Source organism: Populus trichocarpa, chromosome 1, assembly GCF_000002775.5.
Source record: "Populus trichocarpa isolate Nisqually-1 chromosome 1, P.trichocarpa_v4.1, whole genome shotgun sequence".
Classification (NCBI taxonomy): domain Eukaryota; kingdom Viridiplantae; phylum Streptophyta; class Magnoliopsida; order Malpighiales; family Salicaceae; genus Populus; species Populus trichocarpa.
Genome location: NC_037285.2, coordinates 47,955,020 through 48,094,247, shown reverse-complemented (window position 1 = coordinate 48,094,247; position 139,228 = coordinate 47,955,020). Strand labels below are relative to the sequence as shown.

General features: G+C 34.5%; 16 protein-coding genes and 2 pseudogenes across 46 annotated transcripts; 10 read left to right on the top strand and 8 right to left on the bottom strand.

Annotated features, from left to right (window-relative positions):
• Positions 1-3,636: 3,636 nt before the first annotated feature.
• On the top strand, positions 3,637-8,221 carry LOC7480358 (trihelix transcription factor GTL1). 2 transcript variants are annotated; one of them, XM_002300498.4, is made up of 3 exons: positions 3,637-4,721; positions 5,403-7,083; positions 7,224-8,221. In XM_002300498.4, the coding sequence occupies exons 1-3, from the start codon at positions 4,300-4,302 to the stop codon at positions 7,233-7,235; spliced, it is 2,115 nt and encodes a 704-aa protein (XP_002300534.3). In that variant the 5' UTR covers positions 3,637-4,299; the 3' UTR covers positions 7,236-8,221. The 2 variants fall into 2 exon arrangements, with proteins under 2 accessions (XP_002300534.3, XP_024466850.1); XM_024611082.2 differs by having other exon boundaries at positions 3,644-4,721; positions 7,220-8,221.
• Positions 8,222-12,293: 4,072 nt separating this feature from the next.
• Positions 12,294-19,524, bottom strand: LOC7480357 (uncharacterized). 3 transcript variants are annotated; one of them, XM_024589731.2, is made up of 11 exons: positions 19,180-19,522; positions 19,009-19,087; positions 18,786-18,880; positions 18,602-18,706; positions 18,424-18,503; positions 16,685-16,775; positions 16,503-16,610; positions 16,203-16,289; positions 14,028-14,096; positions 13,797-13,926; positions 12,294-13,140 (listed from the first exon to the last, which is right to left on the bottom strand). In XM_024589731.2, exons 1-10 carry the CDS (start codon positions 19,393-19,395, stop codon positions 13,798-13,800), a joined length of 1,059 nt encoding a protein of 352 aa, XP_024445499.1. In that variant the 5' UTR covers positions 19,396-19,522; the 3' UTR covers positions 12,294-13,140; position 13,797. The 3 variants fall into 3 exon arrangements, 2 of the variants coding, with proteins under 2 accessions (XP_024445499.1, XP_002298988.3); XM_002298952.4 differs by lacking the exon at positions 12,294-13,140 and adding an exon at positions 13,240-13,675; XR_002978936.2 differs by lacking the exon at positions 12,294-13,140 and adding an exon at positions 14,195-14,341 and having other exon boundaries at positions 13,875-13,926; positions 19,180-19,524.
• Positions 19,525-28,131: 8,607 nt separating this feature from the next.
• Positions 28,132-32,168, bottom strand: LOC7480356 (probable methyltransferase PMT17). 3 transcript variants are annotated; one of them, XM_024587176.2, is made up of 6 exons: positions 31,623-32,168; positions 30,046-30,760; positions 29,688-29,898; positions 29,213-29,510; positions 28,653-29,120; positions 28,132-28,555 (listed from the first exon to the last, which is right to left on the bottom strand). In XM_024587176.2, the coding sequence occupies exons 2-6, from the start codon at positions 30,724-30,726 to the stop codon at positions 28,324-28,326; spliced, it is 1,890 nt and encodes a 629-aa protein (XP_024442944.1). In that variant the 5' UTR covers positions 30,727-30,760; positions 31,623-32,168; the 3' UTR covers positions 28,132-28,323. The 3 variants fall into 3 exon arrangements, with proteins under 3 accessions (XP_024442944.1, XP_002298987.2, XP_024442951.1); XM_002298951.3 differs by having other exon boundaries at positions 30,046-30,750; positions 31,623-32,167; XM_024587183.2 differs by lacking the exon at positions 31,623-32,168 and adding an exon at positions 31,379-31,549 and having other exon boundaries at positions 30,046-30,750.
• Positions 32,169-36,716: 4,548 nt separating this feature from the next.
• Positions 36,717-60,055, bottom strand: LOC7480355 (uncharacterized). Of its 3 annotated transcripts, none has more exons than XM_052446407.1 (27): positions 60,043-60,055; positions 48,000-48,086; positions 47,765-47,922; positions 47,408-47,681; positions 47,267-47,334; positions 47,071-47,140; positions 46,597-46,962; positions 46,169-46,248; positions 46,003-46,054; positions 45,212-45,365; positions 44,990-45,077; positions 44,553-44,655; positions 44,303-44,393; positions 43,943-44,040; positions 42,680-42,862; positions 42,103-42,354; positions 40,724-40,819; positions 40,525-40,616; positions 40,371-40,434; positions 40,195-40,282; positions 40,023-40,096; positions 39,212-39,460; positions 39,012-39,085; positions 38,518-38,624; positions 38,139-38,257; positions 37,826-37,903; positions 36,717-37,455 (listed from the first exon to the last, which is right to left on the bottom strand). In XM_052446407.1, the coding sequence occupies exons 3-27, from the start codon at positions 47,836-47,838 to the stop codon at positions 37,246-37,248; spliced, it is 3,204 nt and encodes a 1,067-aa protein (XP_052302367.1). In that variant the 5' UTR covers positions 47,839-47,922; positions 48,000-48,086; positions 60,043-60,055; the 3' UTR covers positions 36,717-37,245. The 3 variants fall into 3 exon arrangements, with proteins under 3 accessions (XP_052302367.1, XP_024445241.1, XP_024445245.1); XM_024589473.2 differs by lacking the exon at positions 60,043-60,055 and adding an exon at positions 48,175-48,458; XM_024589477.2 differs by lacking the exons at positions 44,303-44,393; positions 44,553-44,655; positions 60,043-60,055 and adding an exon at positions 48,175-48,458 and having other exon boundaries at positions 43,943-44,051.
• Positions 50,058-64,374, top strand: LOC112325287 (60S ribosomal protein L9-like). 2 transcript variants are annotated; one of them, XM_052446411.1, is made up of 4 exons: positions 50,084-50,519; positions 51,316-51,438; positions 51,635-51,742; positions 64,098-64,374. In XM_052446411.1, the coding sequence occupies exons 1-3, from the start codon at positions 50,148-50,150 to the stop codon at positions 51,719-51,721; spliced, it is 582 nt and encodes a 193-aa protein (XP_052302371.1). In that variant the 5' UTR covers positions 50,084-50,147; the 3' UTR covers positions 51,722-51,742; positions 64,098-64,374. The 2 variants fall into 2 exon arrangements, with proteins under 2 accessions (XP_024447109.1, XP_052302371.1); XM_024591341.2 differs by lacking the exon at positions 64,098-64,374 and having other exon boundaries at positions 50,058-50,519; positions 51,635-51,979.
• LOC7490733 (60S ribosomal protein L9) lies at positions 57,787-59,639 on the top strand. The gene is made up of 3 exons (XM_002300497.4): positions 57,787-58,228; positions 59,026-59,148; positions 59,345-59,639. Exons 1-3 carry the CDS (start codon positions 57,857-57,859, stop codon positions 59,429-59,431), a joined length of 582 nt encoding a protein of 193 aa, XP_002300533.4. The 5' UTR covers positions 57,787-57,856; the 3' UTR covers positions 59,432-59,639.
• On the top strand, positions 62,238-64,374 carry LOC7490730 (60S ribosomal protein L9). The gene is made up of 3 exons (XM_002300494.4): positions 62,238-62,703; positions 63,670-63,792; positions 63,990-64,374. Exons 1-3 carry the CDS (start codon positions 62,332-62,334, stop codon positions 64,074-64,076), a joined length of 582 nt encoding a protein of 193 aa, XP_002300530.1. The 5' UTR covers positions 62,238-62,331; the 3' UTR covers positions 64,077-64,374.
• A 3,224-nt stretch (positions 64,375-67,598) lies between these two features.
• LOC7480353 (RING-H2 finger protein ATL79) lies at positions 67,599-68,875 on the top strand. Its single transcript, XM_002300493.4, has one exon. It carries the CDS (start codon positions 67,763-67,765, stop codon positions 68,411-68,413), a length of 651 nt encoding a protein of 216 aa, XP_002300529.3. The 5' UTR covers positions 67,599-67,762; the 3' UTR covers positions 68,414-68,875.
• A 115-nt stretch (positions 68,876-68,990) lies between these two features.
• LOC7480352 (actin-2-like) lies at positions 68,991-71,379 on the bottom strand (annotated as a pseudogene).
• Positions 71,380-75,597: 4,218 nt separating this feature from the next.
• On the bottom strand, positions 75,598-79,413 carry LOC7490729 (actin-7). 5 transcript variants are annotated; one of them, XM_002298946.4, is made up of 5 exons: positions 78,935-79,408; positions 77,667-77,740; positions 77,158-77,551; positions 76,431-77,044; positions 75,598-76,005 (listed from the first exon to the last, which is right to left on the bottom strand). In XM_002298946.4, the coding sequence occupies exons 2-5, from the start codon at positions 77,724-77,726 to the stop codon at positions 75,940-75,942; spliced, it is 1,134 nt and encodes a 377-aa protein (XP_002298982.1). In that variant the 5' UTR covers positions 77,727-77,740; positions 78,935-79,408; the 3' UTR covers positions 75,598-75,939. The 5 variants fall into 5 exon arrangements, with proteins under 5 accessions (XP_002298982.1, XP_024444168.1, XP_052311175.1 ...); XM_024588400.2 differs by lacking the exon at positions 78,935-79,408 and adding an exon at positions 77,900-78,035; XM_052455215.1 differs by lacking the exon at positions 75,598-76,005 and adding an exon at positions 77,900-78,035 and having other exon boundaries at positions 76,078-77,044; positions 78,935-79,413.
• A 1,483-nt stretch (positions 79,414-80,896) lies between these two features.
• On the top strand, positions 80,897-84,591 carry LOC7490728 (uncharacterized). Of its 6 annotated transcripts, none has more exons than XM_024598040.2 (9): positions 80,897-81,165; positions 81,273-81,339; positions 81,751-81,779; positions 81,885-82,093; positions 82,187-82,305; positions 82,684-82,779; positions 82,862-82,937; positions 83,312-83,460; positions 83,972-84,212. In XM_024598040.2, exons 1-8 carry the CDS (start codon positions 80,968-80,970, stop codon positions 83,415-83,417), a joined length of 900 nt encoding a protein of 299 aa, XP_024453808.1. In that variant the 5' UTR covers positions 80,897-80,967; the 3' UTR covers positions 83,418-83,460; positions 83,972-84,212. The 6 variants fall into 6 exon arrangements, with proteins under 6 accessions (XP_024453808.1, XP_052306038.1, XP_024453795.2 ...); XM_052450078.1 differs by lacking the exon at positions 83,972-84,212 and adding an exon at positions 83,573-83,964; XM_024598027.2 differs by having other exon boundaries at positions 80,898-81,165; positions 83,307-83,460; positions 83,972-84,591.
• Positions 84,592-86,197: 1,606 nt separating this feature from the next.
• On the top strand, positions 86,198-88,009 carry LOC7480351 (uncharacterized). Its single transcript, XM_002300491.4, has 2 exons — positions 86,198-86,531; positions 87,531-88,009. The coding sequence occupies exons 1-2, from the start codon at positions 86,301-86,303 to the stop codon at positions 87,768-87,770; spliced, it is 471 nt and encodes a 156-aa protein (XP_002300527.3). The 5' UTR covers positions 86,198-86,300; the 3' UTR covers positions 87,771-88,009.
• Positions 88,010-88,498: 489 nt separating this feature from the next.
• On the bottom strand, positions 88,499-95,395 carry LOC18096000 (nuclear pore complex protein NUP98A). Of its 11 annotated transcripts, none has more exons than XM_024603796.2 (15): positions 95,226-95,394; positions 95,004-95,088; positions 94,278-94,562; positions 93,470-93,625; positions 93,377-93,436; positions 92,825-93,343; positions 92,455-92,673; positions 91,782-92,335; positions 91,376-91,436; positions 91,258-91,303; positions 90,765-90,903; positions 90,462-90,578; positions 90,165-90,339; positions 89,874-89,936; positions 88,499-89,407 (listed from the first exon to the last, which is right to left on the bottom strand). In XM_024603796.2, exons 2-15 carry the CDS (start codon positions 95,020-95,022, stop codon positions 88,695-88,697), a joined length of 3,126 nt encoding a protein of 1,041 aa, XP_024459564.2. In that variant the 5' UTR covers positions 95,023-95,088; positions 95,226-95,394; the 3' UTR covers positions 88,499-88,694. The 11 variants fall into 11 exon arrangements, with proteins under 11 accessions (XP_024459564.2, XP_052307850.1, XP_024459542.2 ...); XM_052451890.1 differs by having other exon boundaries at positions 93,530-93,625; XM_024603774.2 differs by having other exon boundaries at positions 93,377-93,625.
• Positions 95,396-104,350: 8,955 nt separating this feature from the next.
• Positions 104,351-106,729, top strand: LOC18095999 (WAT1-related protein At3g30340). Of its 2 annotated transcripts, none has more exons than XM_024582379.2 (6): positions 104,351-104,943; positions 105,138-105,249; positions 105,315-105,431; positions 105,540-105,954; positions 106,044-106,195; positions 106,285-106,729. In XM_024582379.2, the coding sequence occupies exons 1-6, from the start codon at positions 104,856-104,858 to the stop codon at positions 106,454-106,456; spliced, it is 1,056 nt and encodes a 351-aa protein (XP_024438147.1). In that variant the 5' UTR covers positions 104,351-104,855; the 3' UTR covers positions 106,457-106,729. The 2 variants fall into 2 exon arrangements, with proteins under 2 accessions (XP_024438147.1, XP_024438139.1); XM_024582371.2 differs by having other exon boundaries at positions 104,353-104,943; positions 105,187-105,249.
• A 1,651-nt stretch (positions 106,730-108,380) lies between these two features.
• On the bottom strand, positions 108,381-109,237 carry LOC7490725 (uncharacterized). The gene has a single exon (XM_002298944.4). The coding sequence runs from the start codon at positions 109,111-109,113 to the stop codon at positions 108,631-108,633; it is 483 nt and encodes a 160-aa protein (XP_002298980.1). The 5' UTR covers positions 109,114-109,237; the 3' UTR covers positions 108,381-108,630.
• Positions 109,238-112,074: 2,837 nt separating this feature from the next.
• On the top strand, positions 112,075-114,909 carry LOC7490724 (uncharacterized). 3 transcript variants are annotated; one of them, XM_002300489.3, is made up of 7 exons: positions 112,075-112,228; positions 112,573-112,865; positions 113,571-113,705; positions 113,798-113,840; positions 114,220-114,276; positions 114,352-114,466; positions 114,586-114,909. In XM_002300489.3, exons 2-7 carry the CDS (start codon positions 112,579-112,581, stop codon positions 114,714-114,716), a joined length of 768 nt encoding a protein of 255 aa, XP_002300525.2. In that variant the 5' UTR covers positions 112,075-112,228; positions 112,573-112,578; the 3' UTR covers positions 114,717-114,909. The 3 variants fall into 3 exon arrangements, with proteins under 3 accessions (XP_002300525.2, XP_024464126.1, XP_024464117.1); XM_024608358.1 differs by having other exon boundaries at positions 114,217-114,276; XM_024608349.1 differs by having other exon boundaries at positions 114,178-114,276.
• A 1,907-nt stretch (positions 114,910-116,816) lies between these two features.
• LOC7480349 (protein NTM1-like 9) lies at positions 116,817-120,409 on the top strand (annotated as a pseudogene).
• A 14,908-nt stretch (positions 120,410-135,317) lies between these two features.
• LOC7490723 (chloroplast envelope quinone oxidoreductase homolog) lies at positions 135,318-137,698 on the bottom strand. Its single transcript, XM_002298943.4, has 4 exons — positions 137,437-137,698; positions 136,886-137,027; positions 136,328-136,419; positions 135,318-136,114 (listed from the first exon to the last, which is right to left on the bottom strand). Exons 1-4 carry the CDS (start codon positions 137,506-137,508, stop codon positions 135,422-135,424), a joined length of 999 nt encoding a protein of 332 aa, XP_002298979.2. The 5' UTR covers positions 137,509-137,698; the 3' UTR covers positions 135,318-135,421.
• Between the last annotated feature and the right edge of the window lie 1,530 nt (positions 137,699-139,228).

The window sequence follows — 139,228 nt, the reverse complement described above, 5'->3', positions numbered from 1 at the left end:
CTTATTCAATTTTAATTATGCCTTTCAAGCTTGTTGCCTTCTTGTTTGTGTTTTTATCTGTATTAGTTGATATTAGAGTCTAATGAACCTAGTGGTTATTTGCTTGTTGTGTGTTGAAATAATCATGGCTGAAAGAGATAACAGAACGACATGCTTAAGTATAAGAAGATGACTAGGTTCCTCATCGAGAAAGAAATGTTCAAGAATTGATGATAAAAGAAATCTAGATACAAATTATAGAATTGAAAATAGATGTTTAAGAACTAATGATAGAATATATGCTAAGATAGATTGCAAAGTTAACATGTCAATTGAGAAAGGTGAGGAGCAGGAGATTGTGAGAAGAGTGATCACAAGTCCATTGATAGTTTTGAGAACCCGTTTCAAAGGCATAATCACAAGAAGAAACTTCTTGATCATGATAGATACGATGTTATAACTGAAAGTTTTGATGATTTTAATTCTTTTATGGATTGGAATCAACCATTAAAATTCGGTGTTATAACTGAAAGTTTTGATGATTTTAATTTTTTTATGGATTGGAATCAACCATTAAAATTCAAAACGAGGATGATAAAGATGATGCTGAATGAGAAGATTTAGATGTAAAATCCTTGGTTTGTGATGTCCATGGAAAGACAAACAAAATAGATATGGTTCCATATGTGACTTTTGATGAAGCATATTGTAAAAGATGTGCCTCATATTTGCTTGAGGAGAATTTTGGAATTGACGAGGTCACAATTGATGTTCTTATACTATAGATAAAAGTTGTGAATCAGATTTTCAAATTTTCTTCTAATTCTAAGATTAATTTTATTATTAGAGAGACTCAACATGTTGACAGATATGATGTTTTTATTGGAAAGGTTTATTATGTAAAGGGAATGAAAATTTTTTATTGGACATTCACGAGATCGAGATAAGAGCAATTTAAACTTGAGGATGAGTTTTTTTCTAACATAGAGAGACTGATGCATAAGTATTTTTAGAAAAAAATAGTTTTCTTAATTATTATTATTTCCTATTTAGTTTAGAAAAATATCTTACTTTACGATGTTCTTATAATTTTTCTATTTATTTTAGAAAATAAATTATTGTAATTGATAACTTTATTTTTATTTTTTTTAGTTTAGGAATCCCTAAAATAACTCAATAACTATTGATTAGGATTATTTTCCTCTTCAATATTTTACGCCTATGACTAGTATAAATTAATGAGGTTGTTTAATTAACTTGTATACGCATTTACTTTCAAATAACTTCTGGTTTGCATTATATTAAATAATATCAGTAATGGTTTTATTAACATATTATATTATATTAAAGACAATAACTTTTTTTATTACATGGGAAATAATTACGATGGTGAATATAACAACAGTGTGTTTTTTTTTTTTTTTTACCAATGCGTACGTGTAAAAAAGAATCTTGTATGATTATTTATACTTTCAAATTAATAATTACGGACTAGATATTTAAGACATGCAATACATTCAAACATCAAATCATAGAGGCTTAGAAACACAACCATTCATGTTGTATTAAAAAAACAAAAATAATTGTTTCATTAACATAAAAAATAATTACATTAATGTGTGATTTAAAAAAAAAAAAACCTCAACGATCCATACGTGTAAGGAATAATCTTGAATGATTTGTTATAGATTTATTTATTTTCAAATAATTACTAATTAGACGAGACATTTGCAATACATTCAAATATTGAATCAGACATGCATACAATCATATCATATTAAAAATAAAGAAACAATAATTATCTTAGTGAATAAAACAATGTGTGATTATTATTATTATTATTTTTTGAAAACACACTCATGAAATTAAAGAAGAATCTTGAGTGATTTGTAATATACTGACTGTATGTGACATATTTAATACATTCAAATACAGAATTTATTATTATTATTATTATTATTATTACACACAATAAGATATCAAATTAGATATGAATAGACACACAACAAATCATATTATTTCAAAAAATAATAACTTATTTTTTAACATGAAAAACAATTATAATGTTGAATATGAAAACAATGTGTGGCACACCTATAAAGTATATGTTTTGTAACATAGCTTATCGTATTTTTTAATTAAAATAATATTTTTTTAATTTTTAATATTAGCACATTAAAACTATTAAAAAATACTAAATTATTATCGGTAACTAATCGGCAATGAGTCAAATGTAATACATTCATACCAAATCACAAGATCATTTACATTGAATTTAAATATTAATACTAAATATTAATACGAAATATAATTATATAGGTAAACATAACATCGGTTTATATATGTTTTTTTTTCAAGTGATTTATTATATATTTACTTATTTTTAAATAATTACTAATTAGATAGAACATACATGATATATTTAGACCGGAATCGAGAATCCATCTCACTACGATCGTCGATATGATCTATATACATAATTTATACACTAATTAACAATATATTTTTTTCGTTTTGTAGTTATTACATACCAAGAACAAACGGCTATTTAAGGTGTGTCCAGAAATGATGCATATTGTATAAATTAAATTAATGAACAGTCATTTTAGCCTGATCTAGTTGGTTTGGGTTGGGTTAATTTTGAACTATGGTTAAGTTGGAGCGTACATATTATTATTCTTGTATTTCTATATCTTTGTCCAGCTCAAATCTTACAAGGAAAACACATAAAAAAAGGAAAATAAAATAATATTAAGTTTGAATTGAAATTCTTTAAGAAATAAAAGAAAAAGGAATATTGTGTTGCCAATCTTAATAAAGTTAAAGCAATGGACCCAATTGGACACGGCCATGTCAATGCTGGTGGAATTTATAGGTAGATATTAAATATTATTGGAGATTAAAATGGAGATGGTTTGCAGAGAATTTTAATCTCAGAGATGAGGTGATGGGTGTGTACTTGTGGGGTGACTGATCCTTTGAATTTATAGGTAGATATTAAATATTTATTATCTTTTTTAAAAAATAATTTTATTTTTTTCAATTACTTTAAGGAAACAGGATAGGGAATTAATCTTTGTTATATAACTTAATATATGCTGGACCTTCAAATAAATATATATAAAAAATAGAGTTTAATCAATATTAAGAAGTAATTATGTTTGAAAAATAAATTATTTTTTATACTCTATAATTAATGACATATTTCCATTGTTTTTAGCTAATTAATTATAATAATTTATGTCAATCTTTGTTATATAACTTAACATATGTTGGATCTCAAGATGTATTTTTCATTATAATAGCATGGGCATTTTTATTTTTATTTTTTGATATTTTACCAAAATATATTTAAAAGGGAAAATTCAACACAATATATATTCATTTTTTTTTTCCATCTTAGCCCAAAAATACTTCCATCCAAGCCCCCCACCCCCAAAAAAAAAAAAAAAAAAATTTACCTACAGAAATGCATTTATATTGATCCATCTCCAATTGAATAGGATCATATACTATACCTTGGATAAAACATTTATTTATCTTGAGTAAATAAAAATAATGATCAAGAAAATGTTGGTAATAAAAAAAGAGTCAGAAACAATTATTAGCTGCAAAGTGAGAGAGAGAGAGAGAGAGCTGCTGACAACACAACACACAAACTCTCTCTCTCTCTTAATCATCAACATCCTCATAATTTGCCATCTCCATTCATTCATCTCTCTCTCTCTCTCTCTCTCTCTCCAGCCCCATCCTTCCGTTTCTCTTTTATTTTTTACACACTGTCATGCTTTGTACCAGTGTATAGTGCAGCTGATGATGATGATGATTATTATGCTCTTCGTCTGATATTCTTTTTTTTCTCTTCTTTACTGCTGGCTTTTTTTTTTTCCTTGAATTAAAAACAAGAAAAGGGTTGTTTTTTTAAGAAAATAATAATAAATCAAATCTGAAGAAGAGGCAGCAGCTGCAGCAGCAGCTAGCACTAACTCATAGGAATTCTTTCTTTCTTTCTTGGCTTTTATTTTATCTTTTCCAGTTGTCTACTCTCTCCCTCTCTCTTTTTTTTGCCCTTTCTTTTTAACATCACCTCCATCTTTCACCAGAACTTCCCTTACTCTCTCTCTCTCTCTCTCTCTCTCTCTCCCCCTCTCAATTCTCTTATCTTCTTCCTTAATCCCTTTATGCTCTGGTGAGGGAGGGGACAGAGGGATCAATAAACTATTGCTTGCTGAATTATTATCATAGATGAAGAGAGATCCTCAACCTCGAGAATTGAAAATTTAATATCAAGAAAAGTACTGGAGAGAGTTAAGTTCAAGGATGCAACAAGGAGGTGGAGAAAGAGGGTCATCACAGTCACAATATGCAGTGCCACAGCAACAGCAACAACAAGGTGATATGCCTTTACCTCCTTCTACATCTGCTGCACTGGCAACCCACATGCAGCAGCAGCAACAAGTCGTAGAAGAAGCATCACCCATTAGCAGCAGACCTCCTGCCACTGCTGCCACAACAAGTGGTGGTGGTGTTATGAATTTGGATGAGTTTATGAGACTTTCAGGTGGTGGTGGTGGTGCAGAAGAAGATATTGCTGGAGAAGATGCAGATCGAACAGGAGGTATTGCTAGTGGCAATAGGTGGCCAAGGCAAGAAACACTTGCCCTTTTGCAAATTAGGTCTGAAATGGATGCTGCTTTTCGTGATGCCACCTTAAAGGGTCCTCTATGGGAGGATGTTTCAAGGTAAATGATAATGATAATGATAACAACAACCCTTTTTGCATTTTTTTTCGAAAAAAATAATATTTTTATACCATTTTTGTCTTAGATCTCCATTTCTCTTTAATTCTGTAAACAGAAGAAGCACATGGCTTCTTCTATCTCTTTCCATCACGATTCACGAGTTAGCCTTGCATCTTTATTTAAAAAACGAGAAAAAAAAAATTATAGGCTGCATGAATTCTAGCCAATTGGCTTATAACCCATCACTTGCTTTCCCTTTCTTATCAATCTCAATGGAAGAAAAATTGAAAATCCCAAGAGGAATATGAAAAAGATCGATTCGTTTTCTTTTGCAATTTCTCATTTTTGTTTTTACTATTAAAACCAGCAGCTTTTTTTTTTTTTTTTTAAAGTTTTATCTCTCTCTGCACTTATTAAAAGGATTAGATAATTGGTATGGGAAGTGGAGAGGAAGTCAGTGGGCCTATAGCTATGAAAGTGAGTGAGAGAGAGAGAGAGAGCACCATCTTCTTGTTTATTAAATTTAAATTAAGGTCAGAATTTGGATTGCATAAGCAGAGAAAGGGTTTATTAATTTTGTATGATTGGATCATTGGCAAAAATTAATTTCTTTTTTTTTTTTATCATCGAAAACTACTCTGGTACTACTTGTGGTAATAAAGTTGAAATATGATGGAACAGGAAGCTAGCAGAGATGGGATACAAGAGAAGTGCCAAGAAATGCAAAGAAAAGTTTGAGAACGTGCACAAGTATTACAAAAGAACAAAGGAGGGTAGAGCTGGTCGTCAAGATGGGAAAAGCTATAGGTTTTTTAGCCAGCTTGAAGCTTTGCAGAATACTGGTGGTGGTGGTGGTGTTTCTTCTAGCATTAGCAATGTGTCTGGTGTTGCTCCTCAGCTGATTGGCACTGCAACAACAAGCAGCCTAGATGTTGCTCCTGTTTCTGTTGGGATTCCTATGCCTATAAGAACTCCTCCACCTTCTTCTCAGGTGCCTCAACCAGCTTCAAATATTGGTTCCATGTTTCCTCCTGATTTGGGGGCAACAGTGGCGCGTGCAGCTGCTGCAGGTGCCCCGGTTCGAATCAGCTTCTCGTCGAATGAGTCTTCTTCCTCTCAAAGTTCTGAAGATGATGACGACGACGAGGATGAAGGTATATTAGGAGGACAAACATCAGCCATGGGTGCTGGTACAAGTCGAAAACGTAAAAGGGCATCATTATCATCGTCGAAAGGAGAAACACATCGTATGATGGAGTTTTTTGAGGGGCTAATGAAGCAGGTTATGCAAAAGCAAGAGGCAATGCAACATAGATTTTTGGAGGCGATTGAGAAGAGGGAACAAGATAGGATGATAAGGGATGAAGCTTGGAAAAGGCAAGAAATGGCTAGATTGAGTCGTGAACATGAGATTATGGCTCAAGAACGGTCTATTTCGGCTAGTCGAGATGCAGCTATTGTTGCCTTTCTACAGAAAATTACTGGCCAAACTATTCATTTGCCTACGCCTGTATCAATTGCTCCTCTAGTTTCACAACCACAACCACCACCACCAACACAGCCACAACAGGTTCAAATAGCGCCATTGGTCACTGTCTCAACACAACCACCACTGCAACCGCAACCCATGCCACTGTCACAAGTAACACCACAACAAAATAAGCAACTACCCCAACAGCAACATCACCAACAACAGCAGCACCAACAAGTTCATCATCAACACCAACCACCATCCATTTCTTCAGAAATAGTAATGGCGGTCCCGGAACAACAAATAGCACCACTGGAACTTGGAAGTGGTGGGAGCGAACCAGCATCATCAAGATGGCCAAAGCCAGAAGTTCTTGCACTTATAAAGTTGAGAAGTGGGCTTGAAACTAGATACCAAGAAGCTGGGCCTAAGGGACCACTTTGGGAAGAAATCTCAGCAGGGATGCTAAGGTTGGGCTATAAAAGAAGTTCCAAAAGATGCAAAGAGAAATGGGAGAATATCAATAAGTATTTCAAGAAAGTTAAAGAGAGTAACAAGAAACGGACAGAAGATGCCAAGACTTGCCCTTATTTTCATGAACTTGATGCCCTTTATAGGAAAAAGATACTTGGAAGCAGTAGTGGTGGTGCGGGAAGCACCTCCACTAGTGGCTTTGACAGCCAAATTAATAGGCCACAAAAACAGCAGCACCAGCATCAAGAGAGCTTAGAATTGGATCCAATGCCACCTCCAATGCAGCAGACAGTGCCGCAACAGACACAAGCCACAGAATCACAAAACAAAAATGGGGCTAGTGTTGATGTTCAAGCAAGCAACACAGTTTTAGCAGGAAGCCCCTTTGGAGAAGGAAATGGAGGAGCAGAAAAGAAGGTAAACCTTAGTTTTGTTCAACAAAAAAAAGAAAGAAAAGAAAAGAAACGAACTTATAGTGTTATATAGTTATATTGCCTGAAGTAATCAATGCTCAGTTATTTGATGCCTACTGATTCTTGCTTTCATATTGAAGCCAGAAGACATCGTGAAGGAGCTGATGAAACAGCAGGGGACTCAACAACAACAACAGTTAATGGTGGATGACTATGATAAGATGGAGGAAGGTGACAGCGAAAACGTAAATGAAGATGAATATGATGAGGAAGACGACGGCGACGAAGATGAAGAAGAAGATGAGGCATTGCAAGAGGAGAGGAAAATGGCATACAAGATAGAGTTTCAAAGGCAGAACACAAGTAATGCCACCAATGGAGGAGGGTCTGGGGCACCCTCCTTTTTGGCCATGGTTCAATAGTACCATTGTCAATATCCTCAGATCCCAAAATGTACCATATGTGTGCAGAAGCTCAAATCAAAAAAAAGTTATCTAACAAAAATATTTGAGTTCAAAGCCTGACAACCTTAAAAATTCTTCCTTTTTGTTTCCTTCCCTCCCTTTAATTCCATTTCCCTTCACCCCATAAATTCTTTTCTCATCCTGTCCCTTTCCTTTCCCTTTTCTTCTATCCTTCTTCACCATAGTAGCTTTGTTGCGATGAAATGTCATTTTGCATGGCAATCATGCATCACCACTATTTGTATCACTTTTTCTTTCAATTTATTGATTTGTTGTTGAATAAAGCACCTGTTTGTTCAAGACAAGACAGGAGGATTGATCAAGGAATTAAGACCATAATAAGCTTGCCTAGCCTATCTGGCTAGCTAGCAGCCAGCCAGCAAAAGCTTAGTCATTTATTCATGTCAACATCATCAAAGAGATCATCGGACTGAAGACAGCAGCTAGCAAAGAAGCAGCCCAGAAGAAGAAGATGTGGAGTGAGAGCAAGAAATTATACAAGTTAATTAGAGCAATTAATATGCATGCTGGTAATTTGTGATCGTATAATCATTAGAAGAAGCTAGCAGATCTTGTTACTTAATTAATTTTAATTTTCTTTGATTCATAAGCATTGCTTAAGTACTTTCTCTTGCTTTGCATGAGCTTAATGACCAATCTTGGGTGGTTTTCTAGGAATTCTTCATCTTTATTTACAATGTAATCAAACTCTTTTTTTTTTCTTTTAATTCAGCATTCTTACAGTGATTAATTACAATAATTATTCTCTGCTTGCTTATATTAATTAAATCCATATTAGATTTTTCAAAAAGATAATATTTCATTACTCTCCTTAATTAATTTTTGAGTTAATTTAGTAGTGAAGTGGATGACTAATCAAACTTCTAAGATCAAATTCCATTAGAGCATAAGTAAAGCCAATTTGAGTTGGTGTTATTAATTAAGTAATAATAACTGTGGTCTCCTAATCTTAAAAATTATTGCTTCTTTTTTTGTCTGAGAAAATACTTAATATATTTTAGAGTGCTTTAAAATAATTATCAATACTTGCTTAACAAGAGAGAAATAGATATACAAGAAAAAAAAGATAAATAAACATAAATTTTTGAGATTAGATGGAAATACTCTTAATAATTATTAATACTTACTTAACAAGAGAGAAATACGAAAAAAAAAATATATATATTCATGTTTTTAAAATTATATAAAAACAGGCCTTTAAGTCGTCTTTTTTAATAACCTAATTGGATGCATTGCATTAAAGAAATTACAATTTCGTGCTCCTTTGGCCAGAGTGAAGCTCCCAAAGCTCTCTTGATTGATGAAACTGTCAGAAATGGGAACATGAAATTGGTAATATTGGCAATTCTTAGGAAAAAATTAGATTTAATTAATTAATAAAGATAATCCATCTCTCTTGTTTAGTGTTAATTTAATTTATAGGATTTTTAATGAAGAAGGGTATGATATATGTGTGGAAGGAATAGTTAAGAAAGTATATTGTACATTTATTTAAATAAAAATAAATAAATAAATAAATATTGCACTATCATGGTCTGGGGACAAACAACATCATTGACGCATACAAACATTATTATATTACAAACAAAATAATGTATTTCCAATCAGAACAGCTGTTGATGGACTCTTTTTCTTTAAATAAATAAATAAATAAATCTCCAAAACCTGATGATCAGCACAGATTAAGCAAGAAACTGTCTCCCTCGATCACTTTCTTCCTGTAGGGTAGAAATGAAGTTAGGAATCTGAATTTCAGCGGTCCAATTTATTAACTGATGATGGCAAACACAGCGAGGTATAGTTTATCCTTTAATTAATTATTATCTGACGGAGAAAGAACTATTTCTTATACTATATTTTAAACTGTGTTTGTGTTGCATTTTAAATTGTATTTTAAAAGTGTGTTTATATTAAATTGTTTTTTAATTATTTAAAAGAATTATTTTGATATATTTTTAAGCAAAAATTATTTATAAAAAAACAATATACACCAAAATATTAAACACAATAATAACCTATTGGGAGTCCAGCTTTTAGATGTTTTTTAAATTTGGCTTGAAAAATTATTAAATTAATGTTTTTGAAGTGTATTTATCATTGATTTTTAATATATTGATACGAAACACGATAATTTATTAATGTATTATACTTGTATTGAACTTATATTACAGTACCTGATGGGATATAAATAAAGTTTGAGCTAGAACTGAGATTGAAGAGAGATTAATCTGTTTTTAAAAATACGAAAAACTAATCAAAATTAAATAAATATTATATATGGTGTCGGCTAAACTTCAAAATAAAAGGCAAAAAAAGGGAAATAATTAGAAAATGGAAGAGCTTCGCAGCAGTGTAATAATGGGGGATCTGCATTAATTTTGACAAGAACCAAGAGCAACAGATGTGGGTAGCCATGTTGAAATTGCTGTCCCATAATTCCCCACTCACTACACATCCATCCACACTTTGGCCAACTAGCAGCTACAACCATGGCTTTCTCTGCATCTCTCTCTCTCTCTCTCTCTCTCTCTCTCTCTCTAATCCACTTATCTTGTAAATCTTGCATCAAAGCATGGCATGCCCTACCCACATCCACCCATGTGCTTTCTTATTTTTCCTTCCCATCACCACATTCCCCCCCACTTCTTCACCCTTTCCTTTGTAATTATTTCTTTCTTTCAATAATCTATTAATTTATGCCTTTTTATTTCATCAATTGCTCCCTTTATTATCATTGACATGTAAATGTTGTCAATTATGCGATATTTAGTTGCGTTTCGTTCGTGTTATAGCGTAGAAAAGATTTTTAAAAAAAAACATGTTTAGTTGAAGAAATAAAGATAAAAATATAAAAATAAATCTGTTTTTATCCAATGATGATGTGCACAGCACATCTATATGAATTCAGGTATATTCCACAATTATTTTAGTGTTGGCAGATGTAAGCAAGAAATAATAATAATAATAATAATACAAATACCAACAGTACCAATCATACAATTTTAGGTTCAGCACATGGGAAAGAGTAGTTTGGTTGGTGTCGGCTACCACTTATTAGGGTTTATATATATATATACCCAGCCTGGACTTTTCTCCTAGTTAGTTTTAAATATGCATCAAAGGTTTTATTTTTCAGAGAGGAAGATGGGAGATAGAGTGGGGATTGGTGAAATAGAGAAGAATGGAAGGAGCAAGCAAGTATGCATTAACTATTCTTAGGGTTTTGCCAATAATGACTGAGTTTATTTCTTATTAAATTATAGGGTTAGCTTATGGCTAAAGTTATTTATTTATAATGGGGAAAGGCCATAAAAGTTCTAGTAGCAATAAAACCGTACGTCTGATCATGATTTTCTATGTTCACATATGAATTACATATTTTATATATATATATATATATATATATATATATATATATATATATATATATATATATATATATATATATATATATATATATTAGTTTTCAAATCCAATCTATGACTGGAACGAAAAGGGATTTTGAATTATTGGGTCAACTCTTTTTACTAAAATAAATGTGTTTTTTTATAGTATTGATTTGCGTGTTCAAAAGTGTGGTTGCGATTGATTGTCAAAGTGTTTTTCATTAATAAATATATTAAAATAATATTTTTTTATTTTTAAAAAATTAGTTTTGATATCATCGTATTAAAATGATTTAAAAACATCAAAAAATATTAATTTGAAGCAAAGAAAAAAATAAAAAAAAATTGAATGTTTTCAAAAACGCTTTTTAAACGTAAAAATAAACTTGGATTTAAATGTGTTGATCAACTAAAATTATTATAAATCTTATTGTTTTATTAATATTTCTTATCTAATTCAATTATAAATCTACTCCAACAACTTAGGTTTTGAATTCTAAATTTTCCCGATCGATCGACATGACAAACCTAAAGTTTAACAACTATGCTATTTTGTTTTCAATCGTCATAATTGAGGTGGACGTTATCACATAATAATGAAGAACAAATTATAACGGGGCTGCAGCTGTCAGGAGCCTACATGAAAGCACCACGCACACGAAGATATTATTTTTTTCACTTTTCCAGTGCTGTAAAGATTATAATTGTCCGAAGTTTATTCAATGATGAATTCAATTCAATTCAAATCAGTTCATTTAATTACCATGAAGATTGCAGGCCGATTTAAATGTCTGAAAAACAAGATATTCGTTGTTAGTCCAACTAATTAAATTATGCAGAGAGAGTGCACTGTTTACCTGTGGATTCCACGTTTGCTCATTTGTTCCATGCCTATGATGAATGTTTTTTTTTTTTTTTTTAATGTTGATGTCCGTGTTAGTTTATGTATGCTTTAACTAATCCTACGGACCCTTAAATTAACGATCATGTAAGCTTTCAGTGGTTATTATATTACCAATCACAAGGCTCAAATCTGAAACTATAAAAGGAGCAAACCCTTTAATCTCAAATTCTTACCACTTGGGACCTACTAGATGGTTGCGTATGATAAATGTTATTAAACTCGTCTGATGTAACGGTTAAACTCGTAAACTTGTTGATCTAAAGTTTGATTTTAGTGAGGTTTTATATTAAATTAGATCTCAAAATCTTATTTTTTATCATCTTATTAATCCAGATAACTCTAACTTGAAACTCAAATCTCAGACTGAATCATGAGTCCAAATGGATTTTATAACTATGGCATGTGCTTGGTTAGCTAGTGGATATCGACACCCGAACAATTGATGGTAACACTCGCAATTGTTGATAGCATTAATTTACGAAATGAAATCAAACATTTTGGATACTTTCAGGAATTATTTAAGAAATGAAATCAATCCACTTATCCAAGCAAGGAATCTCTTTCTTGGGTTACACTCTTTTGAATCGAGTGATGTAATCCCAAACAGCTTTCTTCGAAGGCTTCGCATGGGTAGAGAGAGTACCATTGGACCCAGAGGGCATTGCCCTATTTCTTCAAATTGGTGACGCAGGCCTGTCAGATCCCACAATGATTGTTAATAAATAAAATTCAAGCCTCAATCCGCCGGTCACATCACTTGTTCTTGGAAGAGAGGATATTCCCTCCCACGCAAAAAATCAGAGAGACAACCAGCACAGTCAGCCGCAAAATGGAGCAAGCAAGCGTCTTTTTGTCAAATTGACGAATGGGTTGGTTTTACAGGCAAGCTCTGCAAAAACCCTCATCAGGTTTCTAAATCATCGCCCGGAAACACAATCATTTCTACCCACGAAGCCCGGAGACCGTACCATCACCTAAATTCGATACCTGGTCTTCACAGATGCCCACTTTCCGGTCCGAGGATAACTATGTAGATTTCGACAAGGCTGATGATGAGTAGAGCTGCACGTGCAGAGAAAGAACGAACATTTTGTACTCTCGCATGACATCCACTTTATGAATGTCAAGACCAATCATTTAATGATTCCCGTCACTGCATTCACCATTTCCCACACTGCCGAATCAGTACGCAAAATTTGAGGGAAAAAACTGCAAGAGGAAATCACCGTGCTTTCCAAGCAAAGAGGACACCGTGACTTGATCAGAGGTGGAGAGGACGTGAGCCACTTAACGAAGACGACAACACCGATTCAGTCAGGCTCACTCAATTTTTTTTTTTTTCAAAAAAAAAACTATCACAGTTATCAGTAAGATTTAGCGCAATCTTCACAAGAAAAATCTCAAGTTGAACAAATAAAATACGTGGAAATTTTGTTCAATGAAATACACGCTACTAGCACAACACTTGAGAAAATTAAAGGGTTGCACTACTCCCGGTAACACAATCTCTTTATAGCTGCTTTTCTGAAGAGTGATAATTTGTAAACAAAAACTCAAGATTCTCGCCTATGATAACTTCGTAAATAACTTGTCAAGGACAAAGGACCACGCTTTCATTATGCGAGACTGAAACTCAGACCTCTACCTAAACTAAAGCCAAACAGTAGATTACAGGACATATGACAGATAACTAAGAGGGTTTTATTGCTGACCGTTTGCATCCATCTCTCTGGGTGATCAAGTTCACTTCATGGCCAGGTTCCACGATTAGGATGGGAGCTATAAACACGTAGATGGCAAAGGGTATAATGAAATGAAGGCCTAGAGGAGAAACTTCCACTGCCTCAGCTTCAACAAAACATGTTTCAAGACCCACGAAAGAACATTCCAAAATTGAGATTCTATAGAGAATGGAAGGAGTGATCCTAAAGGTTAGAAGTACCTCAATCCATTTCCTGCTTGCTCTTACTTTTCATTTTTGCCTTAAACCTTGACTTCACCATTAGTATCTCTACTGTGTTTAAGAAGTTCCCGACTGCCATAAAGACCAGAAGGACACCACAGAAAATAACCTGCCAGAAACGGATTCTGTCACCAAATTGAATGCTGCAAATTTGTACGGATGTAGATTGCTGGATCTTAAAATGGGGGAAAGAAAGTTATAAAAGCATACCTGCCACTCGGAGGTGACCCCCTTGTATGCAGTCCTGAGCAGCTGTAGTCCAACATATGCCTCAAAACCCTATATCACGTCCAGAAGCACATACAATTATTCAGGTCAAAACTCAATTCCAGAAGCACTACAATATAATCAGGTTGAGCTCAGGCCATCATGCTTACTTCAACAATTCAAATGTCAAAATTTCTAGTAGTAGATCACACTAATTGCATTATCATTTGAAAAACCTAATGCTTCTTCAATTTCCTTCAAACAAATGTGCAGCAGAAGAGGAAGCCTGTTGATGCTTTGTTAAACGAGCGCAAAGCCTGCCAACCCAAATGAGGCACTCATGATTAAACTAGAATTTCCTGTCTTTTGTGAAACCTCAGAATTTGGTAGAAATGAAATCAATTCAACACCATTTACTCAATTCCAGGGTTTGGAAAGCTCTAAGCAACTGATATGAATTCCACAACCCGTTGGAACCATTAATTTCTGTATGATGGCAAATTGCACCATTAGAATTGACCATTAAGCACATACAAAGTCGGTGCAGTTTGCTTCAGAATTGACCGTTGAGAACTTTATCCCAAAAACACCCTCCTCGTCTGCTTCGCAAAGTTTTTTTTGTTTTCCTTCAACACCAATCTTGTCCCAAAGACACCTTCGGAGAATGGGAAGATGGTCACAACAAATTAATTTTGAGTTGATTTGTTGGTGGCAGTCATGATTTTGTTAGGTTTACTCTTTAATGATAGAGGCACATCCTATATGTGGAAATCAGTTGGTTTACAGTTGGTTTACTCTTTAATGATAGAGGCACATCCTATATGTGGAAATCTGGATCTTCTCACAATCAAGTTGCTAGTGGTAGTTTGGATGTTAATTTCTCAGAAAGAAAAAAAAAATATCTCTGTCTGAAAGATTCAGGCAAAATTGGTTGAATGTTCACTCTTGGTTTAAGCAAACACAGAGTGGTTCTAAAGTGGTGTATCATCTGCCATGTCTATCCAAACAGAACCCTCTTTCACATGGATCTCTGCCCTGCTCCTTGGAAACAATTTGATCCTGCATCTATGGATACAAGCAGTTCATTGTCCCCTTCCTTTCCGCTCCGGCCTTGAATGCTACTAATAAAGTCTACAGTAATGGTCCCTTGGACTTGGAAAGTAATACAGAAAATGGCTAGCCCATAGAATATTTGTTTAGAATGTATATCCTGCGCTTTCATCTCTAGTCTATAGCTATCATCTATTGTTGTGGAGGATTGGCAGGTAGAAGATTGGTTGCGGTTTGGTTAAGTTCAAATAATAAAATAAAATTTAGATAGAGGTGGCAGGTATAAATGATGCAGGAGCAGCATCAAAGCAGAATTTCAAGTTTGTTGGGTTTCTTTTAGTTGGGTTTTTATCCTTTTCTATTTTGGTTCTCTGTTATTTTATTAGGATTTATTTGAACAGCTTGGATTAAGTTATTTTTAAGGCTAGGATTTCTTTTTATAAGGGTTTGCATAACCATTTAAGGGCTACCACTGTTGTAAGGGATTATAACTATTTGTACTTGAGATTTTATAATAAAGAGTTATTTCATTTCCAGGCCATATAGTCCGGTAGACCAGCCATAGCCATAGGCTGTGTTGGATATCTTTCACTCTCTTTAATCACATCAATAAATGAGAGAGATAAGAAAGAAAATGATGGTTGGGAAGAGGGCAAGTTGGGTGAATGATGTATTTCGAGTAACTCAATTCAAATGAAGACCACAATTTTAAAACAAATTTCAAATCCAAGAATTCAATTAGAGAATCAATTAATTCAATCCACTTAAAGCATTGAAATCAATTCTAGTTTCTAGTTTGGAATTGATTCCAAACAAGCGGTTCATTATGCTCCTTAGTCTACTTCATTCGAGTAGCATGTCTTTGCATCAAACTCAATTTCACAGCAAAAGAACATGAATTTCTTAGCCCACCAAAATAATTTAGTGAAAACTACAGCCTTTGTCAACCAGGCTGGAATGAGTTCATGTTTGTAATGCAATATTCAATTGCTATCAGATTAACACTTTGCTTCATTTGTTCAAAGTATATACAATATTAGGTCTAATCTTAAGATTAGTAGAAAGATGCAAAGAGCAGGCCTGTTCCATCTGTATACGAGAACACCAGTTAAGAGGTAGCATAAATACCTGCAGAATGAAGAGTATAGGACACAACAGCCACAACTGCCCATCCACACCAGCTGTTTCTCCCCACACAACATCCATTCGCTTAGCCTAAAATAACAATTAAACAAAAAAGGATTGAAAATATGATGTGCTAATTAATATGCATCTGAAGTAGAGACAATTCCTATCCTGCACAACAGACCAGTAGACAAGCTTCACCAAACCACAAACCTCATAAGAATTAAGATGGAAACAGACCACACCAAAAGTAAAGCATCCAGTGATGCTTTGCAGGGCATACAAGTGATTTTAAGATGATACCTTTCCCAAAGCAATACGGGTATAGAGTCTCTGGCGTTGATATCTATTTTGCAAAAGCATTGCAACTCCTTGCATCATAGCCCATTGCAAGAACAATTGTACCCCTCTCTGAGCAAGATTCAAGGAATTGTTAACAAATACAAACAGATAACGCATTTAGAATCTAATGGAAAAATAGTAACCTGCTTCTGAGCACAATTTGGTTGACCTTTAATCTCCCATGTGAGACTAACTACGGCCATAATCATAGCACAATAGTGATGGTTGATCCACCTGCAAAAACATACTATCTACTTTGTTGAGATATTCTTGTGCCAATCCAGGGGGGCATCAATAACTAATGAAACTGGCATTTCCATGCATGATGATGAACATCATACTTTTGTGAATGCTCTATGAGCGGAATAAGCCTTATGCGAGAGCAAGACTATTAAGCAGAAATGGCCCAGAAGAATGGAAAACTAAAGCCAAATAGACCACAGAGCTGAAAATTAAAGTGTATTCCATGGTTAAGAAACCTACCAAACAAGAAAATTCTAAGGTTTCCAACTTTTTTTTTCCACGTTCCATATGATTTCATCATGTTCCAAACATATTTCTAAGAGGGTGATGAAAGGAGAGTCTATAAATGATTAGTTTCTAGAGCTGAACACAAAACTGAGCTATTGTGCCAAGTAAAAATATCATTTTCAGTTTTTAGAAGTTTCGCCTATTTCCTGAGGTGAAAGGCCTTTTAAACCCTTTTTAGGCTAACAATGAGCCTAGAAGGACAGCTTCATATGACAACAGTCTTTCTGCTAGGAAGAGTGGTGGTTTTATGCACCAGTCATCATACTACCATCAATCCAACATCCTTCTTCACAAGCTTTATGGTTCGGTCTTTTGTCTGCTCAAAAGTTATAATTTCACAAAATGACAAGTTGTTCAAAAACAGAACATTAGTTCATAAGACTGCTACAGGCATCTAAGACTATCAACTGTATATGGAGTACCCGCCAATTAGGAACAAGTAACAAGTAACAAGCACCAAGCACCAAGCACCATGAACCATTATGTATTGCTACTCAAGTCCCTAAGCAAAAAATAGTATAGCTTATGACTAAAACATCAATTCCGCTGTAATAGTGCTGAGTGCACCCTATGATTCTATCCGCCGAGTTATTGATGAGTTGCAGACAAAAGGAGAACAATAACCTCATGGCTGGAAGAATGTGGCAGATCGCCAAACAAAGCAGGCTTAAGATTCATGTTGCGAGAAAATAGGTAGAGTTATTAGCTACATCTAATGAATGTAGCCGTTTCTTTTACAATCATGGAATTTGTGAAACTCAAAAATGTGGAAAGCATGAATGAGAGATTGTTCATAATGACAAATGGTGAACCTAGCAATTACTAGAAGTTAAGATTGTGGAACTAATACCACCTTAGGGCCATAAATACAAAGACAGGAAGAACATGAAGGTAAATACACTTCACTGACTGAATCAAGTTAAGATTCATCAGCAGACCTGCTAGAAAGCAATAGTTTGTGGTTGCAAACAAGAAGTCTGCTTGATCAAGTTGTATGTCTTCAAACTAAAGAGAGGATGTTAATCTCTGTTATTCCCCCCACCCCCACCCCCATCCCCCTCTGATTTTTGCACTTTTGATTGACTCCAGTACAGTAAACTTGGAAGTCTTCCAAGCCAAGGTCCAACTAAAACTTTAAGGAAACAACTATTCATATGGCACAATGCAATGAATCAGCTGCTACAATATATTTTGAGCAAATCCAGAATGCTGAAAAAGAATTCACCCACTACATTTGAACTGCTTTAGACGCATCGAATTATTAGCATTTACCATGCAGAACACTATAAGGAGCACACAAAGCTCACTCAGACAACATATTAAAGCACAGAAAAGCCAAGATTGCAATTACCATGAACGAATATCGCTTCCATTGGCTCTCAATATATTCTCTCTCAAAGTCAATCCAGTGTAGAGAAACAATAGCCACGCCTATCAAAGCACAAGCCAAAAATGTAAAAACCTGATCTTGCACGAAATAAGAAAATATCAACAAAATCTCTCAATTCATCAAAAATCCAACAAATTACCTGATACAATTGAACTGGAAACGTAGGCAAGCACCCATTCCAGACCCAAGACCTCAAACAAAGCAAAACCGATGGGAAAAATAGAAACAAAAGTGCAGTCCTATCCTGCTCCCGGAGAAACACAACACTGTAAGTTTTCAATAAAATTTTAAAAGAGATAAAATTAAAACACAATAAAGCATACCCTGTAACTGTTATACTCCTCTTTAACCTTGAACTGCACATCTTTACGAGAAGCACGCACATTAATCGGTCCCAAAAACATTTTTAGAAAACGCCCTGCACGCAAATATCAACAACATATCTCATTAAACTCCAGATAATTTATTTGATTTGTCCATTAATCAATTAAGAATAGTCCAATAATAATAATAGTAAAAGAATTACATCTTGAGGAAAAAAAAGACCTTGAGGCTTTGAAGGAAGAAAAGAAGAAGCATCTCCATCAGCTATAATACATCTTGCTTTCTGTAAATCTTCTTCAAGCTAAACAAAACAACACAAAATCAATCAATCAGAAGAGCAAAAGAGATCCAATTTACACAACAACAGAGCAAATATTCAATCTAATTAACTACCTTGGCAGCTAATTTAGGAGCGAGGTGATTGCTGCGGTCAAGGAGAGAACTGCAACGCCGAATAGAAGACTCAAGAGAGAGAGCTTTTTGGCGAACAGATTGTTCGTCGTGTGTAGATTTAGCAATTAAAGAAGCAGCGGTTTCTTGCAACTCCTTCGCTTGTTCCACCACTCGACCTACCTCTTCCTCCACCGTGTCCTCCGCCGCAGCCGCCATTAATCGGTGTGGCTTTCTGCTTCTTCTATTTTAATTTTTCCTGGTTTGCGTGATTTTGGCTCTTTTTTCTCTCTCTTGTATGATAAAGTTATGTGATAAGTGAAGATATCCTCGTCTTTTTGGAAACAGAAAAAAAAATCCTCCGCATGCATAATTTTATTGAGAATTTAATTTAATTTAGATGGAGATTTTATTTAAATTAAATGATATATTAATTTGATAAAACTCCGTCCATCTTAATAGTTTTAATGATTCATTTAATTTGACTAAACCTGTTATAATCAAGATATTAACTTGGGTTGATTTAGTGATTGGTTAATTAATTTAATGACTCAAAGCAATTATTTTATAGTCTGAGCAAACTACAATTGAGTCCTCTAACAATTATATAAGTTTTGATTATGGGTCTACTTGTTAAAGTTTGAATCAGAGAGAGGAGAGAAAAGAACATCAAGATCTCTAATTCTCTTTCAATCTCTTTCATGTATTGGATTAAAGGTGTGATTTGAGATTAATTAGCTTAATTTGATTTTTAAAATGCATGAAGGGAAGAGTAATTTTATTTTTTTTTAAGGGGTGTCATGCAAGAAACAATCATGTGTTTTTTTATGCCAAAACTAAGTTCATGCCTCTCATTTTATTATCAAAGGTAAAATATTTATGTGAAAATAAAGAATTTATGTGAATTTTATTCCTTATATCTATATCTAAAATTTAAATATCAATGACGAAGAAGGAAATACAAACCCAATCTATCTATATAATTTAATAGAAATGGATTTTTTTTAGATTAATATGGATGTTTGAATCAGCTTGTGTGCCTCGACTAATTTCACGGTCCCTGAAATTAACGACCATATATGTCTTCAGTGGCTCTAAAATTTGTGGGACTCGAACTAGTGATCTCTGAGGAGTAAACTTAGGATCTGATTAGTTGAGTTACACCCCTGAAGATTGAAATGGATTTTCCATGTACGAGTTAATAATGCTTTCTCAAACACTATATCGCCATACATGCATTTCTTCGTGATGTCACACAACTTTGAGTCTTATATATGAATTTATATGGAATTGATTACTATAAATTAACGGTTCAATTGAAGACTTTTGGCAAAAATAAGGGACCTAACTGAATTTAAGTCATACTTGAAGGAGTTACATGTAGTTTAAGTAATATATTTTATCACACAAAAAAAAAATTAGATAGAAGACCAAATGGTTTGAAAGGATCAAGGTTCGGTCGACATATGAAAGACTTTTAGGTAGGTGATAGTTTTGTAGAGCAAATAAAGATTAAATTTTGTAAGAATAATATGGCAAATAATAATTAATTACATAAGAGATATTGTTGGTGTATCATGTACAAATAAATATATTTAATTTTTTTTATGGATAATGTTGTTGGGTTTCAAATTTATACAATGAAGAACTCAAATAAAATTAATTGAATAAGACTTCAATTTATTTCATTCAAAAAATTATTTGATGCATAACTTTCAAACTATATCTACTTATTAAACTAGCTCCGACCAGTTTAATAGATTGATCAAGAATCTAATTTGGATTGGGTTCAAGAAAATTCAGGTGGAAGTTTACTCAATCAAAACTTAATTTAATTTTTTAATAAAAAAATTAAAACAATATTATATTATTTTAATTCAAATTAACTCATTTAATCTATGATTCAGATATAATATCTAGCTAAATTTAATATTTTTATATTTATTCATATATAAACACACAAAAATACTAAACAACATCAAATTGGAAGTCCAAAACTATAGAAAAAAATTCTCAATTGAAAGGAAAAACAAGAATAAGCTAAAAGATCCAACTTATAATAATGGAATAAAAACTATTGATTATTCACATCCACGAAATGCTTCACGCCTTAGTAGATTCTCCTTCACAAGTATTCACTTCTATTATGCTCTAAAATATATTATTTGATTCTCTACCGCTAGCATATGTCTCATTCCTTTTTTAAACTATATTATATAGTTCTTTTGGATCGAGTATATTATTTGAAAAAGTAGATGTTTTATTCTTTTTTTCATCTTTTTTTAAACTATAATAATATTTTTGGGTCAATGTTCATATATCAAAACTAAATATTTATCCCCTCAGGTTTAAAATAAATTATTTTATTCTTTGATATATGTGACTAAGGAAATTTTCCTGGGCTTTTATAATATATTTTTTTTATTAACGTGGATGTCCGGATCAGCTTGCGTGTACTTTGACTAATCCCACATATCCTAAAGTTAACGACCATATAAACCTCTAGTAACCATCATATTAACAACTACAGGACTCGAACCTGGGACCACATGAAGAGCAAATCTCTTAGTTTCAAACTCTTATCACTAAGTCATCTTATTATAACACATTTTAATAAAGGGAATGCATTGTTTCTTTATTTTTTATTATATTTTTTTTCTTTGAATTTTCTGTGGAATTTAGAGTGATTTTTGTAAAAAAGAATTATGAATATAAAACACTCAATTACTCAGTTGCATCGCCCGATGATCGTGTGGCAGAATTTGGTGATTTTTTTTTTTTTTTTTTCAAGATCACATTAAATTCTGCTGCTTGTTATGCCTTCTCATTAAGGCAATTTAATCTTTATCTCAATTGAAAAGCCTAGAAATTTAAAGTCAAAATTCAACGGTCGACAGCACAAATATACATATTAGTGGGTGTTTCGAAAATATCTCTTATCCTACAGCTATTTTGATCCTTATCCTAATTTTTATTTTTTCTTATCATAGACTTATTTCTTAAAACGTCACCTTTAGTTAATTGATAAATTATTACATGGAAAATTTCTAATTCCACTTTTAGGTAGATTTGTCTGACCTAACACGGGAATTGACTTGAAAAAAAAACCAAAGTTACTCGTCAATTATTTCTATTAAAATTATTTCATTGTGATTTAATTTTAAAAAAATTATTGGTTTTAATTTGATCGTTTTCGATTTGGCCAATTAAATCATGAAAAAACTTTACTGAGTTTTAATCTTTTTTAGTTTAATTTAAAATTTAATTCGAATTAAATTTTAAATTATGAGTGATTAATAAAACCATACCAATTTTTACAATCTAAAGCAAGTCAAGCACTTAAACATCTCTCTACTACTAAAGCATGAAAGTAATTTTAAAGAGAGAAACCCCTTATCCTATATCTATATAAAAAATTCACATTTGCTCCTTATATTTTCATTTTATTCAATTGCATTCAAATCATGACATTTGTCGATCCGATTGATAGAAACTAGGGGTGATCATTTTCGGTTCGATTCGGTTTTTATCAAAAAAAAAAAGTAACCAAACAAAAAAAAACCTGAAACCAAACCGAAACCGGTTCAAACCGATCGGTTTCGGTTCGGTTCATTTTTTTAGGACAAAAACCGGTTCAAACTGGTTTGGCTTGGTTTTTTTGGTTTGGCTCGGTTTTTTCTGGTTTGGCTCGGTTTTTTTCGGTTTGGATTCGATTCGGTTCGGTTTTTTCAGTTTCAGACTTATAAAACTGAAACCGAAGCGATCGGTTTTTTCAAAAATTTAATCGGTTTTTTTTCACAATTCGGTTTTTTCTGTTTTTTTTTACTGGTTTTCTCGGTTTAATCAGTTTTTCAGTTTTTTTTGCTCACCCCTAATAGAAACCAACAAGGATTACCATAGACCTTATCATATAAGCATTGAGGAAGAAAAGGGAGTTCATATCTTTCAAGAATATATAGATTTTAATCCCTCAAAGCAATTTTGGATCAAAAATAGTATACGAAATCTTTGGTTTTTTTCTTTTTTCCATAACCCTTTTTAGAACTAGCATGTTTGCAGTGATTGCCTTAGGAAGAGGAGAATAGATTTACAAGTTTTCCATTTTCTTCTCAGACTTCAAATTAGGGAATTACCAATGATCTCAATCAAATTTGATTTAGTTTCTATGAATGAATTACTAGAAAAATAATATAGTAAAGTCTAAAATCTACCTCCCAATAATACTGAGGGGTATAGTTCAACTGGTCAGGTTTTAGATTTGCTTTTTAAAAGTCACCAGTTCGAGTCTCACAAACCTCAGAGCCATTAGAGACTTATATAATCGTTAACTTCAGGGCTCATAGAATTAATCAAAATACACACAAACTTACCTAATCACCCACATAATAATAATAATAATAATAATAATAATAATAAAACTACCTCCTAATGGCGAAGGTGCCTCCAAAGTAGAAGACCGGAGAATCTGACTTAATCCATGGCCTGATAGTTGATTAAAATAGACAATCCCCACTAGATTTTCTGACCCATTTTTTTAATTATTGCCAATAAATTAATGAGTGCAACTGCGCAAGTCAAAAGGAATGCAGGCAGTTTTGAAGCCTAACCTATAGTCCTTTAGCCACCACATCCAACAACCAGGTAGGGCTAGCATTTGGTATGACCTTTTGGTAGTAGATCAACTAGCATTTGGCTTGACCTCTAGGGTCTAGGCCCTCTTCGTTATTTTTTTTTAATTTGTTTTTTGGATTTTTTTCTTCATTAATTTCTTGAAAGAAAAGTAACTATTTGCTGTCGAGACATTTACACCAAGTAAAATTGGTGTTGTTTGTTTACGTCAACTCAATCTCATATATTACTTTCATGACAGATCAGGTCCGAGTTAGTGAGTTAGTGAGTTGATCCATCAGACTATATTAAATCTTATAATTATGTTAATTTGTATGTGATAAATACAAAATCAATCCAACTTCGTATAGTTAATTTAGTTTGGTGATTAAAGAGGTTTGGTATATCTCTTGCAAAACAAAAATTGTTTCTTTGAGTTTTAAATACACCAAGTCTATATAAAATTATACTAGTAAGATTTAGTCTCGATTAAAAATTAAATACATGTTTAGAAATGTGATGTAAAGTATATTTTAATTGAAAATATATTGAAATGATTTTTTTTTATTTTTTTATTTTTTTATTTTTGATATTGATACATTAAAATCATCTAAAAACACAAAAAAAAAACATTAATTTGATATTTTTTAGTAAAAAAACATTTTGAAAATGATAAAAAATAGAAATTAAGAAAATAAAAACCTCATTTGAAAAGAAAAATTGAGAGGATAAACTAAAATTTTAAATTGAAAAAAAAATCAAATTAACAAATGAATCGAAAATTAAAAATAAAAATCAAGAGAATGAGGAGCAGATTCCTAAAAAATAAAAAATCAAGATTATGGATCTAAAGATGAAATTAAAAATAAATTAAAATTTGATAAAAATGCTAAGAATCAAAAGTAGAAATCAAAATATTGAAGGTCAAGCCTTAAATATAAAAAAATATTGAACTAGATGGCAAAATCGGACAAAAAAAACTAATTTTCAACGAACTCAATGATGATGGATGAAATTTTTAAAAATAATTGAAGTCAACTCAGTCTAACCTTCAGAATTTATGACACGGATCACAACGTAAAAAGCAAATAAGAAAAAATTATAATATAAAATTATAAATCAACCAAAATAATTATTGATAAACTTGAAAGAACAAATTTTAAAAAAAGTGATTTAAAAAATATAGATTTGAAAAGAAATAAAACCAAATTTGACACTAAAAGAAAATAAAACCAAATCTTAAAGAATTAAATTGAAAAACAATTTCAATTAATAAAATAATAAGAACAACTAAAAATAACAATCAAATGAATAAGGATCATATTTGATTTAAAAATAAAATGTCAATTGATGAAATCCATTAACAAATTAATTCAACAAAAAATTCAAGACCAAAAATATCACAATTAAAAAAATAAGTGTCAAATCTAATATAAAAACAAGACATAAATGGATGAAATTGAAAAAAATAATTAACTTAATAAATTATTCAAAATCAAATACATTACAATTAAAAAAATAAAAGTCAAACTTAAAATAAAAATAAAATATCAATAGATAACTCAATAAATTATTCATGATAGAACCTAACTTAACAAACAAAAAGGTAGACTTTCTTGTTTTTTTTTTATGACCTATAGGTAGTCCAACTAGCATTTGGCATGACCTCTAGGCCCTCTCTTCGTTATTTTTATTTTTATTTTATTTTATTTTGAATTTTTTCTTCATTAATTTCTTGAAAGAAAAGTAACTATTTATTGTCACACCAAGTAAAATTAGGGGTTGTTTGTTTTTGCATTTAAAATTTTTTTTTAAAAAAAATTGAATTTTATTTTTATTTATTTTCTTTGCTTCAAATTAATATTTTTTTGTGTTTTCAGATTATTTTGATGTATTGATTTCAAAACTAATTTTAAAAATAATATTATTTTGAAGCATTTCCGAGTAAAAACACTTTAAAAAATTAACTATTATTATACTCTCAAACACCTTCTCAATCTCATATATCACTTTCATAACTGGTCAGGTCCGAGTTATTAAGTCGACTCATTATATTATACCAGTTCTTATAACTATGCTAATTTATACGTAATAAATATAAAATCAATCCAACCTCGTATAGTTAATGTAGTTTGGTGATTAAAGAGGTTTGCTATATCTCTTGACTTTTGACATAAAATCAATCCAACGTCGTATAGTTAATTTAGTTTGGTGATTAAAGAGGTTTGCTGTATCTCTTAAAACCTTAAAAACCACCTTGCAAAAAACAAAAAAAAACTTTGAAGTTTAAATACACCAAGTCTATATAAAATTATACTTGTAAAATTTAGTCTTAAATAAAAAATAATATATATTTAGTATTGTGATACAAAGTATTTTTTAATTGAAAATATATTAAAATGATTTTTTTATATCTTTTTTATTTTTTGCATCGACACATCAAAATCATCTAAAAACACAAAAAAACATTAATTTGATCTTTTTCAGCAAAAAACACTTTGAAAAGTAAGTTCCAATACAAAAATACGCACTCACTTGGGCACTTGGGCACTTAAGCACTGTTTGTTTTTGTAGTGTAAAAGTATTTTTGAAAAATATTGAGTTTTTTTTTTATACAGATTATGCGGCTGAATCATAATGTAAAAGGCAAACCCGAAAAAAATAACAATGTAAAATTCTAAACCAACCAAAATAATTAGCGATAAACTTGAAAAAACAAATTTAAAAAATGTAGATTTGAAAAGAAATAAAACAAATTTAACACACAAAAAAAAAACCAAATCATAAGGGATGAAATTGAAAAACAATTTCAATTAAGAAAATGATAGCAACTAAAAATAACAATCAAAAGAATGAGGACCATATTTGATATACAAATATATTGTCAATAGATGAAATCCAAAGATAAATTAATTCAATAAAGAATTCAAGATTGAAAACATCACAATCAAAATAATAAAGACCAAATCTAATATAAAAACAAAGTGTAAAGGTATGAAATTGAAAAAAACAATTAACTTAATAAATGATCCAAGACCAAATACATTACAATTAAAAAAATAAGAATCAAACTTAATATATAAAAAAATCAAGGAATGAAATTGAAAAAATAAATTAACTCAATAAATTATTCAAGACAAAACCTAACCTAACTTAACAAACAAAAAGCTAGACCTTTTTTTTTTTTTTGCAATGGTCACATGAGAATTAAAAAAAAAAACCATAACAAAAAAAACTAAAAGAACCTTGCATCCAGCAAAGAGAGTTTATTTAAAAACATTTAAGTAATTAACATGCAGTAGCAATAACAAGTTCTTCACTTTTGGTTAAAAAAGGCACTACAAGCTTAAGAACACAACCTAGCCTGACAACATTTTGCTATGTTATGGCATATTTTAACATCATATAGATGATGGCCTGACAAATCCTAAGGTTAAAAGTAGTGCACTTGCTGGGGAGTTTGGGAGTGGCTCTCTCCATGGATTACTTCAGCAAGCATTGATTGTTAACCAAATCAAAATGTTGGTTCCTCAGGTTTTTCTTCATTGTGCACAAGATAATCTCATCAGCCATCTTGCCTCTTCCAACTTCTTGTAGAAGAAGGTGTTTTGTTCTTAAGAAGATGTCCCAACGGTTAAGACTTGATTTTTACTTTATGGCTTTAGGTTCACATCTTGGGATAAATAGAATGAAGATCTCAAGAGGTAAGAGTTTCATAATTGTTAAACCAAACTCGACTCAATAGGTTAATCCAAAAAACCTGCATCCCAAGCATATTAGAGTTGAGTTTCAAGTTAAATTGAAAAAGATATTTCAAAAAAAGTATCGAGATAGTCAAACTTAGTTAATTTGATCAAATTTTTAATGATTTGGTTGACTTGTCAAACATGGTCGAGTCAAAACTGAAGAAAATTAAAAAAAAAACAAACAAAATAGCTTTATTTTAATAAAAAATAATTGATCTAAATTGACTCAATGACCCACGAGTGGACCTGGTAACCCAAACCTCTTTTTAATCAAGTCCTCTAATCAGGCTTCTTTTTTTTTTTTCCAGGTTCAATTCCCTATAGTCCAAAACCTATCAAGCTTAATGACATTATAGTTTGATTGAATGGAGGATGGCTATGGCTTACATTTGGCCAATATTTCACCTTGTTCAGTCATCATCATGGATTGCAGTTGATAACAATGACTATGAGTGGTCTGGATTTATGACTTAAAAGAATGTTCTTGTGAGCTTGCAAAATGATGTAAGAACTCAAAAAGAAAATCTATATTCTGTGATAAACAATATCTCATATTCTCTTACCTTGACCTAGTCCAAACTATCACTATGACGATAAAAGATGAGAAGAAACACGGGGGGGTAAATTTATCTTCGTTAACATGGAGGAAAAGCCTATCCGTTTTCTCATCCACAAGGATATATATCCTTGACAAATAATCCGATTCAACATGATGGTCACCAAAAAAGAAAGGAAAAGATAGAAAGGAAATGAAAAGGGGTTTCTGGAAGAGTAAGAAATTACACTACTATGGCTACTCCTTTTGTTTTTGCTTCTTTTCACCAGTCCAGTAAGTTTTGACAGCAACAAGAATTTTCTCTGGGTTAAAAGGTCCACTTTCATGGTCCATAATTTGGCTCTTCCACCTCATGCCATTTGTTATGGTCTGAATCTTCACAAGAACCTCTACTGTATCCCTGAATATCACTGTCCCTTCTGGCCTCAGAATTCTATCCATCTCCAGCAGAATGTGGGTTATGTCACACCTTGAATACAAAAAAATGAAGACATATTCAATCACGAGATTGTGACTTGCAAGATCATGGCGATCAAAAATAGCTTTTTTCAGAATTCAAGTGTTACCTGTCCTGATATATACTAAACACCCCACCAGCATGGATGAGATCGTATGTTCTTGGATATGTTGAGACTGCCTCACACCAATCTTGATATGTTCCAATGAAACCTCGTTCATAGATCACACCAAGTGTGTCTGGATTTGAATTGGCAGGAACCACATTCATAACCCACACTGGATATTTTGCCAAGGCTGCAGCAAATCCTCCAAGCTGTGCATTCATGTCCATTATGTTCCTGTATCTGCCTTTGGTGAGAGGACTAATGATATGCTTATAATTTGTCACTCTATCCTTCCACAGATTATTGTCCTCCTTGAATTTCTCAGCAGTGATTCCTGGTATTGAACCACTGCGAATTCTTGGAGGGATTGCGAATGCACGTGCTGGCCATTTCTCCACGGCACCACCAGCTACTTCATCCGAGCTGCTTACTTCTGGTAATGGAGTTATGCAAACTTCCATTTCTTTGTACCTTTTTTGGTAGAGGTGTCAAATCAAAGGTGTTAGCATATCAAATTAGTATACGGAACACTATGAATTAAGATGTGTATATTTAAAGAATACCAGCCAGCATCTGGATTGTCTGATTTGCATATATGTGGTGTTTTATAGGTCTTCCTGCTTGCAATACAATCAATGTGGTTCAGGGGCTTTTGCCAGACTGAAAGATCATCCTTTTCAACCACTTTCTTCCAGCACAGGCGCTTGGCTACATCCTCAATAGCATCCTGCTCTTGCTTCAAGTCTTCTTGGGTTCTTTCCCAACCTTTCCAGTGTTTCTTCCAGTGAATAGGAGGACCAGATAGAATCCAGTAGCCACCAGGCCTTAAAACTCTATCCACTTCAATTAGATACATACCATCTGTGAAATGAAAGAAAACAACATACTTGGATCAATAGAAGTTTGGTTGAACCACATTGATAAATGAAAAATTTGTGGTCGTGATTGAGCTCCATTTTTATCAAACTATCTTGGGGGGCAGAAATCCATGCTTCACGTGTTATTCAACACAAGTGCAAGGTAAAATCAAGGGCATACCATATTTATGCCACGGTATCAAGCAACGGGAACAATGAGCCATGTCAAAAGCCCTTGCTGGGTAAGGAAGCCTTTGCGAAGCCATGATACCAATCATACCAGGAACTCCCCTCTCCAACGCAAACCAGACCTGTGCTTCATGTGTATCCCTTGGTGCAAAAGACATTGATATAATGTCCCTCTTCAACAGGTACGCACCCCAACTCGCAACCTTAACATCCACAAAAAGGACAAGAACAATACACATAAGACCTAGAATGCTGCTAATTCTCATAGAACAAATGTACCTTAAGATATTTGGATAGGATTTGAAAACAGAAGTTGAATAGAAAACTTGATATTTTGGCAATTAACTTACACCGCAGCCTGTGTCAATTGCAGTTCTGATGCTTCCATCAGTAAGAGGAATGAGCTCATTAATGTCATCAATATAAGCATCAGCTCCACGCGGGAACATGGTGCCTCCACCAGGGAATCTAAATCGGTCACCCTCAACTTGAATCCAATTCTGCACAGCCTTTTCAATACTAAGTTCTTTATGGGGAATATTATCATACCAGGCATAATCACGGCTTTGAGGCCATTTAAAAGGGGTCTTGTATTTAGGCGGAGCAGGTATCAAGCAAAGGAGTAATTCATCCTTTGTTGGGCAATGCCTCTCTCTATATTTCAACATGTTCCTATCAAATTTCCTTCCCCTTTGAGTATCTTGGCAAGGAGCGTACTCACTAAAGGACATGTCGCATGGTGGAAACTCATTAACTGAAGTAGTATTGTTGATCTGACTCTGATGATGGCTATCAAAATCCAAGGCAACTGATGATGAAGATGTTGATGGATTAGAACTAACCGCGGCACGATTTGAAACATCACAGTCTGCTTTAGTGATGGACTGAGTCAGATTTGTGAGTGGGGCGGAATGCTGCCAAGCTCCCAAAACATAAAACAAAACGCAAAGGCCACTGACCCCAACAATCCAAGTTAGGCGCTTTCTCTTCGCTTCTAGCTGATGGTGGTGCTTTGGTGATCCATTAGCCATTTTTATTTATAATCAACAAACAACCTGCAAATATCTCAGACACAAAAGAAATGGGCAGAAATAGATTTAGAGTGATGGGATTGTTGAAAAGGCATAAACATCATTTCATAAAGCTGTCAGCCTCATCAAAATATCAACATTAGGCCCCAAAAAGCTCTACTTCCACACATGGACTCATCATTTCAATATTTATTTTGTGAAAATGAAAAGACAGGCTGCCAATCTGACAGAAAATGGTGTCCACAATGGAACCAGGTAGCAACATTTTCATGAACTTATAGTAATCTGCAGAACCACTGAAGAACTTAGAAGATTCTTCAAGACATGATAAAAAATTAAGGGCAATTTTCCTGATTCACAAATTAGAGGAAACAGAGCATGGGGTAACTACTCTAAATTCCATTTAAAAGAATTAGCTTGCAGAGGGAAAAATAAGTGTAAAAACAAAAATTAAACAATAAACACGTTTGAAAAAGCAAATAAAAATTCAAAAATCCCATGTGAAAAAGACACAGCAAATCATTACAATCCCAAAATCAAACACCAACATATAACAAGATTTCTTCCAAGAAGATGGTGTAAGAAAGTCACAAATACAAAGCTTACTTGTGTGCACTATTTTTCGTCTAGTGGTTAGATAAGCAAAGCTTACCTCTTTCAAACAACATAAATTCGAGTGCAAGAATCAATATTTTCCAACAAGAAACCAGCTTTTTACAGCCTTTCTTCTTTGCTCTTTGTTTATTTAACCAATAAAGCACAAACCCCCAAAGAAAACTTCAACAGATCCACAAGAAGCCTTCAAGAAACATGCTTATACGTTTTTCTTAACTGTTAATACAAAGGTTTGTTATTTCCTTCAAAAAAGAACTGAAAAGGAGAAGAAAGTAAAGTACCTTAAGAAGGTGATTCTCTCTCAGCTGAACACACCCTTCCCTCTAAAAGTAAAACAAGAATCAACAAGAAGCTAAGAACTCAACATGGGTACTCTTTATTTTTCGTGTTACTATCTCTGTGATCAAGTTGCTAGTAATAGCAAGAAAGAAAGAAAGAAAGCTAAAGAAACTAGCTAGCTAACTAGCTAAAAAAGGTCAAGAAAGGAACATGGAGACAAAGGGACAAAGAAAGGGAGTAGTTGAGGTTATAAAAATGGGTACCATGTAAAGGAAACACAGAAAGTCTCCACCATTACAGGAACAAGAAGGTGGGGGTGGAGGACTTATGACAGAGAGTGTGTGGTTCACTTGGATTTTGTCCTTGTTAATTAATCCAAAAATGGAGGAAGGTGGTGACTGGTGAGTTTAGAGAGTTTAAGACTTAGTTAAGAAGAAGAGACAAGGTGGTGGCAGGTTCTGAGCATTCACAGGAGACTGACCAGCCTCTTTTCACTCTCCTCCGTCTAGTTCTTCTCTTTCACTCACTCTTGTTCTATTTTTGCTCTTCTACTTTTATTATTTTATAAATTCTTTAACTTTTTCCCCTTCTTTTTAGGTTCCTCATCCAATCCACTTTCATGAAACCAGGGCAACTCAAACCTACGTCCAGTTTAGTATTTCGTAGTATTGTTTTTAAAATTATTTTTTATTTAAAAATATATTGAAATAATAATTTTTAAATTTTATTTTTAATATTAATATATCAAAATAATTTAAAAATATTAAAAAATTTAATTTTTTTAAAACACTTTTAGTAAAAACAAACAATACCCTAATTCAAGCCGGGTTTTAAAAAATAGATAAAAATTAACTTAGATAACTTGATGAATTAAGTTATATATTATCGATTTAATTAAAATTCAGTTAAGATCTAGTTTAATTTTTTTAAAAAAAATAAATGATATCATTTTTAATTTTTAAAAATAAAATATAATAAATTTGTTTTAATTAATTTAACTTGTGCAGCACAGATCACGACCCGAACTATATTTAATAACATTTATCTTATCCTATATAAAAACCCTATATGTCCAAAAGCCAACTTGGCCTGTGTGTTTTATTGATTCTTTCCCTCCCGCTTTCTCTTCCCCCATATTCTTTCCTTTTGTTTAAATTTTCAAAACATAGCTTAATAGTCAAAAAAGGTGATGTCATTTTTATTTTTTTTATTTAAATAAACGTGTTAAATTAATTATCTAATAGATAGTTCAGTGATAAAAGCTTAGAATCAAGAAGTTTTTTTTCTCTGTGATTTCAAGTTCGAGTCATGTGATTGCTAATATGATTGTCATTTGATGCTTATATAGTCATTAACTTTAAGGCATGTAGAATTAGTTGAGGTGCGCGTAAACTGACCCAAACACTTATATTAATAATAATAAAAAAAAATAGTAGAAGAGTAGCTATGAATTTAGAGCAATAAACCAATATGAACGTCTATGCTAAACAAAAATCTACATCTAGTGAAAAATCATCACTTTACAATGATTTTGTTGTGGAATTTTCACCGAAATTATGTCCTTCCGATTGTAAATATAACTATTAATAACCAAAAGTGAATACTTTCACTTATTTTTACAACATTTTAGTTCATCAAAAGTGACAAACTCGGTTTTTTAGTATATATCATCTTGTTTATTTTTGCGTTTCAAAAATATTTTTGAAAAAATTTAAATTTTTTTTAAAATTAATATTTTTTTAGTGTTTTCATATCATTTCGATGCGCTGATATCAAAAATAATTTTTAAAAAATAATAAAAAAAATATAATTTTAATATATTTTCAAATGAAAAACACTTTAAAAAGCAACCACAAGTATAACCGCACTCTCAATCATTCTTTTAATATTATGGTAGATTTTACCGTTATAATTAAAAAAAAAAACAATAATCAAGAACTGTACATGGATGGCCTCCAGACTAGCAAGGGGAGGTATTGCCTGTAAATAATAATCAATTTCAGAAGTGCTTGTACAGGTAAAAGCTACAACAGTGAGTGCAAGTTGTTGGCTTATTATCCATGCAAAATGATTTCGTGATTCCATTTTCAAGCCTAGGGTTTTTAAGAAATTCCCTTTATTTTAAGATAAAATAATATTATATCAAGAAATTAATTAATTAGTTTTAAAATTTTTAAAAATTACTCAATTTGTTTTTGGAAAAATTGAAGGGGACTAAATTTATGATCTACTCCTAAGGTAGGTATGTAGTGGAAATAGACTCTCCCCTAGCTAGTTTCTAAATTTCCATCAAACCTATTTTAGGATTTGAACATTATCCTGGATTTTTTTTTTTTTGTCTTGTATATCAAGTTTAGAAGCATATTCTTAAGTTTTCCTTTTTTTTTTTTTTGTAAAGTATATTCTTAATTTTATACCTTGATTGTTAAAAAAGAAAAGCATAAAAAATGATATTTCATATCATATAACATGTAGCATATAGCTGGTAAACCTAACTCCATAGGTCAGGTCAAGTCAAGTCAAGTTAGAAAAACTCATCATTTATAATATGAGCTTAATTTCAAGTTGAATAGAAAAAATTCACGATATAAAACCTAGTTGATTTTTAAAATTTTTTATTAAATAAAACAATATTATTTTAATAAAAATAATTGATTTGAGTTGACTCGATGGTCCACAAGTTGATTCAATAACTAAATGATTTAGTTAGTATGTGGCCTAGTAGTATTAAGGAGTTTGCTCCCACTGTGGTTTCAAGTTCGAGCCCTATGGTTGCTAATATGATAGCCACTGGAGGCTTACATGATCATTAACTTCAGGGCCTGTGAGATTAGTCAAGGTGCTCGCAAACTAACCCGGCACCCACGTTAATAAAAAAAATAAACAATTTAGACATTTTTATAGATTATTTACATATCAGATGGGGTAGGATGGGGTAGAACATCTAAATCTAATAATTAAAAGGATAAGATAACATGAAAGGATAAAAGTAAAGCGAGAGAAAAATTAAAGATGTCAAGCAATGTAAAAACAGAAGAGAGTTAGTTTGTTGTTGCTACCGTGTTACAAGTTGTTTTTTAAAATATTTTTTATTTAAAAATATATAAAAATAATTCTTTTTAGATTTTTTTTATTTTTAATATCACTATATCAAAATCATAAAAAAATATTAATTTGATATTTTTTAAAAATAAATACACTAAAAAAACATTTTTTATTTTTTAAAATAAAAACAGTGGCAAGTGGAGGTGAAAAAGGAAAGGAGGAACATAGATTTAGATAAAGTGATTGAAGCTGTTGGCTTTGTGGACATTTTCGTGGTCAAAAAGATTTGCATTTTGCTGTCGTTTTAAGCCCTCAATAATTGACTGTAAAGTAATGGTAGCTCAGACACAGATACACCCTTTTTATTCTCTCTGTTTTAGAGCAAGGGAGAGCCCAACTGGTGAACTAGGTATCCTATGACTCGCCTTTGTCATCTTCTGCGCTACATGTGCTCGGCTTTCATGAGACAACATCAATTTAGTACACAACATGTTACTCTTTCTTTTATCGAGTCCCAAACTCTTGGATTTTACCAGTTTTACTCAAGTTCAATCAGCATCAGACGATTGGATTTTCTTATCAATGAAAATGTCTCGTCGTAATCGATTCTTTCATGTTGAGTGTAACATTTAGCAACCAATCGAGCCTTGTATTTCTTGATATAACCACCACATGGTTGTTAATTTTTTTTATTAATATGAATGTCCGGACTATTTTGCGTGTATCTTAACTAATCTCACAGGTCCTGAAGTTAATGATCATATAAGTTTCTAGGGACTCTGAAATTTATGAGACTCCAACTAGTTGTTAATTTTATGGATAATAAGGTGATACAAGACAGAGATGAAATTGAGGTTTCTTCAACTTCAATGGTGAATGGGGGCCAGAGGCATGCGTAATACTTGTGCTTAGACATGAACACATTATTTTTATATATCCACTTGGTGATCACTCGTAGATGATAGCAGCATTTATCTTGCCGGGAAATACGTTTTTTTTTGGCTTGATAGTCGATGACTGTGTTGTGAATACTACAGCTTGCATGTTGTTAAGTGGAAAAGGTCGTTGGATTTTTTCTTCAAAGAGGAACAATAATCTGACCCTTCACGGCAAGCATTGTCTTTGACAAGACTGTAGAAAAGATAGCATTGTCAAAAATCCCAAAAGGGAAAATACTTGATAAGATCACCTCTTTCATTCTTCTTCTTTAACTTTATAAATTTAGTTTGTAAATCAATCATATTTTACTAAATTAATAAAAAAATTTCGATTCAACTTGAAACTCGAAGCCAAGTTTAATAATTTCGATAAGAAAAATATGCAGGGAAGAGGGAGAGGAAAAGAATACAGAGCCATGGCTTTCTATAATTGTTTTGATTTGTAAGGAGACGAGGAAAGTAGAGGGAGGAAACAAGAGGAAGCTCTACGAGCGCAAGCTTTCAGTGCCCAATCTAATCTGATAAGGAGGAAAACAGAGAGTGTGAATTGGAAAAGGAAAGGGATGGATCATGGAGATTTTCCATCCTTCTTGGATAAAAATGCACTCAATCAAGCAAAACGACATGGATTCTTTACCTTCCATTCTTCCCATCTATCTCTTCCAAACAGTGCCAGAAGATGGCCATTTCTTACCAAATCCACCGAAGGGAAATTCTACGAGAGTTAATGATGGGCCCACGAGCAACCCAAATTCAAAAACTAGAGAGCCAAGTTTTTCAATGCTCTTTCCAACATCGATGAATTATTACCAGCTACTGATTGCCTCTGGTGCAGCATTCAGTGAAATTGTCCTTGGCTTTTTTATGCTGGGACCTAATCGAAGCCTAAGATGCAAAAACAACCACAGACAGAGCTCGTGTGAAGGTACCTGTTGTTTTTGCCTTTTAGCCTTCCTAAAAGCAGCAGATCGCTTCTCGTTATGGTCGAGCCCCAACGACCCCACTTTTAAGGGATTTACATATTTACAAGACCCGCCGTCTCGAAACCCGGTTCATGGGTAGATTGATCCAAACCCAATATTGTTTCAAGATTATTTTTTTTAAGAAAATAAAAAGGTTAAAACAACTTTATTTTTTAAAAAATAAAGTCAAACTAGGCTTCATATTCAAATTATAGTCAAATCAACCCAGATTAATTTCCAATCTAATTTAACATAAAACCAGTCCCGAGTCAACAGGTCACTAGGCTGCCCGCGTGCTGTGCAGGTTTTATAACTATGATTGCTTGGGCATTGCGCACAGCATATCCATTGAGTATTGCTCACATCAAGTATATTGCAAAACTGTCAAAAAAAAAATAATAAAAAGAAAGACATTGAAACCTGACAAAAGCATTGCTAATTTACAACCCATCACACGCTGCCTTGCATAGAGTACAAGGAAACCCCGTGTAGGGACCAGAAATAGCTGGACCATTTATGCATTTCACTATCAATAACCCGGCAATCTCCATCGTACAGGCATCCTCCACCTAACTTGTTTCTTTATAACGCATACAACAGTCACGGAGCTGGAATCCACTGCAAAATTGTTTAATCCGACAGCCTGAAATATAACCAGCCAAGACCAAGTTATAGATGTGTTACAACTGTATGCTGTTGCTCAACTCCTCGAATTTCTGCGCGACCAATTGGTGATTCCTGCTCTCGTACACTTCGATTAGGGATTGTATTGCCTTGGATATCATATGTTTCTTTTGGTCCCCAATGGAGCTTCCAGCCTCAGACTGTGAGCCTGTCTCCCATAATGAGGAGCACAGGCCCTTAAACCACTCCTCCAAAAATGGGGCTTTCTGTGTGAAACAGACGAGGATGAATGTAAATCTCTGAAGAGTTCCATAAATAAACTGAAAAAATGCCATGAATATGATACAATGAAAGGTCCTCACATTTGTTCATCAGATGCATATGTTGGGAGCGATAAAATTGATTGGGAAGAAAATATGGAAAGGCAAGGGAAACAACACTGATGCACTCGTGTATGCATGGGAGCTCCCACTTTTCAGTTTCCTTTCATTCCATTCTTACAGGGTCTAGTTCTGATACTGATTTATGGAAACATACTTTCTTGGCAAGAGAAGTTTATATGCTGTTTTCCCACGGTGTTAGTGAATATTAAACTCCTACTTTCACAACATTGTACGAGCAATGAGAGATGCTTACTTTCACAAGGAAATCTTTCAGAGGTTGGTGATCAGTGCTTGAAGCGAGACCAAGGACATGCAACATGGTTGCTGTTACCTGTGACCAAGAAAGGGATCATGTGAAACAAATTTGGAAAGAAAAATACTAGGTTAAGCCAAGCATATCACCCTCTAGCTCCGATGCAAAATGAAATACTCTATTACAGAAGGTTTGCTTGAGAGGCTGTCATCAGCATGACATACATAACATGGCAAAGAAAGTTCTGATGGAAATCAGTTCCCCTATAATTCAAAATGTTTTCAAATGAAAATAAATGACAAGGGGGGTTGACCTGCTTCTCAAGGGCAACCCTATATTTAAAATTTGATGGTGCTGAAATCTGGTCTGAACCTAGATTCTCAAGAATATGTTCCAGTCCTTGCACAACATCCGAAAAGGAGTTCCCATAATCTGCACGAAATAAACAGTCAGAGAATAAGGGAAATTTACAGTTCAACTTCGGATTATAGCTAGCTACATTTTCTGAATGAATGCACTGGAGAGAAATTCAACAACTGGACTACAGATCATAATTAAATTTGGGTGGAAGCTTGCTGTAGGCTGATAGCTCAAAACTGTACATGATATTTCATAATAATTCAACGTTCTGTAAGGCAAACAACATAATCTTAACCATGACAGATGAAAGTGGGCTCAGCCCTCCTACTAACCAAATGCTGAGGCTGGGACAGCCAGAGCAGCAGCAGCTTGTATCCTGATTTTAAAGTTAGAAGAATCCCGTAGTAGTAGCAGGAGAACACTAAAAACAGATGGAGCCCTGCCAAAATGTACACAAGCGTAATTATATTACAAATTTGGGTTACGAGCATAAATTTGAAAACGGTATGTAATTTAAATAGAGCACCTTCATGCCAAGCAGGTAGAAGATAGGTATACATACTTGACTCATTTATCACTATGAAGCTTACAGTTTTCCATGGCACATCAACATGTCAAATAATTTGCAACACCAATCCAAGGCATGCAAACGAGTAAAAACATAAAATATGAGGCACTTTTATGGAAGACAGTCCAGGTAATAGCATGCAAACAGATGAGCAGGGAAACATGATAAATATAGCATGTAAAAGGTCCCTATTGGGTAATGTCGATCTAGTGACTACAAGTAAATTGTGAAAGACAGCACTGCTTTAGTATCACTTACCAATCCATATCTTGCAGTCTTAGTGTCTCGTTTAAAAAGAGGTTACTCAACGCATGACAAACATTCCACTGGACCTGTTAAATGTATATTATTCAAGGTTAAGCAGAGAACATGGTGGAACTGAGACTCAATTTAAATGCAAGCACAACGCAAGGCCAGTGACAGTTTTATCCTAAAATCAGAGCAATGGGGAATGATACCTTAACATTCCCAGTTGTAACACAAGAAAGGAATGCTTGAACCATTTTCTCCAGCAAATGTGAGTCTCCCAATGAAGTTGGATAGCGATAATTTGATGCATGTTGAAGACTACTCCTCTCTGATAACATCTCAATTTTGTCGCTTGATGAGTCCAGATAACCCACAGGCTTATCATGCACACCAGAAGAATTTGTACACTTGACAAATCTAGAAAGATTTCCAAGAGCTCTTACAGCATTTGATTTGATCTGATGGTGAGTAAAAGAGATGTCTCAATAAATATCTGAAAGTATGAATAAACCAGTCTACTGAAAGCTATGAGAAGAACTTAACCTTAACACCAACCCAGTTAAAATATACAAACTAAGCACCAGGGGAAGCTCCAAAAATTTAAGATGCAATAGAAGAGCTTAAGGAGCATGGAATTGCTGTTAAATAAAATCAAAGAGCACAAACATGCCTGTGTTATCATGTTCTAGAGAAAAATTATCAACCCTAAACTATTGAAACAGGCATATATTAGTCAAATGAAGGTGGTTATTTCCGGAAAGTTTAATTCATCACATATATTTTCATGTGCAACAGTCTATGGAAACCCCTAGCTGGCACTGAAGGTGCAAGTGAAAAATGAACACAAATTAGTTATACTTTGTTGGTTACTCCATTCCTTGATGTTTCGAGCAAATGATGAACTGTGCCTGCTCCCCCTTCCGCATAAATGTATTTACCATCAATAAACATATTGTGGATGAATGTAAAAATGATAAACTTATAAAAACTGAAAATGACTCTGGCAATCAATTCATTTACCTTGTCTCCATCATCTGTTAGCCGCAAAGCACACTCAGTTAAAAATGCCACTAATTGAGGGTTTGTGTTTGAGCCTGTAACAGGAGAAAGAAGAATTAATTAAAATCAATACCAATATGAATTCTACAACATAGTAAATTTAAAATACCACTTTGATATCCTGCAAGTGCACCTGTGTACTTTTTCAAGGGAAATTCATCAATACAGTGACGCAGGGAATCACATATGTTTGCCAAAGCCCATGAGGCAGTTATTCTCACCTGAAAGAAATTAGTAATGCACAGTCATCAAGGTTACATACTTAAGACAAATTTCAAAAATAAAATTGGAAAAGGAATGATAAGATACCGAGACCAAGGGATCACGAGTGTTGATCTCAACAGCATGGATAAACTTGTCAAGGATCTCTGCACTAAATGATTTAAGTTCATAAATTTTGTATGCACAATCTTGCATAGGAACAAAGAGTTACTCAGATCATACAGAAATATTCCATAATCACCTCAGTGGAACTTGCAGAAAACAAGAGATTACACCAACGCCTCGACAAGCAGCTGACCTGACTGAAGGAACCCCATCATTAACAGCATTGATCTGCAAAAGTTTTGAAGGTGCATTATATGAACTTGAAAAGAAAAATAAATAATAAATAATTGTTCAGTGCAGAAAGCAAAATGGTTTCAAGTTGCACATGAACTTACCAAAGAAGAAACAATGAACTCCTGTTTCTCCTTTGCAAGGGAGAAGAATACAGAAGAGGTAATACCCGCGAAACAAGTTATTGCTGCAGTTCTTACCTACCAGAGGTAAAAAAATATTCCCAAAAAAAATCAGCAATATGCAGGCATGAAGAGAAATCAAATTTTCAGCAGCTGTATAGTTTTGTTATAAATGCAATAGAAGAACTATGTTTCATCTAGTCTTAACATTTTCTCAGCAGAAATTGTTATAAGATGTCAAAGGCTGCCAAGAAGGATGCTAACTGCAACTGTGCTAAATTCATTCAATTGATCAACATGTTGAATCTTCAAACCAATGGCTTAAACAGTCCCTTTTAAAAATTACTAATACAATCTAACAATTCCACCAAGTCTAGTGTAGTGGGTTTTTTTTCAAGCCCATGAGGCAAGAAGGATTCCTAACTTTCAGATGGATGACCCTTAAAGGACTTATTATAGCTGTGCAGGTTAATAAAAATTAAGCAGATGCATAAAAAAAATTCATCCTCCAACACGCAAGGAATTTCATGTTTTTCCAACTCATCGCTAAATAAGAAAATTCTAGGTATATAGAAAAACAAAAGGCCAAAATTCATTACTAAATTAAAAAATTAAAAAAAAAAAAAAACATCTTTTAGATCTAATTTGAGCGCTTTCCTTATCTTGACTAGATACCAAAAACCAATTCACTGGCATATTGAAAGTTATTATCATTTTTATCAAACAAATTATTTGACGTGTTCAAACTTCTTTCATGTGTGTATTCTAGATCTTTCATGTTGTCCAATTATAATAAATTTGTATTCTTCAAAGCTTCCAGAACCTCTGAATTACGAATGAGAACAGCAAGGTCCAGCAGGTAGGTTGCTGAAGAAATGAATTAATAATGTTTGTTGAGTTGCTTAGAAAAGCATAGGACGTCACAACTCACATGGCTACCAATACTATTGGAGTGTTCAAATCTCACTCAAATTTTTGCTGTTTGTACGAATGTTCCTAATTAAAATGACTAGTCGTTGGCCATGATTTTTTTAGAATAATCAGTGCTGGTTTTTTTTAAAATAAAATAAAATAAAAATCAAGACTCTAGATTCTGAACAGCCTGGATGAGCATGATTTAGGCATTTCACACTTTACTTTCTAACATTAACAACAATTACAGGAGTGTCCCATACCACCAACCTTTTGCATGAGCAAACACATGCTGACTTCACATGCCAAAAAACACGAGCAAATGCAGCACAAGTATTAGATCTAGAGACAAAAACTTTAACCATGTAGAGGGAAAAATCTAATATCTCCTAAAGATCACACATATCATGAAAGTAAATTGTTCCAAAAAGGAAAAACATTCAACAAACCATGGGAGAAGTATGCCGTAATGTCATGGGTATATGCTTCTCTATTGCCTCAGACCAATGTTCGCTTCCTGAATGATATGTTTTTTGTTCATCTTTGGTATCTTCTGCACTCTCAGGTTCATATGATGGCGCTGATGATACTTTCTTCATCCTCACAAAATCAGATGTAAATGGAGTATCCAGTAACTTATCATCTAAAATATCTTCAGTTCCTTTAAATCCAGATATTGCACGAAGACATTCATCCAAAACCTATAATGGGAAAATGAAGAGAATAAAGGTAGTAAAGATGGAGGAATTACCACATTAGAACCGGATATTAAAAATAGAATAGCAATTCATGAAGAAATGTAAAAATGGTTTTTGAAAAAATACAAGCAGTTATTCCATCAGAAATTTTCATTTATATAATTTCAAGCCAGTAACTGCAAGCATAACTAGTCTTACTGATTTACTGTTGGATTATATAGGACAATCCAAACCATTGACTACAAATCTCACCTTAATCTAAATCAAAACTGTCAGACCCAAGTACAAGAAATTGTTCGGGTTAAAAACAAGCAAAAGAATATCTTACCTTAATAGCAGCTGTTACAATCTTTTCCCCGATAAAGCCAACAGTATCTCCTGCATGTCCCTTCCACGTCCTCATAGGAGCTTCTAGAGAAGCTGCCCTCGAAATTTTGGAGACTATGATGGAAACACGTTCCCAACAAGCAGATGCTATGTTGGGGTAACTGTGTAGCACAGCTCTAAGAGTCTGGAACAAACAGTGCACAAGTGGTTCTTTTTAAGTAACAACACAACATTAAAATAAGAGCAGAAAAAAATTAAAGACAATCCTCTGAGCTTTGACCTTTCTAGCAAAGCTGTAAGCAAAACTCACCACCTAGAGATTGCATACAAGTTTACCAAAGTCTTAATGAATAATAATTGTCTATGCCCTTTTCACTTTAAGTCCCAATCACTGGCATAAGGTGAAGGGAAGGGATGCTAAGGTTGGAGTTAGTATTACCTTTGATTGAAGCCAATTTCCTCGTGCAAGTTCATGAAACTCATTTCAAAGTTTTCCATATTTTTCTCCATTAGTTGATTATAATACAGGCAATGGTTCTTGCATTTGTTTATGGCAACTAGAAATGGGAACGGTGTTTCAGTTTCTTTTTAAAAATCCTTAAATTTCATTACCAACTTAATAGTTCGAATGGGTCTATATGTTAGAAAGCAGATTTCTTTCACTTTCTCCAAAGGACCAGATTATAGAGTTTGGACTAGAGGATTTTAGCAAGTTTACTAGCAAATAATTCTTGCTCATCTTGTGAATATGTGCTTTCCTTTGACTAATTACATCTGAGGCCGGCATAAATCTAAGTTTAAAACCTTTGTTTCTTATAAATATACTAAAAAGTATTGAACAAGTTTAAATAATTGGTGCAGGACAGCTTTGGGGGCTGTTCTGGATCTGACTTTGGAGGCTGTTTAGGGTTGTATTGAAGTGGTTTTCTGTAGAAATTGTAGAAACTATTAGTCACACTAATACGGTTTCTAGGGTCACACATAGAGGATAGAAAAACCTAAGATTCACATCAAGAGTTCTTAGGAGTGGCACCTAAGGGTGATTGAGTCACACAATCAATTGCAAATTGCAGGAATTTATTCATAAATTGTTATTCATAATATTGAAAGACTACATACTTCTTATAGAGTTTGAGTAGTCTGAATCCAACAAGAACTTAGATTCCTAAATAAGAAAACCAAGTCTGTGTAGAATAGGAAAATACCCTTGTCTATAAAAAGACATAAGTTTTGCTTTCTTTGTTGTCTGCATCAATAATATTACCTGGAGGGTCTCGAAGCATATTGTTGGATTGGTTAATTGCTCAGAAAGCCTAAATATAGTGAAAATAACACCAGACCTCTTCTCAGCCTCAACTGCACCTGGAAGAAGGCTTCAAATAGATTACAAGGTCATATTAGACTAAAGTGCGAAAATGAAAAAAATGACAATATAAATGGAAGTATTCCAACCAAACAAGACTATATGCACAAAACAGAAAGCATCAACCCAATAACAGAGATATCAACTGGTCTATCACCAGTAACACTAACAATTAAGAAGATAGGGATGTCTGACATGTATCAAGCAGGTTGTGAATGGAAAAAACTCAATTTTTATAAACAAATAAAAAAAAAACCTAACCTGTGGAAATTTCTTCTAAAAGCATTTGTTTGACCTGTGGTGATGATGGTGAGGTTGAAAAAGCTGCAGTCAAGCAGCTAATAGTGCTAGCCTAGCAAAAGATTTTAAAGTATGACACAGAAGTTAATTTCAAATGTCATTTGAAGCACCCTACCCCACACCCCAGAAAGGACAAAAGGACCAAAAAAATGGAAAAAACGCTAAAGGATGACACAATTATTTCCACTTATACTGCATAAGTAGAACTCACCAGCAGGCCAGTTTGATTGCTTTTGAAAGGGAACCCATTCTCAGCCTTTTCCAAGAGAGAAGCAATTGCTCTAGGTAACAACTCTTTGGGCATTCTAGAATATCTGTAGGATGATCACCCAGGAAAAAAAAGGGAGGGGGGGGGGGGGGGGAAGAATAATAAGTAATGTAAGAGCAAAATGCAAACATGCAAAAAAATATCCTACATTAGAACTGAACAATCCATAATTCTTCACTCCATGTGTAAGAATAGAGTAAATTACAATTTTAACAACAAACAGATTCACTTTTGGGTACAGTGAACTGACAAAGCAGATATCAGGCTTGAATAACCTATAAAGTGAGCATGAAGATTACAAGAAACACTGATAGTGTATCAGATAGGAAAACTCAAAACTGTAATGACTGCGAGATAGTTTTTAGATGGAAGATTCATACGGTGTAGATGATATAAGAAGCATTAGAATCTTGAACACGGATGCTAGTAGTCGACTATGAGTTTCACGCTGGATTAAGTGCAGAATACCTACACCAGACACAAAGGAGCATGCTTATTACTAGGCCATGTGAGCAGTAAACCAGAAACATCAGGAAATAACAACAGTGAAGCACATTTACACCAAAAGTACTAAACTGCATGGCACACTGCCTCTCTACTACCAGTGTGAAGTTGCATCAGTATCCGTCCAAGGGAACTTGATAAGGCCATAAAAGATCCCCATTTAGTAGATTCTTTGTACTCTGCCACCTGCAGAAAAACAGATGAAGGCCCATCCAGCATAACTACCACGGTCGACGCAGATGCAATCCGAACCTAGTCACCACAAAACAAAAGAAATGAGTGAGGAGTGTCAAGGAAGAACACAATGTAACACAATGTAGTCAAAATCTGAAAATTGCTCTGCAGATAATTTCAAACATCACAGATAAAGTGCCGAAAAAAGAAAAAGAACAGACACTAATGCTCTTCAGGTTGGGGAAAATGGGAAGGAAAAGGGAAGGGAAGGGAAGAAAGGATTTGGGGAATGAAGGTAACTTATTTTCCTCCTGCATGCCTGGTCAGCAAAGAGAGGAAAGGACGAGAATCCAATTTTCCTCTTCTTTTTGTTAATGGGTGGAGAGGAAGGAAATAGCATGCTAAGTAGATTACTCTAACCTTGTGATGTAACTTCCGATTGACAATGTGGGTCTACAGGACATCAATAACGATAGTAAGTGAGAATGGGAATGTAGATACACTATTCTCCATCTTGCTGGAATCTTGAGGGCATGGGAGCACTTTTTTTTCCCTCTTCCCTCCCCATTTTGTTCAAAGAAAACAGAATAAATGACCTTACTTGCATACTCTTTCCATCACCATCTCTCATTTTTATCCTCATCCCCCCACCAGAAAAAAACAAAAGAAAAGAAAAACAAGTGTATGGCCATCAGAAATTGACATTAAACAGTACCTTTAAATAAGGGTCAAATAGCAAACACGTCATTAGAGTTGCTTCAAACTTCCTGCAAATAAAGAAATCACATGAAGTAATCAGACAGAAAACTTCAAAAAAGAAACAAAAGATAAACAATACAGCAACAACACAAATTTGTTGTGAAAACAGGAAAAAGCTTGACCTCTGTTGCAGTACATCATTGGTAGGCAAAAGCATTGTCCATTGGGCAGTAAATGACTTGGGATCAGCTTGACAAAGATCCTTATCCACAAAATAAAAAGGTCAAATTGCATCAAAGTTATGACTGGAATTGCAAATAATTGTTCAGCGATGATAGTTGTAAACAGCTACAACAATTTCATTAACATATTGGAAGTGATCTACAGCAACTGAAATGAAATGAGACTAATAAACATGGGCACCCCAACAAAAAGATCACATCAAATACAGCTAGGTAAATCATTAAGTAAATTTAAACTGTCTTTCTATGAGAAAAAAGAGCATCACCGAGCTCACAAGACTATATTACAGTAATGCTGACGCACGGATTGATAAACAGATGGCTGTGAAAACTTTCAATGCTAAAAAGAATAACTTTATAATGTTTACCTGTATGCATTCAATGGCAGCAACTCGAACCTTTGAGCTTTGAATACCATCAGTATCTTTCCCTGATACATCACTATCACTGCAATCTGAATCTGATGACATGAAATCGGTTGCACAAGATTCATGATCAGATAAACACAAAGAATCCTGAGCTTTGGGCTGTTTCATATACACGCTATCTTTTTTGCGCAAGTGTGGAGGCCTATATGGAGTATTATCTTTTCGTATAGGTTCTTTAGAATTCAACTTAAGACTCGCTAAACTAAGTTCCTTCTCCTTGTTAACAGTCGGTGAGGCTGTAAACTGTTGTCTACTGTTAATGCCATAAATCAAGAACAATCGTAATGTTGCGACAAAACCAGAAACCTGTAAAAAAAGAAAACAAAAACCAATTTGTAACATATAAAAACAACTGGAGCATAGAAAGACGAACAACTGGATCTGTACACCCTAAGAGTATATGGATTAACTTACATGATCATGAAGAGAACCTTTAGGATCCACAAGAACCAGATGTAGACAATGAAGAAGAGAAGAATAAAACCTGCAGAGAAGAGTTGTTACCATGCTAAGGTCAAACATTAAAAATTCACATAAAGGCACAAAAACAAGCTCTCCTGTTGATTGTTCAGATACGTTGTTTGAGGTTAAAGGGTGATGATCATGGTACCTGGACATAACAATATCTTCAGAAAGCGAGTTGTTGATTGCTAAGGCATCCATCACTTTCCTAAGCACCTAATCAACAACCACAAAACTTAAGACACTCATTTGTACACAGACAATCAACAAGGCATAGGAATACACCTACCTCAATCGTAGATTGCCAAACATCAGCAGAAAGAGAAGACCCCACTTTTTCAAACACTTCACCAAGCATAGTAAACATAACAGTATAAACCTCCCATAAACTACTATACTTAGACACTCCCTTTCCAGTAGCCCCAGCAGACCTTTGGTTCCCACTACTGTACGACGAGCTAACTAACTGTGCATGAGAGCAGTCAACAATTCGGAGAAGGAATTTCACTAACTGAACATTATCCGATAGCAAACATTTTTGCTGATATTCACTCACAAAATACCTACAAATTTTAAAAAAAAATAAAAAAAAATAAAAAAATGAAAAACATATAAAAATTTAGCAATCACCAAATGAAAAACTAACCTTACAGTCTCTATACATTCGACAGCAAGACTAACATTAGCAGTACCAGCTTTTCCGAAAAAGAATTGCAGCATTTTCGCATACGAATCAAGTGCAACACTCCATGAATTAGAATTTAATTGCAGCGAAACGCGTTGCCTTTGGCATACATCATAAACCTAATTTACAAGATTCAAATTCAGTAAAAAAAAACTCACTAACACTAACAAAAATTAAAAATTTAAATTATTTTTACCAAATGTGAAATGTGAGGGTACACTGAAGTGAAATCTTGTGATGAATTTGCCACCAATTCCAGTAAAAATATCAAATCAGAGGTAATCTGATCAAACAAAATGATTAGTAAGTTAATGCAAGAGTAATTTAGGAGTAAATCAGTTGATTAGTGAGGATTGAGATTGATAAGTTACTTCGTGAGAAGGGAGATCGGAGGCGGCGGGGAGAAGAGTGGGAGAGGAGAAGACTAAATCGTGAAGGAGTTGTGGAAGTGATTTTGATTCTGATTTTGGACTTCGAGTTGTTAGGGTTTCGTCTCTTAGAGTGAGAAATGCTGTTCTCCAGGTTCGGATTATCGGCGGTTGCGGCGGCGGCGCCGACGATGGTGTCGCCATAAAAGCAGAAATGATTTGTGGGCGGGGAAGAGGAGCTGGGAGTGTTTATAGCATTTCTTGTGATGATTTAATTTAAATGAGTGCTAGTGTTTTAGAACTTGTGAATTGAGGTGGCACTCTATTACAGCAAATATGATTAAAAATTTGATTTCTTGAAAATTAATTAGAAATCATATTTAAAATTGAAAAGTAAAATATAAAACAAATATTGATTTTAAGATTAAAGATAATCTTAATTTAAGGTTGTTTGGAAATGAGATTGTTTTTCAAAATATTTTTGTTTATAAAATATATGAAAATTATTTTTATTTTATTTTTAAAAATTACATTTAAGTTTAGCTCAATAAAATTAAATATTTAGATATTTAAAAAAAATAGTTATAACAAGATTTCGATAAACCGCACTCCTAAAATTAATTAGCCTCCAATTTATTATTTGATTATCAATTGAATATCAAACTTGTGATTTATTAATTTTGTTACAATAATAAAAGATATTTAGTTTTTTTAAAAAAAAACTATAAACTCACGAGAACTTCAAATGCAAATGAATTTTCTCGGGAGAATTAAGATTTCGTTTATTTTTGCGTTTAAAATGTGTTTTTAAAAAAAAATTAATTTTTTTATTTTTTTACTTTAAATTAATATTTTTTGGTGTTTTTAGATCATTTTGATATGCTGATATCAAAAATATTTTTTTACTTTAAATTAATAAATTTTTTTTTTTACAAATTAGGTTTTATAGGTCCACACACATGTTTTGGGGGTGAAAATAGATAGCATTTAGTTTTTTTATCAAAAATATTAAATCTTGATTTTTTATCATCTAAGACAAGTTTGATAGCTTAAAATTGAACCAAGTGACATCGCATCACTGGATAAACAGAAAATATATAGTCACTTATAATTTAAAAATATATACAAATGATATGTCATTTATTTAATTTATATATATAATTATAAATATATGCATAGTCTGTCAGACCAGACATGTGTGTTTTTATAAACCATGCTATTTTTAAAACTTTATAATGTATTAACATGATAGCTCCTCTAAAACCTTTGTAGTGAAGACAATTATTTTATGAAGGTTATCATAAATTCTCAAAAATATTCTGGAGTTTTATATATTTAATTTTCACCAATACCTCAAACAACATAAATAAAATTATAAAAGGATAACAAAACTAAATTAGTATTGATATCTAATTTTTCTTATGCAAAAGTTTCATGAATAAGTCGTGATTAATGTTTTTTATCACGAGTTGCATCATTATCACATCAAAATGAAAAAAATAGTCAATATAATTATAAGAGGGGTAACTTGTCTGATTAAATTTTAAATTTACTTTCTAAAGATTACTAGCTCGAGTCCTATAAATTTTAAGATCACTGAAGACTTATATGGTCATTTATTTAAGGGCTTGTGAGATTAGTCGAATTACATGCCAGCTAAAATAATCAATATTTTTATTATTTTTATTAATAATAATAAAAAAAGCAATCTATATGTTAAAATTCTAAAAAGAGAACATCAACGACATGAACAAATAAATTAAACTAAATAAAAAATGTTTGAATATCAATAATGAAAGGCAGTAAATGTGAGCCGGGCTTGTACGGCCTTGGGTTGGATCTAAACCATCACCAAACAGGCCTGGTCATCTCCACACAGCCTTAATAATTATAGGGTTTATAAAGAAAATATGTCTAGGGTTTTGGGGCAACCCTGAAACACAGAGAGCAGACTAGAGAGACGGCTGCCACAAACCATGAAGACAATTCTGTCGTCCGAGACCATGGACATCCCCGACGGGGTGAAAATCAAGATCAGTGCTAGAATCATAGAAGTGGAAGGCCCAAGAGGCAAGCTGAGCAGGAACTTCAAGCATTTGAATCTTGATTTTCAGCTGATCAAAGACGAGGAAGGGAAGAGAAAGCTGAAGATCGATGCCTGGTTTGCAACAAGAAAGACCAGTGCTGCTATCAGGACTGCCCTGAGCCACGTGGAGAACTTGATTACTGGGGTTACCAAGGGGTACAGATACAAGATGAGGTTTGTGTATGCTCACTTTCCCATCAACGCTTCCATCACTAACAGCAACACTGCTATCGAGATCCGGAACTTTCTCGGCGAGAAGAAGGTAAGAATTTATTCCCAAGTTTTGTTTTTTTCTGTCTCGTCTGGTATTCCCGGTGTGATGCTATAAGAAATGAGGTCAAGGGTTTTTCATTTTTTTGTTAGACTTTGTTGCTAGAAATCTTAGAGTTGCGAGAAAGTTAATATGTGAATAAGTTTTAGATTTGGGTTCCTGCATCATGAAATAAATATCTGTAATTGGTGAGTTAGTAGAATATTTGAGTCTTATAATACAGTAAGCTTGGATTCCAGGGCCCAAAGGATTGGGTTGAAATGAAGATTGTTTTGATTATGGAATCGGGGATTAAGTTTCTGTTTCATGGATACAAGTTATTGTAGATTGGTGGTATGGAATAATTGGTTGTTACTGATAGCTGTATTCTAATTATTTGAAATGAAGATTGTTTTGATTATGGAATCGGGGATTAAGTTTCTGTTTCATGGATACAAGTTATTGTAGATTGGTGGTATGGAATAATTGGTTGTTACTGATAGCTGTATTCTAATTATTTGAAATGAAGATTGTTTTGATTATGGAATCGGGGATTAAGTTTCTGTTTCATGGATACAAGTTATTGTAGATTGGTGGTATGGAATAATTAGTTGTTACTGATAGCTGTATTCTAATTATTTGCAATGAAGATTGTTTTGATTATGGCTTCTGGGATTAAGTTTCTGTTTCATGGATTAGTTATTGTTGAATTGCAGTCTTTGAAATACCGTGACAAAATGCAGACTTTGTGGTGTAGATTGGCTGCTCTGCGGACATGTTCTGATGTTGTTGTGGTTGTTTTCTACAGGTTAGGAAGGTTGATATGCTTGACGGGGTCAGTATTCTCCGATCTGAAAAGGTGAAGGATGAGCTCGTCCTAGATGGCAATGATATTGAGCTTGTTTCACGGTCGGCAGCTTTGATCAACCAGGTCTCTTTCTCTCTCTCTTTTCGTGTGTGAATGTGTGCTAGCATTTCTGTACATACTAGAATATGTACTCATGAGCATTAAGCACATTGTAGTATTCTTTCTTGCGCAATGTAGAGTTGTTGTTCCTGTGGATGAGAAAGATGCATCCCAAGTCACTGGATTGCTTTCATGCTCTTACGTGCTCTCTTTTGTACAGAAATGTCATGTCAAGAACAAGGATATCCGAAAATTTCTTGATGGTATCTACGTAAGTGAGAAGGGCACTGTGGTTGAGGAAGAATGAGGGGAGCGATTCCAGTTGCATCTACATGGTGGGAGTTCCGTTCAAGCTTCTTTTTTCAATATTTGGGTTTTCAAAAAAAATTCAAGTATAACATCTGTTGGATACTTGCTAGAGTTTCTGTTTTTAGAAGTTTTGTTATGTTATGGGATTGCTTTTGTATTTTCTTGCTATGCCCTTGGAGCACAAAAATGTCTTACAGTCTCTATACATTCGAGAGCAGCTTTTCCGAAAAAGAATTGCAGCATTTTCGCATGCGAATCAAGTGCAACACTCCAAGAATTTGAATTTAATTGCAGCGAAACGCGTTGCCTTTGGCGTACATCATAAACCTAATTTAAAAATTCAAATTCAGTTAAAAAACTCACTAACACTAACAAAAATTAAAAATTTAAATTATTTTTACCAAATGTGAAATGTTAGGTTACACTGAAGTGAAATCTTGTGATGAATTTGCCGCCAATTCCAGTTAGAATATCAAATCAAAGGTAATCTGATAAAACAAAATGATTAGTGAGTAAATGCGAGGGTAATTAAGGAGTAAATCAGTTGTTAGGGTTTTTTCTCTTAGGTTATGTTTGTTTTTTAAAAGTGGTTTCTGGAAAATTATTTTTCTATGTTTGTTTGTCATTAGAAAAGTTGGTAAACGGAAAACAATTTTCAGTCAAAGAAAAATTTAGTTTGGTTTCCAGGAAAGTATTTTCCTAAAACATTTGGGCGGAAAACACTTTTAAGAAGTTGTGAAAAAATTAGAAATGTCATATTATTTGCTGATTATATCAAATTTGATTATCAAACTTTTGATTGCTATATATATTTTGATTGCTATATATATTTTGTTTTGAATATCTATTTTTCAATTTCATCTCTTAAAATTTAATTTTTATATTAACTTTGGTTCTATTTTTATAATTGTTATTTATTTTTCCCTTATCATTTTTTTATTGAGTTTTTTATCTATCAAATTTGATTCTCATTCTTTTGATTGTTACTTATTTTATTTAAAATAATTTATGAAATGTTAATTATTATTATTTTAATTTCTTCATCTTTCATTTTTTTATTTTTTAGATTTGATCTCTATTATTTTAATTATTATTTATTTTATTTAAGATAATTTATGAAATTATATTTTTTTTTTCAATTTCATTCTCATTCAACTTTTTAATTTGTAAGATTTGTTCCTCATTATTTTAATAAACTTGAGAAAAATGAAACATTAACTTTCCCGGAATTCACTTTCCAAAAGAAAACTACTTTTCAGCAAATAAACGCGGCATTAGAGTGAGAAATTAGAGTGAGAAATGTTGTTCTCCAGGTTCGGATTATCGGCGGTTGCGACGGCGACACTGATGATGATATATTGTTGTCGTTAACAACTCTCATATTCAATTAAAAGCATTCCAATAATTAAGTTAATATACATTAAAAAAAGAAAATTAAATTAAAAAAAATGAACGCAAAAGCCTAACGAGAAGCATGAAGCAGTAGCATTATATGGTTGTTTTCAATATGAAAAAATATTTTTTTCAAATTTATTAATTATAAAAAAAAAAAATAATATTTTTAATATTAATAATAATATTAAACTGTTGAACCAAGAGCGTTTGAGTTTCGCTCCAACACCAGACCCAAGAGCTTTAGGACCCCCTTAAACGCCAGACTCAAAAGCCTTAAGTCTGACTGCAACGCTGGACCCATGAGGCCTGAGTCCGGATGCCAAATCGAAGAGTCTTGAGTCCGGATGCCTGATCCTAGAGTCTTGGGTCCTAACGACGACCCCAAGAGCCTTGGGTCGAACACTAGACCCAAAAGCCTTCGGTTAGGCGGGACTGTAAGACCTAAGTGACTTGGATCTGGAAGAGGATGTCAGACCCAAATTAATAATAACAACAACAATAAATGATTTTACCCTTCAAATCAAATCAATGTTTTTTTCGATAGTAATAATATTAAATTTATCTGACTCAAATTCTTTTTTCAAATTTATTAATTATTACGTTAATAATATTAAATATAATACAAATAATCATAATAACAAAGTTACTGGAGTCTGGAAAGGAATGCCAGACCCAAGTTAATAATAGTAATAACAATAATAACAATAACAATTGATTTCACCCTTCAAATCAAATTTTTTTTTTCGATAGTAATAATACTTATTTCAAATTTAACAATATTTGCAATATTAATAATAATGTTAAATTTGTATGGCCCAAGTTTTTATAATTTTTAATCCCTTCAAATATTTATAGTTTTTCTTCGATAGTAATAATATTTTTTTTCAAATTTAGCAACAATAATAATAATAATAAACTAGGAGCAACTTAGGTCAGACACCCCTTTCCAACCAAAAGTTACCGGGGTTTGGAAGAAGACGCGAAAGACCCAAGTTAATAATGATAACAACAATAACAATAACAACAATAATAATAATAATAATAATAATAATAATAATTGATTTTACTCTTTAAATCAAATCGATGTTTTTTTCAATAGTAATAATACTTATTTCAAATTTAATAATATTTATAATATTAATAATAATATTAAACTCGTTTGACCAAACTTTTTATAGTTTTTAATTCCTTTAAATGAACTTTATGATTTTTCTCTGATAGTGATAATATTTTTTTTTCAAATACAACAACAACAATAATAATAAAAAAACTCACATGACCCGAGTTCTTATAGTTTTTAATCATTTGAAATCAAATTTATGGTTTTTCTTCGATAGTAATAATATTTTTTTTCAAATTTATTAATGATAATAATAATAATTTTTAATTTTACCCTTTAAATAATATCTATGGTTGTTTTTCAATATTAATATTTTTTTTAATTTCATTAATTATTATATTAATTATAATACAAATAATAATATTTTTAATATTAATAATAATATTAAACTTGTTGACCCAAGTTTAAGTGGGTCTGACTGAAATGTCAGGGTGAGCTTCGAGTCTCTCTTAAACGTCAAACCGAAGAGCCTTGGGTCGAGACGCCAAATTCAAGGCTAGGCTGTGGAGTTCGGCGTTGTAGCCAGCCCAAGGCTCTTTGGTATGACCTTGCATATCAACCTAAGGCTTTTGGATCTGATGTCAAGACCCAAGGCTATGGGGTCCAGTATTAGAACCCAAGACTCTTAGGTCTACGAGTCCGTAACCGCAGCTCTTTGATTTGACAACCCAGCAAGACCCAACTATCTTGGATGTGGCTGCGCTGCTAGACCCAAGAGTGTTAGGTCCGGTGTTCATTCTAGACCCAAATTTGTTGAGTCTGACGTCCTATAACAGACAACCCAGTAGCACAACTTCGTTGCAACATCAAGTTGTGTTAGTTCCTTGATTATGTTAATTATGATAGTTTATAAATTATTTTTTGTCTTTGCTTCAAATTATAATTTTCAAAAAATTTTAATGTATTAATATTAAAAATAAATTTAAAAATAAAAAAATATGATTTTAATATATTTTTAAATAAAAATTACCTTTGAAAAAAAAAACTACACCGGTAACAATCATAAAATAAAATTTTTATTGAAGGGATAACAAATTTATAAACATAAAAAATGAACTATTTCAATGGAAAGATATTATTTGAATTTTTAGATTTAAAACGTTAAATTAAATTTTTATGATAGTTTGTTGTTTACAAATTATTTATACTTTGTTTATAAATAATGTTTTGATCCATGTTGCCTGGATCTGACAAACATATCTGACCCAAGTTTACTTGAATAATTTTAATAATAATAACAATAATAAAAATAAAAAACAACAACAATAATAATTTTAATGTCAAATGTATCACATGGAAAATACAACCCCGCACCCAACTGCATCCCTAACAAGTGTTTTTGGCAAGGACAATCATTTTATTACACTGCTTCAATCCACAGTGTTTTGTGTCTTAATAAATATTGTAAGGGTGAATAATGAAAACTACACACCATTTAGTTTTTGTTATAAAAGAACGAGTAATTAGGCAGTGTCATGTTAACTTTGCTAGTGCTTATGATTACAATAACGATTAATTTTTAAAATGTATTAAAATAATATTATTTTTTTAAAATTATTTTTAATATTAATATATCAAAACAATTTAAAATTACATATTATCCCACTTATATGACTAAATGAGCGGTGAATCTTACTCTCTCTCTTTTTTCTCCTTACCATCCACACATGTCAGGCTGATAAAGGATTGTATTTACTTTGTTTTGTGATTTATGCATAAATCCAAGAAACCAAAATAAACTGTAATCTACGTAAAAGACAATTTTGATAATTCTTTTTATTGAAAATAAACTGATTTATGCATATAGACCTAAAATGCATAATTCTTTTTTAGTGTCAAATCTTAGTTAATTTTCCTCCACTTCACATGTAATTTTCTGCGTTAAAATTGTTCTTCAGTGTCATGTTAGGGAATATACTACATAGTCTAACATTGATTACAATTGATAAGCTATGATTTGATAATGAGTTAATATGTCAAGCATGAGAATATATTTTTAATACTTTGAATATTACTTTATAAAAATTGTTTTTCTCTTGAGAGAGAGAAACAAATTTAACAAAATCGACACGTTTTGATCTATAATGTTTTTTTTTTAGTTTAACGTGAGTGTCCGGGCCAGCTTGCGCGCACCTCGACTAATCCCACGGGCCCTAAAGTTAACAACCATGTAAGCCTCCAGTGGCCATCATATGAGCAACCACTGGGCTCGAACCTGAGATCACAAAGGGAGCAAACCTCTTGGTCCCAAACTCTTACCACTGGACCACCACCTAGATGGTTATTTTAATTTATAATTTTATACTATAGAAAGTGTGAGATCAAAATCAATAATAAAATGATTGGGCTATAAGATTTTGATTCACCAATTCTTTTTAGATTCACTTCCTCCAATTCCACATGATTAAAAGCATGTTTTGAATTATAATAATAATTATTTTTTAAAATTAAATTTGAAATAATAAAACAAACAAGCTCTACATAGAAAACTAATATCATTGGAGTTTGTAACTATAGCTGTGTTTATTTTTCACCAACTTTTGCGTTTGCGTTGAAACAAACACAGTAAGGTGTTTGGTAACAAACCAAACTGTGTTTTATAGTACGGGGCCCACTAAAAGATTGAGTTTGAACTTTGAAACGCAGTTTTTACATACTTTTTTTAACTGAGTTTCGTGAAATTTCTGTTTGTTTTTGCGTTTCAAAAGCGCTTTTGAAAAAAATTAATTTTTATTTTATTTTTTTTAAAATTGATATATTTTTGGTGTTTTCATATCATTTTGATGCGCTGATATCAAAAATAATTTTTAAAAAGTAAAAATAATTATTTTGAAGCATTTCAAAGTAAAAAACACTTTGAAAAACAACCGCAACCACACTTCATCAAACATTTTATACATGTTTTTTATTATACATAAATTTCAATTATAATTTTTAACAAACTCATATCTAAATCTAACCAACCACATCTAACCGCATTTTCTTTAAACTTAAAGGAACTTGACATTTTCTTTTCTTTGTACCCTTTTTATTTGTCTTGAATAAATATAAAAACTTCTCATCATTTTTATATTTGGAAATTTTCAGAAAACCATAATATTCTGAAAACTTTATCACGCCCCAACATAATAACTCCTCCAAAACCTTTGTAGCCAAGACATTTATCTCACAAATATTGTAATAAATTCTCAATAATATCTCTAGGTTTCATCTATTTAATCTTCACCAATACCTCAAATAATATAAATAAAATTATAAAAGGATAACAAAACTAAATTAGTGCCGTTATCTAAATTTCCTTATGAAAAAGTTTCATGAATGAGTCGTGATTAATGTGTTAAAACAATCGATGTATTAAAATTCTAAAAAGAAAACACAGACGACATGATAAAAAAAAATTAAACTAAAAAAAAAAAAGTTTTAAAATCAATAATGAAAGGCAGCAAATGTGGGCTGGGCTTGGATGGGCTTGGGTTGAATCTAGACCATCACCAAACAGGGCCTGGTCATCTCCACTCAGCCATGATAATTCTAGGGTTTTTTTAAGAAAATATGTGTAGGGTTTTCGGGCAACTCTGAAACAGAGAGAGCAGACTAGAGAGACGGCTGCCACAAACCATGAAGACAATTCTGTCGTCCGAGACCATGGACATCCCCGACGGGGTGAAAATCAAGATCAGTGCTAGAATCATAGAAGTGGAAGGCCCAAGAGGCAAGCTGAGCAGGAACTTCAAGCATTTGAATCTTGATTTTCAGCTGATCAAAGACGAGGAAGGGAAGAGAAAGCTCAAGATCGATGCGTGGTTTGCAACAAGAAAGACCAGTGCTGCTATCAGGACTGCCCTGAGCCACGTGGAGAACTTGATTACTGGGGTTACCAAGGGGTACAGATACAAGATGAGGTTTGTGTATGCTCACTTTCCCATCAACGCTTCCATCACTAACAGCAACACTGCTATCGAGATCCGGAACTTTCTCGGCGAGAAGAAGGTAATAATTTGTTCCCAAGTTTTGGTTTTTATTTCTCGTCTGGTATTCCCGGTGTGATGCTATAAGAAATGAGGTCAAGGGTTTTTCATTTTTTTTAAGACTTTGTTGCTAGAAATATTAGAGTTGCCAGAAAGTTAATATGTGAATAATGGTGGTGAAAGTTTTAGTTTTGGGTTCCGGCAGCATGAAATAAATATCTGTAATTGGTGAATTAGTAGAATATTAATGGAAATACAGCGAGGCTTAGTAAAACCCTGGTAGTGTTAAATGTAACCTAGTTTTAGGATCTTTTTATATGAGAGAATTGAAGTGAGTTTTTAGAATTGATAATGAAGGATGCCAGTTTTTACTAGTGTATCTTACTAGCTAAGTGTTTGGAATTAAATGTGGTGATTTGCTGATGATTTCATTTTACACGGGGGAATTAAATGTGCTATTTCAAATTTCATTTGAGTCTTCTAATACATTAAGCTCGGATTCCAGGGCCCAAAGGATTGGGTTGGAATGAAGATTGTTTTGATTATGGAATACGGGGTTAAGTTTCTGTTTCATGGATTCGAGTTATTGTAGATTGGTAGTATGGAATAATTGGTTGTTACTGATAGCTGTATTCTAATTATTTGAAATGGAGATTGTTTTGATTATGGCTTCTCGGATTAAGTTTCTGTTTCATGGATAGGAGTTATTGTAGAATTGCAGTGTTTGCAATACCGTGACAAAATGCAGACTTTGTGGTGTAGATTGGCGTGTAATTGGCTTTGGACATGTTCTGATGTTGTTATAGTCGTTTTCTACAGGTTAGGAAGGTTGATATGCTTGACGGGGTCAGTATTCTCCGATCTGAAAAGGTGAAGGATGAGCTCATCCTAGATGGCAATGATATTGAGCTTGTTTCACGGTCGGCAGCTTTGATCAACCAGGTCTCTTTTTCTCTCTCTTTTCATGTGCGAGTGCGTGCTAGCATTTCTGTACATACTAGAATATGTACTCATGAGCATTAAGCACATTGTAGTATTCATTCTTGCGCAATGTAGAGTTGTTGTTCCTGTGGATGAGAAAGATGCATCCTAAGTCACTGGATTGCTTTCATGCTCTTACGTGCTCTCTTTTGTACAGAAATGTCATGTCAAGAACAAGGATATCCGAAAATTTCTTGATGGTATCTACGTGAGTGAGAAGGGCACTGTGGTTGAGGAAGAATGAGGGGAGCGATTCCAGTTGCATCAACATGGTGGGAGTTCCGTTCAAGCTTCTTTTTTCAATCTTTTGGGTTTTCAAAAAATTTTCAAGTATAACTTCTGTTGGATACTTGCTAGAGTTTCTGTTTTTAGAAGTTTTGTTATGTTATGGGATTGCTTTTGTATTTTCTTGCTATGCCCTTGGAGCACAAAAATGTCTTACAGTCTCTATACATTCGACAGCAAGACTAGCATTAGCAATACCAGCTTTTCCGAAAAACAATTGCAGCTTTTTCGCATACGAATCAAGTGCAACACTCCATGAATTCGAATTTAATTGCAGCGAAACTCGTTGTCTTTGGCATACATCATAAACCGAATTCGCAAGATTCAAATTCAGTAAAAAAAAAAAAACTCACAAACACTAACAAATTAAAAATTTAAATTATTTTCACCAAATGTGAAATGCGAGGGTTCACTGAAGTGAAATCTTGTGGTGAATTTGCCGCCAATTCTAGTAAAAATATAAAATCAGAGGCAATCTGATAAAACAAAATGATTAGTGAGTTAATGCGAGAGTAATTAAGGAGTAAATGTAAATCAGTTGATTAGTGAGCTTTGAGATTGATATGTTACTTCGTGAGAAGGGAGATCGCAGGCGGCGGATAGGAGTGGCAGAGTAGAACAATTTTTTTCAAATTATAATTATAAAAGCTACTATAATATCAAACACACTTAAATTTAAATCAGTGAGAACTTCTAAAATGAGATGGCACTCGTAAAACAAATATGATTATGAATTTGAAAATTAATTAGAAATCATATTTAAAATTGAAAAATAAAATATAAAACAAATATTGATTTTTAGATTAAAAGATAACCTCAATTTAGCCTCCAATACATTATTCAATTGTCAATTGAATATCGAAACTTGTGATTTATTAATTTTGCTAAAATAATAAGAGATATTTAGATTTTTTTAATAATATGACAAATTGGTCATTACTTCAAATGCACATGAATTTTCACAGCTACTCTTAGACTTAGTGTTTATGTTTAAGAGTCTATTTAATATTGTAGTAGTGATTGATTTTTAAATTTTTTTATAAATAAATCAAAATAATATTTTATTTTTATTTTTTAAAATTAAATTTTTATATCATTACATTAAAACAATTTAGAAAAACAAAAAAATTTATTTTGAAAAAATTTATTTTTTACAAAAATACTTTCCAAACACAAAAATAAAAATGCCTTGAATATTAAGTTTGATATTTTCTACAAAAACAATTCTCATATTCAATTGAAAACTTTCCAATAATTAAGTTAATATGCATGAAAGAAAAAAGAAAATTAAATAAAAAAATAAGAGAAGCCTGACAATAAGTATGAAGCAGTAGCATCGGTTACCTCACAGAAGAAAGGGAAAGTTGGGGCGGGATGTTATATATATATTGGTAACCGTGGATAGTCGGGTCAGTTTACGAGCACCTCGATTAATTTATTGAAACTCTAAAATTAACAACTGGATAAACTTTTAATAGTCTTGAGGAGACTCAAATTGGTGATCATTATAAAGAAATCTGAAAACCTGACCAATTAAGTCATCTTTTAAGACTAGCGGCAGGTTATATTGTTGTTGTTTCACCTGTTTTTCTAGGCAAAAAAATAACAAGGACTTTGCATGTAACCAGAAAATATGATCTAGTCATGTTGATAGTTGGGAGAATATTCTTTCTACCAAAGCTTAATTGGGAGGACCATGAAAGCAACAAACTGTGATTATTTATAAAATTTATTTTTAATATTATTGGATCAAAACAATTTAAAATTATATAAAAAAATTAATTTTAAAAAAAATCAAATGATAGGTTAGCCCGCTGAAATGCCTAAATGAGCCGGTGAGTCTCACTCTCTCCATCTCTTTTTTCTCCTCACCATCCACACATGACAAGGAAGATAAAGGATTGTATTTACTTTGTTTTGTGATTTATGCACAAATCCAAGACACCAAAATAAACTGTAATCTACATAAAAGACAATTTTGATAATTCTTTTAATTGAAAATACACTGATTTATGCATATAGATCTAAAATACATAATTCTTTTCATTGAAATTAATTATTTTATTTTTTTACTTTTTATATAAAATTTTGAAATTAATCATTGTTTTATTTTTTATATGTTTTATTCAAAATTAACATGAAATGATTTCTTTTGTTTTTTTTTTTGTGATTTACCTTTCTTATAACGCTAAGTTTTTATATAATAAATTACTGTTTTAGTAAACAAAACATTTTTCTAATAATAAAAAAAAACTCGATCAAGGATTTATATTTTTGGCTATTTTTTATTTTATTTTTTAATCATTTGAATTCCTGCACATGTTTGTTCTAACCGTGTTGGATTTTTATTACAAAAAAAACCATGCTATTTATAAAAAAAATACTTGCTTTTATCAAAACAAGAAAATAAATAATTTGACAATAAAAAGAAATTCTGACTATGAAATATATTTTCTCTATAATTTAGATCATTTTAATTATTGAAAATATTTTCTTTGATTATTGTATAGTTAAATAAAAATAGGTTTTGATAGCAGTGCACGAGTTTATCCTATAATAAATTATTTTATGTAAAACATAATTTAAATAATGTCACATATCCGATTTGTATGTGCTCACGAGGAGCCAAGATCAAAAAATTAAAACTAAAAAACAATTGTTTGAAAATCAATAATGAAAGGCAGTAAATGTGGGCGGGGCTTGGATGGGCTTGGGTTGAATCTAAACCATCACCAAACAGGTCCTGGTCATCTCCACTCAGCCTTAATAATTCTAGGGTTTATTAAGAAAATATGTCTTAGGGTTTTGGGGCAACTCTGAAACAGAGAGAGCAGACTAGAGAGACGGCTGCCACAAACCATGAAGACAATTCTGTCGTCCGAGACCATGGACATCCCGGACGGGGTGAAAATCAAGATCAGTGCTAGAATCATAGAAGTGGAAGGCCCAAGAGGCAAGCTGAGCAGGAACTTCAAGCATTTGAATCTTGATTTTCAGCTGATCAAAGACGAGGAAGGGAAGAGAAAGCTCAAGATCGATGCCTGGTTTGCAACAAGAAAGACCAGTGCTGCTATCAGGACTGCCCTGAGCCACGTGGAGAACTTGATTACTGGGGTTACCAAGGGGTACAGATACAAGATGAGGTTTGTGTATGCTCACTTTCCCATCAACGCTTCCATCACTAACAGCAACACTGCTATCGAGATCCGGAACTTTCTCGGCGAGAAGAAGGTAAGAATTTATTCCCAAGTTTTGTTTTTTTCTGTCTCGTCTGGTACTCCCGGTGTGATGGTATAAGAAATCAGGTCAAGGGTTTTTCATTTTTTTGTTAGACTTTGTTGCTAGAAATCTTAGAGTTGCGAGAAAGTTAATATGTGAATAAGTTTTAGATTTGGGTTCCTGCAGCATGAAATAAATATCTGTAATTGGTGAATTAGCAGAATATTAATGGAAATACAGCGAGGCTTTGTAAAACCCTGGTAATGTTAATAATCTAGATGCTGTGATTAGTGGAAAATGAAACCTAGTTTTAGGATCTTTTTATATGAGAGAATTGAAGTGAGTTTTTAGAATTGATAATGCAGGATGCCAGTTTTTACTAGTGTATCTTACTAGCTACGTGTTTGGAATTAAATGTTGTGATTTGCTGATGATTTCATTTTACACGGTGGAATATTGTTAATGCAAGTTTTGTTGGATTTCTATGCTGTCCAGTCTCGGGGTCTGTTGTGCTAAGTGTATGGACTCTAGTGTGCTATTTCAAATCTCATTTGAGTCTTATAATACAGTAAGCTCGGATTCCAGGGCCCAAAGGATTGGGTTTTTTTATATTTTTCTTTGGATGCTGCAACATGCAAGTATGGAATAATTGGTGTTACTGATAGCTGTATTCTATTTAATTGAAATGAAGATTGTTTTGATTATGGGATCTGGGATTAAGTTTCTGTTTCATGGATATGAGTTATTGTAGATTGGTAGTATGGAATAATTGGTTGTTACTGATAGCTGTATTCTAATTATTTGAAATGAAGATTGTTTTGATTATGGCTTCTGGGATTAAGTTTCTGTTTCATGGATAGGAGTTATTGTAGAATTGCAGTGTTTGCAATACCGTGACAAAATGCAGACTTTGTGGTGCAGATTGGCGTGTAATTGGCTTTGGACATGTTCTGATGTTGTTATAGTCGTTTTCTACAGGTTAGGAAGGTTGATATGCTTGACGGGGTCAGTATTCTCCGATCTGAAAAGGTGAAGGATGAGCTCGTCCTAGATGGGAATGATATTGAGCTTGTTTCACGGTCGGCAGCTTTGATCAACCAGGTCTCTTTTTCTCTCTCTTTTCATGTGCGAGTGCGTGCTAGCATTTCTGTACACACTAGAATATGTACTCATGAGCATTAAGCACATTGTAGTATTCTTTCTTGCGCAATATAGAGTTGTTGTTCCTGTGGATGAGAAAGATGCATCCTAAGTCACTGGAATTGCTTTCATGCTCTTACCTGCTCTCTTTTGTACAGAAATGTCATGTCAAGAACAAGGATATCCGAAAATTTCTTGATGGTATCTACGTGAGTGAGAAGGGCACTGTGGTTGAGGAAGAATGAGGGGAGCGATTCCAGTTGCACCAACTTGGTGGGAGTTCCGTTCAAGCTTCTTTTTTAAATCTTTTGGGTTTTGAAAATTTTTTCAAAGCATAACATCTGTTGGTTATTTGCTAGAGTTTCTGTTCTTAGAAGTTTTGTTATGTGATGGGATTGCTTTTGTATTTTCTTGCTATGCCCTTATAGTACAAATATGTCTTACATGATGAAGGCAAGAAGGTAGACATGAGTGGATGTTTTATATTTTATTTATCTGAAGAATCTTATTGAACAACATATTATAGAACTCGTTTTTCTTTAATTTGATGAAAGCTCAGGCAGATGCGGTCATAATTGTTGAGAAAATAGGTCAATACTTTATGTAGCAGTGTCCTTGCCTATTTTTGCCTTCACGTTTACTATCTATAACCCACCTAAAGTCTGTCCTGCATTGCATCTTCCTTCACCGGTTTGCAAAATTAATGAATAGTGGTGAAATAAGAAATAAAATTGAATGTTTTCCATGTTAAGGGTACTAGAATTGGACATGAGATCATGCCTATCAACCAGCTCTACTAGAATTGAACAAGAGGTCGGAGGAACAACTCCTGTTTTGGGCAGCAGAAAAATTCTTATTCTAGAATTTTTCCTTGTCGCTTGTAATTAAATCATGCAATTCAAGGTGTTTCAACAGCAATGACAATTGCAAGGATCTTCAGTCCACGGAAAATGATCTCCCTCTTACAGTCAGAGCTCCAACCACTATCAATGCCAATCAAACAACAGGAAGAGGTGCATGCACCTAGAAGGCTAGAGGCTACCATGGCTTAATTCTACAGGAAGAGGAGTGCGTTACGTCACGATTCCTCCTCTGCAAGATCTCCTTGCCGTCAAGGCTCTTTTTTTTTTCCTTGAAAGAAGTTCAAATGTATTTCTGTGTGCGGTGGGTAGCCAGTAGCCACCACAGCTCATTGGTACCTTATTGCCGTAAATCAGAATGCAGACATGGTTAGCTCTGGCCGTGTGCCATCTGGTACATGACAGGTCCCATTGGCATATCATGCCATCCAACAGTGGCAGACAAGCTGCATTCACGTGGCGAGTCAGAAAGCTCTTAAGGGTTCAATGATTAACAACATTTGTTTTCAGACATTGAAAAAACGGAATGCCACGCTGAATCACACCAAAACCAGCAGCTCCTTCTCTCTAATCAATGTCTTTTCAAGTGAAATGATCACAGTGTACTTAACAAGAAAATCTAAAATGATTTCATAGCTAGCAAATCTAATTACTATTCGAACCAACTTTCAAAGAATTAATTGCCGCTACCAAACTCTAGATAGATCAGGAATATAAGAAGTGACCCGAATACATAAATGATGCAAAGGAAAACACATGAAGTCATGAACTGTCAGCATGGGCATGCCATGGTCCCAAAACACCAAGGGCTTATGGCCCTACCCTTCAGAAAATTTGTCTCTAGCACTCAGTTGAACTGCAATGAAATTACACCATTCCACTTGGTACTGTTCTGCTGCCTTCTGAGCAAGGCAATTCCATTTCTGTTTCCTTTCCCTAATAAATTCCTTGCTGGGGGTGTTCGTGTATTTGTGCCACACCTTCTTCTTGCCTTGTATTGATTAGAAAGTTCTAGTAGACTTGGATTGGTAGCCTCCTGAACTCAAGTGGACTATATTAGGCCAAATCAACTTAGTGGGCACAAAAGCCATTCGTCTATTTACTATTGTGGGGCCTAAATTTCTAACTCTCTTCATTCCAGTCCCTCTACAGTATACCACAGATTCATAAGACTCCCCCTTCATTAAATACCTAGCAAAGATTGATGTAGATGGAGCCTAAAGAGGTGTCTACATCTCTCTGAAATCCCTGAGCACCTCCCTTACTTACCTTCTCCTACTACATCCAATAAACCAGTCAGCTTTTCTGTATTTTTCCCAAGCTGTAATGCTTTCACTGCAACAGCCCTCATCAACTTATCCACTCCTTTTCACTCTTCAAAAAGACAAGTAACGTAAGCACCCTCTGGGTCCATGCACTCTGTATGTTTATCTCATCATCATATTCCTTGGATAAACACTCGAATCGTCATTTGTTGTCTTGGCTAGCAAGACGGTAAAAGCTTAGTGGATGAAAGATTTGATTTTGCTTAATTTAATAATTTTTATTTGATTATTGTCTTGAAATAAAAAAAATAAAAATATAAAAATAGAAACAACACGTCTTAAGATATAAGAGATGAAGACAGTAAATCTCTTCAATGAAACATGTTTATGTTTGTTCTGTATGAACACTAACAAGATGCATCATCATGCGTGTAGAAATTAAGGGTTGCCGAGCCTATCATGTTTAGTGGCAAAAATTAAATCAATTAATTCTGATAAGTGTAGTTTAACTAGTCAGGTTTTAAGTTTGTTCTTTATAGATCATCAGTTCGAGTCTTACAAATCTCAAAATCATTGGAAGCTTACATGATTGTTAACTTCAGGGCTCGTGGGATTAGTCGAGATACACGCAAGCTGGTCCGAATACTTATATTAATAATAATAAAAAAATTAAATTAACTAATCAACTTGGTGAATGGGCAGATGATACGCATCTAATCATTGACAACCATCCAACCACACATCACTAATGCTCTTATTAATGCCATATCTATCTTGATCAGTTCAGCCCTAGCTCCATAATCGTTACATCATTGACCTTATCATAATTCATCCAAGAGGCAACCACGTGGAGCTCACATCAACCCTCCTTGCAAATGATACTTTGCCTGTACATGATTTTAACCCTAAGTTTTTACTGTTTTGTACGATATAAAAATATCCAATAAATATTAAAAAAATATTGATTATCAGGCGTAGATAAGATAGAAAACAGAGTGCCGAGCAATATTTTATTATTTTTATTGGTGAAGTGACATTTTCTTTTGGGGGTGGAGGGACAGTTACTGATAAGGGTCTGCTTGGGTTCAAAAAAATATTAGGTGTGCTGTAAAAGCTATATATGAAGAAAAAACACAAACCACAAGGACCCCACATGGAACCGTTTCTTTTCTTTTTCGAACCGTTTCTTTTGTTAAATTGTGCATGGACAGTAGTTGTACGAAGAGATGGTGTGGAAAGAATATTTTTTTTATTTAAAAAATAAAATTTTTTATTTAATGTTATGATTTAGAGTATTTTTTAAAATAATTTTTATTTAAAAATATATAAAAATAATTTATTTTTAGTATTTTAAAACAATTTAATATTTCTTCATAGTAATTATATGTTTGAAATGCAAAAGTGAAACATAATGTGAAATAAATAACCTTTGAAACTGTTATAGAAATATTTTTATGTTTTTTTTAATTGGTTTTTTATTTATTGTGAAATGCTAATTAATCAAACGCAATATTGTATTAACTGAGAAAGAATTAATAATCTTATTCTCCTAATATATACGAAAACTGATACGTACGAGAATACTAAAATGATACGAAAATACGCAATTATTTTAAAAAAGTAAAAACCTCGAGTGCTGGAATGCATTTCTTGATGCCTATAAAATCATCTCGGTCTTTACTTCCACGCAATCTCTCCTTTCCTCTTTCCTTGTGGAGCTGATAAATCCATCTCAAGGCTCAAGCATAACTGGCAAGAACTAAAAATCCCACGTTACAAAATACGCAAGAAAATTTAAGTTCCAAAATGAGACCAGCACCACTAGAAGCAGAAGCAGCAGCAGCGAACATCAGTCATCTATCTCCACCACCACTCCATTCTAGAGCTCCATCATGTGATCCTCAAGTTCATAGCTGCAAATGGTGGCCTTACTCAAACTCGAATGATTTTGGAGCCAACACAGCTATGATCCTCATCATTCTCCTCTGTGCACTCATTTGTGCTTTGGTTCTCAACACAGCTATTCGATGGTTCTTGCGAAGCAATAACAATAACTCATCAGACCGCCTTGGGGAACTTGAGGAGCAGAGGAAACCCAAAGATGAGGCAGACATGGCAACGCTAGTGCTGGCTACGACACAGGTGTATTCTGCTGGAATGAAGCTTGGTGGGGTGGAGGCAGATTGCGCTATTTGCTTGTCAGAATTCGTGGAGGGTGAGGGGATTCGGGTGTTAGGGAGATGTGACCATGGATTCCATGTCCTTTGTATAGAAAAATGGTTGTCTTCTCATTCTTCCTGTCCTACTTGCCGCCGTAGCTGTCTTGCTTCCTCCCCCTCTTCACCAGAACCTGACAATTGTAGCGCAGGAAATGGCCACGACAGCAACTCTTCTCAATCAGCAGAACCTGAAAGAGCTGCAGACAATCTGAGCACTAATGGAAACATACCAGTGTAGCTAGTTCTTACAAAGGACAGATTTTTGGTTTTGTTTTCTTCTTCTGATCAGATCCTGTAATCTTCAGCTACATATTTCTGCATTCAATCTCCGTCCCTTTCACATTCCAATCCCACCCATTTGATTTAGAAACCTCTGAAACATTACAATCTCTCAGTAAGAATTACAACAAAGGCCATAATCATGTAAGATAGCTCTTAAGGAAAATTCCAGTAAATGGGATTTCCTTTGTTTATGGTAAGGACAACAAACATGAATCTTATGTAGAACCAAAGCTAACACAGCTCAACTGATGTCCATATCCTCTCCCCTTTAAAGGTCCCGAATTCGAACCCATGTCAATACAGAGTAGTTGAGATACTTATATCCAATAAAACTTGTATGATGTTAAGTTCTTCAAACACATGGTCCCTTTCAGTTTCAAAGAAGATGAATCGATAGCGCTACCATGTATTGAATGTCTTTTGGCTGCTTTTGGCTAATGCCAAGATTATGGTCCCGTTTGTTGTCTGTTGCTGAATGGAAAAGAAGCTTAGCGTTCAACTCACTACCAGCAAAGAATTATTCTTTCATCGCTTTGCGTGACCGTTAAATTCCCTAGTTCCTAGCAAGCAACTTTTTCAAGCTTTTTCAATGAACTTTCTGTAAGAGGAATATGAGCCGCTTCTTTCCTTGATCATCATATCTTTTAAAAGCATCAATGCAAATGTGCAATCCTTTCCTTTCCTTAGGAATTGCTTGGCCGCAAAACTGACTAAAACCCCTCACCCTGCTTCAACTACATTTCTCTGTGAATTCTAGTGATGGCAGAGATGTATGTACTGGACGTATTTCCACAAGTTTACTTGCATAAAAAATGAGGGCTTGCGCACCTCCTTCGGCACAACTCAGTCTAAGAACATCTCTACAGATTTCATTACTCACATAGACACAAACAAGTTCCAAAGAAAACAGAGAGAAAACTGAAAGATTGTAGTGATCGAACACATGTTATAAGAGTGAGAGAGAACAAATCCAAAGAAGATCAAAATCAAGCCAAACAAGCCATATTACTCAGTTTTGACAGTACAAAACCATAATAAGGGAGGGATGGGAAAACAGGAAGATAAAACACAATTGCATCTCAATTCCTATGAACAATGGAGGGTCCTGATTCATGGTATGCTGCCTTCGTTAATCAACGTCTGCAAGCGACAGAACCCAAAAGAATCCAAATTACAATCTACAATAGATTGCCTGAATAAAACACTGAGCACCATATAAACAAAAACAGAAAGTAGCACACGTGTAATGATCGAGTCCTATAGTTTGGTCCTTTTCTTCTTACCATTGCCAATTATCCCAGATCCTCTCCCCACTAATGGAAGTCAAATGTTTGCTTTGTTCCTTTCCTTTATGCCATAGGCTCCCCTATGTTTGCATGAGTAGAATAATGGGATCTCTAGTGACTTCAAGTTTTGTAGGCTTACAGGCTAGGAATCACTTAAACATATGAAATATCAAATATAACAATAAAAAGGAGAAATTAGGTATAAAACAGAATCATCATGGGAGAATATGATATATACCTCCTGGAAAATGCTGAGGGAAGCCAGCATAGATCCTCTAATCCAAGGACTGTACTTTCTTTTCACACTTCATGATCAAATCGTATGTGATTTCGTGAATTCCAGGTGCTTCCATGCCAATGAGTGATGGTTGAAATGGGACTTCAGGGCAATGGAAAAGCTCTGTACCAATGGAGATAACCTGGCCATCAGGTAGTTCATGGCTCTTCTCAATTGATGAGCTACTTTTAGCAGTTTCAATTTCCTGCTCATAATCAAAGGCCACATACGCAATCCTCTCCTTAATGTCACGAACAATTTCCTGTTCAGCAGCTGTGGTGAATGAGTGCCTAATCTCTGCAAGGATCATCGTCAAGGCATTTGTTAAATTCCTTCCAGCAAGATCAATCGTATGAATTGCATGAGGAACTGTATGGCGTTCATAGATGGGGACTGTGTGACTAACTCCACCACCAGAATCCAACACAATACCTTGCAAGGATGGCAAATATAGACAAATTTGAAGAGAACGAGATAGAAAATGGAGAAGGGTTCTCTGATATATACATTCCCCACTCACCTGTAGTACGTCCACTAGCATAAAGGGATAGCTCTGCTCCAATAGCAACGTACATGTCAGGAACACCGAACATTTCAAACATAATTTCTGTCATTTTTCCTTGTTAGCCTTAGGGTTCAGGGGAGCTTTAGTCAGGAGCAAAGGAGGATGTGCTTCAGGAGCCACATGAAGCTCATTGTACGAAGTGTGATGCCAAATCTTTTAAACTCCATCCCATTTCATGTCCAATGTGATCATTTAGTCTTCAATTTCGAATCAGATGAATAGCAGATCCTTGAGAAAGGTGACTGTACTTTTAGTAGGATAATTGGTTTGTTCTTGTGGTAATATCAAGACTTCATAACTGATAATTTTTAACAGAATTTATATTTGAATTTTATTTGTAATTTGAATGTGAATCCTACTCTGATTCCTTTTTTTTAAGCATCGTATCTGTTTGTTTCTGTAATTGAAGCTGCGTTTTTTACCAACCATATATTCAATTCTGTTTAGTTAATTAAAAAACTAATTGATTTTGCATAGATTCATTGTTTGTGATAATGACAGTGGAATGATTAAGGTGCTGCATTGTGAAGGAAGCCCTTTCCAGTGCTCAAAAGTAACCCTTCATCTCGATCTTTCTCCTTCAACAGGCAGGTTTTGCTAGAGATGATGCGCCAAAGGCCCTTTTCCCAGCTTTGTCGCATTGGACATGAAACGGGGAATTTCCTATGCCCAAAGAGGTAAAACAAACCATGATCAGCTTATTGAGCACAAGATAGATCATGCCAGCAACATTACTCACTCATTTTCCTTGTTCCACCAGAGCAGATCACATACTCAAAGACATCATCATTCATCAGCAACAATCCATATCCACCAAAAATAACTCAAGAGAAAAGAAAACCTAATCATTGTCTATTATCATGCAAGTTTCAATGCCAAGGAGAAACGATCAAGAACCAATATAGAGAAATCTATGATCCAACTAAAAACAATAAAGCAGGATATATCAAAAATAAAGCATCTTAATTCTTGAATATAGCAAAGAAACATCATAAACAACTTAAAAGTATTAAACAATATATTTATCTTGTTTTATTTATTAATGGTAAAATAATATTTTTATCTTAACCGATATATAAACTCTTTATATTTATGTTAAATGATGTATTTTTTACAAATTAATTAAGGAGAATTCTAGCCTTCCTCTCTTTTGTGTTCATATTTATTTTGTGTTAATTGAATTGTTTTAACATAGTATGAGAACTGATTTTATGGAACGAGACTTAATTTCAAACATAGTTTTCGGGGATCCAACTAGTATTTCATCTGGAACGAGGCTTATCCTGCCTAGACTTGTCCAAATTGTTCTAACATGGAACAAGGCTTAACCAAATTTTATTTTGAAGTGATATTTTGTCTTTCATTTTTGTCAAATTTAATATTTCATCTTTTCCTTCATTTTTACAATTTAATATTTGTATTTAGTTTCTGTAATTATTTTAATATTTTATCTCTCCTTTAGTTTATGCAATTTAATATTTACAATTGATTTTGCAAATTTATTTTGTGTTTTGAGCGTAATCTTACTTAGGGCTCACTCCTATACTTTCTTTCATCATTCGTGAACAAGGTGGTCCTGATTTTTTTATTTTAATGCGTGGTCCTGACTCATGAACAGGGTGCGTGTTTAGTTAGCCCACCCTACTTATCTGGACTTGTATCAATCCTGTGCGACCCTCGTTACTGAGCAATGAAATATCCATTTGATGAATAATGGATTTTTGCAAAATCCCCTTCACCTCTGCAAGATCAGGCCTTGCCAGATTCACACAGACCGTTGCCTACTATCTTCCCCTCCCCTTCATTCCTGTTGAAGTTTGGTACCAAAGCTGGAACATGATTACTTTGTATTAATCTATTGCATTGCTATCTATCTGTTAGCTGATAGTTATCTATCTGTTAGCTGATAACATTATCTAGATTAGGATGTTTTTTTCAATTCATTTGTTTAAGCTTATCTAGGATTAGACTAGCTTGTTATACAACTCATTTGATAAAGGAGAACATAGCTGGTACATTTCTTTAGTGTTTCATTTTTCTGTAATGTTTGTTTCCTTCTATAAATAAAACACTGGGGATGGTAGTAACCAACTGAGATATTTTCTGCTCCTTGTTCTTTCAACTGTATAGACTTTGTTCTTTGTTCTTTATTTTTTGTTCTTTTTCTCAGTTCATAAATATTAATCTGTTCTTTATATATCAGTTTTTTACAACAATTTGTATCAGAGCTCCTCTGATCTTTGAAGGGTTTGTGAGTGAAAACACGAGAGAATAATAAGGTTAAATCAAAGCTTTCTGCTTTGAAGGGTTTGTGAGTGAAACACGAGAGATTAAGTGAGTTTTTTTTTAAGCAATGGATTCTGCAAATTTTCCAGCAAAAACACCAGTGTTCACAGGGCATAATTATGGTGTGTGGGCTGTAAAAATAGAAACATATCTCAAAGCTTTTGACTTGTGGGAGATAGTGGAGAGTGATAGGCAACCCACTCCACTAGGAAACAATCCTACGATTGCACAGATGAAATTTTTTAATGAAGAAAAGGCAAAGCGATTCAAAGCTCTTACCTGTCTTCATAATGCTGTGAGTGAAGAAATCTTCACAAGGATTATGGCTTGTAAATCTGCCAAAGAAACGTGGGATAAATTAAAAGCAGAATTTCATGGTGATGAGAAGTCAAGAAAGATGCAAGTTTTAAATCTCAGAAGGCAGTTTGAAGGTCTGAAGATGAGAGAAACCGATACCATCAAAGACTTCTCTTCTCAAATTTCAAAACTTGTGAATCAAGTGAGACTTTTAGGAGAAGATTTTCCAGATTCAAGAATAGTAGAGAAAGTTCTGGTAAGTCTACTAGAGAAATTTGAACATAAAATTTGCTCTTTAGAAGATTCTAAAGATTTCTCTGAAATGAGCCTGCAAGAACTGGTAAATGCATTGCAAGCTGTGGAGCAAAGACAAGCTTATAGACAAGAAGGAACAAGTGAAGGAGCTCTTGTTGCAGTTTACAAGGAGAAGAGTCGGGCTAAGAATTTTTACAGAAACAATCAAGAAGAAGAAAGAGAAAAAAGGAGAGGCTGGCAATCCAATAATTGGCAACAGAACAACAACAACATCTTCACTGAAGGGAAAGAGAAGAAAGAACATTTTCCTGCTTGCAAATTCTGTCAGAAAACAAATCATCTTGAAGCCTGGTGTTGGCTCAAGAATGCACAATGCTGAAACTGCAAGCAATTTGGTCACATTCAAAGATTCTGCAAAAATAAAGCAGAACCAGAAAAACAAGCTCAAGTAGCCGAGAGTTCAGAAGTGGAGGAAGATATTTTATTCATGGCTACAATACAGGAGATGTGTAACACAGCCAAGGCAAATGACTCATCGTGGCTTATTGATAGTGGCTGCACTAATTACATGACTGCAGATCTGAGCTTATTCAAAGATTTGGATAAAAGCTATCTATCTAGAGTTAGAATTGGGAATGGAGACTATGTGAAGGTTGAAGGAAAAGGAGCAATTGAAGTAGAAACTTTGTCAGGTACAAAAACTCTTAAAAATATTCTTTATGTGCCTAAGATCAATCAGAATCTAGTTAGTGTGGGACAATTAATTGAATCTGGTTACTCAATATTCTTTAATGATGGAGTATGTGATATTAAAGATAAAAATGGAGTGCTACTGCTTTCTGCAAAAATGATGAACATAAGTTTTAATGTTGATTGGAGAGAAGTATGTTTGAGTGCTAACACTTGTGAGAACAATGAATCTGTTCTTTGGCACAAACGGTTGGGGCACTTCAATTATGCAACTTTAAAGAGAATAGCTGACCTGCAGATGACTCACGGTTTACCAGATATACAGGAACAAAAGAGTATTTGTGAAGCCTATCAGTTAGGAAAACAAACTAGAGTTGTTTTTCCTGACAATGCATTCAGAGCACTGTCAAAACTCCAGCTTGTACACACAGATGTGTGTGGGCCGATGCATAATGAATCATTGAATGGTTCAAAGTATTTTCTTTTATTTGTTGATGATTATAGTAGATTCTGCTGGATTTACTTTTTGAAATCAAAATCTTATGTGTTTGCTGAGTTTGTTAAATTCAAAGCAGCAGTTGAACTAGAAACAGGAAACATGTTTGAAGATCTGAGAGGAAGAATTGGAATGTGTAGCTTTGGAACCAAGGAGGAGTGTTGAAGTTTGGTACCAAAGCTGGAACAGGATTACTTTGTAGTAATGTACTGCATTGCTATCTATCTGTTAGCTGATAGCATTATCTATCTGTTAGCTGATAGCATTATCTAGATTATGATGTTTTTTTCAATTCATTTGTTTAAGCTTACCTAGGATTAGACTAGCTTGTTATACAACTCCTTTGATAAAAGAGAACATAGCTGGTACATTTCTTTAGTGTTTCATTTTTCTGTAATGTTTATTTCCTTCTATAAATAAAACACTGGGGATGGCAGTAACCAACTAAGACATTTTCTGCTCCTTGTTCTTTCAACTGTATAGACTTTGTTTTTTGTTGTTTGTTCTTTTTCTCAGTTCATAAACATTAATCTGTTCTTTATATATCAGTTTTTTACAACAATTCCAGCTATTTCTTTAACAAAGCCGAAACCGGAGCTAGTCAGATATAGATAGGCCACCCCACTCAAACCAACCCGAGGGCCTAATATTGTGTGTTTGTGTCAAGTTGTTGTTGTAACTTGTAAGAATCAAAGGTTCAATCAACTTTAGAAATCGGAGAAAAAAACCTTACTAGCGAGAGAGTTTTCTGTACAACGACGATGACCAGCATTTGGTTCCTCCTCTATTACCACAATCTTCAAAGAATAAGAGGAGCATGCTGAATATTATTTATTGATGAAAAAGAGGAGCATGCTAACTGAGCGTAGCAGGCTTAATGAAAGACAGCCCCTACAATATTATTTACTCGTATCGGGTGAGGCGGGCTAATCACAGATTCACAGTGAGCCAGGACGATGCTAATAAAATCTAAAAAATGAGGGCGAACTCTAAGAACATTCACGCATTTTATTCCATTTCTTTCCGTATACATAAGTAAACTTGACATGAAAAGACAGGGAAAACAAAGGAAAAGGGTGAAAGATTGTAGTGATCAAATACATTAATGCTCTTCATGAGGCGGCGATAACTTGGAGAAGATAAAAGACAATCTATATATGATTACACATACCAACAAGTACGTGTTTCATATAGTAACTATGAGGGGGAGAACAAAATCAAAGAAGATCACAATCAAGCCAAAACAAGCCATATTACTCGGCCTCACAATCCAAAACCATACTGATAAAGGAGGGATGGGAAAAGGGGCAGGCAAAATGGATTTGCATATCTAGAAGCACTTCCTGTGAACAATGGAGGGTCCTGATTCATCATACTCGGCCTTCGATATCCACATCTGCATGGAACAGAAACCAAGCAAATAAAAAATTAAAATCTAAAATCAATTGCCTGGATAAAAATGCTGAAAGCCAAATAAATATAGACAGAAAGGAAGTAGAAACTACAGAACAGTGTAAAATAATTAATCCAGTATATGTTATGACTTGGTTTTCTAATTTGGTTGTTTTATTTTGTACCAATTACCATTGCCAATTGTCTTGTGTGTGTTATTCTCGCGCATGCTTGTACATGTTTCTCAACTAATGGAAGTTAACGTTTGTTCTGTTCTGTTCCATTACTTCACCCTTTAGCCTCTTTTTTGCAAGCATGTGATTCTGATGACCTTAAACTCTTTTGAACTTTTGGGTCAAGAATAACTTCACCATTTGCAACATCAAATACAACGATAAAAAGGAGAAAATGGAGATGTGCGATACGTACCTGTTGGAAAGTGCTGAGGGACGCCAGTATAGACCCTCCGATCCAAACACTGTATTTTCTCTCAGGAGGAGCAACCACCTTGATTTTCATGCTACTTGGAGCAAGAGCTGTGATCTCCTTGCTCATTCGATCAGCTATTCCTGGAAACATGGTAGATCCACCACTGAGCACTATGTTACCATACAAGTCTTTCCTGATATCAACATCACACTTCATGATCGAATTATAAGTGGTTTCATGAATTCCAGGTGCTTCCATTCCAATGAGTGATGGTTGAAATAGGACCTCAGGGCAACGGAAACACTCTGCACCAATGGTGATAACCTGGCCATCAGGTAGCTCATAGCTCTTCTCAATTGAAGAGCTACTTTTAGCCGTTTCAAGCTCCTGCTCATAATCAAGGGCCACATATGCAAGCTTCTCTTTAATGTCTCTTACAATTTCCCGTTCAGCAGTTGTGGTGAATGTGTAACCTCTCTCCGTAAGGATCTTCATCAAGGCATCTGTTAAATCCCTTCCAGCAAGATCAAGCCTAAGGATTGCATGGGGAAGTGCATAGCCCTCATATATGGGAACTGTGTGACTAACTCCATCACCAGAATCCAGCACAATACCTGAAAAGCACGCCACAAAAAGAAAGTTACAGGCAACTTTGAACAGCATTAATTTTTTCCTTGCAATTGAAAACAGAGAAGAGTTCTCACATATATATGCATCCCATACACACCTGTAGTACGCCCACTAGCATAGAGGGAGAGCACTGCTTGGATGGCAACATACATGGCAGGGACATTAAATGTTTCAAACATGATCTGTGTCATTTTTTCCCTGTTGGCCTTAGGGTTCAGGGGAGCTTCAGTTAGGAGAACAGGATGTTCTTCTGGAGCCACACGAAGCTCATTGTAGAAAGTGTGATGCCAAATCTTTTCCATATCATCCCAGTTGCTAACAATCCCATGTTCGATAGGGTACTTCAATGTGAGAATACCTCTTTTTGATTGGGCCTCATCCCCAACATAGGCATCTTTCTGCCCCATTCCAACCATAACACCTGTATGCCTAGGCCGGCCAACAATACTGGGGAAGACTGCCCTTGGAGCATCATCTCCTGCGAAACCTGCCTGTTGAAGAAGAAAACAATTCAAAGTTATAAGCATGTTCATGTGAGCTTTGAAAGGCTCTCACAACATTGCAGCCCAAAAGGAAAACAAAATATTAAAAGACAACCACACTCACCTTAACCATTCCAGTGCCATTATCACAGACAAGAGGTTGAATTTCCTCACCTTCAGCCATGGTTTATAGTGATCCTGCAATTCAAGTAGTGCCATCTAGTCAAGGCAAAGAATCATAGCAAGGTAAAATAATATTTGGAAAAATAACCATAAATTCATCCTTCAACAGAAAAGACTGGTCTTTGGAAAGACAAAAGATTATTGTACTTTAACAATAAGAAAATGATTGCTTACATCATGGAGAAACAAACTTAAATGAAGGGCTAAGTACTTTCACTGAAAGCAAACTTGAGTAAGACAAAGGGCACACCAGCAACACAACAATTTAATTCTCTATTCATGGCCATGCCAAAACAAAGGCCAATGATCCCTACACCACCCCAAAGGTTAATGCAAATCCACGATCAGCTTAATGAACATAATAAAGATCACACCAGTCATAACAGTCACTGATTTTTCTCGAGCACAACACAAATCATGTATGCAAACACTCGCGTTCAGAAAATCTCACATCTAGAATCAAGGTAAACATTTGTCTTAGATCAACATGCAAAAACAAGAAATCCAAATTGAAGACCCCAATAAAATAAGCATCAACAAATTGATATTTCCCAATAGAGTTTTAGTGCAATTTCTACAGCAGAGTTTTGAACATAAAGCGCTATAGCATTAAAAAAATAAAATCTTAATTTAGATAAACCAATGATTAATCTTGATTACTGTACTTTAACAATATGAGCAGACCTTTCCACATCACCAAGAAACAAACTTTGAACAAAATGTTAAATACTTCAACTGAAAGCAACAAACAATCTGATTCCCTGATCATCGCAACACCAAAACAAAGGCCAATGGTCCTAAGACGCAGTTAAGAGTTTTAGTACAATTTGTACTAACCAAAGTGCATGTCTTGAACATAAAACAACTAAGCATGCATCTAATGATCCTGATTCCGATAAATCCAGAATTGATCTTGATTTAAACAAGTTTCTTGACAAATTTAAGCACAAAATGCTCCGATCATTGACTGTGAAGACTACAAGGCACAGATAAAACAATGATACAACAAAATCAGCACACAAAACACCAAGACCTCCAAGTACAAAAGATCTAAAGGAAGAAAACTATGATCCAAGTAAAACCCATCAACAAAAAGCACTAATACTAGCCAAGAAAGAATAAAAGCTAAAGCAAACCCAATTCTTGAATAAAGCAAAGGAACACTACAAACAATTCAAGAAACAAACTTTCTTTAAACAAACAACGTACCTTGAGATTCTGATAATATAGAAAGCCAAAACTGAGAGCAAAGAAGAAAGAAACTGGAGTAAGAAAAAAGAGAGAAAGAAACCCAAGTTTCTTCTGTTGTATACTCACAGCGTGTGCGTTCTCTAGAGAATGTGGTTACTGCTTTTATATTAGAAGTGAGAGAAATTAAGAAAAAGTTGGAGTTTCTGGACTAATGAGATGGGAGTGAAACGGAGAGGGGTCACTTTCCTTTCTTTTCCTTCCTTTTCTTTCTTCAATCCCAAGGGAAAAAGTGCAGAGAAATAATGCTAAAAGCAAAAGCAAAAAGAGAGAAGAGAGGGAACAGGTGGGCATTGTGCCACTGGACTGACAGTGAAGCAAGTGGAGGATTTGCTTGCTTGACGCCTTGCTTTACTTTGGAGAATATCTACTGATGCTTTCCATTTTCTTCTTCTTTTTTCAACTTCAAAACAGCAGAGATATTTTTTTCTAAGTTGCTAAAGAAAATTGTAAGACAACGGAAGAAATCGGTATGACTAAACCTGAGTTAGAAGGATAAATATGTAATTCTAGTAATCAAGTCTCAGCTATTATCATAATTAAAATAAAAAATATAAATAAATTTTGATTGAAAAATAAAATTGAAAAAAATAATAATTTAATAATAAAAAATTAAAATAAAAAAATAAAGATTAAATTGTAAAAATGATACATAAAAAATTAATATTAAATGATAAAACTGAAACTAATAAAATTTTTATAAATAAATTAAAAATTAAAATAAAATCAATAAAATAAAAATTGAAGTTGAAATACCAATCAAAAATAGAATTAAATTGCTTCCAAGAATATTTTTAGACGCTAAAAACATTACACGCGTCGTCTAAAATGCATGAGTGCTCACATGCGCCAAAACGTTTTTTAATTTAAATAATATTTAATTTATAAAAAAGATTAAATTACCTTTTATAAAACCATTAATAACCAAAAAAAAATTATTATGAAAAGACCCAAGAGCCCCTTATACACATGTTTTTTTTTTCAAAGGTAAAGTTTTATTGTACTTTAAAAAATAAAAAAAATATAAATGCTCTTATTTATCTGTTTCAAAATCTTTAACTTGAAGAATAATTGAGTTATTTTTATTGTATTTAAAAAAATAATAAAAATATATATACCTCGATCAATCCTTTACTTATTTTTCAATACCCAATTAACTCTCGTTGATTTATGACTTTTGCCAGAATTTTTCCAAGGGTGACTGGCTGGTTCATTTGGCAATAAGAAGAATTATGAATTTATGTTAGTATTTATTCTTATTTAATATAATTTTAAATCTCAACTCCATTATATACACGCTGGGATCCTTCCAGAGTATTTGTTTTTTATTAAAATTGTTCAGAAAAAAATGCTAAATGTAAGACACATAAACTGGTCTGAATATATATTTTATCATCAAATAAAATAATAACATGGTTCATGTATTTGAAATAAATACAATCATAAATCTATATATATATTTGCTTCAAATTTACGAGATATAATCTATTTTCATAGATAAATCAAATTAAAAATATGAATGATTTAATTAAACATTTATGGTCTAACCATGCTTTTGAAAAATTTTATTTTTTAATTTTAAATTAATTTTTTAGTATTTTTGAATCGTTTTAATTTGTTTATGTCAAAAATAAATTTAAAAAAATAAAAATATTATTTTAATATATTTTTATATTTAAAAAAATTCCAAAACAGTCCCAAGTTCTACATCTCAACTCAATATTTTATATAAAAAAATTTCTTAATCCAATTTTTTGAAATATGTTTTTTTAAAAAAATACAAGTTTTTTTTTTTGGTTAACTTGGGCTTTCTTCTCATGTTTCGAACTCTCTCCATTGGGCAGCTCGTATGACAGAACCTCTGTTTAGGCCTGTTGAAAATTCTACCATGGGCTAGGCCTCCTTTAATGAAATCAAGAACTCCATGAGTTCATGTCAGCAGTGGTCGGGGATATAGCAAGCTTTGCTGTTCATAGGTAAGAGGAAGAAGAAGAATGAGGGAAGTGAAGAAGGCTTTGAGTTTCATCTTGACAGTAGAATTTTGGAGGATGGGAATCTTTTGGACACTCTCTCTTGTCATGTCTTACTTCCAGTTGTTCTGGCAAAGGGTTTTTACTAAAAAGCCTAATGCTTATCCTCGTTGCCCGCCGCAAAGAATTGGGACTAAGAAACCCATTTGCGTGATTACTGGTGTAAGCTATGGATTTTAGTGGTTTTCCTAGTCTGGCTAAGCACAAACAAATCTGTATTATTATGGGTTTTAATCATTTTTCTTGTTTGTGTGTTGTTGCTGCTACAGGCTACGTCTGGTATTGGTGCGGCGGCAGCTTATGATCTTTCAAAGGAGGGGTTTTATGTTGTTCTTGGTACTCTGCTGATTTTAGTTCATGTTCATTTTGTTTCATTTGTGTCGGATAACAATGTCATGAATTGTGAAGATGAATGAATTTTAGTGACTGTTTGGAGAAATAATTAGGGAAGGATTCGAGTTGCATAATTGTCATTTGTTAAGTAGTTAGCTTGCTGATATTGTCTAATCGAAAACGTTGTGATCTTTTTGTATGGATGGATTTGAATTGTTTGATTAATGAAGTAGAGTAGAGTAGCTAGTGTCTTGTATTGATATGTTAGTATTCTAGATGCTGCAATAAATTGACATCTGGATAATGGTCTCTCTTCTAATCATGCTAGAATCATTTTTTCACACCGTCTTTGAACAACAAAGATTCTTCTATCAGTTCAAAAACTTGTTGCTGAAACTCATATTGTATATGCAGTTGGAAGGTCATCCCAATTGCTATCTAAGGTATGTAATCCATGCCGTTAGTGACTAGTCTATTATTTATGTCCATGCTCCACATTGAATTTTTCTTTAAGTTTTCTTGTACTTATTGCGTTGCTTGTGTGACAGATGATAGAATGGATACACAAAAAGAATAAGGATGCCTGTGTAGAAGCTTTTGAGGTTGACCTATCATCTTTCCAGTCAATCTTGAAGTTTAAAGACTCACTTGAGAAGTGGCTATTAGATTCAGATATGCATGTTTCTGTCCAACTCTTGATAAACAATGCTGGGATACTGGCAGCTTCACATCGTCTCACAGAAGAAGGCTATGATCAGTAATAGAAATAAAACTACTGTGTTTTCAGTTCCTGTTTCTTTCCTGGTTAGATTGAGAATTTCTTGGTGATAAGCTAACCTGTTTTTGCAAGGATGATGGGTACAAATTACATTGGTGCCTTCTCTTTGACCAAACTTCTCCTACCGCTTCTCAAAAACAGTCCTATTGGCTCACGGATAGTAAATGTCACCTCCTTTACACATCGAAATCGTAAGGACTTTTATAGTCACTCTATATGAAGCATATTTTTGAGGATTAGATGATTGGTTTTTAGGCATCTCTTTCATAGATTATCAATGGTAGCTAGTTGTCTACATCAACGATTATCTGTCATGTTTTCAATGAAGAATGAATTTTGTAATGACAGTGCTTACTTTGTTACTTGCACACAGCCTCATTCTGTTTGGAAGTGTCTTGTTCTTAAATTTCTTTTCATTTCGTTCTTTTTTTGAGAGATAAAATCCTTTTTTAATTTTTTTATTAGCAGCATTTCTAGTGAGGAGTGCAAAGCAAAATATTTTGTATTGCAATGAAGTTTACACAGATGTTTGATAAAAAAAATGTAATTACATTTGCTCTTTTCTTTAGTATTTAATGTACAGATTGACAAAGAAACTGTTGTTGGGAAGTGCCTCTCTAGATCAAAACAGTATCCATTTTCTCATATCTACGAGTTCTCCAAGTGTAAGCCATAACAATCACACTATACACAAATGGATTGTGTTTTATCTTGTTTCTAATGGTCAAATGTCATTTGTGGCGTTAGTATGTCTCCTGATGTTCTCATATGAGCTTCACCGGCAACTTCACTCGACAGATGAATCTTGCAAAGTCTCTGTTATGTATGTATTTTTTACTTTGGCATGTTTGTTTCTTGGTTATTTAATTACTGCATTCAAACTTTAGAGTGGAAATTAGATGTTAATTCTATTATTATCACTGTTTGAATGTACTCATGTATTCCTACTATCCTTTCTTCATCTGTTTGCTAGTGGCTATGTATCCACATATTTCATCCTATGCATACAAATCATTTGTTCTCATGCATAAGCATCTCATTTGTCTTAAGGAATGTCTAGTCTTCTGCTTTAGTAATTAGTTCCCTTTTCACTGAAATGTTAAAAATATCATGTTCTTTGTCAAAATAAAAAATTATGTTCATGATTACTTCAAACTGAAATTATTTCTTTTGGTTCTGTTTACTATTGAAGTGCAGCCGATCCTGGAGCAGTGGAAACCAATATCATGCGAGAACTCCCTTCTTATATTTCCCGTATGACATTTATAGCGCTCAACCTTCTGGGCCTTTTGCAGTCACCTGAAGAGGGGGCTAGCTCTGTTATTGATGCTGCTCTTGCTCCACCAGTAAGTTCTTGCGGTTGCTCTCATGTTTAATAATTTAATCAACCCTTTTTCTGTCCTTGTGGTGATTTTGAACCTTGGGTAAAATGCATGGTATTTCCTTGATGAAAATTAGAAATCATCGTCTGAGAAGGATTGGTCTTTGGATTCTTGTGGTTTAAAGAAGCTGGTATTATAGTGGCTGGTTACTCTGATGTAGAGTGAGGATTCTGCTACTTCTCTTCTTTTTCTTAAAAATGCTTATCATGAACAGAAATAATTCATTTGTGAGGATTTTATGTGGTTTTTTAGTTGATTTTGCCACAAAAATATTTCTTACCTCTTTTTTAGTTGAGAACTATAACAGTTTGGTAATGATTCCTCTTGCACATTTGCGATAGAAACACCATCTTGAAGGCATTTCAAACAGGAAATTCTGTTTCCTCGCCCTTTTCTCACTGTTCATTGTTATAGAGAGAGATCTAATTTTATCCAGCAAATTCAAATTAACATGTCATCTGTCATTTTTTTTCAGCAAACTTGTTTTGTTCATCTCAGGAAATATCTGGAGTGTACTTTTTTGGTGGAAAGGGCAGGACTCTGAACTCTTCCGCACTATCACACAATATCAGACTTGCAGAGAAGCTTTGGAGATCTTCAAGCGACCTCTTTTTAGAGTCAAAACTCGCTTCTGCTAGAACATACACTTCATGAATTGTAAGTCAGAGGGACACGCTACCATGAACAAAGGAAATGATCACGTGTTTATGCAAAAAGGGTTTTCATTTTTCTGCATAATTCACAAATATGAATCGAGTGAAAAATAGCCATTGAAATGTCTACAAGAGTTGAGGAATACAAAGAATGATATACCTTGTGTGTCTTGCCATCATAATGATTCCTAGGATTCAATGATACACTTGTTAGATACTTAGTGCTGTTTGGTTATTGTCTCTTGTCTAGTGATAAAAGAGAAAAAGACAGTTGAGATTGAAAGGACATGTCCCCCTGTCTTTCCTGTTTTGAAAGGATAAAAATTCACTTCAAAATTGTCCAGTCTTTGTCCCTCCAACTAAACCTTTCTGTATTTGTCTCTTGTATTCTAGGACACTAACAAAACGCAAGATATCATATCCAAACCTTTTCATGTGAGCATTTATATATGTTGTGTTGGATTTTTGTAGATATTTAGAACTGAAAAAACTTGAGTAATGGATGATGGTAGTAAAAATCTCTCCATTTCTTTTCCTTTTTTCTTTTTTTTCTTGAAGATGGAAGAGTGATTGCATTAAACCTCTTGGAGTGATACAAAGTTTACTGGTCTTGAAATGGATGATTGTTTAGACGCATGTCGCCCGCAACCACTCCATAATAGAAAAGATGAGCAGCTTCTCTACAGGAAGCTGCAGAAAGGGCTTTTCTTGCCCTCTAGTGCTTTATTAAAAAATTAGAAGAGATTCAAAATACAAACCGTCTTCAAAGGTCTTCAATCCTAAAACATTCCATTCCACATTCAAGGAATGAAAAGATGTTTAGGATGAATTGTAAATACCTTAAAGAACAAAGACCAAACATGCAAAAAACGAAACTCGAAAGGCCAAATTAATTTTTTTTGTGCCTTTTTTAACAATATAAATAAAAAGAGGCTCTGTTTTTTAATATTAATTTTGTTTCTTGTTATTTCAATTTTTATTTTAAGAATAACATAAAATTGAGTTTCATAAGCCATATTGCAAATAGATATACAACATTAAATGCAAGGTTACATTGTTTCATAAAACATCACACAAGCGGAAAGCATAAATGGAAAAAAAAGAAGAAAAGACTGAGCCTTTGCTTGGAAGCATATCCTATCATAACAATGGAACACAAACTAACCAATCACAGCAAAATTGAAAAGAAATAAGCAGAAACATGGGGTTAGTCCATCAGGGGCATAAAAAAGAGCTAAGAAGCAAAGAGATGAAAAGAAGAAGATGAAAAAGCTGATCAGATGACTGAGGATGAATGCTTACCACTAAACTCATGAAGATGTTGAGACTTGAGAAGGTTATTCCAAAACCCTTATGAAGGGTCGAAGGACATCCTTAGCATTACTCCATTATTCGAAGAGAAGGGGGAGGAGATGGTTGGACATTGTCAAGCAACGGTAGAGAGAGTGGCATCCTCCTCAGGTTCAGACAATGCTTCACGGTAATGTTTTGGGAGGCTGTAATGGCTTGATTGGCAGATACTGCTGCTTTATTCACCCACTTTACCTCCCCTTCTGTTGCTATTATCTCCTCCATTCCCAGCAATTCTTGTCTCCAATCTCTTTCACGTTTTGGAGGTTTGGCAGCAGCAAGCCAAGAGGGAAAAACTTCTTTGCACCTAGACAACGACAACAGTGAAGGGTTTTAAGATGCATTCAGCATTAACATTTTTTTCTTTTACATACGAGCTTGTTTGGCAACGCTGTATTTTTGGAATTTTTTTAAAAATCTTTTTAATATATTTATCTTAAAAAATAAAAATATATATTATTTTATATATCTCAAAACAAAAAAATACTTCAAAAACATCTAGATCAAAACAGAGCATCACGGACAAATCGAGGAGAGAATATGCACTCAAAGCCCAAAGGGATGGACTTGTCCATTGCATTTCACTGACATTTGCGAGGATAGGACAAATTGTATATTTACCCATGAGTTTAGGGACTGGAATGAAGATTATCCAAACTATAAAATATAGCAAATCCTCCACGCGAGTCTCACGTGATCATAATTGCCAGTCTAGTGTAAAACCCTGCTACAAATACCTTCAGCGCTGCCAAAACAGAGGAGATATCAAAATCATTCAGGCCAAGTTGGGGGTTCAATAAGATGTGGTTTCGTGGAGGACTAGGTGGTGGTGGTGGTGGTGGTGGTAGTAATATTGGGTCAATTGTAAAAAATCAAATAGTGAGGCATTTCTCAAGAGCAAGAGCAGTGGATGTGAAGAGGATAAACCCTAAGGTTCCATTTTCTGAAGCTGCTTCTATTGCTCAGTCTCTTTATCAAGTCATCAAAGAACATGGTCCTCTCACTGTTTCCAATACCTGGAATCAAGCCAAGGTCACTTCTTTCTCTCTCTTTTAATGTATTAGTGTTAGGATTTGTTATAAATGTGCGTGTCTGTTCTTGTTTTGAATGATTCTTAGTGTTCTCTTGATTGGTTTGTTGATATTCTTGATGGGTTTTCTGTGAAATGGGAGAATAGTTGACTTGGAATGGTTCAAAAGATGCAAACTTGGTTGGTTATGATTTCAGATTCTTGCAGAAGTTGGGTGCTTCATTTCAGGGAATGTGATTGTAATTATTGTGTTATAATTCAAGAGCATTGCTTTTGTGTCCTTCTTGGGTAGATATGGATTATGGAGGCTTGATGGGTTTGAGTTTTAGGTTTCTGCAATGAGTTTGATTACTTGAATGTCTTATAGGATGTTTTGGTTCTTATGCATATGCAATTGTAGAATTTATCTAGTGAGTTTATGGTTAATGGATTTGTAATCTATCTGGTTACAACAGATGTTTTTGTTCGTTCATGTGATGTTTCATAGAGCTGAGAACATCCGCTTGTTGACATAGAATTGAACATCCTTTTTGAAATATCATTGCCAATTATGAATCGCGATGAACATTTCAGCATCAATTTTGGATTTTTAGCGAGAAAAAAATGTGGCAGTGAATGGCCTTTTCGCTCCTACTTTTAGCTGAAACTGCACACTTCCTACTGCAATCACAATTGAAGAAGAGTACACATGTTCTCCAACTTATCTAGACAAAGAGATCTTAAATGTTACTTCTTTGACCTACACCACTTGGCTTTTCAATGTCTTATCCGTGCCGTGGTTGCAAATTTAGGTTTAACCAAATGATGAACTTATCTGGCTGCTGATGACATTATGTTCTTTTTGCATTAAAATTCACCTTGTACCCAAATCTATTATTATGTTTTTGTAATAGTACATCGTTAGTTACATTTAGGAAAAGTCACTAAAGAAATAGTTCGATTTAAATTACATTTTTTTGTCCATTTGTGGGCTTCACATTTTACTTGCTGTTGTATAACAGGAAGCAAATATTAGTGGATTAAATAGCAAAACACACATGAAGATAATGCTTAAATGGATGAGGGGGAGGAAGATGCTGAAGCTGTTCTGCAACCCTAACAGCAAGAAGTTTCTGCACTGCAGTTTACCAGAAGAACCACGAACTGAACAATCAAATAGTGCACCAGAACTGAATCTGCAGACCAAGAGGAAGCCTTCCAAGAAGAAGACTTCAATAAAGAGGAAAAAGCAACACAAGTAGCACCGGCAGGGACCATTGCTAAATTGAGGAATGCATATTGGAACTCGCGACGCCCAATCTCTTTTTGTGATTTGATGCTCCATTTGGATGGATTGTTCTTAATGCCTTGCATCTGTTGTGATTGTTCTTCATCATTTTGTTTAACGTATCGGACCTTCACCCCTTGTCGGAAGAAATTTTATATTTCCATGTTTCTTGATTCTCTAGAACAGTTGTAATAAAGTTGAAAGATTTAGCAACTTGCTCCTGATTATGCTTTTGTGTGCATTACTTCTCAGTAAGTTAGGAAAGCCTGTGCTTGCTAGAGGACTGACTGTTCTTTCAATATTGGCATCTCTGATGGCACAGTATTCTTTGCGTTGGCAATGACAATTACTAGATCTGCATCCATGTATGTATATAGCCATGAAACAAAGTAACAAAGGCCTTGGAGTGATAGAAATATTCCATGTTTTATTACCCAAAATATCAAATACAATTGTTCTAGCTCTTGCTTAAAATATGCTGGTTTACTGAATAGGTATTAAATATTAAATTATTCTCAAAAGGAATAAATTAAATGTCAACTGAAAAGCTTTTCATTTGAATCTAGGATTTAAGATTTCATTTTCAAGTTTGTTAATATATATATTTTAATTTATTTGGTTATACGGATGATAATGTGAATAATACAATGTAATATTTAAAAGTAATGCACAAAGAATAAAAACTAGCATAGGAATTTCAAATACAATAAAAGATATCAATTTCACTAAAAAAATAAATAAAAATCAACTACTTGAAGAAAAAAGAAAGAAAGAAAAGCCAGTGATACACAGCCACATTAATCACACTAAATATATCACAATTTAGGTCAATACTGTACAAGCACAGCCCTCCTCCGTGACAAAGAAAAGAAAAGAAAAGAAAAGAAAAACCCTTGCATCACTCCTTCAGTACCAAGCAGTCATCAACTTTATTACAGGTAGCTTGCACAACATCCCAATCCTCCTCCCCTTCATCCTCCAGCATGTACTTGCTGAAATGGTTGACCTTGAACTTCCACTCTCCTTTAACAGGGTCATAAGAAACAAATTCGGCGCCTTGGTCTTCAGCTTTTCTTTTGAGCATCTCCTTGTATCTCTCGATTTTTGGTCCTTCTGTGAACTGCCGTCCAGTCTTTTTGTCGATGCATTTTATGTTGAGAAGTGTTACCTCAGCAGGCTTGTTGAGACCCTGTCCGACAGGCGGTTTCTTGCTATCATCCATGTACACGATAACTTCACGGTTATTAAACTGAACAAGGGACTCAAGATCAAGCCTTCGAACATCTGTTTCAACCAGGAACTTGATGCTTCCATAGCCATGCCTTCCAACCACAAAATCCTTAACATGTCGGCAGAATCCCGGTCTAGCCCTCTCCTTGGCTGCCAGTTCCTGGATACGAGGCTCGGTGAAATAGTCAGAACGTCGGAGTTTTGGCATTAGTGCCTCAATATCCGCTCCATGCTCATACACAATTGCAGCCTCACCAGCTCTGTGACCACTAAGTGTCATGTAGGACTCCTCTTTCTGAGTCGCATGATCCTCATGGACTCCATTAGGTTTCTGGTTGACTTTAACTTGCTCCTTGATTACACCATTCTCAGCTGAATTTTCTGCACAATAAGTAGGCATGAGCACAAGCAAATAAAAATAAATCCATAGAGGGACTACAGAACCCATTGCCCAAAGCAACTTTCTTCCTTTCGGTTAAATTAAGAAATTGATTAAATTAACAAATTCCGGCATTCTATTTGCCTGGAGGTTAATAATGCACAAGATGTCTGCTATGAGGTAAAATTAAACATGCAATAAATGGAGAAAAGCTACGTTTCCATGGAAAAGTGTGCCTGTTGGAGAAAATGGCATTAGAAGCTGAGTACTTCAACTTTCAGTAGACTTCCTCAGATGGAAGTTCTCAAATTGGTTGTCACATGAAGTTCCAAGTAGAAGTTTGAATATACCAGCTACCTCCCAAAAGATCTTATTAAGTAGTCAAGATGCAACCCTTCAACATATACCAGCAACATATACCAGCACAAATGAAGGGTGGTGCACATTATAAAAGAAACAATATCTTACTATTTTTATCACCAGCAGTGGAACCATTTGAGGGACAAGCATCTTCTGATACTGAAAATTTTCCTGGATAAAAGAAGGTACTAGGCTAAATTTGGATTGTAACAATACAAAAAAAAAAAAAAAAAAATCATTTTTAAAGTAACAATAATGCAATATGATAACTAGAAATGGAAAGAAAATAAAGTCTCGTGCACTGGAATAACCGAGTCAATCACAGTAGCCCAACCAATGCCAACACACACACATATACAGCAAGAGAATGATGGTAGCATTATTCACTTGGAAATTTACCGTTCTCGTGTACAGGTGCTGATGCATTCAATGGAGATGCTTTCTCTGCACTTTCCCTTGAAGGCCACTGGTCCATAGGACGAATGACTAGAGCTCTTGGGTTTTCCCTTGGAATGAAAAGAGCATCTGCCTTCGGTGTGCTGGGTGTTTCTTCTTCATCACTGAAAAATGGAACCTGAATGCAATAGTTGGGCAAAGAAATAAGTCAATATGCAACCTCCTGTCCCTGTAAATCCAGTTATAGGTAAGGCAATCAAAATAGCCATTTTAAAAAACAAATTTAGTAAATCTCATCACCTTTGGTCCATCATGCTTAGGATAATATTTCCTCATGGGCAACCTGATCCTCCTCTGTGACAAGTGCCTAGAAGTCAATAAAGATGATATTCTAATGGGAGAGGGTTTCTCAACAACCTGACAGAAAACAAAGAACCAGAATCACTGTTATTTCTCCAATTAAATTTTGTAGACACAAGAATGACAGGGAATAACACAGAAGCATAATAAAGAAGTGGCAAATCTTATTTGCATTAAGAAAACAAAAAAGTAAAAAATCAACGACACCCTAGAGTATACAAATTCAGGACAGTTTATAGTTACAGGCATAGTGGAGATTCCATATTGAACTGAAGGTGTAGTTCCAGCTCGACCAAAGGACACTTGAGGCATTGCAGGAAGTGTTCCAAATGGATTTGTAATAGGCACTGGTTGTACAGCAACAGCATTTTGTGTGGTAAACCTGTTAAACAGAAAAGCATTCTTGAGTGTATCATAAAAAAGATGGGTAACAGAGCACTGCATACTGAGTGCATATGTTAAGAACAAACAAGAAGCCTGTCTAGATGAAGCAACATAAGCAATACAGAGCAGAAAGGAGCAAATGTCTCCTATCATGAAAAAGATGGGTAACAGAACACTGCATCCTGAGTGCATATGTTAAGAACAAACAAGAAGCCTGTCTAGATGAAGCAACATAAGCAATACAGAGCAGAAAGGAGCAAATGTCTCCTATCCATTTGGCATACATGATATGGACACCCATGAAAACATGGATACAGAAGCACTAACTATAGGCAGTGAAGCAAAGACATACGGTTGTCCAAAATTACTTGATACACCAGCAAAGCCACTGTTACCAGCTGCAAAATAGCAGACAACTAATGTCAGCACCATAAACTAAATGCTTAAGAATTAAATAATGAAAAAAATACCTGCTTGTGTCTGACTGAAGTTCAAGGAAAAAATACCTGCATTCTGAGCTGGTTGAGATGGCTACATATAAAATGATTGTTAGAGATAAAAATTTACCAAATGTGCTGATACTGGAACTTGAATCACATACAAATACACACATGCTGCAAACAAATCATAACAAGCAACATAAATTGCAAAAATGAATTTCCGATTTGGATGTCTTGTTTTTTAATTTTTTTATTCCACTTTCACTGATGTACACAAGCAGAAAGGCTTTGAAATAAATATGAGGGACAGAACGGAAAATTTAAGTTGCTTGGGAAGGAATGAAATCTGATTATCCTCAATACCATTATTTCTGCTAATAAAATGAAGAAATTAAATATGATGATAAAGGAATCAGTAATTTAATTTGTTACTCACAGTCATTTGATTAAACCCCCCAAGGTTTGGAGTTATCTGAGATTGAGTGCTTGAGAAAAGGCCGCCAGTAGCAGGGCTATTGAACAAGGAACTGGTGGTACTTGGTCCAAATGGATTGGACTGTGGAAATGCAGTTGTCTGCCCCATTGAAGGTGTGGTAGATGGGAATGAGAGAGATGATTGAGTGTTATTAAACATATTGGAACCAAATGGTGAAGCATTTCCTTGGCCTGTAGTAGAACTAAACAAGGATGGTGTTGTACTAAAATTAGGCATGCTTGTTGATCCAAAAAGAGATGGAGATGAACCAACTGAGAATGCAGGTGTTGATGGCTGAAAGAGGTTGGATGACGTTGAAGGGCCAAAAGGGGAGGCGGTGGTGAATGAAGGTGTAGATGTTTGAGTTTTTGGAGCAAACAGGTTTGTGGCTGTTGAAGAAAACATATTTGTAGATGTTTGACCAAGTCCAGTTGAAGGAGCAAAAGGATTCGCCTGTGGGGTAGACATGCTATATCCAGCCCCACCAGGAGATTGACCAGGAGGAAGCGGTCCACCTGTAATTCAATATTACTGCATTAGTTATCGGAAAACATATGCATGCGTGTGTGTCATTGTTATTAGCAATGAGAATAAAAATGTCCAGAAATTTTCAATGTAATCACAAACAAATTACCTTTGTCTCCCAATTGATAGTCCTCCCACCTTAGCTCTTCATGGCTTTTATCTTTGTAGGCAGGCATGGCTGATATTGACACTAATTTTCCAGCCTGTGCACCACCTTCTGCCTCAGCAGTTTCTGCATAAGGTGCTGCTCTAGTTCCAGGACGGTGCCCCCCAAACCCTGGCTGGGCAAAGCCAGTGTTTCCAAATGCTGATGTTGTAGGCTGAGCTCCTGCATACCATATCATAAAAAAAGTAGTTATGCAATGAATAAATAAAAAAGTATAAGCCACTCAAGTTCCTTTTACTCTAGATAAAAAAATCTCATTATTAAGATAGACCTTGCTGCAAATTGCAAAACAATAGACTTAAATATGGCTCACCAAAGGGAGAAGGCTGGGCAGGAAAAGTAGATGTAGTACTTCCAAATGGGCTGCTCCCAAAAGTAGAAGTTGATTGGCCAAAACCTGGACTTGATGAAAACGTAAAGGATGGGGAAGATGTAGCCCCAAAGGCAGAAGTAGTTGTAGCCCCAAAGGCAGAAGTGGTTGGAGTGCCAAAGCCAGAACCAGTCAAACCCCCAAAAGCAGGTGTAGTAGCTGAAGATCCAAAAACTGAAGTGGAAGTTCCAAAAGCTCCACCAGCTCCAAACAGTGGCGAACTGGTATAGGAAGCTCCTGTACTACCAAAACCTGGAGTTGCTGTTGAGCCAAAGGCTGGAGTGGTGCTTGGGGCGCCAAAGGCTGGAGTGGTGCTTGTGGAACCAAAGGCTGGAGTGGTGCTTGTGGCACCAAAGGCTGGGGCAGTCGTCGTACCAAAGGCTGGAGTACTAGCAGCACCAAATGCAGACTGAGATGGCGCACCAAAAGGTGTTGAACCAAATAAACTATTGTTTCCAAAGCCTGGCTGTGGCTGCTGATTTGTGTTTCCAAAGCCTGGCTGTGGCTGCTGATTTGTGTTTCCAAACGGACTTGTTTGAGTGGTAGACCCAAAGCCTGGCTGTGGCTGCTGATTTGTGTTTCCAAAGCCTGGCTGTGGCTGCTGATTTGTGTTTCCAAAAGGACTCGTTTGAGTGGTAGACCCAAAGCCTGGCTGTGGCTGTTGATTTGTGTTTCCAAATGGACTTGTTTGAGTGGTAGACCCAAAGCCTCCGAAGGGCTTCTGACCAAAAACAGAAGAACCTGCTAAAAGAATAAATAGTTAGAATGAGAAAGCATTGTCCATTCATCAAACCAGAAAATAACAGAATCAGATGAAGTATACTAATACGAACTTAAAGTGCGCGCGCGAGCAACTGTGTGTGTATACATGCATGTGTTTGTCTAGATATACAGATGCTAGGAGGGAAGACAGATGAAGATAGACACTGAAAAGGCAAGAGAACCAGGTTACAAAGAATAAACAAGCAAGTATAGGTCTGCTAGAGACAATGACGAGTAGTAAAAAAAAACATGCACATGCAAAAGATGAAATAGCAAAGATATCGTATCATAATCAAATCTCATCATCTACCAGTTTCAATGAAGAAAACAAGATGAAACAATGAGCATAAAGACTAGGGAAAAACTACAAGTGTTCAGAGCTAAGAAGGATAAGCAATATACAGTGCAACTATATCACTCCTAGCACATTTGCTTTTCTGAGAAATGAAAAAACTTGATCTTGTATAAGGCTTCCAAGACAATTTTTTACCACAACTCTTGAGTTAGATCAACAATCCATATATATTTCCAATACAAAAACATCATCTCACTTCTATAGAGCAAAATCATAACCCACGAATAGATACAGAGTGAAAAAGGACAACCAGTTATTGGAATAAAAATAAACACTTACCACCAAATGCTGATGATGACGAACTACCAAATGCAGGGGTAGTAGATGCTCCAAAAGCAGGCGTTGAGCTACCAAAAGCATTTGTGGCAGAGAATGAAGAAGTTTGGGGTGCACCAAACATACCAGTAGAAGTGCCCCCAAATATGGAACTCCCTGTTTGTGCACCAAAAGGAGTTGTTGGACTACCAAAGGGTTTCAGAGCAAAAGGACCACTACTTACATTACTAGCCTGACCAAAAACCGGCTGTGTCGTCCCAAACGGACTATTAGAAGACTGCCCAAAAGCTGTCATGAAACACAACTTTTAACTCATTAGTACACACATTACACATACAAAAAATCACACTATCAAACAACCACTGATCACATTACCCACAACCACTGATCACATTACCCACAACCACCACAAAACAGAACATAGTACGCCAATAATCATCTATCCAACAAAATCCACAACGCAAAAAAAATCGAGAAAAAAATGCAATGGTGTTACTGTAATTACAATCAACTTTATGATCATTTACACTCCATATCAATTCCGTGATTCATTCATTATTTTTCACCTTCTTACTCTAATACAAAAAAAAAAAAAAACTACTCGAAAATTGATATCTTAAAAAAAAAAACTTATCGCCAAACAATAGCATTTCATATAAACAAAAAATACCAAAAATTATAGAAAAAAATAAAAATAAAAATCATTAAAAAATAGAAAAGATAACTTACGATTGCTAGCACCAAACATCCTTCCTTTTACTGATCAATCCTCTGCTCCAAACATCGTTCCTTTTATCAATCAATCTTCTACCTCCTGCATTTAAACAAAATCAAAAGTAATTATCACTAATTACGAATAATAAACGATTGCAACAGAAATTCAAAATTACGAATCGAAAAAAATTTAAAAAACTAAATTTAAATTAGTTAGGGTTTAATGATTAGAGTTACCTTGAAGTGGCGATGGAAATTAGAGGATTAATTTGTATCTGAAAGAGAGAAACGTTTGAGTGTCTAAGAAATAGAGAGTTGTTTGGCTTTCTTTTCTTTTCTTTTTTTTCCCCTTCTTTTTTCTAGACTGAGAAATAAAAATTTAGAAAAGAATATTGAGGGGTGAAAGGACTTTTATAGGAGTTAAGACGAAGAAGCGAGTAGCGTTGTTTTCAAGTCAGTACGAGGGTGTTGTTTGTAATTTTGATGGAGAGTAGCGTGAAACCTGGGAGCCAAACGTGGCGGTTTGAGTTTTGTTTTTTGTTTTTTTTTTCCTTAATGTAGAATTTCATTTCCTAAAGAAAAGGAAACGGTGATGAATTTTTGTGAAAACATTGGGATATAAAACCACAAGTTGAGTTTAGTTAGTTTCTCGTAATATAAATAATAAATATATAAAAAAGCATTTTAATAAAAAGAAAAATTCAAAGTATAAAATTAAATATTCTTATAATAGTTTTAAAGTAAATTTTTATTTTTTAAAAATAGAAATTATGATTAACTTTTTCAACTAATATTTCAAGAGAGAGTTTTTAGTATGACATATACAAAAATATGGTATTTATTGATTAATTAAATAATTTCAAAATTATGATTGAGATAAATAAAACATAATTTTAATCATATTTCACCATACTATCAAACAGACATACATTGTTTTTAGTTATTTGTATTGACTTTTGGCTAAGAAAAGAAAATAAAGGGATGAAAGGTTGTTTGTAGATATCGTGGCAATAAATATAAGTAGTGTTGTTTATGTATCTTATTAGGTGTTTTTATAAATTAGCCTTGGAGCTAAATTGATTAGGTTGTGGACAAAAATCATCCAAAAATAATTAGTTTTCAATTTCATATTTTTTACTAAAATTTCAACTATAGTTTTTTCTACGTATAGTGATGCAACCAAGCTAGTAGAAATATAAAGTTCTAAGCAATCAAGTGAGGATCTAATATTACCAGATATGGATCCAACCCAAACAGATTATGTGGATGACCTAATAGATATATTTATAGACTAATAAGATATGTCTAAGCCTAAGAAGAGGTTTAGTCGCATTAAACTAAGTTAACACTTTAAAACCGAGATAACAGGAGATCCAATTGTTGGATCAGGTTTAAATTTTTCTAGGTGATTCCAGAGATAGTTTGTTTTTAACAAGCCATTACATCACTTATCGGACCGTTAAATCTTTCAAAATCAGATTGCAGACCCTGATGTTGTTTGGGCAAATTTTGTTAATTTCCTAGGATGTTTCATATTTTTTAATTTATTATGGATTTTTTAAATTTCCTTAATGTTTTTTTTTTTAAAAAAACTTTAGGTGGTTTTCTAGTAGAGGTCGGTTTTACTAGCCTATTTAAAGGTCTTGTAAAGATAGCTACCATATACTTAAATTTTAGAGAATAAATTTATGGATTTAGGGTTCATATCTACAATCCTTTTCACTCATTAAATTCTTGTTTTTTCTATGCCATTGTTGTTCTATTTAGCTTCTACCTGCATTAGATGGTATTAGAGCCCAACAATCCCAGGTTTTATATTGCTTGATGTGTGCTGTAATTTTATGGATAATTGTTTGCTTGATGTGTGCGGCTAATAATCATGGTAGGAAGAAGTGGTGGAGCATGTCCAATGATAGGATAAGGAGGCTTATTTTCAGGAGAGAACATCTAGGAGATCATCATAGAGGACATGTAAAGACAGATCACAGAATTAACTTATAAGCTAGAAGATAAATAGCAACGAGAATAAACCTATGAGAGTAACCATAGGTTTTTGGCTAGTACTAAAAACTAAAGGCATGATCAGAAGAGACAACTTCATGATAGGAAAAGGTTAGATCTTGGGATTTCAAGTTTCACATCAAAATCTCTAAGCTCGCTGAACCTTAGAGGAAGAAGAGTTCATAGATTAGTTGAACAAAAATTAAGAGGATTTTTTAGTATAAAAAGGTTCCTGAGTAGACATGAGTTAAATCAATCTTGTACAAGACTTAGTTCTAGTAGTGTTTATAATTCTTTAACAATAGTGACATGTAATTGTGTGTGTGTGTGTCTATATATATATATATATATATATATATATATATATATATATATTGCCTTAAGTATGTTTGATGTGGTAAGTTTGTGGTAGTGATTGCTTTTCAAAGTGTTTTTTTATTTATAAATGCATAGAAATAATTTTTTTTAAAAAAAATTATTTTTGACATTAGCATATATATTAAAACAATTTGAAAACATAAAAAAATTAATTTGAAGTAAAGAAAAAAATAAAATTTTTTTAATTTTATTCTAAAACATTTTTGAAATATAAAAACAAACAGTCCAGTAAAAAGAACGAAAATCAACGTAACTTCCTTCTATTAAAGTTAAAAATAAAATTTTTTAACCATCTAGGTGGTGGTCCAGTGGTAAGAGCTTGAGACCAAGAGGTTTGCTTCCTCTGTGGTCTTAGGTTCGAGCCCTGTGGTTGCTTATATGATGGCCACTGGAGGCTTACATGGTCGTTAACTTCAAGGCCCGTGGGATTATTCGAGGTGTGCGCAAACTGGCCCGGATACTCACGTTAAACTAAAAAAATAAAAATAAAAATTAATACGTCTACCTTTTGCTATATGTATGAAAAGCTTAATAATGGTAAAGTTAAAGCGGTTAATTTTCCTTTTCTAACTTGAATTATTGATCAGAAGGTTGGTCTTTCTTATTAATAAACTACATGCATGTCCCAACTCCAGTCTTTATATTCTACAATCCCTTATCTTCCAAAACGGTCCAAGTTGTAGGTTTTTTGATTAACCTTAAAATGATATTATTTTTAACAAAAAAAAAAAAAAACCTAAAACTATCATCATTTAAACAAAAAATAAAAAATAAAAATCTTAGAATTAACTTGGTTGGATGAGTCAGCCGAGTTTGATCAAGTCATCTCTGAGTACTCATCAACTTTTAATCTAATTAAAATAAAATTTAATCAAAGATAGATTCTAAATCTATAAATTAATATATAATACAGAGTTAATAACCATGTTCATGTTCAAAAGGTGAACTTTGAGAAGGGAATTTTTCTTGCAATAACTTATTTTGTTGTTAAGTCAAAGGTTGTATAATTAAGAATGAAGAACCTATAGAAAAACTAATATAATTATATTTAATATGCTTATATATATAAATATAAAGGGAAAGAAGAACTAAATTGAGTAGTTTGTGGTATTTTGATAATGAAATTGACACTTTGATTGTTTCAATTACAGGGTTATTTTTATTATTTTTTTTGTTGAGAAAAGTCTAAATTATAGTCTGTTAACTAATGCTGTAGATATCCAAATTGATTATAGTTTGCTGGCCGAGTAGCAATTTTAGAAAATTCAAAAACTGGATAAAATAGAAGTTGAGGGATTGGTTTGCAATTATATATTCTTAAAATAGTAGATAAAAAACATAGGGTCTAAATAATAGAAAAGAAGAGAAGAGCATAGGGACCTGCAATTATGTCATCTTGATAAAAAATTATATATACTTTATCAAATAGTAATATTTAATTATTTGATATGACACAATAGACAATAACATTCCAATCAGCCTTGATGATTTTAGAGGAAAATAAATGCAAAATAAAATTAGAAATAAAAACTTATAAAGATATTTATAATTCTCATTAATCAATCAGTGGTCGAAATGATGGCTAATTAAATTTATTTTTGGAATTATTGAGCCTGGATCATCTTAATTTTTGTTCCATGAACCGGCTAGAACTCCAAATATTTTGAAGAAAATTGAAGGTACACAACTAGCTTGACTACCCAATTGGTGTGTGGATCCCTTCATTGTTCTACCATTCTGGATAATGGATCATCACAGGAATAGTTCTAGCTGTTAAAAGCAAGGAATACTGTAATGTTGCAAATATATTATTCTTGTTTCGATATAAACAACATGGCCTGCAATATTCAATCTAGCCGAGCTTAACATTTTCTCACTTGTCCATACATGGATGTCAGCAGATACCTGCATGGTTTTAGCATTATAAAAACCAGCTCCTTAGACCCAGGCACGGTTCCATAAAGTAGAGGGTTAATTCTGTGGCAGGAGAAGGACATATGGGAGCACCAACAGGTGGTGGTTTGCGAGGCAGAAGGAAGTCATCATCAAGGGGACACCACAGGTTTGTTGGGGTTAGGCAAAGGCCATCAGGGAGATGGGTGGCAGAGATTAAGGACTCGTTGCAAAAGGTTAGACTCTGGCTTGGAACTTTTGATACTGCTGAGGATGCTGCAAGAGCATATGATGATGCGGCTAGGGCGTTACGCGGTGCTAATGCGCGTACAAACTTTGAATTGCCTCAGCCTGCACCAAATTCCGGTGCTGGCCGTGGTAGTCTTATAGAAGTTGAGCCTTTCTCATTTGAGGAAGTTTGCGGGACGGGAAGTGAAGCGGGAGGGATTCTTGGTGCACTCAAAGCCAAGCTGCTTGATGGCAAGGGATTGCAGGTGCTTCCGTCTGCTGCTTGTTCTTCAAGTGTGCAGCCTAACTTGGTTGCGAATACTTCTCACAAAAACAATTCTAAGAGAGATCTGGCATCGACAGCCTCTATTTCTCCCGGAGCTGGAACTCTTAATGCTATTCAGGATCCTTGTACTTCAGGATCTCGTAAGATTGACCTTGTCTTAGATCATGATCATGGTGACATGATGGCAGGTCATGTTGCGGCTGGCCTGTGGAATCAACTATGCCATAGTACTACAGCAACAACAAACTTGGAATGGCCCAGTGAACCAGCACCAAGTGAAGTCGCCTGGGCCACGCAGATGAACCATATTTCTGATCAGGCCGCTATGTTTACCAGTAGTACTTCAATTACTACTTCTGCATGGCCACTTTCTGCGACAGCTCAACCATGTGTTGATTTGATGTATTCAAATCCGTGCACCGTTGAGATGCCTATGAACAAGATTAGTCGAATGATTACAACAAACATGCCAACATCGCAAATTGATGAACAAGGTATTTGGTCCACTGAGCAACAATTCCTGCACTGTGATAATAGTGGCTGGACTGGTGGTAATAGCACTTGGGATCCCTTTCTCTTGTATCCTCATTCCTCAGCGTTAGGGTGACATTGGATGATCTTGCATTTCCTCCATTGTTACTGCAATTTATCCCTACCAACTACAGTTACCAGCTAATCATTCTTTTACATGTGCACCATAAACTCCCACCTATATATAGGGCTTGCAAGTTCAAGAATTGTTTTTTTCCAGGGAGTGATCAATATCTGTAATTTGTACTTAAATCTAGTATGCAAAGTATGTTTCACAATCTTTTGTTCATTGGAGGAATTGTATTGCCTCAGCTGTGAAGTAATTCCTTCTATTTCTTTAATCACGAAAAGGAAGAAATTCCCTCTGAATGCTGCCAATTGTCAAACAGTTAGTTTTATATTTCTGAAAAGCAATCCTATCAGACTGGAAATTCTGCTCCTGCAGCTTAAGCACTCAAGTTTTACGTCGTCATGGCTCAAGCAATAAAAATCAACTTTCCATTTCTTTCTTATTTTTGAAAGGAACAGGAATCATGTGCAAGAAATGGTAATTAAGGCTAGCAGGAAGATGGACATCAATGGAATAACAGTTCATATCCTGAAGTTTGAATCCCTAACAACAACATCCAGAACTGGCTTACATATCCGCAGTAAATTATTGATCTAGTATAGCATGCGAAGATTACGATAATGTATTGATCTAGCATGAGATGCGAAGATTCAGATAATGTCTACTGTTAGAATTTAAGTCCATAAAATAAAATAAAAAAAGTTCCATTACACACTGTATGAAGCCTCGAAATGTAAGATGATTGCTTCCTTGTGATCATCGTCGAAACGACAGCAATATCCGGAATCTGGAGGATATATTAGTATACTCTAGCAGATGATTTAGTCCATGTTACTAAGCAGTATGATAGGGACAGCTATAATGGCCCTGCAATCAAAAGCCAAAAGATCCGATTTAAGACAATAAAATAACATCTTGTTACTTCATTTGGACTTGGTAACACAGATGCTAGCTTGAAATGTTTCTTTGTTTTTGACATAGCATTTTTGTCCCGATGCAGGGACGTGACAGAGACCGCGCGAGCCTGACGAGGTTAATTGAAGGCCATTTTACTATTGAGGATAGAGTCTAAAAGGGGAATCCTGTAGCACTCCAAAGTGACTACTGTTTCATTCCTGTCTCTTGCTCCCTTAGGAAAGGACATAAGGTATCGGTTAGTTTATGGTCTAAATCATCATCCACGTTGGCAGTTTATCTTCATGTGTTTTAGGTGGACTGCTAAGTAATCTCACAAAAGAAAATATAAAAATAAAAATATATTAAATCTTTAAGAAATTTTTAGCGTTTAGTTATTTAAATTTTTAGCGTTTAGTTATTTTCTCATAATAGAAAAAACATAAATAGTAGAGAAAGAGAAGACATATCTTCTTATTTTAAAAATATATAATTTCACTCTAAAACTATCACTAAATAAATTTTATTTTATTTTTTATTTTTTATTTTTTCAACTAAACACATTTTCATATTTATTTTTTCTATCTTAATGATACTTAATAATAAGAGAAGCTTCGTACACTAAAGTGAAAAAGAAAAAGGAACATCATGCCATTTTTGATTGGACTAGCCCTCGTGGGAAAACAAAATAAGAAAGTGGTGTGGTTCGACTTGATATAAATTTTGAACAGTCAAATATAATTAGATAAGGTTTACCGCGTTTGGATTATATGAATGACCTAATAAATATATTTATAAATTAGTGGGGCTAATTTAGATCTAAGAAGAGATTTGGTTGTTCTAGACCAGCATGATGATCTAAAAAGCTTATATTGAATATTACTTAATTTTTTACAGGAGTTTCCAGAAGCTGTTTTCTATATAGTAATGCTTTTAGCGCTATGCGCACCATCAAATCTTGAGATATCGAGAATCTCATCCCGGGATCTTGGTTAGGCCAATTTTGTTATTTTCCTTGTTTTATGCTTTGTTTCGGATTTCATGATTATATACTTTGTATTTTTAAATTTTCATTTTATTTTCTAGTTAAGGTAGAGTTTATGGTTCAATTAAAGTTTTGTAATCCTGTTAAAGAAACAGACTTTATCAACATTAATTTTAGAAATTTTTAGAAGGAATAAAGTTGTGAATTTAAGTTTCACATTCCAGTCACTTTCACTCATCAAATTTCTATATTCTGAATTTTTTTGCTGTGTTTAGCTTCTGTCGGCAAAAAAGAGCCTTCTTTTGTGTCACATGGTAATATCATATGTGCTTATCTTAAATATTCAAGAAATCCATTATCACCTGGCTAAATTATATGGTCCATTAACAATGAATTACTTTCCAGAAAGAGATCAACTGGGAGCTGCTATCTGGTATCCAAACGCAGAGATAGTACGGCTGTACAAAGACGATAGGTAAATGAATGGCTGTGGCTCTTCCTTCAGAAAGTTGTCAGCTGGAATATAGAATCAGGAACAGGTTCTCAATTCTACATTACAAGAGAATTAAAAAAGTGAAGGTGAAGGGGGGTGCTAGGGCCTTAACTAGAAAGTTCAAAGATGGAAACAGTTGACATATTCAATATCTTGATTTATAGTGTAAAAGCATCTCTTAGCGAATCCACACAGCAGTATTCTTCCTATTACCTGCTCAGCAGCAGTCTACATTGGTGATGAACAATCACAATAACTCCTAGCTCAGGATCCCCCGTATTAATTGCACTTCAAAGAGTACTACAATCTGCCAAGATATTACACGGGCCACGTTTGTTTGTTGAATAGTTACTAGCCAGCTAGAGAGGTAAGTACTAGCAGCTAGAAGATTGGGATGGAATTAAGTGAGATAGAGAGGGATAATTTCAGCTTGGAGTACAATCCAGGAAGTGATAGCTAGGTAGAAGACAAGTGCGTGCGTGTAAAAGATGACACGGACATTTGAAGTGGCACCATTGAAATGTAGGTCTGGACAGTGCACAGAAATCTTCCTAGTTGCTGCGTCTAATCAAGGTGATCGCTGCTTTTCTCTGCACTATTCTTTCCGGTATTTACGAGAAGATTTGAGATATTGTTCTTGCTCTGCACATTGTAAACGCCAACAGTGTTTGAGCTAAAAACTAAAAAGTTCAGTTTTCTCGTGAGGTCTGGAAACAGTGGACACAGATTGTCCTCTTTTGTATAAAATCTGCAGCACGATAGCCTTCAGTTGAACCTAATTTAGAATAATAAAACAAGATATTTTTCTAGCAATTGAGTGCAATACGTACGTTGATTGAGGAAATTGACGCAACTTTATACCAACTAATGACCTCTAGCGAATGATAATGAAAATTATTAATTACCCCTTCGAAGACTCGTAGCTAGATTTTGATATATATCAAAACTCCCAAAGGTTTACATGTTTGTTTCGTATCAAATCTCTAAAAAATCTCATAATTACAGAGAGAGATCAAAATATTCAATCTTATTAATCCATGTTCGTTGAAGATGCATGCCAAACAATGCTAAAATTGCTCTTGTATTATTTTTTTAATTAAGATAGAAGAAACTTGTTCTTGAATTCAAATTGTCTTTGAAAATCTCAAGACATATTTCTTTAAGCAGAATCTTCTTATTCATAAATCATCGTCCACCATGAATATATTCTTTGCGAACTTCAACCATGGTGATTCCTCAATTAGAAAACCAATAATCTTCCTTTATGCAAGTCATTTCATTATGAATCCTTTAGCATCTTTGTGCGAATAACATTATTACTAGGAGCTTTCTGATACTAATTAATACAGTTATAATACAAACTGACTCGAAAAAATAATTAAAAAAATATGAATGCTCTCAAGATCTCCTGCGTCACAAATTGAGACACTTTCTTGGATACATAATTCTCTCCCCTTGCGTGTAAAGGTTGTTAGCCATCCTGTTTCAAAAGAGATGTAGTATTAGATGCTACGTGCAGGAGAACCCCACTAAAAAGATGCCATTAATTAGCTATGCTTAGCAAGGCTAACAATAAATTAACTCAAAAGGTACATCATGCACCAAGATAAAGCCTAGAAGAAAATGCAAGTGAAAAACTCGTGGCCAATATCTACTGATTCTTCTACCATTCTCGAGGACGAAATCATGTATTGATGCTTCACTGTTTTGTATGATCCGTGATGCTAAATGATTCTCTTGTAATCTCCATTTGTTGGAAAGTATCACTCAAAAGAAAGTGTAAAGAAGAGAATAAATAGCAAACTAATGTCGATGTTGGTTGCTTAAAGCGTTGATGTGATTTGAAGAATTTAATTCTGCTTTCTACCCAATTATTCCAGAGTCCATTTATTTAGAGCAATATCTCTGCACATAAGCTTGTAGTACTGTCTGATAGAGGAAATTGGTTAGCAAAGAGAGTGATAAGAAAGGTGTTACTCTACTTCTTTCAAGAGTGCTGGATTCAATGGCTGGTTTGAAGAGCTGTGATGAATGGAAACCTTTCATAGCAATGATAACAATTGATTTTGCTTTTTCCATTGTGAATATTCTTCTCAAGAAAGTCCTTGATGAGGGGATTAACCGTTTGGTCCTTATCACATACCGGCTTTCGATTTCTGCTATTTTCTTGGGTCCTATCGGCTACTTCCGGGAAAGGTAGTAGCTCTTTAGTCCAACATTCTGCTTATTTTTATTTTGATTTCTTGACTGTATAAACTCGTGCCCCTCCCCAGAATAGTCTATACAGGCATGTAGCTAGCTAGCTTGCTAGAACCAAATGTTCGTCGGCTAATTGAGTTAACGAATTAGGATTGAAGTTCTTATTGTAGCATTGTGATACTACTTTTCAGATATTAAAGCAACAGATCTTACAAATCAAGCTCGCTTGCTTGCTTGCAGGGGTAGCAGACCGCCGCTCACATTTCGCATCTTATGTTACCTGTTCCTCAGTGCGATTGTTGGGTGAGTATTGTTTAAGCCTTTTCAAGTTTTCAATATCCTTGCCACTAACTAATTGTTCCTTGCAGGGCATCACTGACACAATACTTCTTCCTTATCGGCATTCAATATACATCTGCTACATTTTCATGTGCCTTCATCAACATGGTTCCTGTCGTTACGTTTATAATGGCACTGCCATTCAAGTATCTATAATAATTTTCTTTCAACTTTCATGGTTCCGCAATGTGTTATATTCTTTGTCGTAGCCTTGCAGTTTTAACTTCTCTTGGTTTCTATCTATGGCCTTGCAGAATGGAGACTGTTCATATAAAATCCAATAGCGGAAAAGCCAAAGTACTCGGTACCCTGGTGTGTGTTGCTGGTGCCATGCTGTTGACTCTCATCCGAGGAGCACCATTATTTAACAATTCACCTGGTCAAGCTGTAACTCGAGCCATGGATCATAGCCTAAAGCTGAGCCAAACTAAAAGGGCCGGAAGATGGACCTTTGGTTGTATTACTTTGCTTGTTGGAACGCTGTTGTGGTCTGGTTGGTTTGTGCTTCAATCACATATTGGAAGGAGATACCCCTGCCAATGTTCTAGCACTGCCATTATGTCCTTCTTTGGTGCCATTCAGTCAGCTATTTTATGCTTGTCCACTGAAAGGAGCCTCTCCATATGGGTTCTGAAGGGGAAAATAGAAATTATAACTGTCCTGTATGCTGTAAGCATAACCTTCACAAGCTGAAACCCATAGAGCTATTAGTTTCTGTTGTGTCTCTTCATTGCTGAATGAGCCATTGATTTATGCAGGGAATCATAGGATCAGGCTTGTGCTATGTGGGCATGTCATGGTGTGTTAAGAAAAGGGGTCCAGTCTTTACAGCAGCATTCAGTCCCCTAGTTCAGATAATGGCAGCCATGCTTGATGTCCCTATCCTCCATGAGGAACTCTATCTTGGCAGGTAAACTTTTTGACCATTCTGTCTTGAATAGTACTAAACACTTTCTCTATTTTTATTTTATTTTTCACAAAAGGGTTTTTCATGAGCAGTTTGCTGGGATCCATCTTTGTGATAATTGGCTTGTACATTCTTCTTTGGGGTAAGAACAAAGAAATGCAGAATCACGCAACAAGAGTAGCTCAAGAAGCTGAAGAGATAAAGGAACAAGATCCCCCCTTACAGGTTGTCAGTACTGTCTCTTGTGATTCAAGGTGTCCTTGAGGCCAAGTTAAATGATCTTTCCTCTTTCCAAGAAAATCCATGTTTGGTACTAATTGTACTTTCCTTTAAATTCCACTAACATTCGAATAAATCTCGAAGAAAATATTTTCAGCTTCTCTTTCTGAAAGAAAAAGAAAAATGAAAGGAGAAAAGAATCGGATAGGAAGTACTCCTTGTTATGGAGGCAAAGGTTGTATGCAAGTCTGTTCTTCGGTGGAGCTCTATGATCAAATATACAAACGTTTTTGAAGCATTAAGCCGAAAATTTGGATATCGTAGGTGGCTGCATGTAGAACATGTTAACACAAAACCATTCTAACACCCTGAGTCTCATGGTGGAGAAGAATGCTGTGCAGGCTCTTGTATATAGTTGAAGGAGTCGGGCCTTAAACGTCCAGGAATGACTGATATAATTCGTATTTTTACCAAGTCTGGTCCCAAACCAGGACAGCAAGTTTGGGGCAGGCCGATCAAAAGAGGCAAGCCATGAGCCATCTTGGGAGAAGCACAGAAACCTTTCTCAAGGTGAATTGATTTCAACACGTTCGGTATTTGGAAAGCTCACCGAGCAAGCGTCCCTTTCCTTTGAGTTCGGGGTTCACATTTCGGAGTTGGAAGTCGCACCATGGGCTCATGATTTTATTCCCGAACCCTTGTTCATTTCGAAATAAAACCTCCTCTAATGCATGGAGGACACCTTACGTTTTTCTTTATGGGAAAAAATAAAAAATAAAAATCAATGGAGACCGAAAAAACTCCTTATCCCTTTCATGAATGGTTTATTTAAAAGGTAATCATGGCTAACAAAAATAGAGAATTATGAAAATAACCCCACACCATAGCAGGTTCGGCTCAATATGAAAAGGCAAAAGCTGCCCTGATCTCCATTTTCTCATGTCTCTTTGCACACACTCTACACTTCATAAAGGATTCTCTCTACCTTTATTAATATTAAGGGTAATCAAGGGTTTGGTTATGCCCTATTCGGTGACCATTTTCACATGCTTATTGATTTAACAAGAGAAGAGTTCCAACATTGAAGATCAAACCTCGTCCTTCCTCCTCAACCCAATGACTCATGGTCATGGTCTGTCATAGCCCAAAAGCCCAAGAGACCTCAAGGCTAGAAGAAAATGTGACCTCATCAATAATGTTACTTGATAAATGGAATTCATGGTGCGGAGTCCCTCTTTTTGGAGCTTAAACATCATGACTCATGACCTATATATGATCATCTCTTGGACCATAGAGACACCACTCAAATACTGAAGCACAATTAGACCGATACAAGGTCATCGATCAACTTGCAATTGCGCTGGAAACAAGCAGATTTTCTATTTTGGATTAGCCTTTTCTGATGTAATGGATAACAAACAGTTATTTCTACATAAATACTTGGATTGTGTGAAGAGAGAAGAGGGAAATTTTCTTCACAATCTCTCTCCAAGACCCAGCAACCCTCTCTAAATTAATAATAGGGTTCTGATTTACAAAATAAAACATTTAACAAGACAAGCAAGATATCGGAGTGGAGTGTATTGAGCATAACAGAAATGATGATATTTATCTCCTTGAGATTTATTTTTTGTTTTATTACTACGAATGATTAATAGTTTAGGGGTGCAAGGGTGATGACACCACGGTATAGTAAATGAATATTTATTCTAATTTCTCTCGAATTATAATATTTATCAATAATTGCTGCATGTTTTTGACAACATAACCGTATTCATCCATGAGTCATAACACCGACATAGAAATTCTGCATAGCACACGAAGACACACTTCTAGGCACAAAGGTCAAGTTTGCTTCGCCGGTGCTTGGGACTATGAACATACAAAGTATAACCTAAAACTCGTGATTCTAGCAATTACTAAACATATTAGCTTAGTATCACTGCGTGCCAATGACTTTCATTGTCGGTAAAAGAAATATTTGGTCATATTATGCTCAACATATAATAGCTAAGACAATACAGACACACCATCAATCAATATGTAAATCACACCACATATGATTTTTGGAACTTTATTGTCTGATCATTATAAATTCTGAAAACCAAACCTGTAGTAATCTTTAACAGGCAAACTTAAACCTGTTGTATATAGAGTATTACTAAAGCACAGCTTCATTCCTTTTGAACCTCCTGCTTCAATTTTCTTCTTCAGTGACCTCAATCTGAATGTTCTGAATGTTCAGAATGTTGGTCACTTTCGAAAGCTTCCTCGTCTTTCTTCTTTCCCTTCTTTCCATGCTTATCAGGCCGAAGTCCACGGTGTTCATAAGTATCCGAAATGTCCATATGAACACCAGGATCATTAGTGCTGTAGTTGCTACCAAACATGATAGAATTGTTAACAGCTTGGAAATTGCTATTAACGTAAGTCCCTGATGCATCAGGATCGCCAAATGACACCCCATCAGGCAACTTGTTGGATTTCTGATCATCCAACTCGCTTCGCATTGTAGCTCCTGTGTTGGTTCCAGCAAGAGTAACGATTCTAATGCCATGACCATCCTCATCAGCCACGCTTTCCTGGTTGTGGAGACTTGCACTTGGCTTGTGAAATTGATCAACAATGCGGTGTGTCATGGTATTCACCATGTCTCTAACTTCACGATCGAGAGGTTTGTTCTTGTTTCCGTCAGAAGCCATGATTTTTGAGGCTGACAAGGTCGGGGCTAGCAAGGAATGTAAGAAAATGCAGGAGAATTGAAGTTATGGAATTTGGGGTTGGAGCTAGAGGGGCTCCATTGAATTTAAGAGGAAATGTGAGGTGCCAACTGTTGGAAAGACTGATTAAATTAAAGGGAGGGAATAACTTAGAAGACACTATAAGAATTTGATTTATTAAAGATGGAAAAGAGAAAGGATTGCTTGGCAATGAGTTTACCTTCCACAATTTTTTTTTCCTTTTCTTTTGTGAATGATAAGGCTCTATTCTTATTCCATTAGTACCATGCTAGTGGAAACAAAACAAGTACTCCATCTCATGAAGAGAATTTTCTCTTTATTTAAATTTCCCAAAATGTATATTTTTTATCAAAAAAAAAAATCAAAGAATTGAGTATAATTTTACTATTTTACCTCACTTCAGAAATTCAATTGATGTAAATAAATCCACTCTTGAGAAAAAAAAGGGAAAAAAGGGTTAATTTTAATTTGTCCTCTAAAGGTTAATCCAATTTCTCTTTCTAAGGTTTTGATTATTTCAATGTTTCGTTCTCTTATCTAAGGTTTTAATTTTTTAATTTTTAAAATTTAATCAAATAGAACTTCTTAAAATAATTTGATAGTATCGAATCATCATCTATTCTAATTATAAAAGGTTAAAATGATACCACATATATCATTTATATTTAAAAATATAAAACAAAAAATTAAAATTTATCTTTTTTTTAATATGGTTTACATTGGAAACAAAGAAAAATTAAAAAAAAAACATAAAAATTAAAAATAGGAAACTACAAAAAATTAAAACCTTAAAACTATTAATGTTGACATTAAGATGTGATGAGTGCTTGACTCATCAAAGAAAACAAAGAGAATAATTGTTTTTTAAAACGAGCTTCATAGTTTAAACTCTATCTTCGTATATGATTTTTAATTTGATATTTAATTTTTTTTTTGTATTTATATTTTTAAATATATATTTTATGATTTCTGTACACATGTTTTTAAATATGCATTATTTATTTCTTTTGATTGATATTAGAAGATTTTATATCATCAAATTATTTATAAAATATTTTATTTAATCAAATTTTAAAATTTTAAAAACTAAAAAAAAATTGTTAGTTGATTCGACATCAAAAGCTCACCGGGGAACAGTACAATCAAAACCTTAAGGGAAAAAATGAAGATTCTTGTGGTCTGGAGTGGCGAAATAAAAAAAAATTTACAAGGTGCAATGACATATTGTGGTGAAAGCTAGAATAGAAGGAGGTTTTGGGTTGAGTTCTTTAATGTTAAAAAATATATCTATGCTTTTTAAATGGATATGGAGGCTAACCTCGTCAGACCATGCCTTATAGAAATAGGTAATAACCCATTTTTACTCCCCAACTTTCGAGAATGAAATCCCAAAATTGCATAGTCATATTTCTCCATTTCAGAAAGATATTTTGTTAATCTTGGATACAAACAGTGTTATCGGCTTAGTATTGCGTCAAAACATTAACTTCATAATTGATGATGGATCCTTCATTCTCTTTTGGTCTGATGTGTGGATATGATCAAATGCTTTGCATAGCATTTTCTCCAAGCTTTACAAAATTTCTACTATTCAAAATGGCTGGAATTTGGACAAACAAAGAAAAATAAAAAAAAACTTAAGCCTTGATTTTACAGTCACCACAATAACTGAAATTTAGACAAATAAGATAAAAAGCTGTTTGTTTTAGTAGGTGACACATCATCTGATTTTTTTTCAAAATAAAATGAGGCAGACAACAATTACAACAAAAAAATAAGGGCCCAGTCACACCGGTCTTGATAAAATGGGCTAGGCCCAGCAACGCCTGGCCCTTGACTTTTTTTTTCTAAAATATTTTTCTATATATTTTTTTAAATTAATGCTTTTTTATATGGTTTTTTTCTCTGAATATTTTTTATTTATATTTAAATTAATACTCATTCTCTCTTTCATTTTATTTAGAGAGCATATTTTAAATGATAATTTTTTTTTTGTTATGTGTTTAAATTTTGAAGAGTTTTTATGATTCATCTATAATTTTTTTAAACCTTTTGTATAAACGAACTTTATCTTTGAAAAAAAATATTATTTTTATATAATATTTCTAATATGCACAGCATTGCATAGTTTTTTCCTCTCTTATCTTATTCAATCAATTTAATTTCTATCTCGTTTTCTATTATTATTTGCTTGATTACATGTATGCATAACTTTCTTGATTTTCACTTAATTTTTTTAAAAATACAATAACTTGTTGAAAAAATTTGTGTATATAATTTTTTTATTTCAAAAAAATATCTAACTCGTAGCAAACTGCAGATCAAGTATCTAAGTATATATAAACACTTAAAAACCTAAAACAAGAAAACTAAAAAATAGGCTATGAAACTTGCCCCCAGCAAAATTGGATTTTTTTGGAAACTAAAAAGTTAAGATTTAGAAATTTTAAAATATAGGGTAGAAGTGTGTTTGTTTACATAGCCAACCATGATTTAAACTGTGATTAAATATAAAAAAAAACAATTTTTTTAAATGTTTTTATAGCCCATCACAATTTAAAACATGGGTGATTGGATAAATAAATGAACTGAAATGAAAAGGATGGAAATGAAGTTAACTGCATTATATGATTAAGAATATAATAATTTTTATTTTTAGATACTTTATAAAAATATATTTATTTTTAAAAAATGTTAAATTGATATTTTTTAATGTTTTTTTGATAATTTTTATATATTAATATTAAAAATAAAAAAAATAAAAAAAATTATTTTGATATATTTTTAAATTAAAAACACTTTTAAAATATATTTTTCATCATAATACTAAATATATATTATTTTTTTAATTATTATTATTAGTAGAAAATTATCTATAAAGTATAAACTATAAAATTTAAAAATAAATATGTAAGAGAGAGAATAAAAAAAGAAAAAACCTGAACCCACTCGTGGGGTCAGGTCACCATTTCTCTTCTACTTTCCGTTTCCTTGTTGCGAAGCAGTGAAGGTTTAGTCTTAACAACAAAATAGAGATTACTTTTGTTTTTGTCCTTTAAGCGAAAGCATTTTCCAGGTAAAGGGTTTCCATTTTGTTTCTTTTTTTTTTTCCTCTCTAAAATGGAAAGCCATTGCCTATTCAAGTTGTTTTGCCTTTTCTTTTGCTGTTTTTCTATTGTAATCCCATCTGGGTTTTAGCTGTTTGACGGAATTTCTTAATTGGGTTATTACTATGTTGCCTGTCTTTTTGATATTTGATATATTTTTTGACAAAAGATTGAATATTTTTGTTTGATTCTACTTGGGGTGCAAGGATGATGCCTAAAAAGATAAACCCTTTTAATCTTTTTGAGAGTTAAGTGGTTTCTAGGATTGATTTTAGTTACTGAAGTTTTGTTGAATGTTTGTTTTTTTAAATAGAATCAGATGCAGAATGACGTGTCTGATAGAGACAGCACCACCAGAGCTGGTGCTGGTGGTTTAGCCCTTACTGAGGTTGACCTGGAGAAGCAGGATAACAGTAAGGCTTTGCCGCAAGAAGGCGGTAATGAGATCTTGTCAGGGAATTCTGGTTTTCCACCAGTGATTGCCATTGCGTTTTCTAATGGTGAGTCTACTGCTCATGTGGCTGCCAGCAAGGAAGAGTTGCCTGGTGTAGATTCTCCCAGAAAAGGGTCCTTGTCAAGGACTTCAAGTCTGCACGAACAATGCAGGTTGGTACTTATACTTCTTAGTTCTTGCTCTAGTTATAATTTTGTTGGAACCCATCGTGTATTGTGTATTTTTCCCATTTTGATCTTGCTTGATTTGATTGGATTTTGACATTAATTGACTATGAAAATCATGAGTCTGTTCCATGTCATAAACTTGTGAATTTTCTCCTTTCAAGTTGAAACCCATCGTGTATTGTGTATTTTTCCCATTTTGATCTTGCTTGATTTGATTGGATTTTGACATTAATTGACTATGAAAATCATGAGTCTGTTCCATGTCATAAACTTGTGAATTTTCTCCTTTCAAGTTGAAAGTTCCAGTGTGCTTTTACATGCACTTTTTTTTTGGAACTCCTAGTGATCCCCTGGTATTGATTTAGCGTTGTACAACATTAGATACTGAAATCTAAATCTTTATTGGCGTATTGGGACGTAATTTGCTGCTTTCCTTAACACCACATTTCAGGGATTGACAAAGTAGCATCATCCAGCTTGTGTTTGTAGTTCAGCGAACCAGAAGTATCATTTGTCTTATAATCTCATCCATCATCATGGTTTCATATTCTAGAAGGGAAAATTGTTATATAATTTAATTGCTAAGATTAAAAAGAAAACCAGAACCATTAGAGAGAAAAGTACTAAGATGAAGAGAGACATGGAACTCATCACATAAGCAATAACTAAGATTAATTCATTATTCTTCAGAGTTTGCCAGCAGGAGAAGGAAGAAGTTCTCATAGATCTTGGATGCAAATGTAAAGGTGGTCTTGCAAAAGCCCACCGCACATGTATAGATACCTGGTTTAGCAGAAGAGGATCCAACAAATGTGAGATATGCCAGTAAGTCGGTCCTTCACCATGTCTGTTTATGCTATGAAGTTTGGCACAAGGTTGCTGAATTAACTTTATATGATTTAAACCTTTTATTTCAGGGCTGTAGCTGTAAATGTTTCACCTCCAGAATCCCAGCCAAGTGTAGGTATTCTATTTCTGGGAGCAAAATTACAATGTATGCTTAAGATAGCATTTTTCATTTTTATCTGGTCTAAATTATACATGCATTGGATTTGGAATGTGATGCAAGCTCATACATCTTTTTTGGGGCCTGTCTAAGATAGTTTATCATGTCAGCTTCTAAAATCACAATGACACTGCTGGAAATGTGGGGAATGTTTTTCCAATATACCAAAGGGCCAAGTGGCATGCTTTAAAAAACTGGATAAGGGTTTACAATATCTGGAAGCACTATTTATAGACTGTTGGTTTGGCAGCACAGATTGATGACAAGAACTTTTTATGATAAACCATGCAGTGCTTAATGTTGATATTCTGTTTCTGTGATTTCATGAAGCAGACAAACTACTGGGTATGGAGAATCGACCCTAACTTAAGACCACGAGATCACAATAGGGTAAGGGAATTGAGAGTATTTTTTTGGATATAGTATTCAGTGTGATGACTTTGAATGAATTCATCTTCAAAACAGGGTTGTTTTAGTCCACTTTGGGTGGCATTCTCAATTCTTACTGGTGGCCTCTTGTTGGATGTGCTGATATCCATCACCCTTGGTGTCTCTGCCTTACCTGTTAACATAATAATCGGTAAGCACGTCTATATCAGTTTTCAACAGTTAACTGACTTGTCCATATGCAAATAGTAGCATTACGAAATGAAGAACAATATGCATGCTGATGTCAAAACTATGACACACATTACACAGGGGTCATTGTTGTGCTCGGACTTGGAACCGCGCTTCGGCTAGCCCTGGACTTCTGCATTAAGTGGAGTTTTAGGAGACCAGTGCAGAGGGCAGATGCCAATGTGAATCACGGGTATCATCCAGCTTTGTAGGTAGGTAAATATGTACAGAATGAAGATAGAACTCACAAGAGAAGTCTTAATTTGTTGGGGCAGTAGTACACATAAATTATTCACCTCATGTATAGTATGTCATGTTATGTTTGGCGATGGTTGTTGATTATTACTCAAGTGTGCTCGCGTATGACAATACGCCATTAAGTTTTGCGAACTTCATTTCCCTACAGTTTCCTTGGAATTTTATTCAACTTTATTTCCCCTTCAAAGCATGAAAAAAAATGAGTTGCATTGGTGGAGAAATGATATGGAGGGATGAACAAAGAGATAATTGTCATTGGCCCTGGCCCAACGGGCTCTGTTCAATCAAGATCTGAAGTTTAGCAAAACGATGAGGCTTCCTCAAATCTTGATGATTTCTTTCAAAGACTATTATTATCAGGTTCTCTTTTCCAAAAGTTCTGGTGTGCTGCTGGACTGGTAAGGAATCAGCTCCATATGCGGGGTCCAATTATGTACCCTCAGTCCTCACAATTCAAAAGACTGATGGCTCTTTATTGGGGCCGGGGTCTCTTGTTGGCTCACTTTATGGGAGAACAGCGGCTAATGAGAGCAGTATCATAGGCATGTGCCTGCTAAGAGGGCTACATGTCGGTTTTGACAACTATAATACCATTTATGGGTTATAATTAATGCTGAAAATCTGCAATTAATAGAAAGGCGACTTCGAGAAGTAATCGCATGTGGATCAATCTATTAGAACTTAGAAAAAGTGAAGAAAAAAAGGTAAAAAGTGAGAAAATATTCCTTTGTAGATAAGGTTAAGGGAAGAGAGTTTCTTTAATCCCACCATCCTGAACCACTCCACTAAACAGAACCAGAAAATTGACAATTAAGCCATTTTTTGTTTGGAGATTATTTTTTAAAATGTATTAAAATAATAATATTTTTTATTTTTTAAAATTTATTTTTAACATGAAATGATTAAAAATATAAGAAAATTAATCTAAAACTAAAAAGTATTAATTTTTTTAAAATATAGGTGAACAGTACATGTGTACTTGAGAGCCAGCATCTGCATCTGGAGACAGGAAGGTTCGTAGTCCAGTCACCAATTCACTAGTATATTGTTGTGTTTTGTTTTTAGAGAAAAGAATATATATATATTAGTCCCCAATATGGTTAGGATTTCAAACCAATCCTCAAACTTACTAAATCTTGTAGTTTTAACACTTGAATGCCTATTACCTGATAATCCAATCTCCTCTAGTTAATTCCTTTGGGGTTTTAAAAAAAACTAGCAATTTTTCAGGGGTAGTTGTTAAAAAATTTATGGTACCTAATAACATATTATTAATTATTTTTTGAAGTTCGTTTTGAAGAAAAAAACAGATACAGAGATAAGAAAACATAAAATTTATTACCAATAAAAAAAATGATAAAAATATATTCGTATAGAATTTATCTCCCACTTGTATCTCTTTATTTTTTTTTAAGTGAGTGTTTTACATTTATTTAAAAACACTTGTAAATCTATTATCTTTGCTAAATAATAGTTGACAAAGATGTTTTTCTTTTTAAATATACTTTCTAAATAAGCATTACCTACTTGTGTTCTAGATGATATTTTGTATAGGTATCTTGATTGCATCTTCTTCATAGGTAGATTTTGCAAATAGATTTGGAAATTTAATCCATTTTATTCAAAAATTAAATGACTCGTCATTCTTTGCATTTATAAATTTTATAATTGACACTCGTTATCTAGATATTTTTATTATTTATTGGAATGATCTCAAATCCAACTTATTTTTATCTCTATCTTTGTGATTGTTTGTTGTTAATCATAATATATTTTTATATATATGCTAAAAGCTGATGGGTCAAATGTATATTTATTTACTCTATTTTAATGAATTAGATAGATATTTCTTCATTTCTTTAATGAAATATTTTTTTCTAGTATGATAATAAAATGATGAAATTAAAAGAAATTTTACTTTAAGACGTGACTTGAATACATATCGAAAGATGAGGACTGGATCGTACTTGTTTTCACGCCAACAACATCGTACACGTAAAATTCTTCTTGAGGCCTGACATTTGACATCTGCTGTTTTGTCATGATGCCATTGGCCAGTAGTACAAACTCAAGAGGTTAAATAAGAGAAGAACACAGACCCTACCGCCAACAACAAAAATAAAAGAGCAGGCAAGTACATTGAGAGATTGATAGTTTTTGGAGTAACTGATGCAAAGACTCAAACTTTGATTGAATTTCTTTGTTGGGTTTTGGTTAAAGAAAGGAAACGAAGACAGCATGGTGGCTATGGTGTCTATGGACTCCCTACCTTTAGGGTTTAGATTCAGGCCAACTGATGAAGAATTGATAAGCCACTACTTGAGACTCAAAATCAACGGTCGTGATTCTGAAGTCGAAGTCATCCCTGAAATTGATGTTTGTAAATGGGAGCCTTGGGATTTGCCTGGTAAAAAAGAGAAAAAGAAAAATCCGTTCTTTTTATTATTATTATTAATTTGTTTTTTAGGTGGGTTTTCTTTGATTTTAAAGGTTGAATCTTTGATATATTTTTTATTGGTTGTTTAATTTCTTTATTCCCTATGAATAAATTCCACTTTTTGCTTATCTGGGTAATTCCTTCATCACTAAGATTCCTTGAATTTACTAGTAATAAATATTGATTTCTTAGAATCAGGGTATTTTAGTATCGTTTCTATAATTAAGTGCACTTAGTGTATAATTCTGATATTTTTAGCTAAATTTGGAGTCATTAGGAATGTGGGGTTTTTCTTAGGGTTACAAGTAGATTCCCTTGAACTTGCTATAAAGATTATCATTATGTTTTGGAAATAAGGTATTTTCTGCTTTTTTTAGCTAAACGAGAAGTGAATTTGAATGTTGGGTTGTAGGGCAATCTGTGATAAAGACTGATGATCCAGAGTGGTTCTTCTTCTGCCCACGAGATAGGAAGTATCCTAATGGTCATCGTTCAAATAGAGCAACAGATGCTGGATATTGGAAGGCTACGGGGAAGGATCGAACAATAAAGTCTCGGAAATCGGCTGGTAATACGACCTTGATTGGTATGAAGAAAACATTGGTTTTCTACCGTGGTCGTGCTCCAAAGGGAAAGCGTACGAACTGGATCATGCATGAGTATCGTCCCACTGAAGAGGATCTTGATGGTACCGGCCCTGGCCAGGTTGCTAGCGTTCTTGATCTCATTCTTGTTATTAATTTGTTCATTTTGACATGCTATATTTGGTTGAAATGCTTAGTTTTGATTTCATTCGTTGGAAAAACTGAGGAAATTTTGTCTACATGCTGTGTGATTAATTTTTTGTGTTATGTTTTTTCCTATTAACCATGCATTCAATGTTAATTTATTTTGATGTACGTATGAACATAATGCCGGCAGCTAAACTGAAGGAATTCAGTTTTAGTAGTAAGTGATGTACATGGAATCTATTTTTTTTTTTCATTGTTGATTTTTAAAGTTACCAAATTTCCTTTTGTATTGTATCTATACAGTGATGCTATTGTTGAAATGAATACCGTTGATTCTCATTGATGCTGTTTATATCTTCAACTCACTTAGTTCCTCTTTTCACCTGGATCAGGTTGCATTTGTCCTTTTTCGCTTATTCAGAAAGCCAGAAGAGAGAACCAATGGTGTAAAGTATGATGAGATAGAACAGATTGGATACTCTCCTACAGCTGCTAAGTCCTCTCCTGATAATGCATCATCAGATCTAGTTCAAGAAACAGCTACATCTGACATGCATTCAGGAAAGCAGTCAGAAGATATAAAGATGTGGTTGACTGAGTCTGACAATGTGACTGCTAATTCTGTGGGGCCTGTTGATATCTGCAGTAATAGACATGCAACTTCAGATATTGAAGATCAAGTGCCAGAAGCAACAGCTGTGGAGGTGAGTACTGGATTCTGTATTTTGGCCTCTCGTACTCCACTCAAGATAAACATTATGAGAAAGTTGATTTTTTTAAGTTTGTTTTTCAGGCATGTCCGCTGCTGGATGAAAGTTCTCTTATACACGAGCCTGTATCTGGTGAACTTGATCGTGAAGTTTTCTCCCCAGTGCAATCACATATTCCAGCAGACCTAGGATGCTACATAGATTCACCTTATGCCAGTGACTTTGGCAACGATCAAAATGGATTTCCTTTTCAGGATGTCTCCATTGAACAGGATGTATCCATCACAGAATTGTTAGATCGCTTCTTCAATAACCATGACGAGTGTTCTGGTGAAGAAACAAGTAAGAACAACTTGGGTGTTGGAAGTGAGACTCAGTTGTGTGGTCAGATACCACCAGGAAACTCTTATGCTCCGGACAATGGTATATACAGTTTCATGAACAATTTACAGGTAAAACTATGGTCTTTTGGTAGCTTTCAAATAACCATGTTGTTGAATCTCTCTTAGCTGTCATAGCTCTTAACTGTTAAATCTTGTATTTTCTTTTATTGCTGTTTGAGCAATTTGACATAGTTGATTTATTCTTATTTGAAAATAACCTCTGAAGCTCTAAAATCCTGTTGTAATTTTGATGTACACCAGCATGTTTCGCTCATGAGAGTCCCAGCGTGGCCTAGTGATCAATTTTGTAGCAATGAACTATTTCAAATGCAGCCTGCACTTGGAACTTTGAGAGCACCCACTCCTGTTTTTTATGGAGAACTTGGAAGGGGAAATATTAGTCATTTCGGCAATAATTTTGTTGGACAAGATGCTCCATCTGCCAAATCTGCAATCTCATCCTTTGGTGTGCTTAATAGTATGGAAGAAGCAACCAGTCAGATGACTTCTGTAGACAATGGCAGTGGTGTTAGTGGAACTGGAATCAGGATTAGGGCCCGCCAGCCTCGTGTCCGACCACAGTCAGACATCTTCATTGCCCAGGGCAGTGGCCCAAGAAGAATCCTTCTGCAGCTGCAAACGAAGCTTTTGTCTGAGTCAGTCGGATATTGCAAGGTTAAAGATGCAGGCTACATTGAAGATGAAGATGAGGTGCAATCATCTGTAACAGAGGTAAGTGCTATCACTCTACGACAATGTGGGGTTTCTGTTGAAATGCACCCATCGACTATTGATTTCATGCAATTATTTTCTGCAGGCCACTGGAGATGCTGAAAAACAGACCCCTACAGCTGACTATCTGCAGAAAGAAAGCCCACTTCCTAGTTCCAAGACTAACAGGGAAATTGCTGAAGAATCTTCTTCAGATTTGAGGTTAAGGGCGAAAAGGGAGGGTGAATCCGAGAGCAGCCAGATAGCATCATCAGCATTTCCAGCAGCACCTCCAGTTTATATCAGCATTTTCCTCCTCTTAATCGCAATCGTAGCGTTTGCTGGAATATGGAGATCCCTCATGACCGTGAAGTTTCTCTGGATACAGGATGGTGCAAGCGATAATTTGTAGTGCATGTTTTCTTCCACGAGGAGCAGAATAGTTTTGTAGATGGCACTTAAAACACTCAAGGCATATATAACTTAGGTTACAACCAGTGTGCATAAGTGTAAATTGTGTAAGTTGTTTAGTACAGTAAGTAGCTCTGATTGTAGATGATGCCTTTGTTGTATGCATTTAGCAGCTTCTCATTCTAGTTGGTTTCTTTGCATTCGTGCATGTCTTTCAAATACAGTACAAGAGCTTCAAATGAAATGGCACAATTCTCATTCCAAGTTTTTACGAACCACTACAAAAGATTTGGATAATGAATTTGTTTTTAATTAAAGAAATTTACTTTACCCTTTAACATTGAATTTGTTTTATATTAAGCTTTTTAGCCAAGGGTTTGTGACTTTAAAAGATTAACTTAACTTAAAATGTTCATCCATATTTGCTTGGTTTTCAACCTTTTTCAGCTTAATTTTTTTTTTAACTTTCATCCTCAATTGTTTTCTTATGGTTTTTTTTTTCAATTTCAACAAGATTTTCCATTCGTTTTGAAAAAACATACATGTTAACTGAGTTTGTTTTCCAGGCTTTGTTCAATTTTGTATTTTTTATGATCATTTATGCTTTTGAATTAAATATAAGTATCAAATGTTTTTCGTGCTTTGTTTGGAATCCTGGAAATTGATGGTTGATATTTTTTCCATTATTTTTCTATGATATGGAGCCATTAATTTTTTTTCCTCTTTTAAAAAACACTTAAAGCACTTAATCATTTTTTTACGCTTCAAAAAAATCAAGTCACCTCGCAAGAAGCGCAAGCAAGCTATCTAGTTTAAGCATAGAGAATATTTATTCTCTTCGTCACCTAAACAAACACAATACTGACTTAAGCGTCAGAGAGTTATTCTTGCAAGTTTTGTCAGGCCCACAAAGTCCTCTATGAAAAGTTTTATCAGCTTATGGAAAGCGCCCCAAATCTTTCTACTAAGAATTTTCCCAACCTCATCAATTAGAGTTATCTTTGGAAAATGAGCAAAAAGCTCGTTCATTCCTGTTTCTCAAAAGCTTTTTCCATGACTAACGAAACCTCGATGCAACGGCAACTATGCCAGCAACTATGTCTACGGCTATGCTAGTGGCTATGTCTATGACTATGCTAATGACATGTCAGCAGCATCATTTATGCCCCATGTTGTAACCCATTTTTGGGTCCCCACAAATATATATATATATATATATATATATATATATATATATATATAAAAAAACTGAACAGTGTCATTTTGACACTGTTCCTCTTCCCGCCTGCAGCTCCCAAAACTTAGAGCCCCACCCCCCTTTAAACAAGAAACAATGACTGCATGCTGCTCCCAAAGCTTAAAGCCCCGCGCCCATTAGCCGACCAACGGCCGCATGCCCTGCTCCCCATGCGCAATGATGCCTTCCCCGCTCCCCCTTCGCCTATAAATACTGCTCTTAGCAGCTGTATTAAGGGAGGATTTTTTTGGATGGGAGAGGGCTCTTTTGAAACTGAAAAGGGGGAAGGGAGAAAAAGGGGAGGGAATTTAAGAGAAGAGGAATAGGGAGTGTAGAAGGGGAAGAGGCTTGATAATGAAGAGAAGAGAAAGCAAAATGAAATACCAAGGGGAGTGAACAGTCGAGTCTCGCCACTGCTTGGAGCTGCCATCCGTGAGCCACTACACCGCCACCGGCCTCCACCGCCAGCGAAGCAGTCAGAACAACAAGGCACCGCCTACCTTCCTCTTAGAACCACCACTTGGAAGAAGAAGCAGAGAAGCAAGGTGACAGAAACAGTGAAGCAAAGCAAACAGAAGCCAACCGGGAAGAAAAACAGAGACTGGGGTCTCTGCACGGAGAAGAAGAAGAACCGTGCCTTACCCTCGGGAACCAACACCATCCCAGCCATCCTCCCCAGTAACACGCCAACTGCACCAGCGTTGCCAAACGCCACCACCATCCTGCCTCAGCTCATCATCTTCCTCCCACACGGCGCTGCACCACTTGAAGAAAAGGCAGCACCTGCTCCTCTGCACGGGGAAGGAGTAAACAGCTGCTGTCATTGGACTTTCCAGTCACTGTCATCTTTCTCCCACACGCCGCCGCCACCAACACCTCCACAAAGCTGCTGCAGAGAAGGAAGAACAAGGTTGACAGAGGGAACAAAGGAAACAGGGGAGAACAGAGCTGAAGAAAAAACAGCAGAGAGGAGGAAGAGTAGCCGCGGCAACGCCACCGCCAAACCGGCCACCAGCACCACCATCAGCCCATCTATCCAAGCTCATCATCTCAGGTAACCCTTCCCGTTATCACCATTTTGGGGTCATCTTCTTGTGCACAGTGCACGTTCTGCAAGCAAGAAAATAATTAGCCGGTTACTGTGCATGCACAGTAACCAGCTAATTAATTAACGGGTTATTGTGCTCATGTACAGTAACCCGGTTACTATGCGTGTACAGTTACTGTTTGTGTGTACAGTACCCCTAGTTACTGTTTGTCTCGGGCTGGGCTGAGTCCAGCCCTGTAGAAAGTAAGCCCAATTTATTTTGGGCTGATTTCGGCCCAGTTTCCTTTTGGGCCAGGTCCGGTCCAGTCAAAAATTTCATGAAATGCTAAAAAAAAAAAACCTTTTAAAAATATGTGATTTTCTGTAATTTTATTACTGTATTTTGATCAATATCGGTTTGTATTTTTATACTGTAAAGATACAAATCCGGTATTAAAATATCCGGTTTTCATCAAGACATAAAAAATAAAATAAAAAAAAAATGTTTTGTTTTCATGCATACGACCTAGTCTCTCCAATATATATATATATATAAATATTATAACATCATATTTTCACACAACAAAGGAAATTTCAAAAACAATATATGTATTAGCATGCATTTTGGCTTTAATAACCAGTTTATTCAAGCCATGAGAACTAGGCCAATATTTCAAAAAATTCTAAAAAATCTTTTTGTCCTCTTTTAGTATATGGGATTACAAATTTATACGTAAAACGTATTCCTGATGTTAAAAATATGATTTTTACATAGACGTTAGAACAGTTAGGTTTTTACCCGATAAGATAAGGACCTCCTTATTGAGGAGGACTTTTCTTGAACCATAGACGGACCCACAACTAGAAATATAATAACACCTTAAGTTTTTTTATCAGACAATCAAGCAATGCAGCTTACCTTAGGTAGGGCGTATTTGGGGTACTAATACCTTCCCTTTACGCAACCAGTCCCCGTGCCCGATCTCTGAGACCAGTTAGGGTTCCTAGTGACCAAAATACTAGGTGGCGACTCCCACACCATTTTTCACCGCTAAGAGACAAAGAATTCCTTGTCTCCCCATATTTACCAAATATATATCCCCCCATACATTTGAGGGTGGACGATCGCCGCGACGTCGCTCACGTGCGACAGAATGGCGACTCCACTGGGGACCTTGTGGACTTAGCTTTGTTTTTGTCTGATCTATTGGTGTTTTCGTGTGTTTATTGTTAATATGCCTTTCTTTTTTTTTCGTCTGCATATACGCTTTAATTCTTTACACATTTTTGTTCATGCATTATATAGAACTGTCTCATGCATCACATACTTTGATTATTGAGAAGCACACACAAACTTTAAGTTAAGTGGGGGACTAGCAGCTTACCTTACGACTGTTAGTCAAGGTTTAAGTTTGTGTAAACCCCAACTCTTCGCTGAGTGCTTAGACTGGTAATAGTTGGTACATGTGCCATCTCATTACCTACAAGCCCCCATATTGCCTCCACAAGGGCAATCACTGGGACAGCAAGAGACCCTTTTTAGAGACTGAATAGCCAACCTACCCTCGTCAAGCACAAAAGAATTAGAACCGGCTATAGGGTGTATGCTCCATAAAATATATTTTTGCATAAGACGAAACCTAACCATAAGGCATTTGGTTTTCAGGTCTTTTCAGCTCACATTATATATACATCATGCATTGTTCTTTATCATACATTCATTTACATTTTTACACGCATACCAGATCGTGAAACATAGGTCCCACATCCAAAGTCCACCACACCCGGTCTAGATCAAGAATGGAGAACGAAGAAAGAGCTCACTTAGAGTCACATTATCAGACCGAGTTGGAGTCCGTAAAAAATAAAGTTTCTCGGCTAACCGACTTACTCGAGCAGCTTTTAAGAGCTAAGAATGGGGAGGGAACATCAGCACAACCTGAAGGAGCGCCAGTAGCTCACATCCCTCAAGCATCTCAAAACCAGGGGGCAAACTCGGCCAATGAACAACATTTTATGCCTATCACCCCTATCCAGCCAACTCACGCTCCAATCACTGTGGACTTAACAGCGGAGGGAATCCCGGATAATAGGTCTCCCAGTTTGATGGACCAAGACAAGCTGTTTGTTTTGGAAGAAAGATTAAGGGCAGTTGAGGGTAATGACTGGTTTGACCCTATACGAGCATCCGAAGTATGTTTGGTACCAAACATTGTGGTGCCAAAAGATTTCCGGATACCAGAATTCATTAAGTATACCGGTTTGGAATGCCCAAACACTCACCTTCGATCCTACTGCAACAAAATGGCGGAAGTAATCCGTGATGATAAATTGCTAATCTATTTCTTTCAAGATAGCCTAGCAGGGTCTGTTTTAAGCTGGTACATGAGGTTAGACAGCATTAGGATCAGGAGCTGGAGGGACTTGGTGGAGGCTTTCCTTAAGCAGTACAAGTTTAACATGGAGATCGCTCCTGATCGAACAAGTTTAATGTCAATGGAGAAAAGGAGCCAAGAGTCAGTAAGGGCTTATGCACAAAGATGGAGGGACGAGGCCACTCATGTGCAACCTCCTTTGATAGAAACGGAGATGGTGACTTTGTTCGCCAATACATTCAAGGCACCCTACTATGAGCATTTAATGGGTAGTTCAGCTCAGCATTTCTATGATGCTGTACGCATAGCGGAAAGAATAGAGCAAGGGATTAAAACTGGACGCATAATTGAGCCATTGGAGACAAAGGGTTTTATTGGAAGAAAAATGAAAGGTCCCGTTAACAACTTCGAAGGTGGGTCCAACGACAATATAATGGATTCACTCAACCCACAAATACCTACCTCTCATGTTGCCCACATAAACTTTAACAAACCATTTTCCTCTAATCGAGCAAATAACCAGTCAAACAACCAAAACAACTACCAAAGACCAAATACAAGGTACATCTCAGAACAACTACCGCCATTACCCATGCCTTTGAAGGAAATGTATGCCAAACTACTGAGCATTGGACAAATAGCTCCTATCCCTACATTAGCACTACAACCACCATTCCCCATCTGGTATAAGCCCGAGTTGACTTGCGAGTACCATGCTGGTATTCCCGGACATTGTCTTGAAACGTGCTACGCTTTCAAGAACATGTTGTTGAAGCTCATCAAGATAGGATGGGTGTCGTTTGAAGACACACCCAATATCAATTCAAATCCATTGCCAGGTCATGACAAAAGTAATAAGGGATAAAGGGTTGGAAAACCTTGGTCAAGAATCGTCAATAATGAAGAAGGCGAGATCGAAGGAGAAGACAAGGAAACGCAAGTGGGGAAGGAAGATGAAGCATTGCCTCGGTTGACTTTCCAGAACGGGTTGACCCAAGAACTTCTCATAGTTTTCAAAATGTAAAACAACTTTATTTGCTTTAGCATGTTTTTGTCATTTGCTTTTGTCATTGCTTTTATTTTCTCTATTGGGCAATCAGGGCTCATGTTTTCAGCCAGATTTTATGTTTGTCTTTGAGCCTACTTTTTTTTAATAAATGATGAGATTATGCACTTTTTGAACAAGTTTGAGTGGTTATATCATAAAATGGTTTAACATGAAATTTAAGAAAAGCTAACCCTAAAGTACATCCCTACCTCTGATAGCGTAATGAATGGATAAATGATTAAGTGGTCACTTTATAATCATCTGTAATTGTCTTTATCAACCATAACAATGTGCATTTTGAAAAAAAAAAATCATCATTATCCCTTCACGCACTAAAAAGTTTATCATTGCCCAGACTAGGATCACACCCCTACACTGGGGGCAAAACGAGTTGTTTTTTGAAAAGTTTTACGTGTTTAAAATTGGTTGGAAGCCCATAGATTTGAAAACCAAGCTAAAGCATTTGACAAAAGCATGACAAAGAGGCAAATACAAGTTATACATTTTGAGAAAAGGATTACTTGAAGAAAGTCAAAGACTTCTTCTCCAAGAATACGATAGGCAACACGAGAGATGAATTCAGCATACGACTTCAAAAGTAAAGTTCATGTTAAGAGGGAGTCTCATGAACTAGAAGAAGAGGATGGGGCCTATGTTTCAAAACCAGGTACGAATGCATGCATTGCATCTAATCATAAATCATTGCATGTATGTTTTTTTGGATCGTTACAGAAGGAGATCTTAGCGCATTCCAACAAGATTATGGACGAAGAAAGAATCATTGAGTTGATTCTAGAACAACAAGAAGAGAAGATAATGGTTTTCAAACCATGCCAGCAGGAAGAACGACATCGATAGCATTCGGTAAAAAGGAATCGCCAAATGGGATTCCAAGTTGTTGAGATCGCCAGAAGGGATCTCGTATTTTGATGGAGGTCGCCAAAAGGGACCTTAAATTTCAGCTTTTGTATAAAAGGAATCACCAGATGGGATTCCAAGTTGTTTGGATAAAGGAGATCGCCAGAAGGGATCTTGTATTTCGATGAAGGTCGCCAGAAGGAACTTCATGTTTTAGCTTTGGTAAAAGGAATTGCCCGATGGGATTCCAAGTTATTTGAGATCACCAGAAAGGATCTCGTACTTCGACATTCATCAAGGAAGGTCGTTAGAAGGGACCTCGTATTGAAACTATTTCTTAGAAAAGCATGGAGTTTACTAAGAATTCTTCCCCTTGGGTAGGTCACCCATACAATGAGACCATTCTTTTTCTTGGGTAGGTCACCCATACAATGAGACAATCATTTTTCTTGGGTTAGTCACCCATACAATGAGACCATCATTTTTCTTGGGTAGGTCACCCATACAATGAGACCATTATTTTCCTTGGGTTAGTCACCCATACAATGAGACCATCATTTTTCTTGGGTTAGTCACCCATACAATGAGACCATCATTTTTTGTGGGTAGGTCACCCATACAATGAGACCATCATTTTTCGTGGGTAGGTCACCCATACAATGAGACCATTCTTCATTTTTTTTATCTGGGTAGGTCACCCATAATAATGAGACCACTCTTTCCTTTTCCCATTCGGCAGGTCACCCGTCATAATGAGACCACACACGTGTTTTTGTATTTGGTTATGGGTAAAGGAATCGCCAGATGAGATTCCAAGTTGATTGAGATCGCCAGAAGGGATCTCGCATTTCGATATTGGTCAAAGGAGGTCGCCAGAAGGGACTTCATATTTTAGCATTGGTTAAGAAGAATCGCCAGATGAGATTCCAAGTTTTTGGGGTTAAAGTAGATCACCAGAAGGGATCTCGAGATGACTAAATTTTGATCATAGTTTTTGGGTTAAGGAGGATTGTTGTAAAGACAAAGTTTCAGAGCAATCGAGCTCCGACTAGATCAATTTCGGGAGTTCAGTTTTGTTTATCTTTATAAAACTTACTGCGCAAAACCCATGTTGCTCTGTAAGCATTATAAAGAGGGGGCATCTGTTGTAACCCATTTTTGGGTCCCCACAAATAAATATATATATATATATATATATAAAAAAAAACTGAACAGTGTCATTTTGACACTGTTCCTCTTCCCGCCTGCTGCTCCCAAAACTTAGAGCCCCACCCCCCTTTAAACAAGAAACAATGACTGCATGCTGCTCCCAAAGCTTAAAGCCCCGCGCCCATTAGCCGACCAACGGCCGCATGCCCTGCTCCCCATGCGCAATGATGCCTTCCCCGCTCCCCCTTCGCCTATAAATACTGCTCTTAGCAGCTGTATTAAGGGAGGATTTTTTTGGATGGGAGAGGGCTCTTTTGAAACTGAAAAGGGGGAAGGGAGAAAAAGGGGAGGGAATTTAAGAGAAGAGGAATAGGGAGTGTAGAAGGGGAAGAGGCTTGATAATGAAGAGAAGAGAAAGCAAAATGAAATACCAAGGGGAGTGAACAGTCGAGTCTCGCCACTGCTTGGAGCTGCCATCCGTGAGCCACTACACCGCCACCGGCCTCCACCGCCAGCGAAGCAGTCAGAACAACAAGGCACCGCCTACCTTCCTCTTAGAACCACCACTTGGAAGAAGAAGCAGAGAAGCAAGGTGACAGAAACAGTGAAGCAAAGCAAACAGAAGCCAACCGGGAAGAAAAACAGAGACTGGGGTCTCTGCACGGAGAAGAAGAAGAACCGTGCCTTACCCTCGGGAACCAACACCATCCCAGCCATCCTCCCCAGTAACACGCCAACTACACCAGCGTTGCCAAACGCCACCACCATCCTGCCTCAGCTCATCATCTTCCTCCCACACGGCGCTGCACCACTTGAAGAAAAGGCAGCACCTGCTCCTCTGCACGGGGAAGGAGTAAACAGCTGCTGTCATTGGACTTTCCAGTCACTGTCATCTTTCTCCCACACGCCGCCGCCACCAACACCTCCACAAAGCTGCTGCAGAGAAGGAAGAACAAGGTTGACAGAGGGAACAAAGGAAACAGGGGAGAACAGAGCTGAAGAAAAAACAGCAGAGAGGAGGAAGAGTAGCCGCGGCAACGCCACCGCCAAACCGGCCACCAGCACCACCATCAGCCCATCTATCCAAGCTCATCATCTCAGGTAACCCTTCCCGTTATCACCATTTTGGGGTCATCTTCTTGTGCACAGTGCACGTTCTGCAAGCAAGAAAATAATTAGCCGGTTACTGTGCATGCACAGTAACCAGCTAATTAATTAACGGGTTATTGTGCTCATGTACAGTAACCCGGTTACTATGCGTGTACAGTTACTGTTTGTGTGTACAGTACCCCTAGTTACTGTTTGTCTCGGGCTGGGCTGAGTCCAGCCCTGTAGAAAGTAAGCCCAATTTATTTTGGGCTGATTTCGGCCCAGTTTCCTTTTGGGCCAGGTCCGGTCCAGTCAAAAATTTCATGAAATGCTAAAAAAAAAAAACCTTTTAAAAATATGTGATTTTCTGTAATTTTATTACTGTATTTTGATCAATATCGGTTTGTATTTTTATACTGTAAAGATACAAATCCGGTATTAAAATATCCGGTTTTCATCAAGACATAAAAAATAAAATAAAAAAAAAATGTTTTATTTTCATGCATACGGCCTAGTCTCTCCAATATATATATATATATAAATATTATAACATCATATTTTCACACAACAAAGGAAATTTCAAAAACAATATATGTATTAGCATGCATTTTGGCTTTAATAACCAGTTTATTCAAGCCATGAGAACTAGGCCAATATTTCAAAAAATTCTAAAAAATCTTTTTGTCCTCTTTTAGTATATGGGATTACAAATTTATACGTAAAACGTATTCCTGATGTTAAAAATATGATTTTTACATAGACGTTAGAACAGTTAGGTTTTTACCCGATAAGATAAGGACCTCCTTATTGAGGAGGACTTTTCTTGAACCATAGACGGACCCACAACTAGAAATACAATAACACCTTAAGTTTTTTTATCAGACAATCAAGCAATGCAGCTTACCTTAGGTAGGGCGTATTTGGGGTACTAATACCTTCCCTTTACGCAACCAGTCCCCGTGCCCGATCTCTGAGACCAGTTAGGGTTCCTAGTGACCAAAATACTAGGTGGCGACTCCCACACCATTTTTCACCGCTAAGAGACAAAGAATTCCTTGTCTCCCCATATTTACCAAATATATATCCCCCCATACATTTGAGGGTGGACGATCGCCGCGACGTCGCTCACGTGCGACACCCCACGTGGCTACGCTAAGGTTATGCTAGCGGCTATACACAGTTATACCCACGACTACACCCATAAACTACTTTTATGGTGGATTGTAAACACAAAAGGTGTCATTAAGACTTGAGGGGTTTTAATGATACATAAAAGGCAACATTACCCAATATAAGTATTTTATCTCTCACTCTTGCTAGGTCAAGTCTTCCAAACACACTTAGAGGGCTCTGACAATACATGAAAAAACTACACTTGTGTTTTATACAATGTATACACCTCTCTCTAGACAACATAAGTCTAAGAAAATACAAGTTTGATACAAGGCTTAAGGAACATTTAAGCCTAAAGAATATTTATTCTCTCTGTCATCTAAACAAACACTATACTTATTTAACTTTTGAAGTGTTTTTCTTGCAAGTGTTGTCGGGCCCACCAAGTCCTTCAGGTCTAGTTTTATCATCCCCTGAAAAGCGCTCTTAGTCTTTCTATTGGAGATTTTTCTAGCCTCATCTACGTGGGGCGTAGCCACTGGCATTTTGTTGGTATAGTTGTAGACATAGTCACTAGCATAGTTGTCGCTGCATCGAGATTTCGTCAGCTATGGAAAAATAATTTGAGAAATAGGAATAAAGTTTCCGTAGACGGTGCCAATTTATGAGGCTAAAAAAATCCTCAGTAGAAAGATTGGGGAGGTTTCTTGGGCTGATAAAACTAGATCTAGAGGACTTGGTGAGCCCGCAACACCTGTAAGAAAAATAGTAAGAAGCTTAATTCAGTATAGTGTTTGTCTAGATGATGGGGAAAAGAAATATTATCTAGGCTTAAATGCTCCTTAAGCCTTGTTTTGTATAAAACTTGTGTTTTTTTAGACTTGTGTTGTCTAGAGAAAGAGTCTAAAGAGATGAGCTCTGTCAAACTTTTCATCTGAAGAGATAAAGCTCCGTTTATATAGATTTTCTTAAGATAAATATCTTCAGAATTATATGTGTGTACTTTTTATAAAACATCCGTGTAGTTTTTCATGTATCATCAACAGGTTAATTTAATACATTTTTTTTTACCAAATGATGACGCTTCAGGTTTTTTTTAAATAACATAATTTCTGTTTTTTTTAAAGAAAAAAAAAACATTGTTGTTTTCATAAAAACATCTGGTTCAAAATAAAACCCGATCTAGACTAGGTTCGAGTCATCAAGTTTGTCGCACGTGTGCGACGTCACGGTGATCGTCCACCCTCTCTCAGGTGTGTTGTATCTATCTGGCAAATATGGGGGGACAAGAAATTCTTGTCTCTTATCAGTAAAAAAATGGAATGGGAGTCGCCACCTAGTATTTTGGTCACTAGAAACCTAACTGGTCTAAAAAATTGGGTACGGGGACTGGTTGCGTAAAGGAAATGTATTAGCACCTTAAATACGCCTTACCTAAGGTAAGCTGCATTATTTTATGATCTAATATATGCTACGATTGTATCGTATTTCTAATTGTTGGTCTGTCTATGGTTTAAGAAAAGTCCTCCTTGGTAAGGAGATCCTTATTTTATCGGGTAAAACCTAACCATCCTAACATGAACAAAAGAACTATCTTTTTAATATCGGGAATACATTTTACGTATAAATTAGTAATCCCTGATATTAAAAGAGAAGAAAATAATTGTTTTGGATTTTTTTGAAACATTGGTCAAGTTCTCGTGACTTTAATAAACTGGTTATTAAAGCCAAAATGCATGCTAAAATATTTTTTTTTTGAAGTTTTCTTTGTTGTATGAAAATACAATATGATTTTTTTTTATGCTTTTAGAGACTTGGCCGTATGCATGAAAACAAAGATATTTTTTTAATGTTTTGACGAAAACCAGGTATTTTAATACCGGATTTGTATTTTTACGATATAAAAATTCTAACTGATATGAGCCAAAATTCAGTAAAAAATACGCAGGGAAATCACATATTTTCCGAAATATATTTTTTTTGGACTGGGCCGGACTTGGCCCACTCATTTTGGGCTGGGCCGGACTTGTCCGCCCTAGTGAACAGTGGAGACGGTGTAGCGAAGAAGAAAACAAAGAAAAAGGAAGAGGGACAGACCTATGGTGGCTTCGAGGTGCTGCTGGCGGTTGCTGACCGGAGAACGGCTTGGACAATGGTCGACCTTTCTTCTTCTTCTCTGTGTTTTTTCTTCTGCTCTGTTCTCTTCTGTTTCTGTTTTTTCTATGTTTCTTCTTCTCCCCACTTCTGTCTCCTGCTTCTCCTTTCTTCTTTTGTTTCTAATGGTGGCTGATGTTGTTGGCAGAGTGACGGTGGCGGAGCGATGATGGCTCTTCTCTGCGGTGGCAGGCAATGTTTGCTGCTGTTTTTCCTGTTTATGCAGAGGTACAGGCTTCTTCTTCTTCACAGGTGTTGCAGCAGGGGGAGGAAGATGGTGAGAGACTGACGATGGCGCTGCTTGTGGCGGAGGAGAGGAAGAACAATGGTGGTTCTCCTTTTTTTCTTCTTTCTTCCTCTGTAATCTTCTCCCTTGTCCCTCTATTTTTCGATCTTCTCTCCTCTATTTTCAAACAATTCTTCCTCCTCTCTCTCCTTTTATTGCTTCTCTCTTCTCTTGCAATCCGTCCCCAACATCTTTGTTTTCAACTAAAAAAAAACACGACCCTCTTTTGTTTTCTCCCCTGTTTCTTTCCTTTATTTCCCTATGTTTTGATTTCTCTCTTCTCTCCAAAAAAATCCCTCTGTTTTTCAACTCTCAAGTTCTCCCTATTTTGGTGCCCCCTCCTCTGGTATTTATAGGCAGACGAGGAAAGGGCCACCTTACCCCTGTCATGGCGCAGAGTAAGGTGGGCTGGGAAGTTACTTGCAGGGCATGGCTCCCTTGACTTTCTTCATCATTGTGGCGAGGTGGCAGGGTATGTGTGGGCATGGGTCGTTGCCGGGTTTTTTGGGCAAGTGGGGTGGAGAGAGAGGGAGTGGCGTTGCAGGGGAACAAATGCTTCTTCTTCCCCTGCCTCGCGCGTCTAGAGGAAGAAGAAGACCCACAGTACCGTTTTAAACGACACTGTTTTGGCTCTTTTTTTTTTTTTTTGAAAGAAATGAATCTAGGAAGAACTCAAAAATAGGTTATGATAAAGTTAATATGTTAGGTCAGGTCAGGTCAGGTCTTATAACTATGTTGCTAACATATTAATATTTTTCTAATATTATCATAGAATTAGTCCTTACTAAAATATTTCCAAAACAACCAGTTTCACTACGGTTTGACCACATCCTCATATTGCTTGTACTGTTAGCCCTTTGTTTCTGGCTTTCTGCCGCATTAGCCCATCATTTCTAGCAATATCAAACAAATGTAATGTTGAAGGATGACAAAAAAAAAAAAAAAACGAGGCAACCCGTGTTACTCTAAAAAAGTTAGAAAAGTCCCCTCAAAAGTGGGAACAAATGCTAGATGATAAAAAAAAACCCGAGCAAACCCAACTTAACTTTAATAACTCGCGATCCAAGATATGAGATAGAAATAACCTAACAAAAAAAAAATCAGAACATATCACGAAGCTCAAAGCCCAATAAGTCAATGTCAAATGATGAAAATGAAAACAAAAATCAATTTTTAAAAAGGATTAAAAAAAACAAACATAAACCAGGTTAATCATCAAAACTGGTGGATTGGGTCATGATTGTCTTCATAAACACAAAAAAATAACGAAGCAAAATTTTCAATCATAAAATAATTGAAGAAAATCAAAAATAAAAATAATGAGGACAAAATCATTCACAAAAAAATAATTGAAGGCAAAATTATTAGGGATTAAATTGAAAAACAAAATAAATGAAGAAAAGGATAAAAAATGATGACTAAAATTGAAACAAAAAATTCTAAAGGACGAAATTTTTTTTAATGCAAATGATAAAAAAAATTCTAAAAGAATGAGGACCAAATTAGATAAAAAAAAATTTTATGAAATAAAATGCAGAGGGATGAAATTGAAACAAAAAAAATTTGAAAAGCATTAAAATCAAAACAAATAGAAATCAAAATAATGATGACCAACTTTAAAACAAATATAAACTGGAGGACACATTTGAATTTTTAAGAGCTCGACATAAAAACCAATGCACAAGGGGGAGAGAGAGAAAGAGAGATAGAGAGAGGGAGGGAGGGATGGTGGAGGAAAAACTTCTATTATCACCAACCAAGCCAAACATGTGATACTAGTAGCTGCACCGCCACCTGACACGACGGTCAATGGATTTTTGCTGTCATAATACATCCCACGTGCCTCTCGTTTGGCGGGGGGATGATGATAAACATTGCACTTTTATATTGATTTATTAATATTTTAATAATTTGAATTACTAAAAAGCCCCTAAGGGTATCCTCATATTACACAAAAAAACATGTGACAAAGACAAAAATGTCCTCCTTTGCCCAGACTTAGAATTTTTAAAGTCAAAGGCTAAACATGTTATTTTACTGTAAAAAAAAAATACACAGACAAAAAAAAACCCCTCTCTACAAGGCTAAAACTTTTGAACTTTTAAGAGTATTATTATCATTTAATTGTGCAAATAAAGTTAAAAATACACAAAAGCCCCTGGACAAAAGACCTATTTTCTTAGCTTTCAAGGGTGAAGAAGTAATTTCACTACATATAAAAAAATATAAATTTACTAAATTATCCCGATCAATTGACAAATGATATTTTGATTCCCTTAAAAAGACAACTCTATCCTTATAGCCAAGGCAATTACTGAGTGCATTGAAGGACAAAATGATCAATATATTGCTTTGAAAGACAAAATGATCAATATATTGCTTGAATCCACATTGTTTCTCTTCACTTGCTATAGGAAAAGCTGAGTCCTTTGAGTTTTTCTTTGTAATGTTCCTTGAGTCCTGTTTAAATCTTGTATTAGACTTGTGTTTTTTTAGATATACGTTGTCTAAAGAAATAGAGTCTAGATATATGAGTTTTGACATACCTTTTATCTAGAGAGATGAAGCTTTGTTTATATAGATTTTTTTAAAATAAATATCTAAGTTATAAGATATTTAATATAAATATCTAGGATATTTATAGAGATATTTATAGAGATGTGTACATTGTATAAAATATCTGTATATATATATATATATATATTTTTTTATGCATCATCATCTGCTCACTCATCTGCTCACTCGAGGGTTGACTTACCAGCCTGAAACTCTGATGCTGCAATTTATGATTTTTATTTTTGAATGATGGTGTTGTCACGCTAATGAAAGATGCTAGTTGAAATGTGTAAATTATTTTCTTCTTTGTTCATTATTTTTCACTCTTAATGTTTGTTTCAATTATTTCAATGAACAATCAGAATAAACATAGGGTGCTTATGTTCAAGTTTCCACAACAATCTTCCCTGTAGCATGGCCATCGATACTCTTTGCCCAGGCATCTTCTGCCTTCCTTAATGGATGTCTGGAGTCGATGATCGTCTTAAGCTTCCCTTCCTTCACAAGTTTAATAAGACAATCCAGGCTCTCAATGCTGGGGCTTACGGTTAATATGGGCACCAGCTGTTTCTTGGAGAAGGTAAGTTTCTTGAGAACAAAAGTCATCATGGCACTAGCGCCAGGAGTGATGTCAATAACCTTACCACTTTCACTCAAAGTAGGTTCAAAAGTAGACCAAGAAATGCCCAGTGCACAGTGGAGCACAACATCATATTTCTTACCAGATGGACTCTTGAGAGCTGCTCCTTCAGGTGTTTTGTAATCAAGAACCTCATCGGCCCCTAAGCTCTTGACCAATTCGATGTTACGAGCACCACAAGTGGCTGTTACGTGTGTATTTCCAAGCTTTGCTAGCTGAACTGCATAAAGACCTACACCACCTGAGGCAGCAGTGATCAGAATGTTTTTCTGCTGCCCGCTTCCATCAAGCTTGATCCCACCATGCTGTGTGAGAGCCTGGTAAGCTGTGATACCTGAAACAAGTAAGCCTGCGCCTTCAGCAGCTGAAACTTCAGCTGGCCTCACCACAGTCAAGCTCTCCTTTGCTACAGCATACTCAGCTAGTCCACCTCCATACTGCCATTGCACAACACAATAATTTCTTTGAATGTTAAGATTGGCCGACTGCGAGGAGATATTATATGTTAAGATTATTTGTCATTTCTCAAAGTTTGCTTAGTCTAATTCATTTCCAAACATTGTCCCATCTCGTTCTTCCCTGATGCTGGCAAATCTAAGGCTTCAAAACACAAATTCATCAGAGGGGAAATGGCAGGAATAAGCACTTACAAGATGGCCAAGTTCTGCAACAACTCTGTCACCAATTTTGAAGTTCTTTACTTCTGCTCCAACCTCTACAACCTCGCCTGCCACATCCGTACCTGTTCAAGCAAACAAAAAGAAAAAAAAATAGGATTTCTGGTAAAAGTTCAACTCTTGTCATTGACAACAAACAATGTAAAAGACAAAAAAAAAACAGAGTTTTTGTTCAGAACTTGATATTCACTAGCACCAACAGGATTTATGGTATGAGCACATAACATTAATTTAGTCGATTCGGTTCTTTAAATTATCAGATGATCAGCAAACTTAATCAGATAAACATCAAAACATCAGAGATAAGAATGCAGCTATAGAACTCAACAAAACCATTACAAAATCTCCAAGTTTCAGACGCCACAGACAGTTCCAAAATAATGTTAGGATCACACAATTTGATAAAGAAAATTATCACAGCAATTAGAAGAAGAAGAAATCACACATAGACACGGTGTTTTACATGGTTTAACTATGCTTACGTCCAAGGGAAATAAATTTGCCAAATGCAAGAAAGTAATGCTGTATTACCAGGTACATAAGGGAATTTGCGAGGAAAAAAAGGCCGCAGCTTGCCTTTCTGGATTTTCCAATCAATTGGATTCAGACTGGTTGCTTCCAGCTTTAACAAAACCTCATATTTCTTAGGACTTGGGAGTGGAACTTCAACATGCTACAATAAAAATTTATTTATTTAATAATCAAAATACAGTCAGCAATTCATGATCATCATTTACTTTCAAATCTTTATAACCTCGAAACAGAAGTTGAATTCTGAGCAAGAAATTCCCATGGTTACACAAATTAATTTACATTTTGTAAAATTATCATTTCCATTACCTACGTACGAAAAAAAAGGTAAATTATTGCTAATAATCGTTAAAACATATAAGAGACTAACTTACAAAATCGTTAAAAATATAAGGACTAACTTACGATACAGAAAAAAAAACACCCTCAAAAGGTGAAAATAAATAAGCCATGAACACACAGAAAACTAATTAACAATGAAATTAAAAAAAAAAAAAGAAGAAGAAGAAGAAGAAGGGAAAAGAAATATAAAGTAGAAAAAAAAAAAAAACCTTTAAAGCAGCAGGTCCTCCATCATAAGAATCATACTGAATGGCATGCATGAGCTTCCCTGCCATTCCCATGCCTAACCAGGAAATCAAGAAGCTGATGATATATGCAAATTTGATGGAGCAGAAGACTTGCTAATGGTTTTTATGGATTTACTGGATAATTATTGTTGAGGGAGCAGCATTATTCAATTGACAAATACACCCTTTGATGAGTCAAATGGTATTGAATTGAAGTGCTCCGGAGAGGAGCAAGATTACCCCTTTTAGCGTCGGCAGCTTGTAGTGCTGTTGAAACTGTATTTTATTTTAATTATAGTTTTAAAAATACTTGATTAATTAATATACATCATAAATTTTATACGAGTTTATAGTTTTTATATTTTAATTATAGTTTCACTTAAAATTTATCTTGAAATTTTAATTATGAAATATAATTTATAGTTTTTTTAAAAAATATTTTTTCAAATCATTATCGTAAAAGACAAAACACACAATTATTTTCTTTAAAAAAACAATTGATGATATTACATCTCACATTTGAAACAACGGTGTATAGTAAAAGTCAACCTTTGACTAAAATTAAACAAATACCCTGTATTTCTCACTCCTTCAATTAAAATATTTCTTAAAGTCTCCGTCTTGTCGTAATTTTGCTCCAATTTTAAGCTTATGATTGTCGGTAGATATTTGAAAATCTTTATAAATTCCAATAAAATTTTAATCAAATTATAAAACTACATACATTATTTTTTTTAGAAATATATTAAAATATATTTTTTTTAATTTTTAACATCCGTATATCAAAATAATAAAAAAGTATTTTTTTTATTTTCTAAAACAATTACAGTTAAACTGAAATACCAAAAGACATTTGAAATTACATTATGTTTCATGGTAAAGAAAGCCGAGAAACCTCTAACTGAAATGAGGTTTTAATTAGTTTTGTCAAAAATACTTTTCTAATTTTCTATATTTATTTTGTACAAAATATTTTATAAGAAACCGGTTAACATAAATATTTTTTTGATAAACATATAAACTTAATTTATTTATTAAAAAACATCTTAGCCAATTATCACTAACATCTCCATTCTAATACATCATTATTATTTCATTTCCATTATATTTTTACATGATTATTTATTATAAAAATAAAAAAAAATAATGTAAAATTTTTTCAACGCCCATTTTAAGTTTTAATTGTAGTACACGGGCAACTGGTCTTTTGTTTTTTCGGTACAAAAGTTTTTAACGTGGAACTAGGAGTATCTTAATAATTATTTATTGGGTTTATTTAAAAAAAACAGATAAAAAGAGAAAATAAAAGATATAACTCATGACTCATAAAAAATAATAATAAAAATATTTTCATTTAAAACTTTTTTTCTCCTAGTTATTTTATTTTTTTCTTTTAAAGTGAATCAAAATAGTAACTAATATGATATCACTAATTATTTTTTGAGTACCTTAAAATTCTTCCCTCGATACAGTCTAAAATATCTAATTTTCAGGTAGTGTTTAATATTATGATAGTTATTGTTTTTTAAAGTGCATTTTACTTGTAAATATATTAAAATAATTTTTTTATTTTTTTAAATTTATTTTTGATATCATTACATCAAAATAATTTAAAAACATTAAAAAGAATTAAATTTAAATAAAAAAATTGGATTTTTTTTAAAATACAGATACGCTGCTATAACAAACATTCCCTTAATGTATTGACATGAATGCAGAAAGGTTTTGCAGTTTAGGCTATGGAGCAAAGGTATCTTAGCATCCAAATGGTGGG

Bases quoted from the DNA above. Each gene is read 5' to 3' on its own strand.
- LOC7490730 (XM_002300494.4), top strand. From the start codon at position 62,332: ATGAAGACAATTCTGTCGTCCGAGACCATGGACATCCCGGACGGGGTG. The intron at 62,704-63,669 runs GTAAGAATTTAT...CGTTTTCTACAG, and splicing joins ACTTTCTCGGCGAGAAGAAG to GTTAGGAAGGTTGATATGCT. The intron at 63,793-63,989 runs GTCTCTTTTTCT...TCTTTTGTACAG, and splicing joins CGGCAGCTTTGATCAACCAG to AAATGTCATGTCAAGAACAA.
- LOC7480355 (XM_024589473.2), bottom strand. From the start codon at position 48,375: ATGGCGACACCATCGTCGGCGCCGCCGCCGCAACCGCCGATAATCCGA. The intron at 48,087-48,174 runs GTAACTTATCAA...TTGTTTGATCAG, and splicing joins CCGATCTCCCTTCTCACGAA to ATTACCTCTGATTTGATATT. The intron at 40,097-40,194 runs GTGCACTTGCAG...CTCCTGTTACAG, and splicing joins TCCCTTGAAAAAGTACACAG to GCTCAAACACAAACCCTCAA.
- LOC7490728 (XM_002300492.4), top strand. From the start codon at position 80,968: ATGAGGGAAGTGAAGAAGGCTTTGAGTTTCATCTTGACAGTAGAATTT. The intron at 82,094-82,186 runs GTAATAGAAATA...TGTTTTTGCAAG, and splicing joins ACAGAAGAAGGCTATGATCA to GATGATGGGTACAAATTACA. The intron at 82,780-82,861 runs GTAAGCCATAAC...TTGTGGCGTTAG, and splicing joins TATCTACGAGTTCTCCAAGT to TATGTCTCCTGATGTTCTCA.
- LOC18096000 (XM_024603768.2), bottom strand. The intron at 93,626-94,277 runs GTAAGTGTTTAT...TTATTCTTTTAG, and splicing joins GTCATCATCAGCATTTGGTG to CAGGTTCTTCTGTTTTTGGT. The intron at 90,579-90,764 runs GTAACTATAAAC...GTTTTCTGTCAG, and splicing joins ATGGAATCTCCACTATGCCT to GTTGTTGAGAAACCCTCTCC.
- LOC7490733 (XM_002300497.4), top strand. From the start codon at position 57,857: ATGAAGACAATTCTGTCGTCCGAGACCATGGACATCCCCGACGGGGTG. The intron at 58,229-59,025 runs GTAATAATTTGT...CGTTTTCTACAG, and splicing joins ACTTTCTCGGCGAGAAGAAG to GTTAGGAAGGTTGATATGCT. The intron at 59,149-59,344 runs GTCTCTTTTTCT...TCTTTTGTACAG, and splicing joins CGGCAGCTTTGATCAACCAG to AAATGTCATGTCAAGAACAA.
- LOC7490724 (XM_024608349.1), top strand. From the start codon at position 112,579: ATGCAGAATGACGTGTCTGATAGAGACAGCACCACCAGAGCTGGTGCT. The intron at 112,866-113,570 runs GTTGGTACTTAT...ATTATTCTTCAG, and splicing joins AGTCTGCACGAACAATGCAG to AGTTTGCCAGCAGGAGAAGG. The intron at 114,277-114,351 runs GTAAGGGAATTG...TCTTCAAAACAG, and splicing joins GACCACGAGATCACAATAGG to GGTTGTTTTAGTCCACTTTG.
- LOC7490729 (XM_052455215.1), bottom strand. From the start codon at position 77,726: ATGGCTGAAGGTGAGGAAATTCAACCTCTTGTCTGTGATAATGGCACT. The intron at 77,552-77,666 runs GTGAGTGTGGTT...CTTCTTCAACAG, and splicing joins ATGGCACTGGAATGGTTAAG to GCAGGTTTCGCAGGAGATGA. The intron at 77,045-77,157 runs GTGTGTATGGGA...CGTGCTTTTCAG, and splicing joins TGCTAGTGGGCGTACTACAG to GTATTGTGCTGGATTCTGGT.
- LOC7480356 (XM_024587176.2), bottom strand. From the start codon at position 30,726: ATGGCTAATGGATCACCAAAGCACCACCATCAGCTAGAAGCGAAGAGA. The intron at 29,121-29,212 runs GTATTCTTTAAA...CTACCAAAAAAG, and splicing joins GACAATCCAGATGCTGGCTG to GTACAAAGAAATGGAAGTTT. The intron at 28,556-28,652 runs GTAACACTTGAA...TTTGTATTCAAG, and splicing joins TTTAGTATATATCAGGACAG to GTGTGACATAACCCACATTC.
- LOC112325287 (XM_052446411.1), top strand. From the start codon at position 50,148: ATGAAGACAATTCTGTCGTCCGAGACCATGGACATCCCCGACGGGGTG. The intron at 50,520-51,315 runs GTAAGAATTTAT...TGTTTTCTACAG, and splicing joins ACTTTCTCGGCGAGAAGAAG to GTTAGGAAGGTTGATATGCT. The intron at 51,439-51,634 runs GTCTCTTTCTCT...TCTTTTGTACAG, and splicing joins CGGCAGCTTTGATCAACCAG to AAATGTCATGTCAAGAACAA.
- LOC7480351 (XM_002300491.4), top strand. From the start codon at position 86,301: ATGTGGTTTCGTGGAGGACTAGGTGGTGGTGGTGGTGGTGGTGGTAGT. The intron at 86,532-87,530 runs GTCACTTCTTTC...GTTGTATAACAG, and splicing joins ATACCTGGAATCAAGCCAAG to GAAGCAAATATTAGTGGATT.
- LOC7490723 (XM_002298943.4), bottom strand. From the start codon at position 137,508: ATGGGAATGGCAGGGAAGCTCATGCATGCCATTCAGTATGATTCTTAT. The intron at 136,420-136,885 runs GTAATACAGCAT...TTGCTTGAACAG, and splicing joins CAAATTCCCTTATGTACCTG to GTACGGATGTGGCAGGCGAG. The intron at 136,115-136,327 runs GTAAGTGCTTAT...GTGCAATGGCAG, and splicing joins TTGCAGAACTTGGCCATCTT to TATGGAGGTGGACTAGCTGA.
- LOC7480353 (XM_002300493.4), top strand. From the start codon at position 67,763: ATGAGACCAGCACCACTAGAAGCAGAAGCAGCAGCAGCGAACATCAGT.
- LOC7480358 (XM_024611082.2), top strand. From the start codon at position 4,300: ATGCAACAAGGAGGTGGAGAAAGAGGGTCATCACAGTCACAATATGCA. The intron at 4,722-5,402 runs GTAAATGATAAT...ATGATGGAACAG, and splicing joins CTATGGGAGGATGTTTCAAG to GAAGCTAGCAGAGATGGGAT. The intron at 7,084-7,219 runs GTAAACCTTAGT...TTCATATTGAAG, and splicing joins ATGGAGGAGCAGAAAAGAAG to CCAGAAGACATCGTGAAGGA.
- LOC7490725 (XM_002298944.4), bottom strand. From the start codon at position 109,113: ATGGCTTCTGACGGAAACAAGAACAAACCTCTCGATCGTGAAGTTAGA.
- LOC7480357 (XM_024589731.2), bottom strand. From the start codon at position 19,395: ATGGCGGCTGCGGCGGAGGACACGGTGGAGGAAGAGGTAGGTCGAGTG. The intron at 19,088-19,179 runs GTAGTTAATTAG...TGTTTTGTTTAG, and splicing joins CTCCTAAATTAGCTGCCAAG to CTTGAAGAAGATTTACAGAA. The intron at 14,097-16,202 runs GTATTTATGCTA...GACGTGATATAG, and splicing joins CTATACTCTTCATTCTGCAG to GGTTTTGAGGCATATGTTGG.
- LOC18095999 (XM_024582371.2), top strand. From the start codon at position 104,753: ATGGCTGGTTTGAAGAGCTGTGATGAATGGAAACCTTTCATAGCAATG. The intron at 104,944-105,186 runs GTAGTAGCTCTT...GCTTGCTTGCAG, and splicing joins ATCGGCTACTTCCGGGAAAG to GGGTAGCAGACCGCCGCTCA. The intron at 106,196-106,284 runs GTAAACTTTTTG...TTTCATGAGCAG, and splicing joins GAGGAACTCTATCTTGGCAG to TTTGCTGGGATCCATCTTTG.